This window comes from Bos mutus, chromosome X, assembly GCF_027580195.1.
Source record: "Bos mutus isolate GX-2022 chromosome X, NWIPB_WYAK_1.1, whole genome shotgun sequence".
Classification (NCBI taxonomy): Eukaryota; Metazoa; Chordata; class Mammalia; order Artiodactyla; family Bovidae; genus Bos; species Bos mutus.
This window is the reverse complement of record NC_091646.1, coordinates 91,032,203-91,152,601: the sequence shown is the minus strand read 5'-3', so window position 1 is coordinate 91,152,601 and position 120,399 is coordinate 91,032,203. Positions and strand designations below refer to the sequence as shown.

The 120,399-nt window shown below is 39.3% G+C and overlaps 1 protein-coding gene, 1 non-coding gene and 1 pseudogene across 3 annotated transcripts; 1 reads left to right on the top strand and 2 right to left on the bottom strand.

Moving 5' to 3' along the window:
• Positions 1-971: 971 nt before the first annotated feature.
• On the bottom strand, positions 972-63,495 carry MED14 (mediator complex subunit 14). 2 transcript variants are annotated; one of them, XM_070366280.1, is made up of 31 exons: positions 62,901-63,495; positions 58,882-58,908; positions 55,368-55,473; positions 50,726-50,899; positions 49,952-50,081; positions 49,356-49,484; positions 48,934-49,041; positions 48,043-48,175; positions 47,183-47,333; positions 46,575-46,686; positions 42,258-42,383; positions 39,881-39,959; positions 36,416-36,575; positions 33,042-33,236; positions 32,509-32,643; positions 29,700-29,776; positions 25,582-25,742; positions 25,332-25,478; positions 24,552-24,643; positions 23,652-23,804; positions 23,165-23,434; positions 19,469-19,609; positions 17,816-17,927; positions 14,918-15,049; positions 11,944-12,126; positions 10,834-11,069; positions 8,354-8,533; positions 8,151-8,258; positions 6,763-6,888; positions 6,303-6,495; positions 972-3,768 (listed from the first exon to the last, which is right to left on the bottom strand). In XM_070366280.1, exons 1-31 carry the CDS (start codon positions 63,107-63,109, stop codon positions 3,695-3,697), a joined length of 4,359 nt encoding a protein of 1,452 aa, XP_070222381.1. In that variant the 5' UTR covers positions 63,110-63,495; the 3' UTR covers positions 972-3,694. The 2 variants fall into 2 exon arrangements, with proteins under 2 accessions (XP_070222381.1, XP_070222382.1); XM_070366281.1 differs by lacking the exon at positions 14,918-15,049 and having other exon boundaries at positions 975-3,768; positions 62,901-63,494.
• Positions 63,496-80,862: 17,367 nt separating this feature from the next.
• On the top strand, positions 80,863-80,935 carry TRNAE-UUC (transfer RNA glutamic acid (anticodon UUC)). The gene has a single exon. It is a non-coding gene; the product is annotated as a tRNA-Glu (tRNA).
• A 35,449-nt stretch (positions 80,936-116,384) lies between these two features.
• On the bottom strand, positions 116,385-116,961 carry LOC102273967 (large ribosomal subunit protein uL22-like; annotated as a pseudogene).
• Between the last annotated feature and the right edge of the window lie 3,438 nt (positions 116,962-120,399).

The window sequence follows — 120,399 nt, the reverse complement described above, 5'->3', positions numbered from 1 at the left end:
CACCTGGATTCTGGAGGGCTGCATCGTCCCAAGTGGGATGAGGACTTCTTCCACTATGGTTCTGAAGCATCGTTCTTAGATGATGATGATTTTGGTTATATGATAGCTGGAGCTCCTTGCATAGGGTAAGCTAAGTTCCAAATCAGTGCTGTAAGGGTCAGAAGGCAATGGCTTGTCAACTCCAAATGACAAGAAGTCATCTCAATTTTAGTTGCTTTTAGTGAGCTTCTTGAGCTTGGAAAACATGTTAAAATTACATGTAGTTAAAAGGCTCTGAGGGAAGAGTCTAAACATTTGAAGTCTTCCCCTGACTTTGTTTCACAGCAAAGTGGCAGTGTTTAGGAGTGCTAGCTTTGACTCAAAATGCTTCTTAGCTGTTTGATCTTAAGCAATGTTGATCTGATCTCAGTCTCTGGGCCTCAGTTTACTCATCAGAAAAAGGAGGCCTACCCTGTTGGGTGGTTGTGACAAAGACACTGAAATAGAATAGTGCCTGGAAATAGTAAGCGCTCAGTAAATATTATCTATTATTTTATATTGAGCTAAATGTGCCCTTTCAGTCAGTCATTCCTGGGCAAGATATTTTAACAAATCACTGGCTACCTGAAAACGGAGGCAATTTATAGAAAACTGTGAGCAGATCAGTCTCCTGGAATTGTGCAGTGCACAATGCTGCTCCTGTTGCTGCTGCTGCTAAGTCGCTTCAGTCGTGTTCGACTGTGTACGCTGGATAGCCTCTAATTTTTCCTTAAAAACCTCAATATTAAATCCATCCCAATTAAATTTAAAATCATTTCCTTAGACAAAGTGTCCATTTCCATTAAACCAAAGGAAGAGGGAAATTCCACAGGGTACAATGAAATATACATTAACGTTTCTCTCTTTCTTTTCCTTAAATTACCTGAATATAAGTTCTCTTGTAGTTTCCTGTGTATGATTTTATATCAGGAACACTTTGATGACAGTAAATGATTAAAGTAAAATGTAATAGGTATTTCTTCTGGGGAAGAAACCATGAAAGGAATTTCTTTTTTATGTTGAACTTGGATACAAATTTATAGTGGCAAAATTTTATTTCTTGAAGTTATCAAATCAACCATGATCCAAAAAACGACTAACAAACCATTTAGTATCCTTGCTTTACAGGTTACTGTGCTAACTGCAACACAGTAAAGTTATTAGTGGAATTTAAATTCAAAATCATGTATATTTTAGTTTATGCCTGCACTTAGCTCACTCAGTGTTAATTTTCAAACAAAAGGTTCAGCTCTTGCTATTAATAACTTGGTATGTTCTGGTGAAGTTTTTGCTTTCTTCCTAATTCTGAAAATACTTACACATTCTGAAATGGCATTTCAGCAGATGGAAAATAGATGTGGCAAATCAGGACCAATTTCTTTAAGGTTAAACCAGACTATTAGCCAAAACATCTTCATGAAAATTAACTAGAGAGTTGTTAGTTCTCTGAAACTTGTATAAATTTCATTTATTACTGAAATTACTATAATCACATTGAAACACACTAAAAATCCAAACCATCAATTAGGAAAAACTCCTATGGGTATCCAGTCCCTTTGACTGAACTTGATTAACAGAAGAGATAAAAGACATAGTTTGTGATGAAACTTAAGATCCAAATGCTAAGCATTTTCAAGCTGTAATAAAGTATGTACCAATTCCAAGTATCAAGTATGATAGCAAAATTCTAATTCATGGATTTACTCTTAATAAGCATCAAAACCAAATTCTGTTCACTGAATCCTATCTTACTTTTGATTTGTACAATGCATTCAGAGATGAGTTATTAATAAGGAAAAAAGTATTCACTGAATGCATCATGTTAAAAATGCAATTAATATTTCAAAACCACCCTTAAAAGGGAAACTATTAATAAAATTATTTGAGACAATATTATCCTGCAGATAAAAATACATTTCTTGTATACACATGTATATTTCTACATGAAAGAAAGGATTCAACTCCAAATAGAAAAGGGCTGACCCTGGATAAAATCTCAGACTGCCAAACTGACGTGATTACCATTGTAAGTTGAACCTAATACAGAAGGATAAAAGCTAAGTTATGGGAAGGATGCAAGTTTAGTCACCTGCTTCCGCATAGTGGCAGAATTGGGGGTGAGAAGCAGGAAATGAAGGCAGAAATAAGACACAGAAGAAAAGGCAAAGAAGGCCTCAACTCTGACCAGAAATGAATAGAGTCAAGCAAAGCTCAGGACAGATATAACTGCAATGAGATGCCTGAAACTAGAATTTGGTAATTGACAGTCACAGAAGCTCAATTAAATCATCTTAAAGTAGAATCAGACAAAGCATCTAAAATTTCATGGAGAACAGTAGTACAGTGACCAGACAACTCAGCATGGTATTACCATTTAAAAAACTTTCCCAAATAACATCAAGTCTTCAGAAGACCTTTGCTTTGGATCATTCTCTTTGAAGCTTAAAAAAGTTCCTGACTGACTGGGAGAGGCAGCACATTGCTCCAAAAAGAAACTGCTGAGATGGGTCAGTAACAGAACCCCCATTTGACCCTGGACAGACCCTGGGTCTTGGATTCTTCAAACTGAGTGGACTGTACCAGGTTTCTTCCAAGTAAAACATTTTATCATTTTGTTGACAATAAATTAAATTGGGATTGTTTAGAACCACCCCAGTTTTGGTGAGGAAGGCAAGCGGAAGAAGTTACTCAAGATAAAGAAACGTCACAGAAATTTCATGCAAGGGTCCAGCATTCAAGTTCTTGGTTTCTTAATGAATGCTGTGTGCAGAAGTAGCCTGTAAACTACATTTGCCTAACAGAAAAGTTCCCACATCCTCAGCAGAGAATGACTGCATTATCTGGAATCTTAGATCAATATGAACTACTCATTGTCTCTTCTCAAAGACTGAGTTCTTTTTTTTTTTAAACCCAAATCCTGCACTGAAAGACAATCAAGGTGCTAAATGTTAACCACCAGTCAAGTTAGGAATGTTTGAAGAAAATAAATTAATCTTGAAACAAAGCAGCAGATGTTTTGGTCAAATTTCAGACATATATTATTAGAAATTAATTACTGGCCCCACTAGGTTAAAGATAAAGGGAGGCCGAGAAGTCTACAGAGCTGATATACACACAAGTGAGTATCACTGGTTTTTTGTTTTTTTTTTTTTAAACCTAGTTTTATTAAATATTGCTTCTTTGGGGTGTGTTTATAACAACTCCCAGAACATTTTCATGTAAGGATTCAAAGCGGTCATATTAAAATACAGCTTCAATATAAAGTTTATCACAGTTTTACAGTATTCAAAAATGACAGACCTGCCTTAAAAAACAAAACCAAAAAAATGACTATTACACCCAAAACATAAGAAAACAATTAAATAAACAAATTTGGCATTTCCGTAACTTTATAGTATAAAACAGAATATTAAACCTATTACTGGCAAACGGACACTGATGTATTACCTAGTTTGAAATGTGTCCCATTTAAACACACTATACAAGTTAGCTATACAAAAGATTGATGGTCTTTTTGATGAAAGAAGTGCACCCTGAAAATTTTTGCCAGTTTAGAATATTTAGCTCTTAAAGTCAAAAAAGTCCTTTTTTCTTTTTTAAACTGAAGGCTGAATTCAGATTTTTTTTTGTTGTTTTGTTTCTTTTGTCAGCCTTCCTGGTTTAAAAACAATAGTGTCTATGGACGCCCACCAGGGGGCAGTGTAAGATTAGCCATTAAATCACGAACAGCTGCAAATATTGTGCATTCACCTGCAACAGAGAAAAATGGTCATTAGCTATTCGCAGTACAGGAAAGATGATAACACGCTGGTGGGGTAAGGGTAGTTAAATCTAAAATTAGTAAGAACTTTAAAGATCAAAACGAAAGACTAAATTTTAACTGCACAGATTATAGGGGATTAAGCTTTGGTGTTAAGTATTTATTAGATGATACTTGGTTTGGGTTTTTACATCATGAAGACATTTTGGGCAACTCCCAGTTAGATGTAAATTTAAGCTAATATGCCTAGAGTTTCTTTACAGAAACACTGGAGCATTGGATAAACCTCTGAAGCTGGACTTCAAGGCTACTGATGACCTGGTTCTTGAAACTAATGAAAGATCTAGTTTTATATTTATGCATTAGTTACAACATCAATGACATCCTTCTGCTGTTACATTAAAGGCCAGGTAACACCTGTGATAGCACTGTCTTAACAGAATCTTCTGTGATGACAGAAATATTCTATATGTATGCTGTGGCTACTGAGTACTTGTAATATAGCCAGTGACTGAGGAGCTGAAGTTTATAATTTTTATCTGATTTTAATTAACTTAAATAGCCAAATCTGGGGAGTGGCAGTTATACTGGACAGTGTAGATCTGTGACATCTATTGGAGTTTTCCCCAAAATTTCAAGGAATTGATTGACTTCTGGAGTTCAATGTTAAAATCAATTAATAAAGTGATTCCTCCTTCACCAGGGGAGGAAGTGATGAGTCTGGGAGGAGGGAAGGGAGGCTAAAATATGGCATACTAACAATCAAAAAACAAGATTTGTGTGTGTGGGGCAGGGAGGCGGGGGATTGTAGGAGGTTAATGATTCATCTCAATTTCCCCTTTGCTCCAAGAACCAAAGAGCCTGTACCTCTTACTTCGTGTATATGTAAATTAAAAATAGTTCAATACAGTTAACCAAAACCAGTTGTAAACACGTTAAATCCCAAACCAGATGCTTCCCTAGAGCATGGTCTAACACTGAGAGGCTGCGAGTGAGGGAAGTGAAGACCTCAACTGAATAATGGCCCTCCGGCAAAGAGCAGGATATGCAGTGACCCTGTGCAAGTCACTGCGGCCTTCTCTCCAACCACTGGCAAATTAAGGTACAGAAAAAAACACCCAAAGGTTTAACCAGGCTAAGGTCAAATAAAAGAAAACTACTTCCAAAATATCTCAACAATTTCTTAAATAAAAGAAGTTACATCTTTTTCTTTTTTTAAAACACATTTTCATTATTGATAGGGAGAAAAAGTTGCTTGATCCCAAACAGGATCAAAACATTTGTTCCTTTAAATTTTAAATTCCATGAGACACAATAATGATAGTCATCTGCTTGTGAAGGAATGGTGTTTGTGATCAAGGTTATACTGAAAATATAATGCATGCTTTGAAAATGCTGATAGCTTTAAACTTTGATACTGAAGGACGGCCTATTTTGAGCTGAAAGAAGAGATAAGTCAAAGGATGAAAGCAGAAAATTATAAGTGGTGGAAGAAGCATTACAACAAAAGCAGCACACCCTTCTCTACTGCCCAGCGCGTTCCTTATAAACTATACTTAGGTAGAACTTGTCTTTGTACATAATATGGGGTGACAAATAGCTGAAAATATAACTTCTCCCATGTTCCTGTGTCTAGTAAAATTTTGACACTGTGGTAACTAAAAAATGTTTCAGAGAACAACTTCCCCTCGTTTAAAAAAAATGAATTGTTACATACTAATCTGAACAGAAAGATATAGAGGACTTCCTTAATATTAGATATAAGCAAAATGTACTTTAATCTCCTTAATGTTACAAACAAGCAGAATGGAAGGTAAGTTCTCTTTGCTGAGCATTATGTTCTATAACCAAAAATTTAGCACTGCCAGGAGTTCCAGGTTAAGCATAGGCTACTCCAGTACTGAAGGACCGTGTTTCTCTGCCAGAATCATTCTGGTCTCCTCGAAAATGTTCCGTTTGAGAGCTTCACTGTGCACTTGGTGAAAGGTTCACTTGCACCCACCTAACACTTATAGAAGAAGCCCAAAAAGCAGGAAGCCATTTGTATCAGCTTTTATTCTTCACAAAACATTTAGGAGATACAGAAATTTGGATGATATTATTCTATTCATGACTGAACCATGAAATATGAGAAACCAACATGCATTTCAACTTGGTGACGAACAGAGTGGCAGGTATCGATGGTGGGGCAGGAATTCACAGCCATGGAAAATTCTATCATCCTAACCTACGGCTTAGTAGCAATGTGTGCTATAAATACAAGCTTCTGGCATTAGCAACTGGGTCAGTCCTAATCACGAACAAAAATAAAGTCCAGGCAGCAGAGACGTGGACAAAACTGAAGAGCCAGTGAGAAAGGAAGAAAGCGACAGGCAGACATTAAGAGGGCCACGGCAACCATAGCTCTACTACTAGGACTGGAGCGGGGAGGTGGGTAAGGAAGAAGCAGAGGGGAGAAAGGGGGATCTCTCAGAAGAACGTTTATAACATATATGCAATAAAATATCATCTACTGGTCATGTACCTTGTCGTGGTGGGTTCATCTCTGCAAACCTCTTCAGAATGTTGCTGACCATCATGGGAGCAGCAACAGAAGAGTTCTGCTGCCTGGGAATGTCTGCCTGCTGGGTGGTACCTGAAGCCATGTCATAAATGATTGGAACTATAATACTAACAGGTTCTTGGGGAGGGACTGATGTCTTCTGAGTCAGCTGAAGCTGTTGACATACAACACATACAAAAGAAAATAAAAATACAGTAAGAAAACAAAATACTTACTGAAAATGATTCAAAGGTACAATCATTTACTAAGATTAAAGATACAACAAGTAAAAGAAAATTAAATATAACAAAAGAAATGACCAACAATACCATGATTAAGATGCAATTGTGTCACACAATTACCAGGTTCAATATATTTCTTACTACAGAAACCAAGATTATATGAAGTCTAAACTCACACACACACACCAGGTGGTACTTACAAAAAATAGCATTTTGGATTTCAGCACCACAGCTGGTGTCCCAGGAGGTGCAATTGGTGGTGCACTGGGAGGGATCGTCAGGCAAAACTGAACATTCCATTTTAGCTGTGTTGCCTGGTCAGGAAACTGTTTCGGAAAAAAAAAAAATCATGATAAACGAATTTTATACTCACTTACCAACAGATCGTGAAGTTGATAACCTGCATTTTTTCAAAGGAAATACACATGTGAAGTTGCTAACTGAAGAGTCAAGCTCTCGATTTATGAGACATGTTCCCTTTCCTTTCCTCCCATTCATTAAGGTCTGCGGGTTCTGCTTCCTTGTTGCTTCCTTGTTGTCTCTGACATCCGTTCCCGCCTCTCTATTTTCACTGACGCCAAGGAGCTGATGGATCCCCAACTTCTCCCATGGCCCCTGTAACGGTCCCTTCTGGTGGCTGCCTCTCCCAATCTATCCTTACAACACTGCCAGACAAACGTCCTAGAGCATAGTTCTAATTTAGGTTACAAATTCTCAGTGACACGCAAGAATCCATGCTGCCCCAAGCACCCCCACCCTGCCACCTAGGGACCAACACTGGCATTCAAGACACTTCCTAACTGGGGCCAATCTAGGCTTCCCAGTCTCATTTCCGTCTCCTTCCCTAAAAGCAGCTAGTCAAACTGTATTACTCATTTTAAATTATATCTACTGGAGCTTTTTTAGTGACAATATTTACTCCTTTAAAAAAACTCAAATGGATTTTTTTAAACCCAAATAATGTTTCCTATAGCCTATTAGAGCAGAAGCCAAATGCTGAGACAATTAGCAAAGGGACAGTGCCATCCCAATATTAACAGTAAAACACCAACTGAAAAAAAGGAGTGAGGTATTTACAGTTATCCAAAGCAATGCTAGAAACATTAAAATGAAGGACTACTGTAAAACTGGAAAAACAACATTAGCTTCCACCTGGATTCCAGCTATATAATTGTACACTTTCATAGGAAAGAAGAGGCATTAAAAATTTTCCCAGAGAAAACAGTTTTTTCAATAAATGGTATTAGGCATGGGAGGATTATTTCATGATCTAAGAATAGGAAGAAGATATTAAATGTATTTGTTTTTTTAAGAGGGAAGTCGCTGGCAACTTAGGTTACCTATGGGGAGGAGGACTAGACAGTTGGACAAGGATGGATGTGAAATTTCCCACTGTCTCATTCCAAACTCAAAAGATACAAGAGGATTGTGTTACCTACCCAAAGACAAATAAAATTTAAGTTAAAAATTAAGAAGAATCCAAGAGGAAAATGAAGGTTACATAATGGTGAAAACCAACATATGCTCTCCCACCAACTCCAACCTCCTCTGATTGACCTGGCTAGAAAAGTTTGTCTCTGTAACTTACCAGCTCTAGCTTCATAATATGCACACAGTCCCTGAGGATGTGTGTAGGAGCTCCTAACAGCTTGGTGAAAGCTATTAATGTATTGGCTTTAAATGGTGGTCCTGCAACCTACAAGGATAAACAAAGCAAGTTAAGTTACTCTTCATTCTACCTTGGTTCTATTTCACTGAGTGTATTAAAATTATGCATTAAGAAACACATACTCTTGTTTCAAAGAATTTCTCCAAAACTTGAAGTTCATCAGGTTTCCACTGTCCTGCATTTTCGGGTGTCACTTTTAGCTGAAGTGTTTGGTTGGTTTTAGGACTAAGGGCTACTCTGCATTTCAGTGCATCAGTCTTAAACATGATCACCCCGGGTTCATTGGAATTTATCAGCTGCAGCTGCAAAACAAGAAGCATGCATCAAATTAACATACCAGGCAATATGTAAGTCAAAGAGAAAATGTAATTATAAGTAGATAATTGTTTCAAAAGGAAAACAACTAAGTTGAGACCTGTTCCAAAACAAAGATATCTAGGCCTTGAGCACCGGCAACTGCTACTAACCACATGGCAGAGAGACAGGTGATCAAACATTATGTGTCTCGTGATGGAAGAACATACCACCACCTATCAAATACTCTTGCAAAACAACCAACTTGAACCTGAATTCAGTAGTCAGATCCACAGGACTGATTGACATTACAAAAATATGGGGGTCAAAACAGCATGTCAGGTGATTCAAAAGGGATGCGATCACCAAGGTCCAGACTGTGAGAAATTCTAGAGGACAAATGATATGGCTTCTTCAACAAACAGATTATTTAATGAGAAATAGAGATGGAACCTATAATTTAAAAAGGACTTAAAAATGTGTATGGATTCTGATTCAGATGGTTAAAAACTGTGACAACTTGGGAAATATGGACACCAACTAGATGGTTGATTATAAAGAAACCATATTTATGATGAAATGATGTCAGGAATTTGCTGTCAAACAATCTGAGAGGAGGAGTTACAGATGAAATAATGTTAGTGTCAGCTCACTGTTGAAGGTGGGTATGAGAACAGACAGGTTCATTGTATAAGAGAATTATATATTCTCCTTCTGTATATGCTTAAAATTGTCTACAATAAGTTTAAAAAAAAATGGTCCATTAGAAAAAAAAAAGAATAAAAAGTTCAATTACAGAATGTTAGATCTGGGTTGGGATGTTATGCTAGCCCAGGATTGGTAAATATAAGTTCTATGGTTTCTGCTGCAACCACCAACGATGCCATCATAGGTGAAAGCAGCCACAGGTAATAGGCAACTGAATGCGTGTGGCTGTGTTCCAATAAAACTTTACAAAGACAGACGGATGGCAGGACTTGGCCCCTGAGGCACACAGTTCACTGACCTCTGCTCTACCATAATGTATTGATTATGCACATGAGCAAAATGGGTTCAAAGGCTTTGTGGCAGAGGTGAGGCTAGATAAGGGGTCTGCTGATTACCATTTTAAATGCTAATTTATTCAACTTATGTTAAAACTTCTTTCTTTCAAATTCAAATGTAAAGGTTGCAAATAGCTTGGTGCCATCTGTGGAGAGGCTATTTTAAGCATTCACCATTCTGACTACCTCATTAACATAACTATAAATAAAAATAATTATTATAAATAATATATAACTGAATACCAAGACATTATGTAAAAGTTTTATATAAAGTTATCTTAAATTCCCACAACTTCTGGGAATTAGGTAGATACTGCTATCTATTATTATCAAAAAGGTGAAGAAATTTGCCCAAGCTTATACCAGCCAGTGGCATGTCCTGGCTACAAACTGGGGTAGTCTGATTCTAGAACTAGAATATTCTAGTTATAGTTCAACTCTGAACTATATAGATTATATATATAATTATTATATATTATTCATGTTAATATTTATAATAATAAATTATATAATTATATATAATATTATATATACAACTCTTAACTATATATATTATAGATTCTAGAATAGTACAACTCTGAACTATTTCCTAATGATTATCACCACAGGGTAGAAGTCTTTCTACACGAGTTTGAAATCCATTCAATTGCTCATGTATTTATGAAGCACCTTTCAGGGCTTTTTCCTGGTAGCTCAGTGGTAAAGAATCAGCTTGTCAATGTAGGAGACATAGGTTCAATCCCTGATCCAGGAAGATCCCACATGTCGCAGAGCAACTAAGCCCGTGTGCCAGAACTATTGAGCCTGTGCTCTAGAGCCTGGGAACCACAACTGCTGAAGCCCACATGGGCTAGAGCCCATGCTCCACACACAGAAAAGCAGCTTTCATCCTTTTGTGATCATAAATAACTTCAGGATCACAGATTCAGTCAGCCTGCTTGCAGAAGCATTCCAGAAGGCAAGTAATTACTCATGTGCTATTCTCTGCCAAATCAGATCCTGGGTACATTTGTCTCATGGTATACTGGAGATCTATCTCCAGATTCATGTTAGCCATAGTACAGCTAATGATAAAAGAAGCAACTTGTTAATGGAAGAAGGTAAAGAAAACAGTGGATCCACTTTCAATGCTAGGGTGGGGAGAAACCATAATTCTAATGACCTGGTTAAAGGCGGTGAGGGAACAGTTCATATCCTATTCTGGGAGGCATCTAAGCACTTGACTTGACAATCACCACTCAGGAATTCACCAGGTACCCACATACCGTCTCCTGCTGAATAATTCTTTGAAGGTGGCGTCTCATGATGACTGATCCAAGGAATCTCTCAAGTGGAGAACATAGGTAACTACCTGCCAGGCCGGGCACGAGGCCTGGCGTTGGAGAGGGCAGCAGCAAAATGTTCAAGGCACTGTGAGTGAGGATGGTAGGGATGGAGGCTGCCCAGGAGCGCTGAGGTAGTTTACGAGGTGGAGGCATGTTTGTTGGCATCGTTTGGGAACCTTTTGGGAAGGAAAACATCATTTTTTTTAAACAAATGCATACTATCTCACTGTTCCCTGTTTTGCTTTGCTTTTATATATCAGTCTGTACTGTTTCTGTTACTCCTTGTGGTGTAACAATCACATATAAGCTTCTTTACAGTTACTTTCCTCCCTGCAGCCAGGTCCCTTGCAGTATGACTTTATGGCAACTCCTTCAAGGAGTGATGTCTACTTCTTTACTTGTATTCTGGGCTCACCCTGTCAGTTGCTGTGGCCTACAGAAGGCACTGGAAGTGACACAGTGCCAGCTGTCGGCCTACTCACTCTCTTGGAACCCTCTCCAGCCCAGGCGAGCAAGCCCATATTAACTATGAGACCACACGAAGCAGAGAGAAGCCAGGCCCCCGCCAACCCAGGAGCTGACCACAGATGCACAAGTGAGCCCAGCAGAGCCTGGAAGCTCATCCAGCTGGGCTCAGCCCAAGCTGCCAACCTGCAGAACAGCAAGCTAACATATAATTGTTGCTTTAAGCCACAAAAAGTAATGCGGCAAAAGCTAATGAACATATCTGTACAATTCTTCTGTATTAATCTGCATAACTATGCCAGTTACCTTGAGGTTATCTTTCAAGGTCCAGTACTGCAGCTAAGTTAGCAGTCACGACAGAGATACAAGACTCTCCTCCAATTCTGGAGAAAACATTCCCCTTCTTCTGCCTAACTTTGCAAATTAACTATCGTTACAACCAACTTACTAAATGGGTAAAAGTTTAAGTTGTTAAGTATCCTTATTACGTCATGACTTTCAAATGTGAGGATGGGATAGGATGATTAAAATAGGTCATTCGTTGGTTATCCTAAAAGCTCAAATAAAAATGTTGATGACACTCACTTGTTCCAGCTCGAGGGGAATGAGAAGCATCTGGAACTGGAGAATGTAGTGATGGGTTGGCTGGTGACATCCCAGGCATGCGTGTTGCTGGTGAGGGGCCAGACACTTGAGGAGACCCTGGCCAGTTCCCTGCTCGGCCACTTGGTGACACCATAGTGTATGGAGAACTAGGGTCCAGGGTTCCTACAAACAAGTAAACAAATGGTTTTCAAAACCTGTATTTTAATACCTGAAAAGTATTTGACAACATTCACATGCTTATACCCTATGTAGTGATAATTTTATTTTTTCTTTCAGAAAGATATTTCACTAAAGCCTGATGGACTTGATCTCTACTTGGTATAGTTTTTGTATTTTTTAACGTGATACAAAAATTAGGAACATAAAAAAAAGATTGAGAAAGGATAAAATTTACCTTTACATAAGGTTCAAGATGTATAATACATAACAGTCTCCTTTAGACTATATAGGAAATACTGTGGTTGAAAAGATAAAGAAAAAAGAAAAAAACCTCAAAGCATCATTAAGGGCAGAAATCTTTTATTTTTAAACTAACCCTGACAAATTATGTTTTCAATCTATTCAGAGAAGGCTGAAGAGAGGGAATTTTCCATTTTCTTTATTTAGTAAAAGACAGAGTAACTAAGAAATGAACCAAGAATCAAGTTTTGAAAGCAATGACTTCCTCAACAATATCAAATTAAAATTTCATCCTGCAGATACTTTTAACATAATCACACCCCTTTGTAACCATCATGGGAAATGCTGGGCTGGAAGAAGCACAAGCTGGAATCAAGATTGTTGGGAAAAATCTCAATAACCTCAGATATGCAGATGACACCACCCTTATGGCAGAAAGTGAAGAGGAACTAAAAAGCCTCTTGATGAAAGTGAAAGAGGGGAGTGTAAAAGTTGGCTTCAAGCTCAACATTAAGAAAACTAAGATCATGGCATCTGGTTCCATCACTTCCTGGGAAATAGATGGGGAAACAGTGGAAACAGTGTCAGACTTTATTTTTTTGGGCTCCAAAATCACTGCAGATGGTGACTGCAGCCATGAAATTAAAAGACGCTTACTCCTTGGAAGGAAAGTTATGACCAACCTAGATAGCATATTCAAAAGCAGAGACATTACTTTGCCAACAAAGGTCCGTCTAGTCAAGGCTATGGTTTTTCCAATGGTCATGTATGGATGTGAGAGTTGGACTGTGAAGAAAACTGAGTGCCGAAGAATTGATGCTTTTGAAGTGTGGTGTTGGAGAAGACTCTTGAGAGTCCCTTGGACTGCAAGGAGATCCAACCAGTCCATTCTAAAGGAGATAAGTCCTGGGTGTTCTTTGGGAGGAATGATGCTAAAGCTGAAACTCCAGTACTTTGGCCACCTCATGCGAAGAGTTGACTGACTGGAAAAGACCCTGATGCTGGGAGGGATTGGGGGCAGGAGGAGAAGGGGACGACAGAGGATGAGATGGCTGGTTGGCATCACTGACTCAATGGACGTAAGTCTGAGTGAACTCCAGGAGCTGGTGATGGACAGGGAGGCCTGGCGTGCTGCGATTCATGGGATCGCAGAGTCGGAGACGACTGAGCGACTGAACTGAACTTGTAACCAAATGACAAAATGAGAAAATACTACCATATATCAGAGAGTAAATGTTCCTTACTTAATCTTACAAATCAGTAAGAAAAAAACACAAGAATATAGGCAAAAGATATAAACTAGCAGACGTAAAATAAGAGACATGAAAAGACTGATGAACTTAAGAACTTCACTAATAATCAAAAAAACACACATTGAACAGTAAGATGCCATTTTTTACTTATCAAAGTGACTGAGACTTCTTTAAAAATCACAATACCCTGTGCTGCCAATGATGCAGGAAAACAGACATTCTTGTACGATACTAGAGGAAATTGGCACAGCCTTTCAGGTGAGCAATCTGCAATGTTTCAAAAGCTTTAGAATTTCTCAAACCCTGTGAGACAGCAATTCCACTTCTAGGAACTTACCTAGGAAAATAATCCTGTGAGCAGAGAAGATACCACTTTCAGTTGTGAAAAAATACATTCTAAACATATCATATTAGGAGAGCAGTTAAATCATGGTATGCCCAGACAAGGGGATACTATGAAGCCATTAGTATGATGATATATAGTTAACAGAAATGCTCCTGCAAATATTCATAGTAAAGAGTAGAATCACAGGTGCTACCCAGTTGTACAACCTGAGGAAGCTCTTTATGTTCAGAATCAGCATGGGATTCATGATATAGTTAAGTGACGAAAGTAAGGCACTGAACATGGTGTACAGTATACTGCCATGTACATAAAAGAGAGGGAAAGACCACTCCACATAAAACATCTCGCCAAGAATTCATGAGAAATTAATAGCACTAAATGCCTTTGGGAAGAGCAACTAGGTGGTTTTGGTCAAAGGGAAGGGAAACACCTCACTGGCTACCTCTTCTTTATCCATCTGAACAAATTTAAAATAGAAATTTTGAGTTAGAAAATTCAAGTCTCAAAGCAATACATATGATAGGGTCCCAATTTTTTTTGACGGGGTGGTGTTTGGGCAGAGAGACAAGAAGATGGGTAGAGAGCAAGCTACAGCAACAGAGATTCAGGCAAGCAGCAGGTACATGACAGGTCACGTGAGGGGGGGAAAGAGTTCAAAGCAGACAGACTAACTGGTTGATCTCTTGGTGGTGTTATTAGCAAAAACCTAGTTTTTTCATTCTTTTTTGGGCTGAGCCACGCAGCATGTGGGGTCTTAGTTTTGAACCTGCGCCCCCTGCAGTAGAAGTGCAGAGTCCTAACCACTGGACTGCAGGGGAACTGCCAGGAAAAACATATTTTCTTTTGCTATTCCCCCAATATATGTGCTAATTTTGCAAAAAGAAAACTTTTATTTCACAAAAACTACTTTCACATCAAACTCTTATGCTCTAACGATTTCTATGTATGGACTCACCATGTGGACTAGCAAAACTGGCCCCTGGTCCTATTGAGATTCCATGCGAGGATGGGGGAGGAGTTGGAACAAATGATGCTGGTGATGGGGCTCTCAAAGCCCCACTCGGGGAGCTGGCAGCATGCAGATTTCCTAATAAAGGAAAATAATTATAGATGATCTTGCAGGACACATATTATGTCCTGACCAAGGACCCCAAGTTAAGACTCTATCTACAGACTAAAGAAACAAGTAATAAAGCTCCCAGAAGTAGCACAAAGAAAAACTGGAACAATTTCACCACTAAAAGAGAGATCAATTCCATGGGGCCCCAATTCTAGCTCTTACACTGACTAACGTTTTTTTTAAAAAAATATATGCAGTGTAGCAGTGTACTTTTTTATTCACTCATTCAACAAGAAGGCATGAACATCAATGTCATGCCAAGCATTGTTGTAGGTACTGGGGATGCAGCAGTTAACAAGAAACAAAAATTCTTGCCCTCATGGGAGTTTATATTCCAGTATAATGAGAAAGACAAATATATGTCAGGTTATGTTAAGTGCTATGGAGAAAAACAGGGCAAGGTAAGGGCGATGTGGTGGTGGAGGTAGATGCTGCTCTTTATATAGAGCAACTTCTTCAAGAAGGGGCTATGTGGGCTGAGACATAAAGTGAAGGATGAGGCATGAGGATATCCAAGGAATAACACACTGAAGGCAAACAGAGGAGCTAGTGCAAAGGCCCCAACAGTAGCAGCAGTTAAAAATAACAGGGGGAGGCCAGTGTGGCTGGAACAGCGTGAGCAAGGTGGGGAAGGGGAAATGGAAAACAATTACGTCAGAGAGGTGGGAGGAGGGTCCCAGATTTCATAGGGATTTGTAGGCCGCTTTAAGGATTTAGGGTTTACCCTGAAAGAGATGGGAAGCCACTGCAGAGTTTGGAGCAGAGGAGTCATGACCTAACTTCTGTACCCCAAGGATCATTCTAGCTGCTATTGAAAAATAAGACTATAGGGAAGGGGGCGGGGAAACCAGTCAGAGGCAACTGCAATTACCTAGGTAAAGATGGTTAGTGACTCGGGAAAGGGTGAAGGCCAAGACATTGATAAGTGGTTAGGTTCTAGATAAAGTCTGAACACAGAGCTGACAATATCTGGTAACTGACTGACTGTGGGTGTGAGAGAAAGGAGTCCAACACGACTCCTACAGCTTTGGCCCAAGTAACAGGAACGAAGAAGCTGCCACTTGCTGAAATGGGGTGTCTATGGGAGCAGTAGTATAGGGAACAGCTGGAGGGTGTTAGGAATTTAGTTTCAGCTGTACTGAGTTTCAGATGTTGGTTAAACATCTATCAATACATGGAAATGCTGAACAGATAACTAGAAAATAATAGGACTCGAGTTTAGCAGAGAGGCCTAGATGGAGATATAAAAAACTGGAAGACGTGAGCTTAAGGATGGTGTTTAGCCACAGGACTAACTTTAGAATTATGAAGGGCAGGGACTATGACTACCAAAACTATGAATGCAACATTAAAATACTTGCTACATTACCATAATTATCCTCAATACCAGCAGTTTTCAAATTCTCCACTATTATGTAAGAGAACTTCATATTCTTAATATTATATAATACCTAATGCAGTATTAGTTCAATACAGTATGAATTCAATATTAACATATTTACATTCAAGAAATATGTTAATTGACTTGGTTAATCTTTAAGTATTATATTTACATATCTAGCTGTGTGACCTGGACAAGTGACTTAACTTCTCCATGCCTCATTTTTCCTCTGTTAATGGGAAATAATAGGTCCTATGCCACGGGTTTGCTGCGGAGACTAAATGGGTAAAGGACTTAGAACAGGGCCTGGTGCACAGGAAGCACTATAGAACTGTCTGCTACTATAATTATTTCAATAATCATCTCTCCTATGCGAAACCAGTCTCAATTCACATCCTGGAAACCCCCTCCCCTCGGGTGCTGGGTCCCCGCTTCCCATTCTCTCCCTTGCTCCCCATCTGCTCCTCCCTAGGCTCCCACACTGTCTACTGTTGGAACTTCACAGGGGCTGAGTCCCCCACCAGCTCAGCCTTCGGGAACCTTCAATGACACAATATTCCAAGTCTTCACCGGGGGTACCACCAACTCCGATGAGCAGGGAAGGGCTCATCTACCTGAAAATCTCATACCAGTCCTCCTCGCTAGCTTGAGCTAACAGGGTAAGCTTGAGGAACAGGGCTGTTATTGGGCTCACTGCTGAATTCCCAGCACCCAGCAGCATTAGACACACAGCAAGTGCTTAAAACATACTGTTTTAACATTTCAGTTTAAAGTCTAAATCTGGCATTCTCCAGCAATTTTTACAGTGCACTTCATGAGGCTGCCCACAGAGCCATTTTGTTCATACAAGCAGGTTGTGCCCTGCTTGACTCTGAGGGTGGGGCACCATTCACACACACCGGGGCTCTGTCAGCTCCTTCTGTAAGGGAGCTTTTCTGTAAGCAGTCATCGCAGCAGGAAAGCAGTCGCACACACTACACACATGGGTGTGGCTGTGTTCCATGAAACTATTTACAAAAGCAGGTGGTGGGTAGGACATGGCCCATAGGCCTGAGTGTGTCAACCTCTGACACAGATCACGCTGTGACACAGACCATGCTGTGATTCCTGGAGTTGCACCGTGAGTCTGATTCCGGGTGACAACCCTGCCACTTAATTCAAACCTTTTAAAAGTGCTCCTGAATCACACACAGATTTCAAAACCCTGCAATAATGAATGAATAGCAAATATCTGGCCATAGACTAGCAAAGCAGTTCTCTCTGAAGTCTCAGGCTACATGTGTAGGATTTCTCACTGTATGTGTGCCTATTTGGGATGTGAAAGTTGAACATGCCAAGAGTTAGTATCTTACCCGGAGACTGTGTATGCATCATAGAGGGAGACTGGTTGACTGTGCTGTGGTAAGATGTAGGGGGTGAAGTAAGAGGATAAGCACCTGATGATCCTGGCTGCTTTGGAAATGGCTGAAAAGAAGAAAATTCCTTGTTGGTAAAATGGCCAACCATGTAGCATATGTGGGCGTGGCTTTCCCCAATCAAGAGCTACAGTGTTAATTAACATTTACATGTCACTGGTTATCAAATAGGAAAGGTGAGGTGTGAAAATGCCCCAAATTCACACCAGTATTGCAAATTTTAAAAAGCCCTTTCAAAGTGTTTTAAAAATAGCAACGTCCCCATTCCTGACCTTGCAGTACCACTACTTTATCCCTCAAGATCTTTTTTTTTGCTCATTTTATCTACCAAATCACTGATTTATCAGTATTACTTATCTACCATTTCACTGATTCTAAGATCAACTCCCCCCGCATTTTAACATCTCTGAAATTACGGTATGTCTTCCAGTTCATGCATGCTGCAGTCTAACTGGCAGCGCTAGTTCAGGCAGTACATAAACAGCGCACCGTACACTGGGGGCATCTGGGAGTCAGTGAAATATGATAGTTCAACCTGGTACCTGGTCCCTACTCACCTTCACCTTCATCTCCAGTAACAAAAATCCGAGGACAACTCTTCCTAGTGTATTTTTTTAACTAGAGTATAAGTCACATACAACAAAGCACACAAATGCATAGTCTGATGAGGGTTTATAAATGTAACTGCCACGTAAGTCAAGATGCTGAAGAACATTACCAGAACCCCAGAGGCCTCCCTCCTTCCAAATGTCTTATCACCTCCCCAAAGGTAAGCAGAACTCTGACTTCCATCACTCAAGCTTGGTTTTGCATCTCATATAAATAGTGAATGTACTCATTAGTGTCTGGCTTCTTTTGTTCAACACTGTCAGTGAAAACCATTGTTTTGTTGCATGGAGCAACAGCATTTTTCTTTTCTCTGAAGTATTTCTGTGTATTCCAGTTTACTCACTCATTCTTCTCTTGTCAGTTATTTGGGTTGTTTATAATTTTTTGCATAAATAATGTTGCTATGAACATTCTTGTATTCTCCGGCTGCATTTCTGTTGCGCATATACCTAAAGTAAAACTGTTAAATCACAGGCATGCATAATGTTCAGCTTTAGCACTCTGAATACTGCTAAACACCACTGCAAGGTAGCTGTACCATTTTACCCACCTTCCAGCAGTGAGAGTTTCAGGGGTCCTGATACCAAATGTTAGCAAGGATTACTAATTTTTTTCCTTAAAGCCATTTTTGTGGCTATGGGGTATTAACCTCACCATGGTTTTAATGTATAATTCTGTGATGCCAGATGACAATGTTCACCTTTTCTGTGCTTACTGGCCATTTGGACATCACCTTTTATGACCACACAGGTGATCACCCGCCATTATTTTAAGTGCATGAGTCTAAGGTTAATGCTGTCTCTGGTACTATTTACTTCCCTTCACTAGAAGCCTCCCCGTCTCCCTTTGTCATTATTTTTCACATGGCTGTCTTGTGTCCTCCAAGGACCTCCTCGCCTTTTAACAAAGAAGTGCAGACACCTGTAGAACCTGTTAAGTAACAGAAATGTGATGCCATGTGCAATATCAGTTAGACATCACCTGTTGCTGTGGTGGTGGTTGGAGTTGTGAGATTAAAGAATCCATCATATCTCCTCCAATGGGAGAAGGGGGATTATCGTCCTCATTTACAGACCTTCTTCGAGCATCCTGATTGCTGTCAACAAACATATTCAGGAATGTCTATGGATATAAACAGGTAAAATTTAGATTATTTTACCTAACTTTAGTAAGATATTCTTAATCATTTAGCATGTGTTAATAGAAACAAACATATCACGTCCACCTCTGAAATACAAGTTTGACACATGGCCACCATTGTTAGGCCAACCTAGAAGAGACAGTCATCGTTTTGAAGGAAAGAAGGAAAATTGAGGAAAATGGTTAAACATAAAAATAAAAAAATCTAAGTGCTGTTATGTGAACAAAAGTTAAAGAAAGAAGTACATCCTGGTCAAAATATTTTATTAATTTCTGAATCAGACATGTGGAAAAGAATAAAAAGTTGCATGGTAGGCATGTAAACAACTTCAATGACTTGGAAAGTTTCCTATTTAGTGAGAGTTCTCACTTTTTAAGCCAGCAAATATGAAAGAGGAAAACTGAATAAAGAAACTAAGCCATCTTTTTCCTTTTTATTTTATGTAACAATCTTTAACTATCAAGAATGGGATAAGGGTGTGCTTTATAGAGTATGTCATCAAAAATTAGGCGAGGCTACCAGAATTTGTGTCTCAATCACAGATTCTTTTTAATACCCTCTACCTGCCCAATCTTCAAAAATATAGATTATAAGCTTATCAGAATTACTGAAAAGCTTTTAAAGGTACATAGTCTGACTTCTAATTAAAGGTAATAGATTATTCACAAAACTCATTTCATCTTCTCTCAACACCCCCCTGAAACTCCTAAAAAAAATTTTTAAGCAAAAGTCACAAAGACAAAAAGAATGGGATAAGAGAGAAATAGAAATAAATTCTAGGAGGCTACAGAGCAGATGGCTGAATGGTAACTGAACTATCCAATGTGAGGAAGTCGTTTCCTAAGCAAACAGTGGAGAAAGCCAAGAAGCAAAGCTATTTCCACCCAGATCTCCAAGATACACAGGAACTGACAGCATCAGACACCTCTGGAAATGAGAATGAAAGAGACTAAAAGCAGAAGGACTGGGTGATTGTCTCTTTCTGAGACAGTGAAACCCTCCAGAGCCTCTGTCCTCCCACTGAATGAAGCTGACCTCTACCACTTGGCAGAAGGTCTCTGATTTGGGGGACTCTAGTGGAGAAGGCAATGGCACCCTACTCCAGCACTCTTGCCTGGAAAATCCCATGGATGGAGGAGCCTGGTAGGCTGTAGTCCATGGGGTCGCTAAGAGTCGGACACGACTGAGTGACTTCCCTTTCACTTTTCATTTTCATGCATTGGAGGAGACGGCAACCCACTCCAGTGTTCTTGCCTGGAGAATCCCAGGGACGGGGGAGCCTGGTGGGCTTCCGTCTCTGGGGTCGCACAGAGTCGGACACGACTGAAGAGACTTAGCAGCAGCAGCAGCAGGATCAATTGAGAGCTGGGGTACCATATTAAAAACGAAGATTAAAGTTTCCATAATGAATGCTGAGAATACCAGTTTACTTCTCTTATTTCATTTGCCAAAAATTGGGAGCCAGTGCACACCAGCTATGCAGAGTTTTGATATTCTTCTCTTGGTCCTCACACTGGCCCAACAAAGAGATCTAAAGCTACTGACACTGGAGTTATACCCAATGAAATGGCCCAAGCAGATGGTCCCGCAGTGAAGATCACAGTCAACAAGGCTCACCTTCAAGAGAGGACAATGTAGCCATAGAGAACAGATGTCACAAAATGAACTTTGAGAAACAAAAAGAGCTCTCGAATTTTTTCTAAAAAAGATGGCAAAAAAAGTTCTTGATGGAAATGAAAAAATAGAAGGATTGGAGGGAAAATGAGGAAATCTCCTAGAAACAAAGAGATAAAAAAACAGAAAAGATAAGAAAATCAGAGGATATGTCCAGGATTCCCGACATCAGAATAGTGGGGGTACCAAAAGGAGCTCACAGAGAACACAAAGAAAAAGACTTGAGGAATAGCATAAGGAAGTTCCCCAGAACAAAAGGATGTAAGTTTCCAGACTGAAGGAGTCCACTTGTTCATGTAAGGCTGAAGAAGTGGAATGGATTAAACGTCTCAATGGTCACAATAGAAGCTAGGGGACAATGGAGCAATGCTTTCAAAATTCTTACAAAAAATGACTGCAACCTAGAACTCTATATCAAGCCCCTCCCTCAACTAGATGAGGTTAACTAAAGACACTTGCGAACACACAAGGTCTCAATTTAACCTTCCGTGTATCTTCTCCCAGGGAGCAACGTAGAGCATTTCACCAAAACAATGAAGTAAACACCAAGAAAAAGAAGTGGGGTCCAAGTTATAGGGCAAGCAACACAAGAGAAATGAAGGACTCTCCCGCTTCACCACTGTTTCTGCAGATCCCTAAATCGAAATCAGGCAAAAGGTCTGGAGGGTTTAGAGGTCAGAGACTGTGGAAGAGATGGCTTCAAGAGGAAACTCATAAGGTACCTGATTTGTGAACATACTGAGGGCAGAGTTACATACAAGGGAGAGACTTTAAGGCTGTTAGTGGTAAATAGAGAAAGCTAATAATTTTAATTAATTATGAATTTTAAAAATTAGTAATTCCCAGGAAAATAAAATGTCGAGCGAGAAAGGAAAAGTAATCGTAGTAAACTTGGTAGAATAGTGTTATAATATTCATAATAATGTGAACACTGAAAAATTACCTAATTGAAACTGCTACCCTAACCATATCGCGAGGCTGGAGGAAAAGAAGGCAAATGTGTACTGAGAGTAGCCTGGAAAGGGGAAGGGGCATACAAGAAAGAACTAAAAAAGAATTAAATCCTCATCTTCCATTAGAGTCAGATAATGCCCTTAACTAAGAAGTCAACAGGGGACGCCAGAGGATGAGATGGCTGGATGGCATCACTGACTCGATGGACGTGAGTCTGAGTGAACTCCGGGAGTTGGTGATGGACAGGGAGGCCTGGTGTGCTGCAATTCCTGGGGTCGCAAAGAGTCGGACACGACTGAGCAACTGAACTGAACTGAAGAAGTCAACAAAGAGCAATGAAAGAATGCTATTTAGAGGTAAAGGTGTGAATACCATGAGAATGTGCTGTACAGAGTAGGAGAACAGCAAGAGTGGGATTAATTTTCAATACAAACCATTTGGAACTATTAGACTCTCAACTGTAAGAACATACAATTGAGCTATCATACCAATATCTCCAGGGGTTGTGGCCTAGGACCCTACATTAAAAAAAAAATATCACAGTTGAACTGATGCTCAAAGCTTCTCAATATTCACTGATAAAGGCTACTTTTAAAGTTCCCTGAAACTCCAAATAGCGAACAGGACTCTCTTGAGTAACTTCCACCTTACTCATTCCATTGTAAGGAAATAAAAGGACATTTTATCATTTCATATACATAGGCACAGAACTTCTAGCTCCTTCAGAGTAAAGCTACAGAGATGATGAATTACTACTAGAAGTAGTTACTACTACACGGAGTAGTAACATGGCTACTCATTAAATTTAAACAGGAAATTGTTGCTTTCCCTCATTATTTCCCCCTCAAAGGAATTGTTTTAGGGATCCCATTTATATTTAGTAATTCTGCAACACTAAAGTCCATTACCTTGAGTCCTGGTGCAGGATAAAAACCTTCAACTAACTTGCTATTATCAAAAAGACTATAGGCCCCGTCCCGTATTGCCACAACACCTCGACTTCGGCAGTATATATCAATGCAATACATGTTCCTGAAGGCCAGTCGGATGTGGGTGGACGACTGTGGCAGGATGGAGAAGCACTGGTAGGCAGTGTTGGTTCTCTGGGTCAAGCCCAACATCGGCACAGTGGGCAGTTTGTTGATGGCATTCAACGGTGCCTGAGTATCAAACAATACCTACAAGGAACAAACACAGTGAGAGCAGCCAGTTTCTGTACAGATGCTAAAACCTCAGAATCTTCAAGGTAAAAATCATCACAAATGAGACAATCTCCTTCTGGCACATTCTGTAAAAACTTTCATCATTAAAGATGAGTTAAGTCCACATGATTTTTTGAGGAGTTTTATATGACACACTGAGTCTTATTTTTAAACAGAAAATAAAGTTAATTACCTGTAATAACTGAACCACATTTGGTGTTTTGTTGAACATTTCTTGAAGCTGATGGAGAATGGTATTGTGACAGTTACTGCATCCTGAGTTTGGACCCACAGTTCCCAAAGAAATGTGAAATTTCTGATGTATGGAATTCCATTGGATACTAATCTAAATCAAAAAGATTATGTTTCAGAAACCAAGAAAGGAAAAGATACAAGGAAAAGAAAAAATAATCTTTAAACACTAAGGTAAAATGCCAAAGATCTAAATGAGGTCTTTTTGGGAAGCAACTTGTTAAGATTAGACTCTGTAAATTCCAGATGTGCTGTCACTATGGATCAGTACATTCACTGAGTGTGTGTGTTAGCCCACTTCTACTAAATTTCTGGTATTACTTTATGTGGAAGAGTTCAGAAAGAAACTAGCTAGCTGAAATTTGTATACTAAATTTCTAGGACTTTACATATGGGGTGGGGAAAAAATAAGAACTACAGATTATGGGGAATACCTTCAAGATTAATATAGGATCAAATAATGTTAACAATCATGTGACTAAAAGCGCAGAAACATACCGTATTGTTCAAGACCATTTGTACATAATCTTCATTATAGTAATCACGCTGCTAAGTAGATTTGAAATCAGTGAAGAAAGAAACACAAATACCAAAAGTACATTACGTTGTCAAAACTCTTTATGAATACACGCTCCGAAGAGGGTATAATTTTTGTTTTCAATTTTTTAAGAGTTAACCATTACAAAATACTATAACAAAGTATTTAAAAATATCATTTTATCTCTAATTTGTACTTGTACCCTCAATTATTTCAAGAAACTTTTCATAACTGTTGAATTCTTGATTTTTTAAAAAAAGACTTATGAGAGGAACTTTAGTTTTAAGTAATTCATAAACTTACTGAACTTCCCTTGGTGGTTCCATAACACAAGATAAGTTTTCGGTAATTATAAACACGAACTTCTGAGAAAATGTTTAGATGAGTGGGTATGTCTAAACAGAAAGAAAACAAAAAGGAATTTAAGACTATACATACAAAACTTTAAAATATTTATGTGAAAAAGAAGAGATCTTGATAATATTATATGCCTAGATAGAAAGGTCTCTCTCTTTATAACCTAGTTTAAAAAAAAAGAAAGAGAAAGAAAACAAAAAAAGATCAGCAGCATAAATAGTTAGTAGGCTCAAATTTCCATTTGGACAGACGGGGCAGGTCTGGGCAATGGGGGAGATGTACGGAAGGACAGTGGTTCAGGGGTTCCAATTCCAGCCCTGTCTTTTACTAGCTATGTGAACTTCTGCAAGTTTCTTAAGTCTCTTGACTTGTTGTCTTCATTTCTGACACGAGGAATGGTAAATTACCTCCCTCATAGGGTTACTGTGAGGAATGAATGAGTTAATACAAGCAAAGTGGTTACTACATTTATGGCACCTAGTAAATTCTCAATAAGCACTACTATAATCTTGTATACCTATGTGTAAACATTTCTGAATATATACAAATCGTAACAGTAGCTGTCTCCTGGGGAAGGAAACTAAGTCTGAGGTAAAACAGAAAACTTTTCATTAGATATACTCAGGATTTTTTTTTTTTTTTTAACAATGTACATGTTTTACTTCCTCCAAAGGCACTGGCACAGGGAGGGATACCTGCCCTCCTCCACAAGATGATCACTTGTACCTGGTAGAGAACGTGCAAATTCCAACACACACTCATATAATCGTGCAATGCTATTCCAATCATTAAGGAACATTTCAACCACTTTTCTACCACCAACGGGTTCAGACAACAGGTTTTCATATGTCAGATAAACATGCCGGGATGGTCCTACAAAATTAAGAGAGAAGATTAATAGGAATCAATACTAAAAAAAAACCCCAAAAAACAGAAATAGAAATATGCAAAGACAAAAGTGTGTGAAGCATCTCACCTTGTTCCCTGGTAGAAGTGCCATTAAGGGGACAATTTGCAAACACTAGCTCTGCCACCCACGTGCGGTTATTTCTACCTTGTAATCGGAAAGTGCAGTCAAGGAGAGAGCGGTCCAGAGCCTTTTGGGTTTCCTCATTTATACCCTTACAGGGAGGAATTCTGGTGATGAAAGATAGCATATGAAGTGTACTTCACATCACAGAAAGACGAAAGCACAATTTACACAATGACAGGCAGGGTATCACAGTAGAGCTTCAGTTCAAACTCTACTACGAGGTACCTTCTGCAAGAGGAGGAAGCAATTCATAGCAATTCACAACAATTAACAGCATTTAACCCACTTTCATTCCTATCAACATGGATTAGGACTCTCATTTTAATGGTGATGTTTGCCTTTGTCATTAATCTTGTTATTAGAAAAGACCACAATTTCTCAGAAAATCAAATATACTGGCTTTCTATGAAATCTACCTAGAATATCCTCAAGGAAATGTTAAGGAGAACAAAATATTTTAAGACCAGACTTTGAAGGCAGGATGATCTCGTGAAAAGGACAAGGCTTTGGAATCAGGCTGCTGCTGCTGCTAAGTCGCTTCAATCGTGTCCGACTCTGTGCGACCCCATAGATGGCAGCCCACCAGGCTGCCCCCGTCCCTGGGATTTTCCAGGCAAGAACACTGGAGTGGGTTGCCATTTCCTTCTCCAACTGGAATCAGGCACCTGCATCCTAATTCTGGTTCAGCCATTCACCCTCTCTGAATTTGTTTCGCAAGTATAAAATGAAGATACATAATTACCTTCTGGGTCACTGATTTTAAAACATGATGAAACATATATATAAAGTGCTTACAGCGGTTGGTTCAGCAGGTATTCAGATATATTAGTTTCTCCTTGCAGTAAAACCAAGTCTTAATCACTTAACCGCCATGACAAAATTTCAGGTTCATTATCTCCCCTTGCCTCATTATTTCATTATTTCCCCTCCTCCACTGTAGAGGTAACTCACTGTGATGGAGCTATTCATGTATCAACTCATTTACCATACATACTGTCTCTTATATATACCACATATACAAGAGGAATGTATTAGCTTTGGTGTCTTAAAATACCCATTTATCTTTTCTCCTCTTGCAGCTTTATGAACTATCTTATTTGTCATAAAACATTATGAGATAATATATTTTAGCAGTTTTTTCAGTACTGGATGAAATGAGATAATATTTAATTACACGCTATGCTTTAACTCATAGGAAAGAAAGGAGTTAATCGTCAGACTTGATATAATTATTATCAAAATCTAAGGCAAAAAACAACAAACATAACTAGAAATATTGAATTTCGGTTCAGGCCTCTTAGATATAACACCTAAAACAGGGCTCCTCAATGTCAGCAATACTGACTTTCTGGGCGGGAGAATTCTTTGTTGCAGGGCGGCTGTCCTGTGCAGGCTTGGCCTCTATCTACCAGGTGCCAGTAGCATCTCTCAACCCTTCTTCTCAGTCAATGATAACCAAGAATATCTCCAAACATTGCTAAATGTTCCCTAGCAGGGAAAACTGTTCTGAGGTTGAGAACCACTGACCTAGAATAAACAATTTAAGAGAGCAAAAAGGGTGGAAAGTTTGCTCAAGAGCTCATAACCAGGCACTGCAAGCATGCTGCTCTCGAGACTTGTGTCATCTGTGTGGTGTGATCAAGGCTCTTTTGAATCCGCACAAGGCAACAGGTCCACGAACCAGAGCAGCCTAAGGTGTTCACCATGGTATTTTCAGAGATACAGCAAGGAGACCTGCTCAACAGATTTTCATGGAGATAAGTTGAACAAGAACAGACTATATCTTTAGCAAAGAGGAGAAAAATGTGCTCAGTTTTAAAGTTTTGAAGTATCTACTCATATTCCCACTTAAAATATGAAAATACCTAGGACTAAAAGCTTAAAAGTTTCTGAATATTAAATGTATTAAAGCAATTACTTAATAATTAGATCTAGGCCAGATTTTAATAAAATCATATTTAGACACTATTTTTTTCCTTCTTCATATCTATGAAGAAAATACTCCCAATAATGGACATCATGTACCAAACAGATCTCTTTATCTGTTTCTATATATTTTCCTAAGTTTTAAATAAAGAAAACAATAGCCAGCATATAGTAAAGACTTTCTTAAAAATTACTGTAAAATGAAAATTAAAAAATATGAAGTGCTTTCTTTCTAGGTAAGGACTATAATGAATTCTCTTGAGCACAAGAAGAAAGGGGACTGAAATTTCTTTCGTAAAAATGCTGAGAGCAAGACATTTTAAGATTGCTGTAAAACATGAAAAAATAAGAGAAGAGAACACAAATGTTATCATCTATTAATCTGCAATTGTCAAAAGAGTAAAAAGAAACACCCCTTATTTTAGGCAGCAGTGATATAAAACCAAAGGCAAATAAACTAAAAGTATTACATTTCCTTTTGATGTCTATTGTAAAACCAGCTCGCTCTCTAGAAATCATTTTGTGAACATGGCATTATGGTAGCCAGGCAGGGCAGCTTTTCTAGTTCTTCAACTCTTTATCTAAAGTGAGCACCATGACACGTGGGTGGAGTGCATGCTATCTGCTAGACCTTTCCATCTTCCACAGGACAAACTGATTTACAAGCAACAAATTGGTTACAAATTGATTCCTGGTGGCTCAAACTGCAGAGCCATCATGTCTTGGCAGACAGAGGAATTCAATAAATAAAAATTGCTTCTATGGTTTATATTATTAAGCAGCATCTAAGAAACAATACAAATGCAAAAAAAGAAAACTGCTTTCTGCACCAAAAAGGCTGACCTCTTAAAAATGGCATTTGAGCTTTGCAAGTCCATCCTGGTCAACGCATAAATCACACACGGTGCCTTAGTTTTCCCTCTAAGCATCCACTGGCCCCTAGTCCTCTACCCATTTAGAGCCAAGCCCTCTGCACATCTCCCTCCATGTACTTTTTCCCAGTGATCTAAGTTACTATCCCAGCTTAATTACTTCCACCTTGGTAGTGACTCATCTATTTCCCCTGCCCAGACCTGTCACCTGAGCTTGAGACATATCCTTGCCTGCCCAAAGAGATGTCTAGACACCTTGAACTTAGCAAAACCTCTTCAAACCCACATCTTCATCCCCTTCTCTCAATAAACAACACCACCGTCCATCATCTGCCCAAGATAAAACCAAGAGTCATCTCTGCCACCTTCTACTCTCTCTCTCTTTCAGTATCACTTATAAAGACTTCGTCCCCTAAGTCTTTATGGAACTTGCCCTGGTCCAAGCTACCAACAACTCTGGTGTGAACCATTTCAGCAACCGGTTTTGCTACTTCAGTCTTGTTCCTTTCCCATTTATTCTCCATGTTGCTATCAGGGCGAGCTTTCAAAAAAAAAAAACAACCTATCTAATGATGTCAGTTTCTGCTTAAAATCATCTGATGGCTCTTTACTGCCATTCGGATACAGTGAATTCCTTAAGAACATTTACACCAAGGCCCTATAGGATCTGACCCTTCCTGTGTACATCTGTAGGCTCATCTCCCCTAACTCCTGCCATGCCCTACTTCTTTCAGTTCCAGGATGCCGAGCTTTCTCTCCCCTCTAAGCCTTCATTTTAGCAGTTACTCCTTCTGGTTGGGACACCCACTCCCACCGTAGCTCCCTTTCCTCTGGCTAATTCTCACCTCTCCTTCAGTCCAGGTACAACTGGTACTTCGTGGGGATACCCTTCCTGATTTCCAAACTAGCCCAGATCCCCCGGCTATGTGAACCCACAGCATCCTGAAGGGCTCTATCAGAATTGAAGCCTGACACATATACTCAGTAAACATCTGCTGAATGAATGAAAGAAAGCCAGAGGAAGGACATCCTAAAATACCAAGAGGTGCTGGATGTCCACTTGGCAGGTAAAAGAGAATCCTCTACTAGACTGTGTAATTCCATACAGAAACCTGTGACATCCGCAGGTTCTGAACTCTGCTGTATGCTGACTCGTGTGACATCTGCAGGTTCTGAGCTCTGCTGTATGCTGACTCGAAGGAGTAGCACTGGCGGTAGGGCTGCAGTGTGTGGCACCACCTCAGACGCATGACAGGGACTTACTTCAGTAAGCGAATCGCGTGGCTGAAGCCATCACCTTCCATTTGCACTCCTTGATGTGGAATCTCCAGATTGGACAACTAGAAAGAGAAAGGTACAGTTATTATGAGACCACCAATTTTACAAAGGCAACTACCTTTTCTAAGTACTATTGTCTCTCTTCTCATGGCATCTGTTCTAGAGTTGTGAGCATTGTCCCCCCTCATCTGATTTCCTGGGAACTAAATAAGACTGGCTTCCTTGCATGATGCAATTAACGTCTATTTGAAAACAAAGTTTGAGTCATAGCCACATCTCATTTTTAATCACAAACAGTATTTTTCAGTTTACAACTTTTCTGGAATATATTTTTTTAAATAACTATTTCCTCTGTGAAACTCGAAAGAAAAGATTTTCAGTTGATGCATTTACCCAGAGACCCTGTCAGTGGAACTACAGGTTATTTGGGTATGCCGGGAAGTCATTCTAGTCACCTAGCAGAGGAACACACTTGCCTTCAAGCAGATATTCCCAGGTCTTCTCTGACAGACTATTTATTTATATCCACCTTATTCCAGAAAGGATTTAAGGCAGCCTTAAGCATGTCACTGAGCCCTGCTCTTTGGGCCTGGGAAGAGTAGAGGTGTAGAAAAACAGCTGCTGACCATGAAGTAGGGCTCCAGATTCAAAAGACAGCAAAGTGTGGGAGAGCTCAAAAACACTGCCTCTGTTCTATGGATCACAAATATCAACATTCCTGCTAAGATCAGATTTAGTTATTCACATCTCAGTGTAAATTACCTTAAGCAGAAAATGTGCTTGCTTTTGCCTTTATCATCTTTTTCAATGAGAGAAAAGAAAGTTTTGAAGAGCTTAACTGAGTTCAATAGAGTACTACAGAATGTTGAATAGCCTACATGTGTGACAGGTATAGGAACACAGAGAAGGAGAAAAGAGGCCACTACGCTTACAGGTGTCTATGTGGGCACTACAAAGACACAAGCTTCTGCAACTTCTGGCCTGTGGGTAATGAGGAAGAGAGCAGACAATGACTGAGGCATTCCCCCTGGGTATGATGTAGCCTCCCATTCCACTGCAAGGGAGTAACTGAATGACATTCATGTAATTCATCCAATGTGTTGTGCTTAGTCACTCAGTCATGTCCAAATCTGCGACCCCATGGACCATAGCCTGCCAGACTCCTCTTTCCATGCATTCTCCAGGCAAGAATACTGGAGTGGTTTGCCATGCCCTCCTCTAGGGGATCTTCCCAACCCACGGATTGAACCCAGGTCTCCCTCATTACAGGCAGATTCTTTATTGTCTGAGCCATCAGGGAAGCCCAATCAATCCATGTAGCATGATGAAAAAGCCCAACAACAGAGTCAAAGATATGGAAGCACAGACACTGTAGGAGCTCTGGACAGTTCCCAGACAAGAGGACACTCATCAGGCTCACAGTTGTAGGAGCTGGGACATCAAGGACATGAGTATCTACTTTAGTTGCCTATTTCTGGGCTTGGATTTTCTGGGCTACTGCTGCTCCTCACAATTTCACACCCTATTTTCTGCCTTTAGATCCTGAAGCCCTATATAGCAGCAATTGGCATACCATAGCTCATAGGCCAAATCTAGCCACTGCCTGTTTTGGGAAATAAAGTTTTATTGGAACACAGCCACACTCATTTGTTTAAATATCAACTATGGCTGGTTCACACTACAACAGCAGACCTGAAGAGCTAAAAAAGAGATGACTGATGCTGAAGCTGAAGCTCCAATACTTCAGCCACCTGATGCGAAGAGCTGACTCAGTCAAAAAGACCCTGATGCTGGGAAAGATTGAAGGCAAAAGGAGAAGGGGACGACAGAGGACAAGATGGTTGGATGGCATCACCGTCTCAATGGACATGAGTTTGAGCAAACTCTAGGAGATAGCAAAAGACAGGGAAGCCTGGCGTGCTGCAGTCCATGGGGTCGCAAAGAGTCGGACAAAACTTAGTGACTCAACAACAACAATAAATGACCCACAAGGCCTAAAATATTTACCGTCTGCCCCGTGATAGAAAAAGTCTGCTGATTCCTGCTCTAAAGCGTCAAAGTGTTTTCAACAAGTCTTCCCAAGACTATTATCATCAGCCTAACAAATAATCCACTTCCACATTTCTAGGTCTTTCCTTCATCACCAATAATTTACAGAAGGGAGGAGTCTTACAAAAAGTAAAACTTTAAACTAGAGGGAAATAATTAAGATTTTCATGTATTACTTTTTAATTGTTGCAAATCCTTGGCCAAAGCCCTTTTTGGAAATACAAAAATGCAGGTTCTGTTACCTCCCTTTCCTCTTATGCTTGGGGATCATGCTGAATATCACAATTGTGTACTCTTCAAAGACACTAACTCGGGCTAAGTCTATTGCTTCTTCCATGGGAAAAAAGTAAAAATTTAGTTTAATACTCTTTCTGACCTGCTTCTCACAAAGGAACCCAATTTTATTCGTAAGCAATATGTATAGCTTCACCCACTGAAAAATAAGCAACCCCTTTAATTATTAACCATCCCTAAAAAAGGTAAATACTGCTCCTTTGAGGTATACAAGTAAGGTTCTCAAAAATTGTCTTTATTTTTTTTTTTAAACTGGGAAGAATTTACATCCCATTTCCACAAAGAACAGAAGGCCTACAATTTGGAATCAGAGATAAATAATTTAATAATCTCATGGTATACATGTATACCAAATCACAACCATCTGGTTCTCCTAATGGAATTCATGTAGCTTTAGTAAGGCATTTAAAACATTACTCTTTGGGTACCCAAAATTGTTCCAAAAAATTACCTCCAACCGAAGTCCTACAAATGGCATGTTTGTATCACACATAGCAACGAAGTGAGCTAGAACTTTATTGAAGGCACGCATTTCTCCTGATCGTTTGGTTTTCTTGGGTTCTACTGGACACAAATCATCAGACAACTAGAATTTAAGTAAAGAACACAAGTGGGTTATAAAAAGAAAAAGTATGTGATGCAATTAGTTAAGCACTTGGACTACTGTAACAAAAGTCAAAGTTAACCAAAACAAATCTTAATTCATTCAACAACTGTTTACTGAGCAAATACTGACCTAAACACGGGAAATTTAGTAGTAAATATTATGTACTTAACAAGTTGCCTTGTGGGAAAGAGCGTACAATTAATTATTAATTAAAGGAGAAGCATTTTCAAGAATGTGTAGACATTTGTTACCTAAACCTTATTGTTGGCCAGCCTCTTAAAAATCATACCTAATTTTTTCCCATTTATAAATAGTTAGAAGAGTACAGCAAAGTCAATAGACACAAACCCTGGGCTCATTTCTGTTTGTGAACATACCTTGCGCTTGGTACTGGTTCTAGGCTGTTTCCCATTTTTTGTACGATAAACTGATTCCTGGAGGTTTTCCTTAAACTGCTGCAGCAAGAGGGCCATGAGAGGGCTGTCGTCACGATCCACTGCATTCACAGACAAGAAGTAGTACTTGTACGACAGTTGTGTGGGTTTATTGGGAACTTCTAACATCTCTACAACCTAAAAAGGTCCAAATCAGAAATGAGACTCAGAGACATTACTAACTGGTAAGTGTTGAATATTTTCCTCCTTGTATCAAGTAGGGCTCAGAATTAAGGACAAATCAGTCATGATCTCAAAAAAAAGCATTGCAATTAAATATGTAATTTGTTTTCTAAAAAACAGATCAGACTAAAGAACAATGACGAAAGAAAAATGACAACTGTATCTCATACTTGGAAGGATATAAAAATAAACCCTGACTTTTCAACTGAAATATACAGTCATTATGAGGATGAGGATAACAAGAACATGAACAATAGTTAATACCGATAAAGAGTTTATCATGCGCCACATACTCTCCGAGTGAGTGAAGTAGTGAAAGTTGCTCAGCTGTTTGAAAGTTGCTCCAACTCTTTGAGACCCCATGGACTATTCAGTTCATGGAATTCTTCAGACCAGAATACTGGGGTGGGTAGCCGTTCCCTTCTCCAGGGTATCTTCCCAATCCAGGAATCAAACCCAGGTCTCCCGCATTGGAGGCAGATTCTTTACCAGCTGAGCCACCAGGGAAGCCCTATACTCTCCTAAGTACTTGATAGATGTTAACACATTTAATCCCAGTAACTCAATAAAGTAGGGATTCTTATCTTCACTTTTCTGATAAAGTTAGGCACAAAAAGCTTAGATTAATTGTCAAAGGTCTCAGAGCTGAGAAGTGACAGACTCACACTCTGATCCTAGAAGTCTGGATCCAGAGACCTTGTTCTCACTATAGAGGCTTACTATTTTCAAGGTCTACCTGAAATTTAAGAAGAGTCCCCTAAATACTTGAGTGAGAGAAATAAATGCCACTGGACAGGGCTCTTGACCAACACACACTTTTCTGTCTTTATTCCTGTCTCTCTCCTTTCTCTACCCCACACCTCCCCACATAGTCTTTTCAGGAAATTGTTTGGCCGACACTTAAGAATCAACACTGAGGAAATTGGAGAATTAAAAGTAAAATGGAACTTCACCAAAGATATATGGACGGCAAATCAGCAGATGAAAAGATATTCAATATCATCAGTCATCAAGGCAGCATAAATTAAGACTACAATAAGATACCACTACACAATGGCAAGCCACTCCAGTACTCTTGCCTGCAAAGTCCCATGGATGGAGGAGCCTGGTGGGCTGCAGTCCATGGGGTCACGAAGAGTCGGCCACGACTAAGCGACTTCCCTTTCACTTTTCACTTTCATGCACTGGAGAAGGAAATGGCAGCCCACTCCAGTGTTCTTGCCTGGAGAATCCCAGGGACAGGGGAGCCTGGTGGGCTGCCGTCTATGGGGTCGCACAAAGTCGGACATGACTGAAGCAACTTAGCAGCAGCAGCAGCACACATCTATCAGAATGGCTAACTTTAAAAAAAAACAATCACAATAACAAGTACTGGCAAGAATGCAGAGCAACTAGAACTCTCACGTATTGCTGGCAGGAATGCAAAATGGTCTGGCCGCTTTGGAAAAGAGTTTAGCAGTTTCTTATAAAGCCAAACCTACTCTTAGTGTGTGACCCAACATTCCCACTTTTAGTTACTTTTCCAAAAGAAATCACCCAAAAAATCTATATGCAAATACTTATAGCAGCTGTATTCACAACTGCCCAAAACTAGAAACAATGCAGATGGCCTTTGATGAGAGGCTAAACAAACTGTGATACATTCATACCATGCAACACTACTCAGCAATAAAAAGAATGAACTATTATAAATACAACAATATGGATGAAAATCAAAGGCATTATGCCAAGTGAAAGAAATGACTAAAAGGCTAAACTGTAGAAACAAAAAACAGGTCAGTGGTCACTAGAGCGAGCAGAGGGAAACTCTGATTATAGAGAGGAAGCATGAAGGAATTCTAGGGGGTAACGGATAGCTTCTGTGTCTTATTGAGATGGCATTACAAAACTGTATGCATTTATTAAACTCCAGACACTTAAAAGTCTGAATTTTTACTGTGTGTAAATTATAGGTTAATAAAGCCAGTAAAAGTAAAATAGCAAAGACATTTAAGGGCAATAAGACTTTCCTCTATTCTTCTTAAAGGCTATGGTAGTTTTCGCCACTATTATGAACGTATCATCCTAAGTGAGAAGGATGAAGAGTGATATACATTCAGTTTGGTCTAAACCATGTGAAACAAATTATTGCTTTATAATAAACCACTAGTTATTGAAACTGAAAGCCTGGCGTTTTGTTGATACTAAATAAAGTCAGAAAATACATGTAGATCAGGCAGCACATGGAGAACTGAAACAACAATCCTGTCACATGCCAAATCCAGTTCCACAGCTGGTGTTTTAAAATTCAGAAAACAGTGAATTCATATCAATGACAGACTTATCTGTCAACATAAGTAACCCTAACTTAAGATATATCAGGCTACACAGGGTACCTTTTGATGAGAGTATCTTTAAAAGTACAGCTTAAAGCTTCAAAAAAATTCACTCCCATTGAATTAAGTTTTCCAAACACCTTAGAATCTTAGCCAAAAGTATCTACTTGGTGTACACAAAAACTTCTACATGCAGGAAATACATTTATGAAATATATGAATCCATATTTCAAGTTCTTGCAAATTTTAACTAGTTCAATAATCTGAAAGAAACTACTAGAAAAATCTAGAAAGGGTGAAAAAAGAATGAGGATTTTACTGTGTACTGAAAAGTACATGCAATCAACAAAATGGATACATATACCTTCAATTAAGGATGAGAAAATAAAGCTAATTTAGTCCATCATGTTTAAAAAGCAGCATTATGCAAGCTAACATTTGATTAAAACCAAACAAGTTTTCTGACACCAAAACATCTCTAAATCTTCACAACAGTTGCTTTCAAATTTTTTCTTACATAGAGCAGATGCCTAATTCCAAGCAGAAACTAGGCCTCACTATAGGACAGATCCTGGGTTGAGGGACGGGGCATACCTTATATTTCCCAAACCTGCCTAATCACTGTATTATTTCCTACAGATAAGATTTTCTCTCTGCCCCATCCCTTACAACTCTCCCCTCTCTTGGCTTCAGAATCATTATACAAAATTCAAATATCCAATAAAAATACATTTGCAAATGAAACTAAACAATAAATGATTCAAGATACAAATAGAATTATTGAACTCAATGACCAAAATCACCCCTTTGCATACTTACAATGTAGTATTGTGGAAGACGGGTAAGTCTGACAAACAGCTTATTCTTAGAAAGGTTTCCTATGGGATGAGTTGAATAATTGGACAGCTGCAATGTTTCACTGGTTATTGTAGGCAGGTGTTTTATAGATTGTTTGCAACGCTGTTGTCCAAGCCAAAACCTTAGTTTAAAAGAGATCATCCACATCACAAAATCATAGACTTCTGAGTGTGCTACTGTTTTACAAATAGATTATTAAAACCCACTAAGAAACCAATTAATATATGAAACTTAACTGAACTAATAAAAGGACATATGACCATAATGATGAATCATTGCTCTAGTTTTGTACTGGGCCATTAATTTTAAAGAGTTTAAACTGCAGTGTGAATGACCTTAATTAGTTATAAGGTAGAATCCACTAGTATTAAAATGGCTGAGAAAGTATCAGTTTATTATAGGAGATGAAAGATCTCCTGTAGTTTATAAGACAGCACAAACTGATCTCAACATCTTTTATAAAATGCCTGAAGTGTTTATAAACCAAAATAGAACAATAAATAAATATAAAAGTATCTCATTTTCCCAGTTATCACTGGAGATCTCCAGTTCCAGTTTTTATCCTGCTCATATAAAAGTGATGGGTATGTCTAGCAGGTGCCAGTAAGTGTTCATTACCTTCCTCTCTCAGTTAAGCCACCAGATTTCACTTTGTTGCTTTTACTGTAGTATCCCTCTTATTTCTTTTATCTGGTTATCTATCCTAGAGACCAATATCATATTAACATGTGAAAAAGGTAAAATGATAGGTACACAAACTCACTGATCCACCATGAGACAACTAAAAAAGTAAGAATACACATTTAGAAGCTTTTCATAGCAATATAACAATGCCACAGCATCCAAACTCATGATCAGTCGGCTTGTCTTACGTAACAGGGTACAGACCAGTTTGTGTGCTGTTGCATTTGAGTGATGAGCTGCGTGTGATACAAAATGTGTGCTAGCTATGTGCAGTAAAACCATAATTAATGTATAACATTTTAAGAGCAGTTTGAAAACTATTACCCCAAAAATGTATAAAATCTGGAAACTGCTTTTTCATACTGAAAAACAAATATAACTATAGCTTCACAGAATCAATTGCTAGAACTGGCAATTAATAAAGGAATGATGATAAATTTTTAAAATATGCCAATACTTCCTTCATTTTGGAAGACAGTTAAAAACAAATACCCTAAACTTGCCAAAATTGCTTTCAAATCTCTACTTCCAGTCTTATCAACATACTTTGTGAGACTGCTATCTCTACTATGTATGTTATTTTTAAAAAAAACACAGAAACATTTAAGATAAACGTTATCTCCTGTAATTATCATCACCAATCCAACTTAGATTAGTTACAACAAACCAGAAGCAAGCTCTTTTGCCACATTAAAAATTCTAAATATATTACAAATATATAAAAATTATAAACGTATGAATAATAAATACAAGATATTCTTTCAGAGCACATATGGAATTGCTATTTTACTCAACTTTTTTGTTATGACTTTGTGGAACAAAAAGTTTAAGTGATGAGTAACTTGTCTATACATGTATATTTTCAATGAAAAATGTATAGATCTTGAAATTATTATTTTTTGTTCTGACCTTATTTATTGCAATGCAATTTTATGGCTGTTGACTCTAATAAAAAAATTGGGGCTTATATTTTGAACATGTTTTTTCATTTCTTTTTTCCTAGAATTTGTTTTCAGTGAATATTATTAAAAAAAATAATCATATGAACAGATGCCCAATACTAATAGTCCCTGCTGATGCTGTCACTTCAGTCGTGTCCGACTCTGTGTGACCCCAGAGATGGCAGCCCACCAGGCTCCCCCGTCCCTGGGATTCTCCAGGCAAATGTAAATTAAAACCACAGTCAGATACCTCGTCATACTCACTAGGGTGGCTATGGTCAAAGACAGTAACAAAGGCTGACAAGGATGTAGAGAAATGGAAACCCTCATACACTGTTTGATGTGACTGTAAAGTGGTACAGTTACTTTGGAAACTAGTATGGTAGCTTCTTATATGATTCCACTCCTAGTGGAATGCAAAGTGCACACATGTATTTGCACATGAATACTCACAGCTGCATTATTCATAAGAGTCAAAAAGTGGCAACAATTCAAATGTCCATCAAACGATGAATGAATAAATAAATGGTGGCCTAGGCATACCATGGAATGTTCGTTAAGCATAAAAAGGAATGAAGAATTGGTACATGCTTCAACATGGTTGAATCTGGAAACATTATGCTAAATGAAAGCCAGTCACAGAAGACCACATACTTTATGATTCCATTTTTATGAAATGTTCAGAAAGGAAAAAATCTACAAAAACAGAAAGCAGATTCATAGTTGCCTGGGGTGAGGCTGGGAATGGGGATTAACTGTAAATGAGCATCTTTTTGAGGTAATAGAAATGTTAAGTGTTCTAAAACTGGACTGTGGTTATGGTTGTTACAAAACTCAGTAAATTTATGATAAGACGTTGAATGGTACACTTAAAACAACTGAAGTTTATGCTATGCAAATTACATTTCAATAAAGTTATTTCAAAAAATTAATGTCCCATGATAGATTAGTGATAAACTGATCAAAGATCATCTGAGAAGCATTGTAAGTGACAACCAGGGGACCTTTCCTATAAATAATGTGAGTTTGAGTACAGATACATATTTGATAAGTTTAAAGCTTTTGGGACTTGATGTCTTGGTTTTAGGCTATATTTCTACTAGCTGGAATTGGCCAACAACCCCAAATTATGCAAGATGTGAATTATTAAGATTTAAGTATTAAAATCCCACTGAACAGTCTGCCCCACCCCCACCACACCATTTGCCAGTGAGGTTTTAATCTCTGATATTTATTTTTATCCCTTGGAATTCTGTTTTACTGACTTAAAGAGTCTATTAGAGTTGCCATAATGATACCTTTGTGTACCAGGGTGGTAATGAAACCTCAAACAATTATCTCTAGCTTCATTTTCAATTTTATTTAGTGTAACAGTCTGAAGCATTCAAAGAATTCTGAGACAAACTGAATGAAGCAGATGACTACTCTGAAAGTATCAGCTGGTCGATTCATACCATGAAGATTATCCTGGGAAGAATCTACTGCACAGAACACTAGATACAATAAAATTCATTGTGTAAGTGATATGTAGAGTGCTTAAACAGGAGATAACATGACAAGCAATCAAAGTTGAGTGTCATGCCCTTCATACCTATATTTGTTTTCGAGAGGAATTTGGTATGAAGCACTGCCATCTCAGACCTAATTCAAGAAAATTTAGATTCTAAGTACCAAAAGGGGCTCAAGTTTCACATCATAAATATTAAGGATAGTGGCTGATCAAGAGTAATGATGGGGAAGAAAATATATCTTGTCAAAGTAAGTTTCCATTTTTAGTTCTGAGCTAAATAAATAGCCTTACTTAAGTTGTTGAATCCAAGGAATGATCCGTTTCATATCATCATTCACAGACTTCTCCATGTCATCCAGTGTGGCTTGGTCTATAGCATAAAGCACTTCATTAATTAATGGCTTACACGAGACACAAGATATCCAGGTAGCCCAAAATTTAAATGAAAGTTACTGTTTCAGGCAGAAAGTAGTGTTATTTTGAGTTAGAGAAAAGCTAAACGATAATGCATCATGAGGCATAAATTAATCTAATTTGTTTCCCTTCTTTAATATTTAGGGAGAGTTATAGTTAAGATAATTAATAGCAAGTGTACATTAGCAGGAAGAATGAGTAACAAATACATTAAATTCTTTGCCCATATTTTAATTACCCAAACTCTTAGTCTAGTTAGTTAATATTATAAATGTGTATGTATTTAAAACTCATAGTATCACTAGACTTAGAACTTTAAAAATTACAAAAACTATAAAACTTCATTAAAATGTTTATTTATTAAACACAAATGATCTCTGGCATAAGCAAGAGCTGTTGGTTGAAGATTAGCTTGCTAAATAAGCAAGAGCTGTTGGCTGAAGATTAGCTTGCTAAATGTCACTTAGAATTTTTAATGACATGAGAAAATGCTAATAATAGAATGTTGAATAGAATGCTAGATTTCTAATTTAAAAAAATAGATATGCAACAAGCAACAAAAGTTTACTGTATACACAGGGAACTACAGTCAATATCTCATAATAACCTATAGTGGAAAATAATTTCAAAAATAATACATGTATAAATGTATAGCTAAATCACCTTGCTGTGCACCTGAAACACTAAGTCAACTATACTTCAATAAAATACATTAAGAAAAAGAATGTGGAACAAAAAGCAAAATATAAAATGATTTCAACTAAAAAAAAGTAGAGAAAAAATTAGAAGAGCACTGCTATGGGCTGAATTGTGTGCGTGCTCAGTCAGTCGTGTCTGACTCTGTGACCCCAGGGACTGTAGCCTGCCAGGCTCTTCTGTCCATGGGATTTCCCAGGCAAGAATACTGGAGTGGGTTGCCATTTCCTTCTCCAGGGGATCTTCCCGACTCAGGGACTGAATCTGCATCCCCTGCATTGGGAGGTGGATTCTTTACGACTGAGCTACCTGGGAAGTCCATGGACTGAATTGCATCCTCCCAAATTCGTATGTTGAAGCCCTAGCTCCTAATGTGATAGTGTTTAGAGGTGGAGCCTTTGGGAGATAATTAGGTTTGGATAAGGTCATGAGGGTGGAGCCCTCATATAAGATTAGTGCCCTTATAGAGACACCAGAGAGCTTGCTCTCTCTCTCTCTCTCTCTCTCTTCCTGCCATGTGAGGACACAGCAAGAAGGCTGACAACTATAAGCCAGGAAGAGAGCTCTTACCATAACTTGACCATGCTGGCAACCTTATCTCATACTTCCAATCTCCAAAACTGTGAGAAAATAAATTTCTGTTGTTTAAGTCACCCATTCTGTGGTTCTCTGTTATGGCAGCCTGAGCTAAGACAAGCATACATCCCTTAAAAACAATGATTACCACCAGGCAACTGTTTACTGCTTCTCTCATGTTTACACATTTAGTTTTTCTACTTATATGAGTGTGTACTATTTTAATTATCAAGAAAACCATTGAAGTTTTGAAGAACAATTTCCTAACATGCCACTTATCATTTAGCCATCATAAATGTGATGTAATTCAAGTAGTGAGACCAGTTTTTCCCATGAGCAGTTCATAGAAAAATCTACCTTTATAACCATGTAATATAACCAGAAAGAATTTTTATTTTCATAAATCTGGCTTAAAATTAATTTCAAATGGGAAATGTGCTAACATATTCAAGAATACTATATCATTAGCAACACAAAAACACTAAGTTTCCAGTATTTCATCATTTCAGAACACCAGCTTGGTAACAGAACATGCCAGAAATCAAACTTCAATTTCTACTGTGTTTAAGCCAGAAAAAAAAAATTCTTTCCCCCAGGATTCTGTATTCAAGTCATCTTGAGATATTTATACTATCATAAATTTGTTCTTCAGTCACGAATGACATTAGATTGTAGTCTTCTCCATGACACCCAACTATTAGTGGTAAAACAGTTAATTTAAGAAAAGATCAGCCATCAACATTATTACTTTTACATAAGAAAAACAACATGAATGGACTTCATATTGGGAAGTTTAACTTCTTGTACAAGACAGTTAAAATGGGCCCCAAGGAACAGATATCAGCCAGTTATTCCTTCCATATCTACTTTCTATATACTGTTTATACCACCCTTCCCAGTACCTAATGGCAAAAATTTTTATTCTGTTTTTGTTAAAAATATTTTTCTTTATACTGAGTGAGTCTATCATTTAGTAACTTACCAAGTCCATAAAGCATCAACTGGAACATTCCAGAATGCAAATCGACAAAAATGTGTAGACACTCTGAATTACCACAGGGCTCCAAGATGGGAACAACAAGAGCTGGAAGTGCAGTCTCTATGGAAGCTGAAAAGTTAAAAATTAATTATATTTCTATCTGAATATCCCCCCCCCAAAATATATGTATATATTTCTCAGCAAGTAGAAAGAAACCAACTACTGAATGATCTGAATGTTAGAGCAAAGACATAACTTTGCTAACCTAGATTAGTACTATTATGTCAATTAATAACTCAAAGGAAGAATGTAACCTACAAGGTGACCTGAAACAAACATACCCATCCCAAATACTATAGCCAAAAAAAAAAAAAACCCTCCAAGATTTCTTAAAAAAGGTTAAAATAGCTAGTGAAAATTTAACCTTATCAATGAGGTGTGTTCTAGCTTTGCTTTCAGTCAGTAATTAAGAATAAGCTAATTTTAAGGATTTTCTTTTTGATATGTGTGCTTGATTGCTCAGTCGTATCTTTGCAACCCCATGGACTGTAACCCACCAGGCTCCTCTGTCCATTCTCCAGGGGATTCTCCAGACAAGAATACTGGAGTAGGTTGCCATGCCCTCCTCCAGGGAATCTTCCCAACCCAGGGATTGAACCCAGGTCTCCTGCATTGCAGGCGGATTCTTTACCATCTGAGCCACCGGGGAAGTCCCTTTTTGATATAGTGGGGGAAAAAAGTTGTTTGGTAAATAAAGTATATTTCATTCACAACCTAAATATTTTTAATGCCATTCTTCATAAAGAGAGATTTTTCTGGCAATTAGGGCTCATATATTTAAAAAACATTTGAAAGCTATTAAGCATTATTTATTATATAGGACAAAGTTTTTTCAAGTTATTTATGTACCTTATTTTCAAGTCACAGATAAAATAAGAACAGAGGCAAACTACTAAACACAAATTCCCAATACTCATTCTAGAGCTTCAAAGTATTTCCACCAGGCCCAATTAACTTTCTCCTTAATCTCACAAGTTAACATAACAAAATCCAGTAGGGAAGCAAAGCACTGAAAGCACACCCACCATGTGCTAATCAGACTGATGACCTGCAAAAGGAATATGCTCTCCTGGTTACCACGTTCCTCTAAAACTACAGTGCAGAAGGCAGGCAGGCAGTGAGGAGAGTTGTAATGTAGGCTCAGCCTTTCACCAGGAGTGACTTCTCTATGCTACTTCATTAAAGAAGGGCAAAGACATCTTCCTGTCCACACCATGGGTTCTCAGGAAGAAGCAATGACAAGCTTGTAAGAGTGCTCTGAAAAGCAAAGTGCTCAATAATATACATTATCTGTATCCCTTTCTGAACCAAAGGAAAAAACCAAAACCTCCCGCTATATAATATAATCTGCAACAAGTAAAATGGGAGGTGTTGCCATTGGTACTGTCTATACAAATTACTAAAGCAAAAAAGATTGCAGGAAACATTTAATCAGATGAAAACTAACTGCTTTCAAGTATATCTAATGTATTTGGATACAAATCTTTAACATGTAGGTCCAGCTTAACTCTCACCTAAAAAAAACAAAAAAACAGGACAAAAAGGCACAAACAGGAATTTCTTTTACAATATTCTATATTCAGGTTAGCGTGAAAAATTTTAAAAGTGCTTACAGACTTGAAGCAGACTTGCTGATTTTTAAAACACATCTGTAGGTCTTAAATCCTAATAGGATAGGAAGGTATTCTTTAAAGCAAAACTATTTTTAAAGTGTAGTAATGGAGTAAAACTAACTCTTGACAATTGGGATAACAATTATAATTTCAATCTAATTAACAAAATTAAATATTTTTGAAACAACAGGGAATCAGAGAAGAATACAGAGAACACAGTCCAAAAGATATTAATAGAAAATATGTTCATATGTATCTCTGAACATATTTTATGGTTGCCAGGGTATTTGTCTTTACAGAAAATACTGATAAAACACGTAAGGCCCTGAGCATTTAAAGGCAACAGGTTTTAACAGAGAAACTTATAAAGAGACAATTAAAGGCTGTGAAAGATAACCAGGCTACACACTACTTTTTCCTGCAGCAGGAATATACACACATCTCCTCTTTCATTTCTCCCTGTTTATTGAGGACAAGAAGAATGGACCAATAGACAGTAATATAAAGTGGGAAAACTAAGAGAAGCAATTAAGGCCCATTAGGAATTGCTGTGTGTGGTTCACAGCTTCTGAAACTGATCTCGAGACCCTGAATCTGACGCTGACAGAGGACAACTCGAGGGAGAGCACCCTGGCTTCCTCGAGTCAGGTGATGCTGAGAAGGGGCTGCAGGACAAGTTACCTTTAGTGCCTTACATTGCCTTTTAAAAATTTCTCTCCAAAAGTCTTGCCTACTCTCCCCTAAGACTATCTCACCCCTATCTCCCACCCTCAAGAAACCACACATTACCCCTTGGGCTATCCAAAACCTGCAGTCTGTGCTCTCTCTTAGCCCTTTCTTGAAATGCTCCATTCTCCGAGCAACTAATTTCCTCGGTGTATACTAGTGAGGAGCTGGAAGAAAAGACAGCTAATGAAGGGTGACTGCACTAAGGGATTCCCAGAACAGACTATGGCCCCTTGTCCCAGCAAAGGATCTGACTAAAGCATGCTTTCCCATCACAAAAGCGATCAAGTGAGGTTACGCTGTGTATAAACGCATGAACATGAATTAAAAAAAAAAAAAAACTTGAGGAGGGAGGGAGGAGGGTTCAGGATGGGAACACGTGTATACCTGTGGCGGATTCAGGTTGATATATGGCAAAACCAATACAATATTGTAAAGTTAAAAAATAAAATTAAAAAAAAAACACAAAACTTAAAGCATATGTCCTAAAATGGTGGGTCAGCAGACCTTTTCCTCATTTCCAGAACTGCTCTGATTCAAGTAGGGCTGAGGGGCCCAACCTCACATGCAAGATCCTCCCTCTCCTTCAAAACTTAAGTCTCCAAAGCACCCTTCTCTAACACTGAGGACTCAACAGACTCACGGGGCTTGAAAACCACTGCTATCGTACACTCCTACTAGAATCAGAGATCCAGGAAGCGCCTGGAGTAACACCCTCAAATACAGATGAGGAGAATGAGGCCCAAAGAATTTAAGTGACTTGTTCAAGAATACATGAAGAGCTATACCAACATCTTCTGACTACTCAAGCAGTGATATCACTACAAAGTGCTACTCAAGAAAAATCTTCACAACTTCCTTGAAAAATACACAAAATTATTCCCGGGTAAACACATTTTCAGAGTCCATTTTCCAAAGTAATTTAAATATCCCTCAGGCAATCATGCTGAGTTTTTTTTAACTTACTAAGCCTTGTTTACAGATGACACTAAAGTAAACCAGAGCCTATCAAAAGATCACAAACCCCGATTTTCTACAATCTCAATGATATTATTTTGAAAAAATTGAAATTAAAATTAGAAAAATTAAGATTGTGAAAATACTGTGGGCACAAGGTAATACCAGTCAAAAATAATTGGCGTTGGGATAGTAAATGTTCTCATTATGATACTGGAAACTGTATTCCTAGAATGAAAACACTTACTTTCTAAATGACTGACCGTTCGTCTCCTAACGCTCTGAATATACTAGGTAATTAGAAGATTTTTCACGGTGTGTACACCCGTATTTCTTATTTTGAACTGTTGATATATTAACAATTCAAAAAAAAATTTTTTGAAGACATGGGATAAATTTAGCTTCATTTCAAAGAGGCATATTTTATAAACACATTATAAATATTTGCAAAGCTGCCTTATTAACCTTTTAGAAGAAAAATTAGAAGAATGAGATTCATATTAAAATGTTAAGTCAGGTTCTGTTTCAAAAAGGAAGTTTTAAGGAGAGTCAATATGCATACATTTCAAAAATAAGGTCAAGCTAAATGAGAAAGAAGAAAGGGGAAAATTAGGACAAGCTTGATAGATCATAAATTAAAAGGCAGAAATGCCCAGCTTTTACAACAAAATCAATACATCAGGGAAAAAAGTCATTTTAAAAAAGACTCTTCATAAAATAAAAGCAGATGCTAATTTAAACAAAAGAAAGACATGCGTGCTAAGTTGCTTCCCGTTAAGCTCCTCTGTGCGTGGGATTCTCCTGGTAAGAATACTGGAGTGGGTTGCCATGCCCTCCCTCCAGGGGATCTTTCCTACCCAGGGATTGAACCCACATCTCTTTATGCCTCCTGCATCAGCAGCTGGATTCTTTACCGCTAGGGCCACCTGGAAAGCCCCAGAAATGTCACTTCAAAAGAACCTACAGTTTTCATTAGCATTGACGCCTCTAAGAATGGCCTTCAGTTCCTGAAGCTTCTGATGAGCTCGTGCATGGACACTGTCAATCAGGAGTTTTTCTATTGATAAATGATCAATCTGCATAAACAAGAACAGAATCGTATGTACAATTCGAACATTTTTACTTTAAAAGTCTGACAGTAGATTACTATGCTTCAAGATACTTCCTTTTGGAACACACTGATGAAGTGTTAACCAATAAAAGAAAGCAAACTTAAACAATGGTATTGATAGCTTAAAGGCTATAGTTAACATCTGGCAAGTATAGATCAAGACACTGTTAATCATAGTTATCACAGTGATTAAATGGCAGATCTTAACAAAAATTAAAGTGGTTATCTGATCTAAATTACAAAATTTGAAAGAATATCTTAAAAATTATACCTTACCATATTAGATGTTAAAACAACCACAACAAACCTATCAGCATAACATTCATTTAAAATAAGTTTCATAAAGGGTTTTAGGAACCATTAGGTATTTTAAAGAATTTGTGCTAAAAGCTTAAGTAGAAATGATGTTACGTTATATTCATTTGATCAAGCCAATATTAAAATATATTAAGTTCTTTTACCTTCATGGCTCTTTCTACTAATTTGGAATCAGAAGCCGGCAAAGGAGGATCGTGAAAAATCTGTAAAGGCTTGGAGGCATCATTCTCATCAATTTTAATTGTAACTTTGTGAACAGATGCTGTCCCTGTTTTTCTCCCAAGAACCTGTTGACTAAAGAGAAAAAAGAATATTAAGAATTTTTTACAACAATCTGTTAACTTCTGGAATAAAAGAGAGTCTACTGTGTACCTTATCCAAAGTCTACAACATGGCAGGCACTCACTCTTTGTTGAGGGAATATTAATATTGGGAAGACAGCTATTCTGTAATCCAACACAATATGATCTACTACATTAAAAAACACACACACAGAATTAAAAACACATATACACATAAAAAATCCCCAAACAAAACAAACTGTCTCTAAGTGGTGCCTATTCACCTCTGATTCCTTTACAGAAAATGAAAACCAAGCAAAGTTCAAATGGAGAAGAGGATTACAAGACCTTCCCCAGAAGTTTGTAAAAAGTACAATTCAAAATATAACACTGTGACTGGCAAGGATTTTTAAAAAATGATACCCAGTAATTTAACCTACTGGTCTTTTAGCAATCTGGTTTGAAGCCAGAGTAATCTAATCTTTTAAGAATAGTTAAGTTTTAGTACAAACAGACAAATATCTACATATTTAAAACATGCCATGTTCTAAGAAAGGTGCTAATTATGGATGTCCTATGTGGTTTAGGATACCATGGGACCTTACCATACAAATTCAGGTTGCTAGATACAAAGAAAATCAGATGCATGAGAGAAAAGGAGAAACAAAGAGAACAAAGAGTATTTACAGTCATTGCATGACCCCAGAATCAACTTTACTTACTTCCAAACTGAGAGGGAGAGGCATTTTCCTGCATGATACCTTTCCACCTGTACAAGGTCTCCCCACCGCTCTCGGATTAACATTAGAGTTTGAGAATGTAGCACTTCTAACTGAAGTGATAAGCAGAAAGAATCTGATGGATCTAGTTAAGCAAATCTAATATATTACTACAACAGCCAAAGAAGTATAAGCAAACTTCATATAACAAATGCTCTATTCCCCAAAAGTTGACCATTATATTTCTCCAGTGATGTATATAAAAGGAGGTGCAATTTGTGACATAATTTTAGAAAAAGGTTTTACATTTAATTTTGAACCAATATAAACAAAACATAAGGTCCAGGTTACCCCTTAATTCATCATAGTTTAGAGAATATGGGTAGACCTAATTTTTTCTCTCCAAAGAGTACTATTTCTACCTCATTATTTAAAATTTTTACCTGCAAAGTCAACAGTAAAATGAAAAGCTTGGTTTAAAAAAAAAAAAAAAAAGATCTACCATTATTCTTTACACTGGCCAGTTCCCAAGCCCCATTTCCACCCTGAAAGGGTAAGGGAGAGAGTTTAAGCTGCTCCAGTTCAGGACTAGAGGCAAATGGAAACGTGTGTGCTGTGGGGGGGTTGTTGTTTAGTCACTTAGTCGTGTCCGACTCTTTTGCGACCCCATGGACTGCAGCACACCAGTCTCCTCTGTCCATTGGATTTCCCAGGCAAGAATACTGGAGTGGGTTGCCATTTCCTCCTCCAGGGGACCCTTCTGACCCAGGGATCGAACTCACATCTCCCACACTGGCAGGTGAGTTCTTTACCACTGAGCCACTAGGAAAGTGTGTTGGGGGTAGAGGGATACAAATTCTTCACAAATACAGGGCTCAAATTTCAGAAGGATACGCAGGCAGTTGTACATGTCCTGAAGAGGTTTCTCATCAGCAAAGAGCCTAGATTGTACCAGTTGATGGATAAAGTTGATCTGCATACTATGAACCAAGGCTCGCCCATCTTCCATTGGCGGGAAAAAAGGAGGTGGTTACTCAGAAAAGTATCCAGACTGTGTCATAGACCAACTAAGGAAGAGTATACTAACAATAAGTCAAAAAAAAAAAAACACTGAAATTATCTATGAATATTACTGATTATACTATAGAAACACTGAAACCTTTGTGGTTAGTAGGGAGTTATGATTATCATAAAATCTGTTTCAAATTACAGGATAAACTGTTAAACACATGTATTATTCTGCAAGAATGTATCAATAACATAAAAACATCCAACATTTAAATCAATACTGATTTAAATCAGTATTTATGATTTACCTCCTGTTTCCTTATCCTCAACTAGAATTTCTAGCTTGAGAAGACGCCACGGAACATCAGGGTCATCTCCCATCACAGTCAAGGTGGCTTCAAATTCTCCTTCAACTCGAAACTTCACTCGGCCATTTGCTTTTAGAAGAAGAAGAAGAAGTCGTCTACTTTGCTAGAAAATAAGCAGCCTCCTCCTGCTAACCTAGAACTTTTTAGTCTTGCTCACAAGAAATCTTAAATAGATTGAAGATTCTTTCATAAGTGTTCAAACAATTCAGTATTTCCTGCATTAACAGTAGCCAGCATCCAGGTCATCGAGAAATCAAAGGCAACTCTTCTAAATATCAAGGAACAATACTGAGGCTCAACTCTAGGACCCAGGCTCTCCTCCAGCCCCAGGTGATCTTGCCCTCTCCTCAGCTTCAAATACCAGCACTGTATTTCCAGATACAGTGAAATGATATGGCACAAATTACAGTTTCAAACACCACCAAAATTGTAGGTAAAGACTTCATAATGATATTTTAAAAGATAAAACTCCCAAAAGCTGATTTTAAAAATATTCTAACAAGTCAATTCTTTAAAAATATATTCCAAGCACATACCAACTGTAAGATTTGCTAACTGAGGAGGAAGATCCGTGGTTACAAGCCGATGTCTAAGAATCTGGTTCAGCTGGTGAAGTGTAGCTTGCTTCTCAATTTTGGTAATTGGGTCTGGAGGAATAATTTTATCCTACAAAAATGTTCAAGTGATTTAGAAATAATGTGCAAAGAGACATAATTTTTACCTGCACCTGCCCTAACACAGTACTTTCTTACTTTACCCGAGAGAATCTCAACACTCGTTTCTGCAGTCTACATCCAATAATAGTGACCATTACTATCATGTATTAGAGTGTCAATGATTCCACCAGTCGCCTGGCTAAGATAATAATGCAACAGTCTTCTTCATGCTCTATTTATGAAACCAACTTAATGTCACTAGATGATTTCTACCACTTCTTAGAAGTATAAAATACAATAGCGTCGAGTGAATAAACAACTGCAACAAATTCTATAAAAAACACTTCCAAAAAGCAATTCGTGTGCCATATTTTCACATCTGAAATAGATGTCACCTTTGCAATTCTGTTCACCCTCACCTAAATGAATACATAACTCATTTTGATAGCTACTCATGTTCTGGCTCCAATTTATTTCAACACCTCCCCTCCCCCAAATTTTCATGAGAGAAAAAACAAACTACATGAAGTATTTATTTTAAAACACAGAAGTTTTTTTTTTTTTGGGGGGGGGACTGGGCTATTTATTAATATTCTAGAATCTAATTCCAAAGCCTTCAATTTTTTTTGGGGGGGGCAGTGGGAACACACTTACTCTGATGCAGGTTGGCAGCCGTGGATAAGACCCAGTAGTCAGCACATCAATAGCATATGGGATGGCAAAACTAGGCAGGCGTGCATGGACCAGAGCGTCTCTAGCTAACGAGGCCAGGCGATCCGCAGTGTCCACAAACAGGATGGCTTGCTGATCTAAGAAGCTTGAGATCATCTTTAAAGCAAAAGGTAAACGCATTAAGCTTCCTTGAAAACTAGCCACTTTTCACTTCATATATCATTTACTGATTACAAAGTAAATCTTAAGAAATAATATAGCTTTTCCATACGTCAAAATATTTCATCAAAAAATTTCCCAGTAATTTGAGGAAAGAAGAAATAGTTTTAAAACCAGTCATATTCTATCAATTTAAATAAAAGGTTTCCCAATTCATTTCTCCATCCTTAACATTACACATACATATGACAAGTCAGGAAAAATAAATAGAGTGAAATGCTTTTTCTCTTACAGATTTCTAGAGTTGACTGGTAATAAAGTAGATATAAATGCATGGACTCCTGGACCCAGACTGCCTTGGTCTCAATTTTAATTCTGCAATTTATTAGCCCTGTAACCTTGGACAAGTTACTTTCCCTCTGTGCCTCTGTTTTTTCAATATAAAATGGAGACGGTTTTCTCCCTCTCATAAGGTTGTTCTGAGGATTAAGAGTTTATGCATATGAAACCTTTAGAACAGTGCCTAGAACATATAAAACACTCAGTAAACATTGCCCATTATGAGATCTAGGCCAACTTCATCCTGATACAGAAAACCTTTCCATCAGTTCTCTACTCAATGCATTTCACAAGTGTGCCTAAACTAACAGAGTTCATCCAGAAGCTGAAAACTAATTCCTTTTGGAACAATACTTAAAAGTCTTTTGTGTCTTTCAAATAGGGGAAGCCGCACTCTATCTTCAAGCTGAACACTGCAAACCATATCAATTAGTCTTCATATCTCCAAATTCCTGACTTACCATCCCTAGTCCACTGCTTGGAAATGGTCCAGTTTATCAGTGGTCAACTTAAAATATGCTATCCAGAATTAATAACACATCAGGCTCACACAATGCCCTACATTTTCTCAGCATTCCCACACTTATTATCTGATTTTTACAACTCTAAGAAATAGACAAAAACAGTTAATTACCATCACCTTAGAGATGAAAAACTTGAGGCTGACGTTTCTATATTTGCTCAAAGATAGTCAATAATCAGAGAAGCTGGAAACAAAAACTTTTTCTAACTCTTCACTGAAGACCAGCATAGCCCTGTAGAAATGCTACCTTCCATGACTAGTAAAATGGGAGTCTATAAACACCACCAACACTAACTTCTAACATCAGGAGCCACGACACTGTTACCACACAGCAACCCTGAAGTTAACTAAAAGGCCTTGATCTTCTGTGCATCAATCTCCTTCAAGCAAGGTCCCCTTTCCCATCCTGAACCTGAAGCATGACTCTACTCTGATTAGAACATATTTAAAACCATTTTGAATCCTGCTTCTTTCAACTTCTGCTGATAAACAAAATGATAAACAAAATGCAGTAGATCCATACAATTCAGCTATAAAAATGAAGTACTGATACACGGTACAACATGGAAGACCCTTGAAAACATTATGCTAAATGAAAGACGACAATCACAAAAGACCATATATTATGATTCCATTTATATGTAAATATTCAGAAGAGGCATATCTATAGAGACAGCAGAGACTGCTTAGGGCTGGGGGGGTACTTCGGGTGACAGTTAAAGGGTAACAATTTGAAAATTTTCTAAAACTGACTGTGGTGATGGTTGCACATATCTGTCAATATACTAAAAACCACTGAATTGTACACTTTTTTATTATTGTTTTTTGGCCACACCACATAGTCTGTGGGATTTTAGTTCCCTGACCAGGGATCGAATCTGCGCCGCCTGCAGTGGAAGTGCAGAGTCCTAACAACTGGACCACCAGGAATTCTCAGAATTGTACGTTTTAAATGGGCAGCCTGTATGGTATGTGAATTGTACCTCAATATTGCTTTGGAGAGAGATTTTTCTTTTTCTTAGCTAGAACATTATACAGATTGTTTTACCATTAATCAGAGTTCTATAAACCATGTATTTATACACTCAGCTAAACACTTAATATGTCTGGCATGGCTAAAAATCATTATCTATTAAGAACCTCTAATGAGTCTAGTTAAATAATCATTAAGTTGAGAACACCAAGTGTCAATATGTGAATAATCCTCTAATTCTCCAGTTAATGGACTTTATTCTTGACAAAAGCACAACGGTATCTACAGTCACAAGAATACTGAAACGTTATGTATAAAGTTCAATATGAGACTTTATTCAGAATATGACTTACTGTGACACACAGTTCAAAAAACTAACAGGAAAATACTATGAATTAATGAAAGATGAATACAATATGGCTCAATATCAAAACCAAGAGTTTTAGATTTTGCTTGATATTATTTTATCAACATACAGCTCAGTAGTATCAAACAGGTAATTTAAAGACCCATGGTATAATTAGGGATTTAACACTGGATTTGAAAAACTGAACATCTACATTTTATATACTTCAGTAATACCTAATTCTTCACTGAAAGTTTTAATATCTTTAGGAAAAGATAACCCCAAATTAACTACTGAAAAGAAACCTTGGGACTTTTCAGAAATACTATACCATGCTTCTTCATTTTGACCAAAATAGATTCATTAGGCTTGGTGCCCAAATTTCCAAAAACAATGAAACAAATTGTAAACTTTCTGATGAATAAGCTTAAAATAAGCCAGTTTATTCATCTTTACATTCATCTTTATTTAAAAAAGTATTCTTTGAATGATGTTTTACAGTGTACAAAAGACTTTCTGTCTACAAACTTTAATTTACCAAGGAAATCAACAGACAGATGAATAAATAAAAGGACTTTTCCCCCATTAAAAAAAACTCAATATATGGTACAAGATACCCCCTCTTTGACCAATGTTATATAGAAGGATGATATCAGCTTATTCCTAGAGACAAAAAAATCTGTGGCTAGAAATAAGTCTTCTTTTAACTTTCAAAAAATATATTATTCTAGAATTTTAAGTTCTCAACTTCTTCATAACCTCTTTTCCTTTCACTTTAGCAATTTTCACATAAGCTTTCTAATGATAGGGGAACTTAGTGAAACTGAAGATATCAAATGCACTGGGCTAAAATTGAGGAGACATTTCAGAAAGTCATGGGCAGAAATACAATTGTGTTATAGATTTCTTTCTGAAGTGAAACTTTATGGAATATGCAAACCCTAATAAATCTCCAAATACAGCTACTATCAAAATATTTCAACTTAGCTTGTCAGGTGCAAAAAATAAATTACCTCTACACTGAGTAGCTGATTTTAATTTATCTAGGAAACCTGGCAAATTCAGAATTTGAAAATGATCTGAATATAATTTACCCAGTGTAAGCTTTTTCTGAACTTGCACCTATAAAAACTGATAAAACTTTTAAATGTCATTACATAACTGAATGGGAAAAAAGAATCTGAGCATCAGTGTCAAGTTCACTTAGAGAATCTATCCACCTTTCCTACAGTGGCTAGAAGGCTACTTGACCTTGCAGAGCTGGATCTGGAGAACTAACTTCAATTAATGTGGATTAATACATGCTCTCATCATTTTAGGATTTTATTCATTTTATTATAATTACCCTTTCCAATATGAACTCCTTAACCCTTCTTGAATATAGCTTAAAACTTTTGAGGGGGGTGTGTGTGGTGGGCATATTTTAGCATCTTTGGTAAACTTCACTACAGGTCACCCTTTTGAATTCAAAAAAGTGACCCAACAGTCAAAAGACCACGAGCTTCTTGAGGGCAGGGACTATGCCTTATTCGAGTCTCAATCCACCATGTCTTTATGCATCGCATGCAATAAAGGTCTGGAGAATGAACAGATGAATAAACAAGTATGTTAGTTGCTCAGTCATGTCTGACTCTTTGCGACCCCAAAGACTGTAGCCCACCAGGCTCCCCTGTCCATGGAATTCTCCAGGCAAGAATACTGGAGTAGGTAGCCATGCCCTTCTCCAGGGCATCTTCCCAACCCAGAAATCGAACCTGGGTCTCCTGCTTTGCAGGTGGACTCTTTACTGTCTGAGCCACCAACGAAGCCCCAATAAATAAATAAAGCGACAAATAAATGCTATCGTCAGTTCTGTGGCCCTGAAAAAGCTATTTAACTTCGAGGAACCTTATTTCCTTATCTGTAAAATAAGAAGAGAATTCAGACTCTGCCACTCTCAAAGGGTTGTCAAGAAATCAAGAGGCAAAATTTAGGGAATACTTTGTAAACTCTAAGAAATCATACAAATGTAAACTAACCATTTTCCCCCTTTACATCCAGTCTCATATTTAATGTCTCCAAATATGGTCTACTCTTTTTTTTCTGATTAGGTGTCCATAAACAAAAAATAAGTTTCTACAGATACATACTATATATTATCATACAGAAATGATTACTCACATAAGTAATGCCTCCAAAAACCTATCAGCAGATATGTTACAGTTAAAATTAGAAACTATGCCTATTACAAGTTAACATTCCAAAACTTTATTTTATATAAAATAAAGTCAAAAGTTTAACTCACCGCACATTTTTCCACTTTGCCAGCGTTATTAGCCCATTTTACTAAAGCTAAAAGTCGAACAAAGAGTTGGCGTGTCCGGCTAGCAAACTGCACTATTTCTATTTTCCTTTAAAACAAAATAAAACAACTCTTAATGAATCAGCATATTTGAAGGAGTATTTCACAATTAATTTCATCTGAGCTAAAATATGAATCAATCTGTTTACAACCATTACAATGAAAGAACCCACCTAAAATATTTATCTAAATATGAATTATTGTCACATTTTGTATACCACCTGCATATGCCTCATTTTCTACCTCAGAATAATAAATCCAATAGAATGCTTAGGCAATGAATCACAGGTTATAATTAATTTTATACTACAATAAAAGTTGTTTACTAAAATATACTATATTCACAAATATAAAATTATTATATAGGAGTTAACTGGGTCACAAAGGGAACGAAATTATGCTTTGAAATCCAAGGAGTAAGCGTCTTTTAATTTCATGGCTGCAAACACCATCTGCAGTGATTTTGGAGCCCAAAAAAAGAAAGTCTGACACTGCTTCCACTGTTTTCCTATCTGTTTCCCATGAAGTGATGGGACCAGATGCCATGATCTTAGTTTTCTGAATGTTGAGCTTTAAGCCAACTTTTTCAGTCTCCTCTTTCACTTTCATCAAGAGGCTTTCTAGTTCTTCTTCACTTTCTGCCATAAGGGTGGTATCATCTGCATATCTGAGGTTATTGATATTTCTCCTGGCAACTCCCGGCAATCTTGATTCCAGCTTGTGCCTCTTCCAGCCGAGCGTTTCTCATGATGTACTCTGCATAAAGTTATGACCAACCTAGATAGCATGTTGAAAAGCAGATATTACTTTGCCAGCAAAGGTCCGTCTAGTCAAGGCTATGGTTTTTCCAGTGGTCATGTATGGATGTAAGAGTTGGACTGTGAAGAAAGCTGAGCGCCGAAGAATTGATGCTTTTGAACTATGGTACTGGAGAAGGGACTCACTCTTGTGAGTCCCTTGGACTGCAAGGAGATCCAACCAGTCCATCCTAAAGGAGATCAGTCCTGGGTGTTCATTGGAAGGACTGATGCTGAGGCTGAAACTCCAATACTTTGGCCACCTTATGCAAAGAGCTGACTCATTGGAAAAGACCCTGATGCTGGGAGGGATTGAGGGCAGGAGGAGAAGGGGACGACAGAGGATGAGATGGCTGGATGGTATCACCGACTCGATGCACATGAGTTTGGGTGAACTCTGGGAGTTGGTGATAGACAGGGAGGCCTGGCATGTTGCGATTCACAGGGTCGCAAAGAGTCGGACACGACTAAGTGACTGAACTGAACTGAACCTTTTTGGGAAGAGAAAGAAGTGAAAAGCCTCTTACCAAAGCTTGAAACTGTATTATTTCTACAAAAGCAAGGGTCCATTTCTCATCTGGCAGGAGCATGATTTATAAAACTGAATGAAGAGCTTAACTACGCAACTCCTTACCAAACTAATTTCAGTGAAAAGCCTGGATATTAAATTATCCAAGCAAAGTTAAAGAAAGCACTAAAAATAAAAGCTAGGTCTGTCCATATTTATTTTTATGCTATATCCACTACAATGCTTTTTCTCCCAATAACAGTATTTTTATCCTTTCCTCATAAAGCCTTAAAAGCTTTACACCAAAAGCTTTATGTTGTCAATCAGCATGTTAGCTAGACCTTGCAACTTCATGTCGGCTACAAAACTGATAATCCTACCTTTCATGATTTACCTTAAGACACACAAAAAATATTCAACGGGTCAGGACTGATGACAGGCCCCAGAAAGACTCAAGCTCCCTCCAAGTGGACTCTGATATATTAATCTTAGTATAGCTATTCAACGACCTACAGATCCAACCCGTACCTCTGCATCTCCGCAACAGTAACCCCACAATGCAATGCACCAAAATGAAACCTGCTGCTGCAACATAATCCTGACTGAAGACCAGAGTCTAGCTCCTATTAAGAGCATACATAGCCCACAAACAACCTGAAAAGCTTCCTGAAGATTCAGCCTGCAATATGATTATTGGTAGTAGAAAGAATCCAGGACACTGATAAAATTATGACTCTTTGCCAATATCTGTGAAGGATCCTTAGAGATAAAACAAGGAGAGTGCATCACAGGCAAGACTGGGACATGCAGAAATGCTAAATGTACACTCACATCTGCAGTCCCTCAGTGCTGGGAGCATCTGTGCTCTCACTCTTAACTCAGCAACAGCTTACAGAGGAAGTGAGGTCTCCTCTCCTCTCCCAAAGCAAATATATTTGTCTACTATGAACTCCATTTGCCAGATGAGCTCCTCTACTGGAAAGGAGACATACCCTTTTGTAAACTACTTTTACATGTTTTTTTCCTTGACACCACGCTGTCTCGGGTGACAGGCAGCAAGAGTTGGTTCTCCAAGGCCCAGTTTCCCTTTCTACCCCAGAGTGGACAGAACACATCCCGATTTTCATTTCCTTCCTTTAAAATGGACCAGCCAAACCATAACACAGGTATACTTCAAGGTAGAGGTCCCATTTACCTCTATCTTTTCGATCTCTGTCGAATTCTATCAAAAAGGTCATTGGGAGTGGGGGGTGGAGCATAGTCACTAACAATGCTAAAATTCACCCAAGTGATTTGGTATTTAAAAAAAGATCAACCAAGGAGTGTAAGTAGTGCCAAAGATAGAGTCAAGTAGACTATACTGTAGCCACAATTAAAATCTCCATCACCTGATATCTTTCAAACCTTAATTTATCTTGTTCCCTTGGACTGTGGAAATGAACTAGCATTTAGTTATGTCTTAAGCCCCAACCTCCAACTGAATCAAAATTCTCTTAACTATAAATCAGTAATAGCAGTAGGCAAATGTCCATTCTTCAAAGATATCTAATAGTACTCTTGCCTGGAAAATCCCATGGACAGGGGAGCCTGGTAGGCTGCAGTCCATGGGGTCACTATGAGTCGGACTCAACTGAGCGACTTCACTTTCACTTTTCACTTTCCTGCATTGGAGAAGGAAATGGCAACCCACTCCAGTGTTCTTGCCTGGAGAATCCCAGGGATGGGGGAGCCTGGTGGGCTGCCGTCTACGGGGGTCGCACAGAGTCGGACACAACTGAAGCAACTTAGCAGTAGCAGTAGCAGCACCACTGTAGAAAATGAGAAATGACCAACCAGCTATCTCCATTTAGTTCTCTATCTTCTGCATCTTTTACCCCCTGAGGCACTTGACCTGGTCAGTTTCTAGAAGACAAGGTCCAGAGCTGGCCACATACCAAGAACTGTCAAGGATACGGAAATTACACTTCCCAGGGCGTCTTAAACAAATGCTGTGAGAAGCCACCCTAGGCTCTCTGGGCCTAGGTTCCCGGTCCACAATCCTACTACCCATACCTACACATATCTCCCCCCACACTCACTCTCACACTCACATACACTTACTCACTCACTCATAGATATATCAACACAGATTTAAGGTTTTTTTCATACTCACCTTTCCACATCAGATTTCCTTGGCAGCCTAAGAAGAAAAAAAAGAAGTTAACTAAATATATGCACATCTTCATCAAAGTTTGATTATGGCCTTTACTTTTACTCTATTAAAATTTAGCATTTCAGAAAAACTGGACAAATAGCCACTATAGGCTTGTGCGGCTCCACTCATAACTTTTCTAAGTTTTCAGTGATATAACTACAAAGGAAAAACTAACAAAGGAACATTTCTCTCCATTCAAAGTTCTTCAAAAGATACTGCACGAACCTCAAACATTAAAAAATAGCCCAAGTCTTATTAGCACACTACATCACAGAGAAGTCAAAGAAAATCTTCTTTTAAGACCAAATGGTCATGAATACAAGGTACTACTTAGTCGCGAGCCTCTCTAAATTCAACAGAACCTTGCTTCCAAGCACCAGTCCCTTCATGCTTTGTTATGGTGGGTTAAGCTAGGCATGGGAAAGGGCCAGTGTCAGCCAAGGATTATACAGCAATTATGATGTCGCTTGGTGAGATGCATAAGATTATTTTCAAACAGCTCCAGGAAAATGTTGATTTCTTTTTTGCTAGTTCTGCAGTACTGACAGCCAGCAACCAATGTCACCATTTCCCTGATAAACTATACCATTTAACACTCTCATATCCACTGATGCTTAGAAAGGTCCTGATCTGCTTCCTGAATCACCACATTCTCCACGGTTCAAGATTCAAAAGCCTGAAGTCTAAAGCCTCCCCTACATTGGATCCATTCTTGAAGAACACATACTGAGCCATTTAAGATGCTCTTTTCCCACTGACATGCCACAGGTGCAGAGAAACTAAAACCACCTCCAGAGATTCACGGTACAAGGAAGAGGAACTATTAAAATGAGCTCTGGCTTACAGTTACCTACAGTTCTTAGTGTAGACAGTGGGATGGAAGCTCAAGTTATGATTCAAGTGACAAAAGAAACTGGGTAGGAGTTGGAAGGGCCAGCAGATCAGAGGATGAAGCAAAAATTAAGGCCTTATTATGATAAGACTGTAAGTAAAAGCAGTTGCTGCCAAGTTCCTATGTCTGTGAAAGACTCAGAAGACACTCCTTGAGAACTCTCCCTTGTCCTTAAGAGAGGAGACAATGAGAACCACGGATGCTTGTGTGCATGTGTGAGAGAGAGAGAAAAAGAGAAGAGCAGAGTCTTCGGGGGCAGAAAGAACAGGAATCATTGTTTCAGCTCTTGCCCCTTGTTCCAGAGACCCTAAAAGGATCTTTTCCTGCCAGAGGTGGTATCATTTCAGGGACAAAGGATAGGTTTTGCTGTCTGCATCCCCTTCTCCCCAGTTCCTCCTCATCTATTTAAAATTCCTTTATGGATGACAAGTCCACCACTTGGGGCAAGAGCCCGAAAGTGCAATAAGTCACAAAAACCTTATTTACACCAAAGTGTGTAAGATTCTAGCATTTTCTGATTTCAATTTAAAAAAAAAAAAAAGGTTTTTAAAAAGTAGAACCTAAATCTCTTAAAAAAAAAAAAAACACAGCAGAATGTAAACTCTAAGATAAGAGCATGTACATGGGTGAGGGAAGGGCAGGAGGAAATGAACAAGCAAAAGAAAAAAATTTAGAAATCTGGGGCCAAAAACTAACCACCTTTCTTACTTTCAATACTCCACAAACATCAAATGTGGCAGAAATCAGATTCATAAAGTATACCTTGAACACTGGTTTTATACTAATACATTAATCCTGACAGTTTCTACCTGGAACAAGGAAAAATACATGATCTAGGAACTTATTCCTAAATCTTTTTTTGGTGGCCACAAATCAAACGAGAAAAAAGTTATTTTATATACCTATGTATCAAGAACAACAGTGAATTTTCCCCTTAAATTCTCCATGGTCTACAATGGAGGAAACGGAAACAGCAACCCATCCCAGTATCTTGCCTGGGAAATCCCATGGACAGAGGAGCCTGGTGGGCTACAGTCCGTGGGGTCGCAAAGAGTTGGACACGACTTAGTGACTAAACAACAACTAAACAAAGGCGGTAAGGGAGAGAAGACACATCATGTAGGACCTTACAGGTAGACCACAGTCTTGGTTTGCTCAAGACAGTCCCAGTTCATGCCTGTTGCTCTGACATAGTTGTTAATAGCACCACCTTTCATGTTCAAAAGCATCCTCATCTGGACCATAAACTTTATGATCACTCTACTGGTGACTATAAAAAGTTTTTTACTCTGAGATGGGGAACCATGAGAAAGTTGTGAGTAAAAATAAGTTTTAAAAGGATCATCCTGGCTATTTCACGAAGGAAAAACCAGAGAGGGGCAAGGGTAGCAGCACAGGTACCAGTTAGTGAACCACTGCAGTCACAGGAGCAAAGGATTAAAGCTTGATGGAACGGGTGAAAAGTGCTGGGATTCTGAAGCCAGAGATGACAGAATTTACTGATGTGCGATTGGAAGAAAGAGGAGGCAATAATTAACTCCAAAATTCCTGGCCTAAGCATCCAGAGGAAGAATAGAGAGAGTACTTAGTGAGACAGTAAAGTTTTTTGGTGGGGGGAGGACTGAATGGAATCAGGAGTTTGGTTCTGGACTTGGTCCGTTGAAATGTCCCCTATGTCCAAATGACAGAGCCTGTGGATAGAGTCTGCAGCTCAGTGGAGAGGTCTGTGCTGGAGAGAGAAGTGTAGGAATTATCCTCATACAACGTGTGCAAGACTAAACCTATGTACTTATCCTACAGCAATAAATATTTCTTTTTTCATAACCAAGTGCTCAAACAGAGGAACACAAGAATTTCTACAAATGCCCTATGGAAAGATAAATTATACAAATTACACACCACAGATAGTGGCAGTTTTCAACATTTTCCCATAGCTATACATAGGATGGGTACATGAGATTTTTCTCATGGCTACTCAAATTCTTATATGACAGCCAACGATAAACGGTGTAGAGAAGTATACCACCATAATCTAATCATGACAGCTATTTAATTTCCTCATTAGACAGGGGTAGGCTTCTTTCCATCCCCCTCAATAAAGTATATAAAAATTCTCAGAATGATGTTTTACAGGGATAAGTGGAACCTCTTATTAGTCATCTGCAAAAGAATATTTTAACAGTCTCTAGCAACAAATTACTGTGACACTTCACAGCCTCATACGTATACAAATGTACTTCAACTGAATACACTGGAGTCTACTAAAAGATAAAAATGAATCTAGCTGAAAACTAGTCTTACTTTCTCTGAACCTAGATTTTAAAAATGTTAAACAGTAATTCAACTATATATACCCCTAAATTTCATAGGGTCTTTTCTTCACACACCTGAAAATCATTACAGTGTATTCTGATCCTATCCTGAGGGGATTAACACGCTAATCATATCCCAAGGCATTTTACTGCTAACTTGGTGATTTATAAACTCCCCTCATACCCCATGAGACAATAACAGCAGGCTAGTTACCAAAAAAACCTTTACTTACACTACATGTGTTAAGACTTCAAACAGTCTCAAACATTCCAGGAAAACAAACTTGGAATCCAACATTTTGCATTATTTTACATACATCTCCTGAGTTCAAACTTCGTCAGAAGCAATTACAACCTACATTTAAAATGTACCGTAAGAGGCTGTAACACAATTTGTCTTTGGGAATTTTTTTAAACGCCCGAATAATATATATTCCTAAACCCTAAACTAGGAGTCTGGGCTAAAAAGCTTCCAACCAACAAATCAATAAGGTTAAGCTGGCAAATCGAGCAAAAATTCCAAAGATGGGCTTTTCAGGGAAAGTCAAACAACGTGCATAATTTACAAGTCTCGGTTGCTTCATCTCCAGGACCCCAAATGAAAAGCTCCTCCTCCACCTCCGCTGGGCCCCAAGAGTTCAGAAATTCTAGACTTAAGCAGCCCAGCGGAGAGGAGAAAGCAGCAGCCTCTGTGGAGAAGGAGGTGCGAACCTCTTAGCCGGTTGGGCGGGAAGCGGGGGCTGGGGAACAAGCGTGGATTTCGCGGCACTTACAGGTCCGTCAGCACCATGAGCTCCGAGTAGGCCCGGTGCAGCAGAAATTCGATGAGGGTGCTCAGCCGGTAGCCAGGGCTAGCCGCGGCCGCAGCGGCCGCTGCCACGGCGGCTCCGGGAGGAGGTGGCGCCGGGGCTGACGCGGGGCCGCCGCTGCCGCTGCCTCCGGGCGGGACCAGCTGGTGGTTCTCCAGCTGCACTGGGGCCATGGCGGCACAGGGCCGGGCTTGGCGCAGCGGTACAAGATGCGGCCCTCGAACCTCCCTCCCGGGCGCTCAGTCACCGCGCCTAAGTGGGCGCGGGCGGAGTCGCCGCCGCCGCCTACTACTGCCGAGCCGCCTCCGAACAGGAAGCCTTACGCCGGCCGCAGAGGCCCGCCCCCATGTAGCGATGAGCCCGCCGGCTCCAGGGACTGGAGCGAGGGGCGGGGGGAGGGCGGGGAAGCGGGTGGCAGCCGCAGAGAAGCAGCGCCCCAGCAACCGTTCAGAGGCCGCTCGGCCAGGCAGCCGCAGCGTCCATATTGACGGCCCAAAGCGGAAGTCGTTAGGAAGAACGGAAGGGGAACCAAAGGGGGACTTCCGACAGCAACCTGTGCCTTTTCTCCCGGCGGTCGGGCGCGGGGACGTTAAGGGGCGCGTGGGAGTGGGGCGGGGCCGGCGCGCGGGCGAGAAAAGCGGAAACGGGGGCTGCGCGCCGCCGGAAGTGAGTGTAAGGGCGGAGCCAGTGTTGTCACTGAGAACGTCAGCAGTTGCCCGGCCCTTACCCTCGCCGCCCTTTGGAGTTTAAAAAGATCCGATTTGTGCTGAGGTGTCCATCAGCGTTCCCCTGGTGGGTGCAGCCCGCCCGGGGAGGACACCCTATCCCAGATGTTTGTGACCTGTGTTTCTGGACTCGAAAAGAAATTGTTACGGCTGAGCGCTTGTGACGTCTCAGATCTTTGCATCTCCCACAGTCCGCCCATGCGCCTTTCGTGGGATAGGAGACGTTTCCGTCATTTTTTTTTAACTGTGGGAAAAGATTCGAGAAAATATTATTGAGGGTAGAAAAAGGGCCACTGGCAGAATAACTTAACTTGAATGGAGTTGGATATATGCTGAGCTCATAAGCTACCCCCAAAACCTGGCAGTTCTACCGCAGAAACAGACTTTAAATCCTCTACCACTGATTCTCCCACTTGTTTCTTGTCCCTGCTCTTGAAGTAGCCGCCCTACCTTCCAAGGACTTTTCAGTTCGTTTTCTGTGCCCTACTGCCACATTTTCCCGATCAAAATGCACGCTTAATATTTTGAATTCTGATTTAAAGCCATGATTCTCAACCTTGCCTGCACGTTGGAATCGGGGGAGATGGAGGAGTGGGTGGCTTTAGAAAATACTTATGCTCCTCTCCCCATAGATTCGGCTTTAATTGGTCTGGGCTTCAGGATTTTTAAAAGCTTCCTAGGTGGTTTTAATGTGCACTGTTTAAAAGCGTCATTTGCCACCACCCTTTTCAAATATCTTTTTGCAGTCTTATCTATGACTCTTAGACGTAAATAAGGTTAAAATACTCTCATTCTTGTCCACTTGTGTAATTCTTACTCATTCTTGAAGACAATTCACCTGTCTTCTGAGGATGTAATCTTAATCACTTGCTCCCTTTTGTGATCCTAAAGCACATTTACACAAACAGTACCATCCTAGTACTCATTAAAAGGCAGTAGGATCACTTACAGCCTCCACAGGTAACAGTTGCTGAACGTAGATACTCTCCCTAAGATCCATCCCTATGCTGCTACCTTAGGAAACAAAGTTTTTTCTAAGTTAGCTAGAATGGTATCATTTCTTTGGCAGTAGGTTTGTTTTATTGAAAGTTCTTTTTCCTCTTTTGAAAACTGTTGACTTCAGCTAAAAAGCCCTGGTGGTCACATACACATAAGATGTACAAGATGGTCCTTAGTTCTCCAAAAAGTGAAAGTGTTAGTTGCTCAGTCCTGTCCCACTCTTTGCGACCCCATGGACTGTAGCCTGCCAGGCTCCTCTGTCCACGGGATTCTCCAGGCCAGAATACTGCAGCGGGTAGCCGGCTGTTCCCTTCTCCAGAGGATCTTCCCAACCCAGGGATGATACCCAGGTCTCCTGCATTGCAGGGAGATTCTTTACCATCTGAGCCATCAGGGAAGCCTTTAGTTCTCCAGCCAAGTGTCAAACCCAAGCCCCCTGCACTGGCAGCACAGAGTCTTAACCATTGGACCACCAGGGAAGTCCCTGAGATGGTCTTAAAGTCTTTTCTAACACATTCTGATTGTGTGATGTTAATAGGATTTTGAAGTCAAGTGGGCCTTAGAAAGCATCACTACAAACAAAGCTAGTGGAGGTGATGGAATTCCAGTTGAGCTATTTCAAATCCTGAAAGATGATGCTGTGAAAGTACTGCACTCAATATGCCAGCAAATTTGGAAAACTCAGCAGTGGCCACAGGACTGGAAAAGGTCAGTTTTCATTCCAATCCCAAAGAAAGGCAATACCAAAGAATGCTCAAACTACCGCACAATTGCACTCATCTCACACGCTAGTAAAGTAATACTCAAAATTCTCCAAGCCAGGCTTCAGCAATACGTGAACCGTGAACTTCCAGATGTTCAAGCTGGTTTTAGAAAAGGCAGAGGAACCAGAGATCAAATTGCCAACATCTACTGGATCATCGAAAAAGCAAGAGAGTTCCAGAAAAACATATATTTCTGCTGCACTGACCATGCCAAAGCCTTTGACTGTGTGGATCACAATAAACTCTGGAGAATTCTGAAAGAGATGGGAATACCAGACCACCTGACCTGCCTCTTGAGAAACCTATATGCAGGTCAGGAAGCCACAGTTAGAACTGGACATGGAACAACAGACTGGTTCCAAATAGGGAAAGGAGTATGTCAAGGCTGTATATTGTCACTCTGCTTATTTAACTTCTATGCAGAGTACATCATGAGAAACGCTGGGCTGGAAGAAGCATGAGCTGGAATCAAGACTGCCAGGAGAAATATCAATAACCTCAGATATACAGATGATACCGCCCTTATGGCAGAAAGTAAAGAGGAACTAAAAAGCCTCTTGATAAAAGTGAAAGAGGACAGTGAAAAAGTTGGGTAAAGCTCAACATTGAGAAAACTAAGATCATGGCATCTGTTCCCATCCTTCATGGGAAATAGATGGAGAAACAGTGGAAATAGTGTCAGACTTTATTTTTCTGGGCTCCAAAATCACTGCAGATGGTGATTGCAGCCATGAAATTAAAAGATGCTTACTCCTTGGAAGGAAAATTATGACCAACCTAGATAGCATATTCAAAAGCAGAGACATTACTTTGCTAACAAAGGTCCATCTAGTCAAGGCTATGGTTTTTCCAATGGTCATGTATGGATGTGAGAGTTGGACTGTGAAGAAAGCTGAGTGCCGAAGAATTGATGCTTCTGAACTGTAGTGTTGGAGAAGACTCTTGAGAGTCCCTTGGACTGCAAGGAGATCCAACCAGTCCATTCTGAAGGAGAGCAGTCCTGGGTGTTCTTTGGAAGGGCTGATGCTAAAGCTGAAACTCCAATACTTCAGCCACCTTATATGAAGAGTTAACTCACTGGAAAAGACTCTGATGCTGGGAGGGATTGGGGGCAAGAGGAGAAGGGGACGACACAGGATGAGATGGCTGGATAGCATCACCAACTCGATGGACATGAGTTTAAGTGAACGCCGGGAGTTGGTGATGGACAGGGAGGCCTGGCGTGCTGCGATTCATGGGGTCACAAAGAGTCGGACACGACTGAGCAACTGAACTGAATAGGATTTTAACTCGGTCTTATTGTCTACATTAAACACAATTATACACCATGCCTCTTGGTATTCATCTTATTTGGCAGTAAGATTCTACTAGAGAAATTACAACCAATTTGCAAATAAAAAAAATTAATGGGTGGATGGGGGTTATTTTAAAAAAAGAGAAATTTTCACCCATATCCATCAGGTTAGATTTTAATGAAATTTCTGTATATCTTTAAAAATTGAAAAGTTCTGACAGAAAATAGGGTGAAAATACAGGAAAATAACTGTATTTTGCTTAAATTGTTGGCGATCGGGGAGGTAATTTAAATGAAAACTCCTGAAAGTGATAGCCCACCTCCCAACCTGATTAGTATAGCCACAGGCAAATATAGAAGAAATGAGTAAGGAAGGAGAGACAATATTAGCATGTTTGGCTGAGATACTAAATGAATGGTTCATATCCAAATCACTTTTGGAAATAGTGTAATTTATCATTTTAAGGCCCACAATACAATGTTTAGCATTGTATTAATAGTATAAGTGCCTAATTCTTTCATTCCCAATTTTCAGTTGTTTCTGTGCTTGGTCATCACCAGATTCTATCACACCTCAGATAAAACTATCTGAGAATTAGCAGATAAAATTCAGAACTAGCAGTATGATATATCCTCAGCTCTTAAATCAACCTAAATGCTAGATCTTTCTGAAGTCAATCTGATTTTAATAAAAAGAACAAATTGATTGCAAAATACGGAGAAAAAAGAGACCATTTCCCTTTAAGCCCTTTTGATGGAAAATTGACAAATTGGTACATATACATTTGACCCTTGAACAATGCAGTGGTTAGGGGCACAGATCCTCCTTGCAGTCAAAAATCCATAATTTATATATAGTTTATAGTATAATTTATAGTCAGCCTTCTTTAACCAGAATTCCTCCTTATCTGTGGTACCTTGATGTTCAGCCCACCTCAGATCTTGTAGTAACATTTATTGGAAACAAATCTGCATGTAATGCAGTTTAAACCTATGTTATTCAAAAGTCAACTGTAGTTTCACTCTGAAACATACAGCTGCCCCTCAGGCACAAAACACTGGGAAAGGAATTGAAAAGTTTTTTTTTTTTTTCCTATGATATTATCATCAGTTCCTCCAAAACAGAGAGCAAAAGCAGTAACTGCATTCACTTAAGAGCTGCTCCATTCTCTGGTGGCTCAAATGGTAAATTATCTGTCTGCAATGCAGGAGACCCAGGTTCGATCCCTGGGTTGGAAGGATCCCCTGGAGAAGGGAATGGCAACCCACTGCAGTATTCTTGCCTGGAGAATTCCATGGCCAGAGGAGACTGGTGGGCTATAGTCCATGGGGTCACAAAGAGTGGGACAGGACTGAGCAACTAACACTTTCACTTTCCATTCGTAGTGAAGTTGAGGACTTCACAGACCAATACTGTGAGTATGGTCTGATCAATCCAGAAAAAAATGAGAACATTTTGATGGCTTTCCATATATGTAGAAGAAAACCCAAATTTCTTAGTATGGCCTTTAAAGCTATTAACACAGTAGTCTTTACCTGCTTCTCCACCTCTGCCTCCTGCCTCTCTTTCCTTCACTCACTTTACTGTAACTGCCCTGGGTGGGTCTAGTACATGCCATTCCCTAAGGTGTTAGGGCTTACCCACTACTCCAGACACCTGAAACACTTGTTTTCCAGCTTTTCACGTGGCTGCCTTTTCCTCCTTCCAATATCAGCTTAAATGAGAAATCCTCAGAGAGGTCTCCCCTGACTGTATGATATTAGGCAGATGATACAAGGAAGTTCATTGTAACATTGTTTGTAGAAGCAAAAAAGTATGAATAATCTTAACTGTCTCTCAGTAGGAGAATGGATAAGTAAATTACTATGTTTCTACATAACTCTTCAATTGAATAAATTAGACCTATAGGTACCAACATGGAGACACCTCAAAAACAATATGGAATGAAAAAAGCTATCTTTTTTATACTATTCCTATTTTTCTAAGCACACAAAATACTCCATAATTTGCTATATTGTAGACAAAGTAAAAAATGTGAATGAGGATAATAGACACCACCTTCAGAACAGTAATTACGTCTAGGAAGGGGTAGGGACACAGTGATGCTTTATTGGTTATTAGCTATTAGTTATATCTAATGGGTTTCTTGGGCTTCCCGGGTGGCTCAGTGGTAAAGAATCCACCTGCCGCACAGGAGACCCAGGTTCGATCCCTGGGTCAGAAAGATCATCTGGAGAAGGGAATGGCAACCAACTCCAGTATTCTTGCCTGGAGAGTTCCATGGACAGAGGAGCCTGGCAGGCTACAGTCCATGGAGTTGTGAAGAGTCAGACATGACTGAGCAACTAACACACCCATACCCAATGGGTTTCTTGAAGATTGACCAAAAGGAAATGTGACAATATTAATATCTGTTAAATCTAGGGGCAGAGATATGATTGTTTATTAATATATTCTGTACTTTTCATTAGTTTTGAACTATTTCATAATTTTTAAAAGTTTAAAATGTTTCTATTAGTATTATTTACACAATCTGCCATAACAAACACCCCCCCCCAATCTCAGTGATTTAGCACAGTAAGAGCTTATTTCTTGTGCTCACAAAGTTCAGTAAAAATGTACCTGATGGAGAGGCTCTCCTCTAAGCAATTAACCCAGCAAAACAGGCTCTTTTTATCTTCGTGAGATAGGCTGGGATCTGGGACCCTTTGCTGCAATGCTTGTACCTGGACACCTCTCCTCAAGCAACAAAATACAAAGAAACTACATGGTACTAAAAACAACTGTGTGCATGCACAGTTGGGACAAATTCTGGACCCCAGAGATACAAAGAGACCAAAAAACAAGAACAACCAATGACCACTTTTGAGGAGCCTGGAGCAAAAACTGGGTGTTGGGAGCAAAAGCACAGGAACCTTGCACACAACCCCATGTGAGAGATGAGCAGATCACCTAAGCCATCCCCCTGGCCAGCCCTGAACACACCCCTACCCTCACCCCGTATAAGGAACAAGCTTGCCTCCACCACACGTAGTGAGCAAGGAAAACTGTAGTTTGTCCTCACTCCCCTCTGCTACAGTAGGAGCTCCAGTAAAGCCTTGCCTGAATTTCTTGTCTAGCCTCTGATCAATTTCTGTTCATTGGGAAAGGCCAAGAACCCTGGTCTGTAATGTTGGGAAACAATCGCTCTAACCCAGAGATTTTTTTTTTTTTTAATATCCACCCACATTCCTTTAGCCAGAATTAGTCACATGGCTTGTTTAAAGCACAAGGAGCTGGGAAATACAAGTCTACCTGTGTGCCTAGGAAGAAAATGAAATGGTTTAGTGGATAAATAGCATTGATTTTACCGCAATATTAAGGTAGTCTTTCTTCTTAGAGCACAGCCTACTGTGAGCAAGAGTCCCATAGCAGAAATGAAGTTGCTCTTATAATCAACAAGAGTCCAAAATGCAGTGCCTGGGTGCAACCTCAAAAAAGACAGAATGATCTCAGTTCATTTCCAAGGCAAGCCATTCAACATCACAGTAATCCAAGTCTATGCCCCTACCACCAGTGCCAAAGAAGCTGAAGTTGATCAGTGCTATGAAGACCTAGAAGACCTCCTAGAACTAACACAAAAAAGAGATATTCTATTCATAATTGCAGATAGGAATGCAAAAGTAGGAAGTCATGAGATACCAGGAGTAACAGGCAAGTTTGGCCTTGGAGAACAAATCGAAGCAGGACAAAGGCTAACTGAATTCTGCCAAGAGAATGCATTGGTCATAGCAAATACCCTTTTTCAACAGCACAAGAGATGACTTTACACATGGACATCACCAAATGGCCAATAACAAAATCAAATTCATTATAGTCTTTGTAGCTGAAGATGGAGAAACTGTACACAGTAGCAAAAACAAGACCTGGAGCTGATGGTGGCTCAGATCATCAGCTTCTCATAGCAAAATTCAGCCTTAAACTAAAGAAATAGGGGAAAACCACTAGGCCAGCCAGGTATAACTTCAGTCAGATCCCCTATGAATATGTAGTGGAGGTAATGAATAGATTCAAGGGATTAGATCTGGTAGACAGACTGCCTGAAGAACCATGGACAGAGATCTGTACTATTGTACAGGAGGCAGCGAGCAAAACCATCCCAAAGAAAAAGAAAAGCAAGAAGGCAAAGTGGTTATCCAAGGAGGTCTTACAAATAGCTAAAGAAAGAAGAGAAGCAAAAAGCAAGGGAGAAAGGGAAAGGTATATCAAGCTAAATGAAGATTTCCAAAGAACAACGGAGAGACAGGAAGGCCGTCTTCAATAAACAGTGTATACAACTAGAAGAAAACAACAGAAGGGGAAAGACTAGAGATCTCTGCAGGAAAATTGGAGATATCAAGGGAACATTTTGCCCAAAGATGGGCACAATAAAGGACATAAATGGTAGAAACCTAGTAGACACTGAAGACATCAAGAAGAGCTGGAAAGAATACACAGAACTGTATAAAAAAGATCCAAATGAACCGGACTACTACGATGGTGTGGTCCGCCACCCAGAGCCAAACAATCTGGAAAGCAAAGTCAGGTGGGCCTTAGGAAGCACTGCTGTTAATAAAGCTAGTGGATGTGACAGAATTCCAGTAGAACTGTTCAAAATCCTAAAGGATGATGCCATCAAGGTGTTGCATTCATTATGTCAGCAAGTCTGGAAGACCCAGCAGTGACTACAGGACTGGAAAAGGCCAATCTTCATCCCAATTCCCAGAAAGGATAGTACCAACCAATGTGCTAACCATCCAACAATTGCACTCATCTCCCATGCTAGTAGTGTTAGTTGCTCAGTCATGTCCAACTCTTTGCAACCTCACGGACTGTAGCCCACTAGGATCCTCTGTCCATGGAGTTCTCCAGTCAAGAATACTGGAGTGGGTTGCCATTTCCTTCTCCAGGGGCCCATGCTAGAAAGGTCATGCTTAAAATATTGCAAGCTAGGCTGCAGCATTATGCAAACAAAGAACTTCCAGATGTCCACTCTGGGTTTAGAAAAGGAAGAGGAACCAGAGATCAAATTGCCAACATTTGCTGGATCACAGAGAAAGCTAGGGAATTCTGGAGAGACATCTATTTCTGTTTCATTGACTACACCAAAGCCTTTAACTGTGTGGATCATAATAAACTATGGAAAGCTCTTAAAGAAATGGGAATACCAGACCATCTTGCCTGTCTCCTGAGAAACCTGTATGCAGGTCAAGAAGCAACAGTCAGAACCCTGTATGGAACAACTGATTAGGTCAAGATTGAGAAAGAAGTACAACAGGGCTGACTGCTGTCACCCTGTTTGTTTAATCTATACGCTGAGCACATCATGAGAAATGTGGGGCTGGATGAGTTACAAGCTGGAATCAAGATAGGCAGGAGAAACATCAACAACCTTAGATACGCGTATCAGATCAGATCAGTCGCTCAGTTGCGTCTGACTCTTTGCAACCCCATGAATCACAGCACGCCAGGCCTCCCTGTCCATCACCAACTCCCGGAGTTCACTCAGACTCACGTCCATCGAGTCAGTGATGCCATCCAGCCATCTCATCCTCTGTCGTCGCCTTCTCCTCCTGCCCCCAATCCCTCCCAGCATCAGAGTCTTTTCCAATGAGTCAACTCTTCGCATGAGGTGCCCAAAGTACTGGAGTTTCAGCTTTAGCATCATTCCTTCCAAAGAACACCCAGGGCTGATCTCCTTTAGGATGGACTGGTTGGATCTCCTTGCAGTCCAAGGGACTCTCAAGAGTCTTCTCCAACACCACAGTTCAAAAGCATCAATTCTTCAGCGCTCAGCCTTCTTCCCAGTCCAACTCTCACATCCATACATGACCACTGGAAAAACCATAGCCTTGACTAGACAGACCTTTGTGGGCAAAGTAATGTCTCTGCTTTTCAATATGCTGTCTAGGTTGGTCATAACTTTCCTTCCAAGGAGTAAGCGTCTTTTAATTTCATGGCTGCAGTCACCATCTGCAGTGATTTTAGAGCCCCAAAAAATAAAGTCTGACACTGTTTCCACTGTTACCCCATCTATTTCCCATGAAGTGATGGGACCAGATGCCATGATCTTCGTTTTCTCAATGTTGAGCTTTAAGCCAACTTTTTCACTCTCCACTTTCACTTTCATCAAGAGGCTTTTTAGTTCCTCTTCACTTTCTGCCATAAGGGTGGTGTCATCTGCATATCTAAGGTTATTGATATTTCTCCCGGAAATCTTGATTCCAGTTTGTGTTTCTTCCAGTCCAGCGTTTCTCATGATGTACTCTGCATATAAGTTAAATAAGCAGGGTGACAATATACAGCCTTGACGATATGCGTATGATACCACTCTATCTTTGTGAAAGCTGGACCACAAAGAAGGCGGAGCCATGAAGAACTGATGCCTTTAAACTGTGGTGTTGGAAAAGACTCCTGAGAGTCTCTTGGACAGCAAGGAGATCAAACCAGTCAATCTTAAGGGAAATCAACTGAATATTTATTGGAAGGACTGATGCTGATGCTGAAACCCCAGTATTTTGGTCATCTGATATGAACAGCTGACTCATCACAAAAGTCCCTGATGCTGGAAAAGACTGAGGGCAGAAGGAGAAGAGGGCGTCAGAGGATGAGATGACTGGATGGCATCACCATAGCAATGGACACGAATTTGGACAAACTTTGGGAGATGGTGAGGGACAGAGAGGCCTGGTATGCTGTGGTCCAGGGGGTTGCAAAGAGTCGGACATGACTGGGTGAGTAAACAACAACACAGCCTCTGAAATCAGACCCCTTAGATTACAATTCTAGCTTAACTTCTTATGATCTGAATGCTTTCCAGGAAGTTACTTCATTTCTCTGGGTTTCTCAGTTTCCTCATCCTCAGAGGATGATTATGAAGAATGAATGATGTTTATTCTTCTTAAAAAAATAAGTATTAGAGTATAATTGATTCACAATGTTGTGTTTAATTGCTGGTGTACAGCAAAGTGACTCAGTCATATACACATATCTTGTTTCTCATATTCTTTTCCATTATGGCTTATCACAAGATATTGAATATAGTCCCCTGTGCTATCCAGTAGGACCTTGTTGCTTATCCATCCTATACACACTAGCTTGCAGCTGCTAATCCCAAACCCCCAATCCATCCCTCCTGCCACTGTCTTGGCAACCATGAGTCTGTTTCCACTTCATAGAAACCATTTGTGGTTTTCAAAAATTTTATTAAAAAATGACATTTATTCTTAATAACATTTGCAAAGGGCTTAAAAGAGTCATTTATCTACAAATATTAGCTATTACCATTATCATCACCTAGGGGCAATAATGCTTGTATTTGATTTTTCACCTAAATAACCCATGAACTTTCCATCTTCTGCCCTCAACTGACTCTCTCTCTAATATTCCCAGCACCTAGCATGTCTGGTTTTCATGAGTGAATAGAACAGGCATATTCCTTCATCTATACATTGTAATTTTACTTATATTGCGTTAACCTTTTGAGATTAAGATTGACTTACATATTAATATATTTACATGTGAAATGAAGTGTCTAGAAGTTCTTTTTAAATAGTTCAGAAAAACAGTTGTAGGAGGTAGATGAAATAAGTTTGGCAGAATGTTGACAATTATTAAAGCTGATGATGGATACATGGGAATTCATTTTACTCTTTCTCTTGTTTTCAGTATATGTGATAATATACACAATAAATTTGTTTAAAAAAAATTGAGAATGGGTAGCCAACTAAAGGCCTGGATCTTTTTTCTTCCCTAATGAACAACCTTTAATATATCTACTCAATTTTTTCAGATTTTAAGAACATTTTTTTGTAATGTATACAGTGTTTAAAACTAACTTTAAAAAAGAAAGCTATAATAAACTTCAATGATAACTGCTTATAAAAGAAATGAAAATGTCCAATATTTTAACAATTTTGGTTTCAGGCCTTGAAATAAGAATGTTTCCAAGGAGCTCTCAAAACACACACACACACAAATTTATAACCTGAAATTTTTCTAGCTACGTTAAAATTCAATATCTTTATTCTTCACCTCACATAGTTACCTTTTTAAAATGTTTGTGGTGGGAACATTTAAGATACCCTTCTTAGCAAATTTCAAGTATAGAATACGTATTAACTATAGTTTCCATGCTGCATATTAGACCTCCAGAACTTGGGACTTCCCTGGCAGTCCACTGGTTAAGACTCCCTGCTTCTACTGCAGGGAGTTCAAGTTCTATCCCTGGTCAGAGAGTTGAGATTCCACATGCCACAAGATGTGGCCAAAAAAAGCAAAGAAAAGACACCTAGATTCCCCATAACTTCAGCTCAGTTCAGTTCAGTCGCTCAGTCGTGTCCGACTCTTTGCGACCCCATGAACTGCAGCACGCCAGGCCTCCCTGTCCAGCACCAACTCCCGGAGTTCACTCAGACTCACGTCCATTGAGTCAGTGATGCCATCCAGCCATCTCATCCTCTGTCGTCCCCTCTCCTCCTGCCCCCAATCCCTCCAAGCATCAGAGTCTTTTCCAATGAGTCAACTCTTCACATGAGGTGGCCAAAGTACTGGAGTTTCAGCTTTAGCATCATTCCTTCCAAAGAAATCCCAGGGCTGATCTCCTTTAGAATGGACTGGTTGGATCTCCTTGCAGTCCAAGGGACTCTCAAGAGTCTTCTCCAACACCAAAGTTCAAAAGCATCAATTCTTCAGCGCTCAGCTTTCTTCACAGTCCAACTTTCACATCCATACATGACTACTGGAAAAACCATAGCCTTGACTAGACGGACCTTTGTTGGCAAAATAATGTCTCTGCTTTTAAATATGCTATCTAGGTTGGTCATAACTTTCCTTCCAAGGAGTAAGCGTCTTTTAATTTCATGGCTGCAGTCACCATCTGCAGTGATTTTGGAGCCCAGAAAAATAAAGTGACACTGTTTCCACTGTTTCCCCATCTATTTTCCATGAAGTGATGGGACCAGATGCCATGATCTTAGTTTTCTCAATGTTGAGCTTTAAGCCAACTTTTTCACTCTCCTCTTTCACTTTCATCAAGAGGCTTTTTACTCCATCTTAAAACTGGAAGTTTTTACCATTTGAGCAGCATCTCTCCATTTCCCCAATTCCCAGCCCCTGGCAACCACCAAGCTACTCTTTGTTTCTATTAATTTGGCTTTTCTAGATTCTACATCTGAGATCGTACAGTACAGTTTTAAAAAGATGAGGGTGAAGGCAATGACCTGCACAGTTTAAAAAATCCATGTCTAACTTCACAATCAGCCCTCTGTATATGCTGTTCTGCATCTGAGGATTCAACCAACTGTAGATTGTGTAATACATATTTGTGTGTGTGTTAGTCACTCAGTCGTGTCCAACTCTTTGCGACCCCATGGACTGTAGCTCTCCAGGCTCCTCTGTCCATGGACTTCTCCAGGCAAGAATACTGGAATGGGTTGCCATTCCCTTCTCCAGGGGATCTTCCGAACCAAGGGATCGAACCCAGGTCTCCCGCATTGCAGACAGATTCTTTACCATCTGAGCCACCAGGGAAGCAGGGGAAAAAATTCATGTATAAGTGGGCCTGGGCAGTTCAAACCCATGTTGGTCAAGGATTCCCTGTATTTGCCTTTCTTTGTCTGACTTATTTAACTTAGCATCTGCCTTCAAAGTTTTATCCGTGTTGTCACAAATGACAGGGTTTTCTTTTTTATAGCTAAATAATATGCATGTGTGCATGCATTTGTGTATGTGTGTGTGTATTCCACATTTTATTTGTTTGTTCACGGACAGTTCAGAGGAGGAAATGGCAACCCATTCCAGTATTCTTGCCTGGAGAATTCCATGAACAGAAGAGGCTGGTGGGCTATAGTCCATGGAGTCAGAGTCATTAGACACAACTGAGCAACTGAGCATCGGTTGCTTCCAGGTCTTGGCTCTTGAGAATAATACTGCAGTGAACACAGAGGGTACAGATACCTCTTTGTAAAATTCAATATCTTTTAAATAAATGATTTCTAGTGGATGAACAAAGGAAAAAGAAAAAGAGGGGTATTATTAGAAATAGAAGCAGAAAGGAACCCATTTAGAATACAATTATTATATTCTTCATGAAGAGATGAAAATCTCCCCTTGCCTTGTTCTTCCTTTGTAATTAATAGGAAGAACCCCCAACCTGTGGATTGCAAGGAGTAAACCTGGTATCCATAGGTACTGGAAGTAGATTACGTGATCAGAATAAGCCTCAGCACAGCAACAGCAGAGATATCAGCATGGGAGCTCTGGTTCTCATGCCCCCAAGTCCCAGGGAGTGATTCAATGGGCTCGGATGGACATTCTGTGAGCAGTGAGTTGCATCACAGCTGAGGAACCCAAGGCCAAGAGCTAAATGTCTTAATTCCTATCAGCCAGATTGGAACAAGGTTACACTGGTGCCCATATGAGGAAGGAGCTGAGGTGTCCGACACACCCCAGGGGTCCAGCTTTCCCCAGGTCGTTGGGCAGAACTGAATAGTCCTGCTATTGTGCAGGTGTCCCGCACAGCAGAAAAGTTTTGATCCCACAGTAGTTTTTTTTTTTTCCTAGGACTCAGATGGGATGACAAACCCAGCAGCAGGGTTATTGCCAATTGCAGCTGTTGCTTAACTCAAGAGGACCATGTCATTATTTTGTGATGCTGCAGCACTGGGTCTAGAGAATGGAGGAAGTGTTAAATATTTCCACCCACCCCCCAACTTCCTAGGGAACAGAGATATTCTTTCTTCAGGTACCAGGGTTACTGTCCTCTTTCCATGGGCACATTGTTCATTTGTTCTAGGTCAGTAGCCACTATTTCTCCCTGGGGGCCAAAGGCTTCTCTCTGAGTCATCTAGGAGAGGGAACTACAATGGCCCCTAGAGGGAGCTACAATAACCCAATCTCTTCACCAGTGGAACTAAGCTGGCTTCTCCCTTGATTCCATCATTTTCATTAAATCAGACAAGACTGCTGTGCCTTTCCCTTCCATCGTTTTGTCTTAGATTGCAGTTTGTGCCTGGTTTGGGGTGCCCATCTTTATCCGGGGCATTTTGGGTCTCAGTGTCATCACAGTCTACCACAGAGGGCCCCCAAGTAGTAAAACAAAGATGGTGGAGTCTTTCTTCCACTTGAGGCAGGAGGCAGATCGAAGTATCTTCTCAGCCATTCTCTGCAGTGGGAGGCTCATCGTGGGAGCTGTCATTCTGTCCATTGTCCATTGTCAGTCTGGAGCACCTACAGCACTCAGGCTTTGAATAGGTTCTTCCATGGTATTCTGTGGGATTTTTTTTTTTTTTTAAATCAGCTTCAGGGAAGTCAGATTGGCCATACTATAGTCATTGGAACAGAAATCCAAAGTAGCAAGCCTTGTTGAGGGAATAATTCTGTCCCAACTGAATGGTCTACGTGGCAGCCTGAAGCACGGGAGACAGCTTGGCTACTGCCATTCATTCTCACTCTCTTGTCACACAGACACACCAGGCATGTCTTCAACAGCTCCCCAGTCCATCAGCCAAAGCCATCTCAGGTCCCTCAGCATGATGGGTCAATAAAAACTGAATTTTTCAGGCTATGGGTTTATCTCTGTTGGTCTTAAGCAGATTTGGCTAGGACAATTTGGAGTTTCTATCAAGGTACAGCTGAGATAATGATTTATTTCTTTGGCTGCGTCGAGTCTTAATTGCAGCACGTGGCATCTTCTTGTGACATGCGGGATCTTTTCGTTTTCATAGGGTCTCGCGGGCTTCCCTGGTTGTGGTGTGCAGGCTCAGTTGTCCTGCAGCAGGTGGGATCTTAGCTCCGCAACCAGGAATCAAATCCTTGTCCCCTGCACTGGAAGGCGACTCTCAACCACTGGACCACCAGGGAAGTCCTGAACCAGGAACTTTGACTCAGTAATCACACGGACATCTGCAGCCCCTTGCCTTTCATCTACTTGAGGCATCTCTGTCCCTGATTACATGGGTTTTGCACCGAATATGGACTCTGATGGTTTCTTTGTCCCTGTGGTATCAGAAGTATTATTCACCTCCTGAAATTTTAGAGATCTGATTAGACTTTGGTGTCCTCTGGTGGAATCTAGCTTTTTTTTTTTTTTTCAATTTTAATTAAAAAAAATTATACATGTGTTCCCCATCCTGAACCCTCCTCCCTCCTCCCTCCCCATACCATCCCTCTGGGTCGTCCCAGTGCACCAGCCCCAAGCATCCAGCATCGTGCATTGAACCTGGACTGGCATCTCGTTTCATACATGACATTTCACATGTTTCAATGCCATTTGTTTGTGTATCCACCATCTTGTCTGTTGCTTGTCTGAGAACTTATGAGAAATTGACTTTGGAAGAGATCTTTGTAAATATTCTGCCTTCCAGGAGAGTGCTGATTCTTCCCGTCAGCAGTCGAGATGACTTAACATTGGAGTTAAGGGCCCAAGTCATTCGTCAGAGATACTTTTATGTTTGACCAAGTGTCAGCCAGATTCTCGTGGGTTTGTTGGCTAATAAACTTATACCAACTTCTGGCATAACTTCACTAAGAACAATTTGGAATTGTCATGCCTACTTTAGGCAACTTTGACATGGATAAGATTGTTCATTTGAGAGGAGCTTTAGAATAAAGAGACCAAAAAAAAGAAAAAAAACTCATGAGGAGACTGACTTGTCTGAAAGACAGAGACCATGTTATTTTTTTCCATACAAGTGTTAATAAGTACTAGCTTTTTAATAGTATGATGATAAAATTATCAAGGCCCCGATAACATGCTAGAAAGGGTGTGGAGAAAAGGGAACTCTGCTACATTCTTGGGAATGTAAATTGGTGCAGCCACTATGAAGAACAGTATGGATGTTCCTTAAAAAACTGAGAATAGAGTTGACATATGATCCAGCAATCTCACTCCTGGGCATATATCCAGACAAATCATTTGAAATGATACATGCATCCCAATGTACATAGAAGCACTATTTACAATAGCCAAGATATGGAAACAACCTAAATGCCCAAAGACAGATGAGTGGATAAAGATGTGGCACACACACACACAAATATTACTCAGCCATAAAAAAGAATGAAATAATGCCATTTGTAGCAACATGGATGGACCTAGAGATTATAACCTAAATGAAGTCAGAAAGAGAAAGACAAATACCATATGATGTCATTGTATGTGGAATCTAAAAATATGACACAAATGAACGTATCTGTGAAAACTGAAACAGGCTCAGATATAAGAACAGACTTGTGGGTCCTGAGGGGTAGGGAGGTTGGGGGAGGGAAGGATTATGAATTTGAGGTTAGCTATTATATATAAAATAGATAAACAACAATCTCCTACTGTATAGAAAAGGGAACTAGATTCAATATCCTGTAATAAACCATAATGAAAAAAGAATATATATGTGTAACTATATATATATATTTGTATAACTGAATCCCTTTGCTGTACAGTAGAAATGAATACATTGTAAGTCAACTATACTTCAAAAAAATGAAAGAAGACTATCAAGACCCCAAGCTATAGCTTAAAGCACCTCTAATACACACGCATGGTTGTGTGTATATGTGTGCACGCTAAGTTGCTTCAGTCGTGTCTGACTCTGAGCAACCCCATGGACTACAGCCCGCCAGGCTCCTCTGTCAGTGGGATTCTCCAGGCCAGAATACTGGAGTGGGTTGCCATGCCCTCCTCCAGGGGATCTTCCCGACCCAGGGATCGAACCCACATCTCTTACGTGTACTTGCATTGGCAGGTGGGTTCCTTACCACTAGCGCCACCTGGGAAGCGCATGTGTGTATGACTATGTGTTAAAATGTGTGCTTAGCTTTTACAATGATAATTTTATTCTAAAACTGGTTCCTTCTCTTTTATTTTTTTTTCTCTTTACACTTTACATTTTTCTCTTCTCTCTTCCAATTTACCCTTATTCTTTTCTATTATAAAACTGTTGTAAGTTAACAGAAGGTTCCAGTCCTGTGGCTGATATATGAGCTTATTTTGCCACCTTAAAATTTATTAATATAATGTAAAAAGTATATTCAGGGAAAATTAACTAGGTGGTTCTTGGCTTCAAAAGTTGCCTATGTAAAGTAGATAATTTAAAAAAATGATTAAGGCTATACATAGTATGGGGATTCCCTGGTAGTCCAGTGGTTAGGACTCTGCACTTTCACTGCTGAGGGCTCAGATTCAATCCCTGGTCAGGGAACTAAGTTCCTGCAAGCCATGCAGTGTGGCAAAAAAAAAAAAAAAAAAAAAAAAAAAAAAAGCTATAAAGAGTATAATAATTACCTAAAATACAAATATGTGTACAAGAAAATGTTTTTTCTGATGATGGATTTGTCCGTTACTTAAGGAAATCATTAGTTTGTTAAAATAGTAATTTCAATATCATATATATTTTATTTAATATACTAACACTAATTATATCTTAAAATTAAAGTCGTTAATTTTATTATCTATTTATATCGCTAGATATTTACATCCAAACACATTCATATAAAAGTACATTATGGAATGATGTCACTGAAAATTAGGAAGTAGGGAACTCTAGGACTGTGTCCCTCCACAGAAGCGACTAATGAGCTGGCAAGAACAATCATTATCAACTTTTGCACAACTCTAGAATTTGGTCAAAAACACAACAACCAAAGGAAGACCTGGTGAAGACAAAAGCTGCTGTATTGAAGAAAGAGAGCACAGTGGCATTTTAAACTGCCCACTTACAATCCCCTCTATCCTAGACTGGCAGCAGCCACAAGGACAGCAGTCCACACCCCTGGCGTACGTTGCCAGTGCCTCAGGGAGCAATATGAAGTTGACTCTCAAATACTTGTGGTTGTGGGTTTAGACTTGCCTGGCAGCTCCCTAAAGGACCTGCACAAGACTTACCTTTGTTTTGCTCAACTGGGAGCATTCCCAGGCCTGGAGCAGCTTCCCAAACAGCTTTTACCAAAAGCATTTCAGGCCCCAAGTATTGGCAGTAGCAGCCCCGGACAAGAAATAGAGAGACCATAAAGCCCGGGAAGAGATTGGGAAAGGAGGTACACGAGAAAATAAGGACTTTTAAAAGCTCCCACGTATACTTAGGAATCAAGAAGGCCACATACATGCCCAGGGCTAGATGCATGCTCAAAAAAACACAAACAAAAACAAAAACCCTGAAAAGATCCTTAACTCTCACCTCTGGCTTGCCTTCAGGCTCTGTGCAAGCAGGATGTGAAGGCTAAGCAGAGTTGCAAAGGGCTTGGCTAAGCATTGGAGGAGTACCCTGACACTGAGCCAATTTGCAAAGACTAGGAGAAAGGGGATTTCTTTTTTTTTCCCTTCTCTCTTCCTCCTCCTTCTTCTCTTTTTCTTCTCTCCAGGTCCTTAAGGAAACTGTCAAAACATTATCTGACCACAAAGCTAACAGAGCAGACGTAGGTGGCCACGTATGACAACACAGAATTTACAAAAATAGTTTAGAAAAGTCACTAAGCAAGCAAACAACTAAATAGATCAATGGAATAGAGAGTTCAGAAATGAATTTGTATATCTATGGCCAATTGATTTTTTTTGAGTGCTGAGACCATTCAATGGGGGAAAGAATTGTGTCTCCAGTAAATGGAGCTGATATCCACACGCAATTGATTCAATGAGGCAAAGAATTGGGTCTCCAGTAAATGGAGCTAGATATCCACATGCAAAAGACTGAAATTGTTAAGAGGTACAAACTACTATGTATAAAATAAATAAGCTACAAAGATATATAGTACAACACAGGGAATATCACCAATATTTTATAATAACTATAAATGGAATATAACCTTTAAAAACTGTGAATCACTATGTTGTATTTGTTGTTGTTCAGTCGCTAAGTCATGATCAACTCTTTTGCCTGAAACTTATATAGTATGGTACATCAAATATTCCTCAATTAAAATAAAGATGAAATTGGACCCTTTCCTTATACCACACACCAAAATTAACTCAAAAATGGATCAAAGACATAAACTATAAAACTCTCAGAACAAAACATAATAATAAAACTTCATGATCTTAGATTTGGCAATGGATCCTTAGACTTGACATGAAAAGCATAAGCAATAAAAAAAAGTGGATAAATCGAACTTCATAAAAATAAGAAACTTCTGTGCATCAAAGGAAGCTATCAAGAAGTTGAAAATACATACAACTAACAGATGGGAGAAAATATTTGTGAATCATAAATCTCACAGGTATATAGTATTCAGAATATATATACAACTCAACAAAAAACAACACAGTTTTTAATATGTGCAAAGAATTTGAATAGACATTTCTCTAAAGAAGATATACAGGTGGCCAATAAGCACAAGACAAGATACTTAATCGGAGAAGGCAACGGCACCCCACTCCAGTACTCTTGCCTGGAAAATCCCATGGGCAGAGGAGCCTGGTAGGCTGCAGTCCATGGGGTCGCTAAGAGTTGGACACAACTGAGCGACTTCACTTTCACTTTTCACTTTTCACTTTCATGCATTGGAGAAGGAAATGGCAACCCACTCCAGTGTTCTTGCCTGGAGAATCCCAGGGATGGGGGAGCCTGGTGGGCTGCCGTCTCTGGGGTCGCACAGAGTCGGACACAACTGAAGCGACTTAGCAGCAGCAGCAGCAAGATACTCAATATTATTAATCATTAGGGAAATTTAAGTCAAACTATTTTAAAGTGTACAATTCACAATGAGATGCCATTCACTCCTAGCAAGATGTCTGTTACTAAAACAGGATATAACAAGTGTTGGTGAGGACATGGATGGTGGGAATGTAAAACAGTGCACTACCCAATATAATATTGTAAAGTAATTAGCCTCCAATTAAAATAAATTTAAATTTAAAAAATAAATAAAACATTTAATAAGGAAAAAAAGTGCACTACTGTGGAAAACAGTTCAGTTGGTCTTGCAAAGTTAAATGTATAATTAGTATATTAGCACATTGTTAGCATATTAATAATTCCACTCCTATGTATATACTCAAAAACATTGAAGATGGGTATACAAAGAAATATTTGTACACAAATGTTCATAGCAGCACTGTTCCCAGTGGCTGAAAGACAGGAACAACCCAAATGTCTATCAAAGAACTTCTCTGGCCATCCAGTGGTTAGGACTCGGTGCTTCCACTGCAAGGAACACTGGTTTGATCCCTGGTTATTAAGGTTATTATCTATTACTGTGGTTTTAAAATGTATAACTGTATCTTGGTTTTTAAAATTATGACTTACATTAACGTCTTCTGTTTCCTGACAGTTCTTGATTTTGTCTTTCCCTTATCAGATCCTAAATAATAAAGCTGTTAAGATGTCTTTTGTGCCTGAATTATCCTGGAATGGCCTCATAAAGATTTGCTTCTTCACCTCATAAAAAAGAAAGATAATAGACATAAGTTTGTTTCAGCATTCTCCACATTTAAGTGAGTAACTCAAAATTACTGTGAAAACTCTTGTTTCCCAAAGTTAAGACTGTGGGGGAGAAAGAGGTGGAGGAAGCTAACACATGAAAAAAGTTCAGTCTTCTTAGATCACTTATGCACAAGTTAAATAGAGTAGATACATTTCAGTGTGCACCTTTCAGGCTAAAGCAAATATCCTCATGTTCTAACACACAGACTTACACAGTAGTTGTCTACAAAGTTGAGTTTCTTTGTAGATTTCAATACCTTTGTTGATCGGGGACCATTCAGGTCCACTCTCAGATATAAATCAAAAACTCCCGGAAGTTTGTCATTGTTCCCACTGTCCATAAAGTGTTCTTACTCCCAGGGTAGTTTTGACTATATCCTTATAAATTATGTTAAACCCCAGAAGAGGATGGGGCTTCCTAGGTGGCGCTAGTGCTAAAGACCCTGCCTGCCAACACAGGAGACTTAAGAGACGTGGGTTCGATTCCTGGGTCAGGAAGATCTCCTGGAGGAGGGCATGGCAACCCACTCCATATTCTTGCCTGGAGAATCCCCTGGACAGAGGAGCCTGGCGGGCTACAGTCCATAGGGTCGCAAAGAGTGGGACATGACTAAAGCAACTTACCATGCAACGGTAGGAAGCAAAGAGGAACTAAACAGCTATTCTCCTCCAGCCTGCTAGTGTTAGTGCTGATTAATATATAACATATTAGCCAGAAGTGTTCAGTCATATTACCAAGGCAGAGATAATCTGACTAATTTTTAAACCTGTATTTGTTTAAAAGATATAACCAGGGATTTTTTTAAGTCTCTCTTTTTAAAATTTATTTTTGGTCGCACTGGGTCTGTCACTGGGTGCAGTCTTTAGTAGCGGCAAGCGGGGCTACTCTCTGTTTCAGTCTGTGGGCTTCTCATTGCCTTGGCTTCTCCTATTGTGGAGCACAGGCTCTAGGGCAAAGGGGCTTCAGTAGTTGAGGCGCAAGGGCTTAGATGCCCCATGGGATATGAAATCTTTCTGGACCAGGGATCAAACCCATGTTCCCTGCGTGGGCAAGCAGTCTTCTATCCACCAGGGAAGTCCACCAAGGATGTTTATTGGGCATGTCCTACCTGCCTGTGCCATAATCCTCTGGAAACAGTTAAGATGGGATAGATCCTATAGCCAAAGCCTCAAGCCTCTTTAAAAAAGTTCCAAATAGATTTACATGGGCTGTAACTATGTTTGGCCATTATGTATCTATTTTTGAGACTCATCAGAGGTTATCAAAAAGCCACAATTTGAACAACAACAAAAAGGTTACTTGATTTAGTTCTTTTCTGCTTGGAAAAATCTTGATGTTCTCTCTAGCAATGGTGACATTTACTTCTCTAGAACTGTTACCAAGCATCTTTGGGAGATATTACATCTTACTCAAAATCTGCACTGACCATATCACCTTCAGTCTTATATTCAACGGACGTGAGAAGAGTTTTCCTATCTCCTCTAAAACAGTGGTTCTCAACCAGGGGCTAGCCCCACCCCCAGGGACAGTTGGCAATGTCTGCAGACGTTTGTGTTTGTCACAACTGGGGGCAGGGTGCCAGTGGCATTGAGTGGGTACAAGTCAGGGATGCTGCTCAACATCCTACAGTGCACAGAACAGCCCCCCGCCACCCGCCGACAGCAAAGAGTTATGAGCCCAAAATGTCAACAGTGCTAAGGTTGAGAAACCTTGCTCTAAAACAAAGTCTTGAAGTCCATATGTATATGGAAGGCTGGTTCATTTTGCTGTACCGTAGAAACTAACACAACCTTGTAAAGCAACTATACTCCAATAAAAATTAATTCAGAAAATAAAACAAAGCCTTTACAATTTAAAACACAGAGACTTTGACTTCTGAAAAAAGACATCCCTCCAACTTTGATGAGGACATTACCAGGTACTCTTAATTAACACAGCAGAGTTTCCCAGGTGGCATTAGTGGTAAAGAGCCTGCCTGCCAATGCAGAAGAAACGAGAGATGCAGGTTCGATCCCTGGATTCCCTGGAGAAGGGAATGGCAACCCACTCCAGTATTCTTGCCTGGAGAATCCCACGGACAGAGGAGCCTGGCGGGCTACAGTCCATGGGGTCGAAAAGAGTCGGACACGACTGAAGCACCTTAACACACAACTAACACAACAGTAATACTCCAGGACATTGATCCTTGGACTCATCTCTCTCAAAGATACATAAGCCGCTCTTAACTCACTGGAAGACTGTATCAGCGGGAGACCTCAAACTAAAGATTCTTCTAAATCCTTCAGAAGCAGATGCCAGCGTGAAGTAGATAGCTTTCGCCCAACATCCATAGCACAAGATAAGCTTTTTTCCCCTTCTTTGCCAGATTGAGCTTGTTGACTTCTTGAACTGTAATATCCATAGAACCTATTCTTTTTTTTTTTTTTGGCCATGCCACATGGCATGCAGGACCTTATTACCCAACCAGGGATCGAAGCTGTATGCCCTTCGATGAGTCTTAACCACTGGACCGTCAGGGAAGTCCCTATAGGGCCAATTCTTAATATTGCTCTTTGAAACCTTACTCACTCCTTGGTAGAGCTCCTACACGTGCCTACAGTTTGCTTATGATTTGGCTAAAAACATACAATTAAACCAGCTGTTGAGTATGTACTCTACTTCCAACTTCCCTTGGTACAGATTTCTTGTGATAAACCAATTGGTTTCCTAGGTAATTGAACTCAATACTAAGTGACTATAGGTGGCAAAGACATTTCCTTTAAAAATGAGATAACTTAGCTAATACTCCCATCTCTAGCTCTGTCGACTCCAGATTGGGATAAGATCTGTTGTCTTAATTTAATTTGGATACCCTATAACTTACAAGTATTCTTCAAATTCTGATGATAAAACCTTCTCTTAGTATCTACCTGTGTTACAGCATTCAATTGTGTGATCTTCAGAGTCTTAAATGCTACCATTCAGATACTGTCACAGAAATTGACTCACCAGTTCATCTTACAATGGAAGAAGTGAAAAGGACTAATACAACTGCCAACAAAGCCTTCCAATCAGTGGAACTCAGACAGTGGTGCCGACCTGGATTTCACAACATAATGTCCTACAGATTGAATGTCATACATAGTCCTTGAACAAAAGAAGGAACGGTGAAAGTCAAATTTAGTTCAGAAAGATAAAGTAGGAATCTGCCCAGTCGTTCATTAGGCTTGAGTAATACACAAAGTCAATTGCACAGTTCACCGGAAATATTTCTCTCAAGAACATGCTGCAGGCAGAAAATGTCACAGTAACCATGCTGTTTGGGTGACTACTGCTGCCATACTTACTGAGAAATTTTGTTCTCTAAAATCATGGACTGTCAGAAACTTTGCCGTTTGAAATTGTATCTTCAGGAATAAAACATCACACTCTTGCCTGGAGAATCTAAGTCACTTTGACCTAGACAAGCAGCTACAATTTCCATCCTAGGTGAACAGCTTCAGATAGGGGTCCTGGTTTCAATATTCCACATATATGTTAATCCAAGGGTTCACTTTGCAGCGTAGAGCTGATATTCAGCCTTTTACACACAGTCTTGCTTGGAACCTCCAAAACACTGCTTCACTTAAATGTCACCTAAACGCCACCCTGGGCTTCCTAGGTGGCTCCCTGGGTAAAGAATCCACTTGCAATGCAGGAGATGCAGGAGACTTGAGTTCATTCCCTGGGTTGGGAAGAACCCCTGGAGGAGGGCATAGCAACTCACTCCAGTAGTCTTGCCTAGAGAATCCCATGGACAGAGGAGCCTGGCAGGCTATAGTCCATGGGGTCACAAAGAGTCAGATACAACCGAAGCTACTGAGCATGCATGGATGCAAATGCCACCCTTCCCCCAGATCCCATAATGACTGTCACTTTTCCTTCATTTGATGAGATGCCCCATGGTTCCTCTTGTGTGATCTCCCTTATTACAGTGATTCAATGAACCTGATTTGTTACACTACAAACATGTCTTTGGTAGTCTGATTGCCTTAACACAGGGTAAACCTCCTACTTCCACAGATGACAAAATGGTAGACAATGAGAGGTGATAAATCAGAATAAAGCATTTTATTACTGCCTAGAAAACAAGAGGAGCATCAGCATAGTGGTACCAGTTCCTATGCCTCCAAGTCTCATGAGGCAATGAGCTAGGCTACACATATAGTGGATTAGGCTGCAATCCAGGGCCAAGGGCTCAGTACATTCTGTGGCAAGCATCAGACAAGCCAGTTCCCCTTTCCGCAGAGTTGTCATGTTTTGGTCTCCTTGACTACCTTAATACATGACTCTCTATGGAAACCATTCAGGATCCAGGGATGGTCAGGCCTTAGTGTGGCACACTTAGCAAGGCCATTCTTGAGACCCATGCTAGACTGTCTTCCTAAACCAGTGGAAAGATTTGTACAGAATTCATTTTTTGCTTCAAAACAATTTAGCCCATTATTTCTAGACATTTCTGAAAGATAGAATGAGCCAAAGCGGGAAGGAAACTCCCACTTCTAAGCTAAAAGCAAAGTTTAGAGAGAAAACAATGCTCCTGAAGAACATGTGAATATAACTTTGGTTTTTCTTTGATATTTATGAAAATTACTGCCAAAATGACTTCTTCCAAATGTTACCATAAGATTGCTCAATTAGGCACTACAAAGAGATAGGTAGCAGTAGAACAACATATTCACTAAACCAAGGATTCAAAATAAGATTCCCAAGTATCACGAGGTAGTCCATTCTTCAGTAATCTCATTTATATACGTTTTCTTAATTTTTCAGAGGTTTTTTTTTTTTTTTTGCCAGCCCAGACACCCAGAAATGTATTTGTTATATTGAAACTTGGACTATGTTGAATCCAAACTATTTGACTTTGAGGACCACCAAGATATAAACATATCACGTGGATGAATCTATACCTTGAAAGCTTATATCTGGGTAAGCATTTATCATCCCCTGGAGTCACTGTATAACAATTTTCCAGTGCAGGAAAAAGTTACATTATGTTGCCTTACATTTGGAAGCAAAATAACATTTCTGTCATGCTTAATTTCCTATCAGTCAGTTATTTCCTCTTTATGGATATTGCACTCAATTATTCTAATGTTATAGGTCATTATTTAATGTCAAAGCATTTCTCTTTGACAACAGAACACTTTTCCAGATAGAACAAAAAACAGATTTAAGAGACCATGCAAAAACTTGTATTCATGAACACTAAAACCATCTGTTTCCGCTATGTAATTTTCACAGCCGATTTGCAGACTTTCCCAGTTCTAGAGTGACCTTAGCCAAACACTAGATTAGCTTTCAAAATCACTAGGACTGTGGGCACTGATTTGAGAAAAATAGAATAAGTGAAACTCTGCCTGAGTAAAAACTGCTGCTGCTGCTGCGTCGCTTTCGTCGTGTCTGACTCTGTGCGACCCCATAGACGGCAGCCCACCAGGCTTCCCGTCCCTGGGATTCTCCAGGTAAGAACACTGGAGTGGGTTGCCATTTCCTTCTCCAATGCATGAAAGTGAAAAGTGAAAGTGAAGTCGCTCAGTCGTGTCCGACTCTTAGCGACCCCATGGTCTGCAGCCTACCAGGCTCCTCCGTCCATGGGATTTTCCAGGCAAAAGTACCGGAGTGGGGTGCCATTGCCTTCTCCGGAGTAAAAACTAGCTATACTTAATTTTTTTTTAATTCTCAAAGCCCCCAAATCTCCTGTTGTATCAGCTAGAAATGATTTTGGTTACAAGAACAGACAATGTGGCTCGCAGTGGACAGGAGTTCATTTTTCTCGTATAACAAGGTGACTGGAGATTTGTGGTTGCTGAGAAATTAGTTGAGCGTATCAACTGTACCAGGATCCTTTGCTCCTTCACTTCATGGTCCCAACATGGTTGCTGCAACTCCAGACATGGCATGAAGCAGAGAAAAAAATAATTCTGGGATATTTGTCTTTTTCATTATATAATGCAAAATTCTCCCAGAAGCCCTCTGACAGATTACTGTCTCTAGTTCAAGAAAGCATGGTAAAGCATGGCCACTACTGGCCACGAGGGAGACTGGGAAACCAAGGCTTTTTTTAGCCTCTAGAATGGAGATCAGGACAGAGCAAACGCAGGTAGGAACAGACACTGGGTTAGCCTGTCAACACATATGAAATACACTATAACTTCTGTGCTGTTCCGTTCTACTCATCGGGACACAGGGTAGCAAAATGAAAGAAAAATCAAAGTAGTTTTGTCTCCCTGGACTTCATAATCTCATTTCATTTATTTTGCTAGAGCACAGACCAAAGCCACTGTTCAAGCTTTACTTACTAATATTTCCTTTAAGGTACTGTCTGACCTGACCCAGTTTAGCTTCCTGCCTGCATGCATTTGCTCATGCTGTTACTTCAGCCTGAAGGGATCTCTTCCCCTGTCTACATATTAAACATTTCATTTCTTCTTCACCACCTGGCTCAAATATTCTCTCTCCCATGAAGTGTTCCCCAATCTCCCAACTGGTAATTCCCAAGATACATTGCTGCTGCTGCTAAGTCGCTTCAGTCTTGTCCGACTCTGTGTGACCCCATGGACTGCAGCCTACCAGGCTCCTCCGTCCATGGGATTTTCCAGGTAAGAGAACTGGAGTGGGTTGCCATTGCCTTCTCCCAAGATACATTAGTATTAATTTATCTGTGAGTTCCCAAGATACATTGCTGCTGCTAAGTCGCTTCAGTCGTGTCCGACTCTGTGCAACCCCATAGACGGCAGCCCACCAGGCTCCCCCGTCCCTGGGATTCTCCAGGCAAGAACACTGGAGTGGGTTGCCATTTCCTTCTCTAATGCATGAAAGTGAAAAATGAAAGTGAAGTCGCTCAGTCGTGTCTGACTCTTCGTGATCCCATGGACTGCAGCCTACCAGGCTCCTCCACCCATGGGATTTTCCAGGCAAGTGTACTGGAGTGGGGTGCCATTGCCTTCTCCGCAAGATACATTAGTATTGTCTAAACAAGAGCTTAAGTGTTTTACATAGGATATCTCAATCTTCATACATTTACATAGGCTATCTCAACACAATGAAATAGGTACTATTGTTATTTCCACCCTATGGTTGTGAAGCCAAAGTTCAGATTAAGTAATTGGGTTAAGAGCACAAAGCGTGTAAGAGCTACTAGAGTGATGATTCAACTCCAGTTTCATCTGATGCTCAAATCCATTCTCTTCACAGTATGTCATACCATTTTCTCTCCATAGCCACTGGCTGCAAGAGGATAAACTAAGATAGGAACAGCATCTTATTGACCTCTAATTAGCCTCCCCTCCTAGACTCACCCATGCCCTGGAATTCAGAGGTGTTCACAAAGTTATTGAATAAGTAAAGCTGAAGCCGCTGTCAAATTGGTGGCAAAACAGTACATCAGTAGATTAGAAATCAGTCTGGGTTCACATCCTGACTTACTTGAGTAAGTTATCTACCCTATACCACAATTTCCTCACCAGTAAAATAAGAATAAATGAGCCCCTTCTCTGTCTTCATTAGGTTTAAATGAAGCACTTTTATGGAAAAAAAAACAAAACGTGTGCATTTGATGGGATCTAGCATTCTCAAGACTAGTATCTTTCTTGGGCTCTTACAATATTTCATTTATTATTTCTTCACTCCCTCCCTTCTTCTCTGTTTTATCCATGTAGAATCACTATCATATGTACCTTTAAACTTGTGGATCTATCATCCATGTCTCTTGGACCGTCTCTTAGACTTTTCATTTCATTGCCTCTGTGCACTGTAGTCTGGGAAAATCTCTTGGCTCAATTTCATGTGTTTAAGCCTGAAATTAAGCCAGTACACACCATTTAGGGCATTCTGTTCTGAGTCTTACTGGTTGGGTGAATATTCTGATTGTTTGATACCTATTCCACACTAGTGAACTTCAGTTTTATTATCATTCTTAGGTATGTTTGTTATTCTTTTTCGTCTATCTCTTGAGCTTTTATTTCAATGATCATAAATTTCATTTCTAAAAGCTCTCATTATCTTTTCCCTCATGCACATTTTTCTAGAATATCTCTGGGGATATTATACTTAATTTTAAAGTCTCCTTTGATTTGCCATGTTAACTGCTTCTTCCACTTGGGGAGTTCACTTTCTTTTGTGTCTGTTCTTGGTTTTGTGCTTGTATTTCTTTGAAGTATTTTGTTATTCCACCTATGGACTTCTGTTCCATGTAACGAATTTGCCATTGCTAGTAATGAGGGGTTCTAAATAGGTTTCAGCTATTTGAATTAATCTGTAATGTCATTCTTTCAGTACTAAGACATAGAAGTATTTTTGCATGGACCTTGTTCTGGCTATATAATTACCAGCCATATGGGAGTGGGGCCTCCTTTATGAACAGGTGATGCTACATGGGAAGCTTTGAGGGGAGGGAGTCTCTTTGAAAAATCAAAATCCCAGGGATATGCCTCTTCTGGGTTTGAAGTCCAAATTTATACTACCTACATGGCTTGGTGGGCTTCCTGGGTGATGCTAGTGGTAAAGAACCCACCTGTCAGTGCAGGAGACATAGAGATGCAGATTCGATCCCTGGGTCGGGAAGATTCCCTGGAGCAGGAAATGGCAATCCACTCCAGTATTCTTGCCTGGAGAATCCCATGGACAGAGGAGACTGGCGGGCTACCGTCCATGGGGTCACACAGAGTCACAACGACTGAGCGACTAAGCATGTGTACACAGGTTTGGTAATCTCAAACTATAAAATAAACGTGAAGAATTGCTCCTGGTCTAGGGATACCTCCTCAAGAACTTGACGTGCCAGTTATTAGTTTGCTAAATCTGCCTTTCTTGGCCCTGCTTTGTGATTCTGGACCTTGTAAAACATTTCTTCTTTGCCAGAGAGTGTAATGTCAGGCTCTGTCAAGTGAGGGTGCTGGAGGAACAGCGTAAAACCCAGCAGAGGCCAGCTCTCCTCTTTCCGGTCTGGTGTGTTTTTCTTTCCTGAATCTATGGTGCAACTGTCAGTGGTGTGCAGAAGATGGAGTGGTGCTCACCATTCAGCAATTTTCACCAGAATCCCAGCAAGTGGCATCCTTGTCAACAGGGTACAGGAGACCCAGTGGCATGCACCCCCAGTGAGCTTCCCTGGCACCCAAAAAGACAGCTCTCTGCTCTCCAGCCCCAGCTCACTAGCAACCTGGCTTTCCAGGTGTGGACCAGCTCCGACCTGTTGCAACTCAGAGGATTTTCCCACCATCCAATGTGCTGCAACCCACCCTTTCTGATGAGATCTGAGTCTCAGCCTAGGGGTGGGGGAAGGGCTCTTTTAAGCTTTGTCCATTCTTGCATCCTTTCCCTCAACTTTCTTCAGAGTTCTCTTTTACCTGTTTAGTAATCAACTTTAACTTGTTAGTAATTCTTTGTATTAATTATCTTCAAGTTACTGGTGTGGTTTATGTCTCCTCACTGGATGCTAACTGATATGCCTGGCAAAAGTAAATGCAAAGAACCCCAGTTGCATTGGATACACACAGAAAGAAAAAAAAGCACCCCACCACTGTTGAGCTTATAATAAAACATTTATAAAGCTTCATAAGGAAACAATGCATCATAAGTAGAAACCAGCGAAGATAGTAAGCAGAAGGACTAGAGGTCCCAAACCAGAGATAATGGAATAAAATTTGAAAGAAATCATAAGATCGGTATATTTTAGATAACTAGAAATCTAAAAGAAGGATCAAAACACTAAGAACAAGACTCTATGAAAAAAGAACAGATAGATAGGAAAAATAACCAGAGACATATAAAGATAAAAAAAATATAGGCACTGAAAACAATTTCAGGAATGAATTAAAAACCAAATTAAACACAGATAAAAAGAGAATAAATGAACTATGTAACAGATTTAAGGAGATGTTTCACAATTTTGTGACACAGTAACCCAAAGATGGAAGATATTTTCAAAAGTTGAAGAGACCTGGAAGATAAAATGTGTAAGAACTAGAGTGGTGTTTATAGTATGCTACCTTTGAGTAAGAAAGAGACTATGCATTCATATTTTATTATGTTTTAATAAAAAAAAAACTCAAAGGGTGGGCTTCTCTGGTGGCTCAGTGGTAAAGAATCCGCCTGCCAAAGCAGGAGACACAGGTTCAATCCCTGTTCCGGGAAGATCCCACATTCCGTGGGGCAACTAAGCCGGTGTGCCACAACTATTGAGCCCGTGCTGTAGAGCCCAGGAGCCTCAATTACTGAGCCCTTGCACCGCAACTACGGAAGCCTGCTTGCCCCAGAGCCCATGTTCCGCAACAAGAGAAGCCATTACAATGAGAAGCCCATGCAACACAAGTAGAGAGAAGCAGGTACAGCAGTGAAGACCCAGTACAGCCAAAAATCAATAAATAAAAACAATTATTAAAAAAAAACTCAAAGGGTTCAGCAGAAATGATAAAAAGGAGTACATCTATGTGAATGTGGTTGTGGTGGGGGAAACGGCAGATGTGGGCGAGGGTGGGACTGAGGCTTTTATTATTGCATACATTTTATTTTTTACCCTCAAGCTAACATCTCATTTTATTCTTTTCCAGTTTCATTGAGACATAACTGACATACAGCACTCTATAAGCTTACACTGAACAGCATAATGGTTTGACATTGTGAAATGATGGCCACCAAAAGTTTAATGAACATTCACCATCTCATATAAATACAAAAAAAGAAAAAAATGTTTTTTTCCCCTTGTGATGAGAACTCTTAGGACCTACTCTCTTAACTTTCAAATATACCGGAGAGCAGTGTTAAATATAGTTATCATGCTGTATATTACACCCCTAGTACTCATGTATACATTTTATATTGGCGTAATTTACAAACCATGTGTGTTACTCCGGATCCTCTGAGAAGAAAAAGCCAAGATGGAATAGGATTTGCAAGAGATTGATTGGAGGAAAAGGGAGGAAGCCCAGAAGGTAGGGAAGAATTTTCAGACCACATTGACAAAAAGGGAGGCTAGTGCAGGCAGATTTTAAGACTGCAGTACAGTTCTAAGAAAGGTTCAGCCAGGCTGATGAGGAGTCCTCAAGCCAAAGCAGCCCATCAGAGGAGTCACATGTCTTGCCGGAATTCTTAGTATCCTTGCTGTGCTTAGTCACTGACTGGGAGCAGCCTGTGTAAAATGCGCCCTCAGTGGCCTCCAGGCTAATGTGGTGGTGGATTCAGAGTGCAGCAGCTGAGGCCATCTGTCAATTACACTCCCATAGCAAGAGATCTGAGTGGCATATTTTCAAAGCCGCCACCCCATCTGATTAAATTTTGTACTCAAAGAAGGGCAAAATAAAGACATTTTCAGACAAAGATGGAAGGAGCTTATCACTCACAGACTGTCACCCTAAAAATCTCTGCAGGATTCACTCTGGGAAGAAATATGTTGAATCCTGAAGTTGAGTGTAGGATGCAGGAAGTGATGATGAGCAAATTAATATGTGGGAAAGAAACTGGTATTGACTATTAAAAAACAAAGATGACAATAATGATTAATTTGGGTGTATTAAAAACAAGGTGGGGACTTCTCTGGTGGTCCCCTGGTTAAGACTTCACCTTCCAATGCAAGGGATGTGGGTTCGATCCCTGGTTAGGGAACTAAGATCCCACATGCCTCAGGGCCAAAAAAACAGACATAAACAACAGAAGTAATGTTGTAACAAATTCAATAAAGACTTAAAAAGTGGTCCACATCAAAAAAAAATTTTTTTTAAAAGCAAGGTAGAATGAAAACACATAAAAACGGAAGGGAACATTGGAGGTAGAGTATTTTAAGGTCTACTCATCAGTCAGGATGTAATCAAGTCAAGAAGAAGTCATACTGGATTAGAGTGGGCCCTAAATTCAATGATTAGATTTGATGAATAGGAGAAAGGAAGGGGAGATTTAGATAGAGAGATGCATAGAGGGAAGAAGGCCACGTGATGATGGTGATGGACATCAGAGTGATGCAGCTATAAGCCAAGGAACATCAAGAATTACCAGGAGCTGCCATAAACTAGGGAAAACTAGGAAGAGGAAGTATTCTTCACTACAGTCTTCAGAGAGAGCATGGCCCTGCCAACACCTTGATTTTGGAGTTCTAGCCTTCAAAACTGCAGGAGAATAAATTTCTGTTGTTTAAGCTAAGAAATGTGGGGTAATTTGTTCTGGCAGCACTAGGAAATTAATATAGTGCCAAACTCTTTTCCAGAGTGGCTGTTCAGTTCAGTTCAGTTCAGTCGCTCAGTCGTGTCCGACTCTTTGCGACCCCATGAACTGCAGCATGCCAGGCCTCCCTGTCCATCACCAACTCCCGGAGTTCACTCAGACTCACGTCCACCGAGTCAGTGATGCCATCCAGCCATCTCATCCTCTGTCGTCCCCTTCTCCTCCTGCCCCCAATCCCTCCCAGCATCAGAGTCTTTTCCAATGAGTCAACTCTTCACATGAGGTGGCCAAAGTACTGGAGTTTCAGCTTTAGCATCATTCCTTCCAAAGAAATCCCAGGGCTGATCTCCTTCAGAATGGACTGGTTGGATCTCCTTGCAGTCCAAGGGACTCTCAAGAGTGGCTGTACCAGTTCACATTCTCACTGCCAGTGTATGTGAGATCCAGTTTTTCTGCATCCTCACCAGCATGTGGTATTATTGTTATACTTTATTGTAGCTCTTCTAATAATTTTGTAGTGATATCTCATTGTGGTTTAAATTTGTATTTCCCTAATGACAAATGAGGGCTTCCCTGGTGGCTCAGATGGTAAAGAATCTGCCTGCAATGTAGGAGACCTGGGTTCGATCCCTGGGTCGGGTAGATCCCCTGGAGAAGGGAATGGCTACGCACTCCAGTATTCTTGCCTGGAGAATCCTATGGACAGAGAAGCCTGGTGGGCTACAGTCCACGGAGTTGCAAAGAATCAGACACAACTCAGCAACTGACATCGATATACACACACACACACACACACAATGACTAATGATCTTGAACATTTTGCCATGTACTTGTTTGCCATCCATATCTCTTCCTTGGTGAAATATCTGTTCAGCTCTTTTGCCCATTTTATAATTGGATTTTTTCCCCTACATTTTGAGAGGTTTTTTTTTTTTTTTTAATGTATTCTACAAAGGAAGCTTTTACAAGATATATAGTTTGCAAGTATTTCCAACCACACTGTAGCTTGTGCTTTCATCCTCTAGACAGGATATTTCACAGTACAAGTTTTTAATTCTGATGATGTCCGTTTTTTTTTCTTTTATGAATTGTGGTTTTGGTGTTTTTTCTAAAACTCTTCACCTAGTCTTGGGTCCTAAAGATGTTCTCCTATGTTTTCTTCTATTTCCAAGCACTGTTTAATTTTATTTATTTATTTATTTGCCATGCCGTGTGGCATGTTGGATCTTACTTCCCTGACCAGGGATTGAACCCATGTCCCCTGCAGTGAAAGTGCAGTCTGAACCACGAGGGAAGTCCTCTCTTATGTTTTCTTCTAAAAGTCTCATAGTTTCACATTTAAACCCATGATCCATTTTGAATTAATTTTAGTATGCAGTGTGATGTTTAGGTCAAGGCTCATGTCTCTTTTTTCTACAAATGTTCAGTTGTTCCAGCACAATTTGTTAAAAAAGATGTCTTTCCTTCACGGAATTGCTTTTGCACATTTGTCAAAAATCGATTGGCCATTTCAACAAATAATGTTGTGGAACCTGGATATTCAAACACAAAAGAATGAATTTGGACTGATACCTCACACCATATACAAAAAATTAACTCAAATTTATCAAAGGCCTAAATGTAAGAGCTCTCTGTTGTTCAGATTGTATAGATTTATCTTTGAGTTCACTGATTCTTTCCTCCATCCTCACCAATCTATTATAGAATCCTTCTAGCAAGTCAGTTCATTAATTGTACTTTCCAGTGATTTCTTTGTTTCTTTTTAAATATCTTCTATTTGTTTGCTGAGAATTTTTTTCATCTGTTTCAAGAGTGTTTACAATGGCTCACTGAAGCATTTTTACAATTAAAACTTTAAAATCATTATCAGATAATTCCAACATCTGAGTAATCTCAGTGTTTGTCTGTTGCAACTGTCCTGGTTTTTGGTATGAAAAGTCATCTTTGATTGTACCCTGGGTATTTTGGGTATTATGTTGTGAGATTCTGGATCCTCCTTAATCACTCTTAGCAGGCAGTCCTGTTTAGGTGTAGGGAATAAGTCTACCTTTTGCCCACTTATAAAATTGGTTTGTTTGTTTTTTATTAATAAGTTGGAAGAGGACTTCATATATTTTGGATATACAAATCCTTTATCTGGATATGTGATCTGCAAATATCTTTTCCCAGTCTATGGCTTTTCTTTTCCTTCTTCTTAGTGGTGCTTAGTGGTGTTTCTTAGAAGTTCAAAAATTTTGAATTTTGATGGTGTTGAGTTTAGTAATTCATTCTTTTATGAATCATACTTTTGGGGTCATATCCAAGAAACCTTTTCCTAACCAAGGTCCTTAAGATTTTCTCCTGTTTTCTATTACAGATTTTATAATGTTATAGTACAGTTGTATTCGACTCTTTGCCACTCCATGAACTGTAGCCCACCAGGCTCATCTGTCCATGGGATTTTCCAGGCAAGAGTACTTGAGTGGGTTGCCATTTCCTTCTCCAGAGGTTCTTCCCGACCCAGGGATCGAACCTTGGTCTCCCGCATTAGGCAGATGCTTTACCATCTGAGCCGCCAGGGAAGTCTTATGTTTATAATGTTAATCTTACGTTAAGGTCTATGATCTAGTTTGAGTTACATTTTTAGTATGGTGTGATGTGGGTGTACAAGTTCCCCAGTACCATTTGTTGAAAAGATTATCCTTCTCATTGAAATGCCTAGCACCTTTATCAAAAATCAACTGACCATATATAGATGATCTTATTTTCAAAGCAGAAATAGAGACATAGATGTAGAGATCAAACATATGGATACCAAGGGGGGGAAAAGAGGGGGCAGTGGGATGAACTGGGTGATTGGGATGGACTATTAATACTATGTATAAAATAGATAACTAATGATAACCTACTGTATAGCACAGGGAACTCTGCTCAATGCTCTGTGGTGACCTAAATGGAAACAAAATCCAAAAAAAGGGGGATATATGGATATGTGTAGCTGATACATTTTGCTGTACAGCAGAAACTAACAACATTTTAAAGCAACTATACTCCAATAAAAATTGATAAAAAAAATAAAAGTTGCATAGACACATCTTTTAAAAAAAATCAACAGACCATAAATATAAAAGTTTATTTCTAGATTCCCAATTCTTTTCCAGTGATCTAGATGTCTATTTCTATGCCAACACCTGAAATGTCAACACCATACTATATTAATAACTACAGCTTATAATAAGTTTTGAAATTGGGAAGTGAAAGTCTTGTACTCTGGTTTTCCTTTTCAAAAATTGTTTTGGGTATTCTAGGTCTATTCCATTTAATTTTAGGATCAGTATTAAGTCAGAAAGTGTGACACAGATGGTTTCTCACTCACAGTAAAAGTAGAATCCAGTGTAGCTTCTTGCGTCGGCTCCCCATGTGGCTGTTCACAGGGCAACGCAAATGAGGGTCAGATGTTTACCTGCCCATGCAGGGGGCTTCAGCACAGGAAAGGATCCTCTAAATTATGAGACTCTAAGCTTATATAAAATTTGTTGGCACATCTGCCCATCTTCCTCTTTAGAGAGGGAGGGGGAGACAGTTGGACAGACAGAAAGAATGATTTCGTCTTTATTCAGAATTGTAAACAAATCTTGGGGGAGGAGAGGGAAAGACCTTTAGATATATCACCTTGGAATATAAGCAAATCTGTCTCTTAGAGAGACATGTCTCTGGGTTCCCTTGGTGGCTCAGTGGTAAAGAATCCACCTGCCAATGCGGGAGACATGGGTTTGATCCTTGATCTGGGAAGATCCCATATGCCAGGGAGCAACTAAGCCCGCACCCCACAACTACTGAGCCTGTGCTCTAGAGCCTGGGAGCCGCAACTACTGAAGCCCGTGCTCTAGAGCCTGTGCTCTGCAACAAGAGAAGCCACCATGATGAGAAGCCTGTGCACCGCAACCAGAGAGTATGCCCTGCTTGCTACAAATAGAGAAAAGCCCACACAGCAATGAAGACCCAGCACAGCCAAAAATAATTAACTAAAAAATTTATAATAGAAAAAGAAACATGTCTCTAAATCTCTAGCTTCTAAAAAAAAAAAAAAAATAAATCTCTAGCTTTTAAGGCCTTTGCTGTTCAAATATGTTCTTTACTCAGAAGACCTAACTGCAGAACTGTGAAATATCCCATGGAGAATTGATTCCCAATGATCAGTTTGCCAATTTATGAAAAAGAAAATCTGCTGGAATTTTGATTGGGGTTATGTTAATCTACAGTTCAGTTTAGGAAGAATTTCTATATTAATAATATTGAGTCTAAAAAAAATAATACTGAGTCTTCCAATCCATTAACATATTTCTTCATTTATTTCAGTCTTTCATTTCCCTCATTAGTGTCTTAAAATCTTCAGTGTACTTGTATTTATTTTGTTAAACTTACCCCTATGTTAAACTTGTCCCTAAGTACTTTTATTACTTTTAATGGTATTGTGAATGAAATTGCTTTCTTTTTCCTTTTGGGGGAAATATAGTTGAACATTATGTTAGTTTTAGGTGAATGGAATTGGTTTCTTCATTTTACTTTGGTTTGTTCATTGCTTGTAAACAGTGATGCAATTGATTTTTATATACTGATTTTGAATCCTGTGATTTTGCTCAACTTATTTATTAGTTCCAATAGTTTTTTGTACATAAATTCTTTAGGACTTCCTACACACAAGTTCATGTCATCTACATGGAAGCAACCTAAATGTCCATCGACAGAGAAATGGATAAAGAAGATGTGGTACATATATACAATAGAATACTACTCAGCCATTAAAAAGAATGAAATAATGCCATCTGCAGCAACATGGATGGGCCTAAAGAGTGTCATACTGAGTTAAGTAACTCAGGCAGAGAAGGAGAAATGTCATATGACATCCCTTATATGTGGAATCTAAAAAAAAAAAAAAAATGGTATGAATGAACTTACTTACAAAACAGAAAGATACTCACAGACCTAGAAAATGAGCTTATGGTTCCCCAGGAGGAGTAGGGGGAAAGGATAGTTAGGGAGTTTGGGAAGGTCATTTACACACTGCTATACTCAAAATGGATAACCAACAAGGACCTATCGTATAGCACATTGAATTCTACTCAATGTTATGTGCCAACCTGGATAGGACTGGGATTTGGGGGAGAATGGATACATGTATATGGATGGCCGAGTCCCTTTGCTATTCACCTGAGACTACCACAACACTGTTGATCAGCTAAACCCCAACACAAAATTTAAAAGTCTAAATTTTGAAAAAAGGAAAGATCATGTCATCTGAGAATACAGACAGTTTCATTGATTCGTTTTCAATCTGGATGCCTTTTGTTTTTCTTGCCTGATTTCACCGGCCAGAACTCCTGTACAATGCTGAAGTGGTCACAGTCAAGTGGCAAGGGTAGGCATTCTTGCTTTGTTGCAGATCTTAACGGGGAACATCCACTCTTTTATCATTAACTATGATGTTAACTGCAGGGTTTTTGTATGTCTTTATCAGGTTGAGGAACTTCCCTTCTATTCTAGTTTGTTGAGAATTTGTATTATGAAGGTCAAATGCCTTTTTTTCCCTAATATATCAGTTGAGATGATCACATGGCTTCTGTCTCATTTCATGTTGTTCCTTTTCAAGTGAATTTGATTTTTTCTGAACTTTGAGAAGGGAGATATGGATTTATAACTTTATGGCTAGAGCTTTCTCCTGCTGTTTTTGAAACGTGTCCAGAACTATGGTGGCTTAATTTCTGAGATGTGCAGCCTCCATTCCCTCATCTACTTTTTCTGGACCTTGCTGTAGATCCAAGTTACTCACTAGCCATTGGAATGTTACCTCCTTTACAGCTTTAGCTCCTGTCATTGTGTTGGCTCTAAAAGCTTTCAGTGAGTACCTGCAAGTTCTCAAGAAGTTGTTGTTCTCAGGTCAGTGGGGGGCTCTACTGCTTCCCTATGTTTCCCTTTGTACATAAGCTGATACTGTAAGTATTGTAGCTGTCACTAGTTTGTCCCTACTTGCTCATAGTTTGTGGGTTTTGGGGAGAGGAGAGGGGAATTTATCATCCAGTTTTGTTGTATAAATAGCTCCTATTTAAAAAAGAAAGCTAGCAGCTAAATATACATAAAAATGGGAAACCAAAGAACAAAAGTAAAGTATGTCAACTCCTGGGAGCAGTACTGTGACAGAGATGTGTGTGTGTGTGTGTGTGTGTGTGTGTGTGTGTGTTATAATCCCTTTTGTTGGACCACATCTTCCGTGCACCAGGTGGCAGAAATAATTGGGAATGGACAGGGAATAAACAACAAAAAGGTGACACTCTTCACCTCTACTATTTCAAATCACTCATTTCTTTTTTAACAATTTAATGAAAATCAGGTTACATTAGGGAGTGTGGAATTATATCTTACAAAGGTAGTTCTGAGTGGAACTACCATTTTTAAAAAACGCAATTAATGAGCTGGTGCTTTGGTGTTGCAACAGATGTAACTTGAATCCTTCAAATAAAGATGTTTGAGGTTTTCATCATGGTGGGATAATGAGACCTGCTATTATACTATATTCTCTGTTCAAGGTGGGAAAACTTCAGACTGAATTTTACTTCCAACTGTCACCAGAAGACAAATAAGATAAGCAAATATTCATGACCTAAGGACAAGTGATTACTCAATCAAGGTAAAGTCCAACAAATTTGAAACCAGTGAAAGTAATCCAGAAGCTCTGGCTAGATACTTTTAAACCAAATAACTGTGCCTTTGATTATACCATAAGATGATTTATATATAGAGATATATAAATATCTAGATTCAAATTTAAAAATAAATATTTTAAAATCTGGCATGCTATGTGATTAGAATTCTCAGTGACTAAAACAGGGAATTTCCATTTTTAAAAAGGAAAATGTTTCAATGGGCTATTTCAAACCCACCTCCACACACACTATTCTTATCCCAAGAATTTTATTTCTGTCGTTGTGCAACATTTTGAATTTCCCCACAAATAACTTTATACTTTTGCTTTAAAGTCTATAAATGCTTAAAATCATGCATTTTAAACCTTAAAAGAACTCCTAGTTCACTTAATAACTTATGATACCCAAGTTTGGAATTGTAACTCCAATTCCTTTAGCTGAGAATAAATTTTTTCTAATTATTTTTTTAAATTACCAAAATAAAAGACTAAAGAGTAGCAAGAAGCATTTATCTTGAATATTGAGATTTTGTAATAAAAAGTATGGGATATTCTCTTCTAGTCATTATAGTTTGTTGAAGAACCAGAGACAGAAACTCACATATTTGCAAAATGTTTTTAAGGTACACTCATTTGAAAGCAAATCTTAATTTGAAAATCAATTGAGTTTCAAATATTTTTCCAACTACCTGGTATACTCCAACTGGATGCCATAATAACTGGTTATGCTTTAAAATTATAGGAAGAATGATTAAAGGTTTTACTCAGGAAAATTAAAAATACGTTGCAAAGTGACGATGCCAAAATAATTTGAAAATTCAGCTTTTTATAGTTATAGTGCCCATTAAACACCATCAAGCAATTCTTATGTTTGAAGAACACAGACGCTAGTTCCAGAAGGCTCCTCTGCTTCCTCCTTCATCTTACCAGCACAGTTTATACGTGTTATCAATGGAGAGAGAATAAAACTGTATATCTAATATTATCTGTATCTAAGAAATAATTTATTTTATTTAAGCCTGTTCAAAATTGATCTAACCTTGAAAAAGAGATTAAGGTAAAAGATTCCTGGATATCAACCAGTGTCCCCAGTTTTTTAGGGCAGGGAGTAGGGGAAGAAGATAAATGACACAAGAAAGGAAAGAGATCACAAAGGAAATGCAAAGAGAAGAAAAAAGAACACGTACCCAAGAACAGAAACAAACGAAATCCTGGCTTCTCTATGATCTACAGTCTGGAGAAGACGGATGAGTCCACATTCACAACTCTTATAAATACATTGTATGGGGATCTGGAGCTTCCCTGGTAGCTCAGCCGGTAAAGAATCTGCCTGCAATGCAGGAAATCCTGGTTCAATTTCTGGGTGGGAAGATCCCCTGGAGAAGGGATAGGCTACCCACTCCAGTATTCTTGGGCTTCCCTGGTGGCTCAGCTGGTAAAGAATCTGCATGCAATGTGAAGACCTGGGTTTGATCCCTGGGTTGGGAAGATCCCCTGGAGGAAGAAATGGCAACCTACTTCAGTATTCTTGCCTGGAGAGTCCCCACGGACAGAGGAACCTGGTGGGCTACAGTCCATGGAGTCGCAAAGAATCAGACACGACTGAGCAACTAAGCACAGCACACAGCACATGGGGGCCTGACAGACAATATTACTTTTCATTTTGCTGTTGTTCAGTTGCTACACTGTGTCTGACACTTTCCAGCCCCATGGACTGCAGCACACCAGGCCTCCCTGTCCCTCACTATATCCCGGAGTTTGCCCAAGTTCATGTACATTGAGTTGGTGATGCTATCCAACCAATATAATCTTTCATTATTTAGAGTTATAACTATTGATAGAGTCAAAATGTTGTGATTGAAGGATTTGGAAGGAATAGCTTGTAGAAAATATTTGCCCAGTGACTAGCATTATAGTTCTTAATGCATAAATCATCAGCCAATAGTTCCCTGGTGAAACACATTTAATTACAGTAGGCAACATATTTATTGAGCCCCTACAATGTGCCAGGGATGGTTCTAAACACTGAGACTAGGCAGAAAACAAAACAGATAAAAATTCATACCTTCATAACATTATATTCTGGTGGGGAAAAACAAATAAAAACAAGACAAATAAGTAAAGTGAGAGATATAAAGATACACAATAGGTACAAAAGGCCTTCTCTGGTGGCTCAGACAGTAAAGAACCTGCCTGCAATGCAGAAGACCCTGGTTTGATCCTTGGGTCGGGAAGATCCCCTGGAGGTGGAAATGGCTACCCACTCCAGGATTCTTGCCTGGAGAATCCCGTGGACAGAGGAGTGTGGTGGGCTACAGTCCATGGGGTCGCAAAGAGTCAGACAATGACTGTGTGACTAACACTTTCACACTTGCTTTAACACTTAACATAGGACATGACTGAGCGACTAATACACACATACACACACATAGATACAAAAAGAGCTTATATCAATGCTAAAGGGAAAATAAAAATGAAGTCGGGAAGGGGGATAAAATGCCTTGGGCAGGGATGAAGATACGGAGATGAATAAAAAGGTGACATTAAATAATATCTGAAGGAAGTAAGGGAACCCGGTGAAAAAGAATTCCAGGCAGAAGGGAAGAGCAAATGCCAAGATGTTGAGACAGGAGCCTGTTGATACATTGGATGAATTACAAGAGGGCCAGTGTAGCTTGAGCAAAATGAGGGGAGGAAAGAGAAATAAGAGATGAGTCACCTCTTAGAGTTATAGTTTTTCCCTTGTGATGAGAACTTTTAAGATCTACTCTCTTAGCAACTTTCAAATATATGATACAGTATCGTGAGCTATAGCCACCAAGTTGTACATTAAATCCCCAGAGACTGTTTATCATATCACTGGAAGTCTGTACCTTTTTACCACCGTCACCCAATTCCTCCACCCCCAAGCTCCTGCCTCTAGCAACCACATATCTGATCTGCGTTTCTGTGTGTGTGGTTTCTTAGATCCCATCTATAAGTGAGATCGTGTAGTACATGGTATATAATATACATAGAACTGACTTCCGTGGTCTGACCACATGAATAAATGATGGATATTAGCTAAACACATCATGGTGATCATTTTGTGATATACACCTTAAACGTATACAATGTTTTAGGTTGATTGAAGGCAGAAGGAGAAGAGGGTGTCAGAGGATGAGATAGATGGCATCACCGATTCAATGGATGTGAACTTGGAGATAGTGAAGGACAGAGAGGCCTGGCGTGCTGCAGTCCATGGGGTTGCAAAGAGTCAGACACAGCTTGGCAACTGAACAACAACCACAACAGTAGGTTAATTATATTTCAATAAACATGGAAAAAAATAATGGCAGCACCAAGTGTGGGTGAGGATATGGAGAAACTGGATCTCTCATACATTGCTGGTGGAATGTAAAATGGTACAGCTACTCTGGAAAATAGTCTTGCAGTTTCTTTAAAGACGTACACTTCTAATATGCCCCAGTGATCACACTTTTAGGTATTTATTCCAGAGAAACAAAAACTTAGGTCCACACCAAAGCCTGTATATGATTGTTCACAGCAGTTTTATTTGTAACAGGCTAAAATTGGAAACAGCCCAGATGTCTTTCACACATGATGTGAAGCAACTGTGGTACATCTGTGCCCTGGAGTGAAAGTGAAAGCGTTAGTTGCTCAGTTGTGTCTGACTCTTTGCGACCCCATGGACTATAGCCCGCCAGGCTCCTCTGTCCATGGAATTCTCCAGGCAAGATACTGGAATGGATGCCCATTGGCATTCCAGATGCCAATGCCCTTCTCCAGGGGATCTTCCCAATACAGAAATCAAACGCACATCTCCTGCAGCTGCAGGCAGATTCTTTACCATCTGAGCCACCAGGGAAGCTGCCATGGAGTACTGCTAAGTCACTTCAGTTGTGTCCAACTCTGTGCAACCCCATAGACGGCAGCCCACCAGGCTTCCCGTCCCTAGGATTCTCCAGGCAAGAACACTGGAGTGGGTTGTCATTTCCTTCTCCAATGCAGGAAAGTGAAAAGTGAAAGTGAAGTCACTCAGTCGTATCGGACTCTTAGCGACCCCATGGACTGCAGCCTACCAGGCTCCTCCATCCATGGGATTTTCCAGGCAAGAGTACTGGAGTGGGGTGCCATTGCCTTCTCTGGCCATGGAGTACTACTCAGCAATAAAAAGAAGTGACTACTTACTATATACAAAATAGATAACTAATAAGGACCTACTGTATAACACAGGGAACTCTACTCAATACTCTGTAATGATCTATATGGGAAAAGAATCTAAAAAAGAGTGGACATATGTGTATGTATAACTGAGTCACTTTGCTGTACAGCAGAAACACAACACTGCAAATCAACTATACTCCAATAAAAAATTTTTTCAAAAAATAGGAAATGTGATGAAAAGAAAAGGTGAGTACCAATACATGCAACAGCTTGGGTGAATCCTAAGGGCATTATATTGAGTGAATGTAAGCCAATTTCAAAAGCTCACATACTTTGTGATTTTATTCATATGAAGTTCTCTAGTGACTAAAGTATAAATATGGAGGACAAATTAGTGGTTCGGGGATTTGAGTTGGTGGGGTGACTATAAAGGGTTAGCAAAAGGGTGTTCTTTCCAGTGATGGAAAGTTTCTGTATCTTGATTGCTGTGGTGGTTACACAAATCTACACATGTGAAAAAGTGACCCAGAACTACACACACATTGTAGCAACGTCAGTTTACTGGTTTTGATATGGTTCCACAGTCAGGGAAGATGTAACTATTGTGAGAACATGAGTGAAGGGTAGCTGGGATCTCTCTACACTATCACTGCAATTTCCTGTGAATCTATAATTACTTCAAAGGAAAAAGTTGAAAAATGTAATTTAAAAAATCAACGAAAATAAAACTTTATTGAAAGACATTGAAGACCTAGAGAGAGAGAGGTCAGAGAGCTCACTGAGGGCAGCTCATGCCCCACCCATTGTGAGGTCTTAGAACTTGACTCTGAGTGAGCTGAAGAGGTACTGGAAGTTTCAGAGGTGTCATATCATCAGACTTATGCTTTACCAGGACCCCTCTGACTACTGTGATGAGAACAGAATGAAGCAAGAGAGGGTGTCCTTTTAAGATTAGAGAAATAACAGCTTCTTTGCAAGGGGCACTGACAGGACAGTCGAGTAGAGAGGTGGGGAAATTGATGACGCAAAACAGAGAGGAATTTTAACTTATCAGCAACTCAGCAAAAATAGCTAACTAGTCACCTTAAGCAAACAAAATATATCTAACATACAATGCAATTTACTGATTTATTATCCTTATTGTCTGTGGTCTAACCTCCACCCACTGTAATGTAAGCTGTACAGGGACTTCTGTTTGTTTGCCTGTATATGCCAAGCATGTAATAGCGGCTCCATACAGTTTTTGCAGCATGAACATACTCTTACAGCTATAGAGTAAAAGGTTCTATTGCATAAATACAAGAACTTGCTTTGGAGTGTAGGGCAGTGCTTGGGATGATGGGAAGAAATGAAAGAAACAGAATTACCAAGCCAGCCATTGGTATGATGCCATCCTGTAGGGACACAGAAAGACATTGCCCTCTTATGCTTCATGTTTAGTTTTGAAATCCTTTTGTATCCAGAGTGAAATGTAGGGAAAGATTTTCATTCTCTATCACATGACTACCCAAAGTACACACTTGATAAATACAGTTTGAAGTACTAGGCTCCTTTTCAAGGGGCTCACTAGGCCAGCGATTCTGGTATTAGGCCATATAATTCCTGAAACAACCCCAATCCTGAGGTACACACACCGACCACTGTGAGAATCACTCTGAAAGATTAAATATTTTTATTTTCTTAAAGACTATTTTTAGGGAAGCATTAAAAATGGATTCATTTGGCCAGACCACAGAAGTCAGTTCTCCCAATTTTCTTTATACAATATGCTGAGTATTCTCTCTGACAGTAACCAAGGCCAGTGGAAAAAGGGCTTCTACTGTGGCACACTGACCCTCTTGTCCAGAGCATTCAAGTAAATGTCAGATTCTCTTCTCTAGTTTGGAAAAGTTAAGAAAGAGCATATTCTCTAGAATACAAGTTATGATTTCTGACACTTACAAGGGTACCTTATTCGAAAACAATTCAGCTTGAATTGCTGTTTAAGGGCTGAAGCTCACATACTGCTTTGAGCTGAAGTGTTTATTGCTCAGCTAAGAAACTGGACTTTATTGTAAGTGGTAAATCCATTTCTCTCTCTGTAACAGAGAATAATCAACACGTGCCTTTCCTGTCCTCAAAGAAGCAGTTGTCATCCTCATAACCTAGTAAGTTATAACTGAACTCATTATCTCATTCACACAAGGCTGCCATTTTAATCTGTGGGAATTACTACAGTAAACACTTCTCTAAGTAGAATAGATGGAAGTTATATCTTTTTAAAGATTTTTTGATCTCCATATTTTAGGGGAAAGTCAGTCTTGGATCTCTTGTGACAGAGATGAACTGAAATGATAGGTTATTGAGTTTTTGCAAATCAACATACAAGATTGCTGACATTTTTGTGTGCATACACTTCTATGAATTCTAACACATCTATAGATCTGTGTAACCACCACCACTTAGGATACAGAACAACTACATCACACACCCCACCTGACTCCCTTTTGCTATCTTGTAGCAGGAGTTGTCAAACCACATCCGAGTCAAATCTGGCCTGTGGCCTATTTCTAGGGCCAGAACTTAAGAATGCTTGTTACATTTTTAAAGCATCACAAAAAGAACAAAAGTAACAAACAAAAATAAAGAACATGGAACAGAGGCCATATGTGACCTACAAAACCTAAAATTTACTATCTGTCCCTCTGCAGAAAACATTCTGTAGTCATGCTCTTGCCCTGCCGCTAACCCTTGGAAGCCACTAATCTGCTCTTCGTCATTACTGTATTGTCTTTGAAAGATGTCATACAAATGGAATCACACAGTATGTAGCCTTTGGAGACTTTGGAGCACTATGCCGTTGAGATTCATCCATGTTGTTGCATTTGTCAGTAGTTCTTTCCTTTATATTGCTGCGTGCATGCGTGCTAAGTCGCTTCAGTTGTGTCTGACTCTTTGCGGCCATGTGGACTGGAGCCCACCAGGCTCCTCTGCCTATGGGATTTTCCAGGCAAGAATACTCAAGTGGGTTTCCATGCCCTCCTTCAGGGGATATTCCCAACCAGGGATTGAATTCACATCTCTTACATCTCCTGCATTGGCAGGAGGGTTGTTTAACACTAGGGCCACCTGGGAGGCTCTGAGTAGAATTCTATTGTAAGGATATAACACCAGCTATTTATTCATTCACTCGTTGAGGGACATTTGGATTGTTTCCAGTTTGGGGCATTGATGAATAGACCTGCTGTGAATATTCATGTATATATTTTTCAGTGAAAATAAGTTTTCATTTCTCTAGGGAAATACCTAGGAGTGGGATTGTTGGGTCATATGGTAAGCATATGTTTAACTGTATTAAAAAAAAAAAAAAAACACTGCCAAACTGTTTTCCAGAGGGGCTGTACCATTTTGCATTCCAATGAGTAAAATATGACACCTCCAGTTGCTCTGCATCCTTTTTAGCACTTGGCATTGTCAGTATTTTTTTATTGTAGCCATTCTAATAGGTATATAGTGGTATTTACTTGTGGTTTTAATTTGCATTTCGCCAATGGTTAATGATGTTGAATATCTTTATGTGCGTATTTGCCATCCATATATCCTGTTTGGTATAGTGTTTGTTCAAGCCTTTTGCCATTAAAAAAAAAATTTTTTTTATTATGAAATAGCTAAATTCATGGGATATTGCAGGTAGTACGGACAGGTCCCATGTAACCTTCACCCAGTTTTCCCAAATGGTTACATCTTACATAACTATAGCGTAATATCAAAACCAGGAATTGACATTGGTTGATGTGTGTATATCATTTGATGCCGTATTGTCATCAGTATGGTAGATTGATGTAGATTTGTATACTCACCACTGCAAGGAAGATGCACAGCTGCTCCATCACCACAAGTATCTCCCTTGAGCTACCCCTTTATAGCCAGCCATGCACCTCCCCTCAAACATCCGTAAGCCCTGGCAACTGGTCATTTGTTTTCTATCTCTATACTTTTATCACATTGCAAATGCCATATAAATGGAATCATATTGTATGTAACAGTTTGAAATTGCCTTTTTTTTAAAAGTGATACTCTCAGTTCAGTTCAGTCGCTCAGTCGTGTCCGACTCCTTGCGACCCCATGAATCACAGCACGCCAGGCCTCCCTGTCCATCACCAACTCCCAGAGTTCACTCAGACTCACGTCCATCGAGTCAGTGATGCCATCCAGCCATCTCATCCTCTATCATCCCCTTCTCCTCCTGCCCTCAATCCCTCCCAGCATCAGAGTCTTTTCCAATGAGTCAACTCTTCGCATGAGGTGGCCAAAGTACTGGAGTTTCAGCTTTAGCATCATTCCTTCCAATGAACACCCAGGACTGCTCTCCTTCAGAATGGACTGGTTGGATCTCCTTGCAGTCCAAGGGACTCTCAAGAGTCTTCTCCAACACCACAGTTCAAAAGCATCAATTCTTCAGTGCTCAGCTTTCTTCACAGTCCAACTCTCACATCCATACATGACCACTGGAAAAACCATAGCCTTGACTAGCTGGACCTTTGTTGGCAAAGTAATGTCTCTGCTTTTGAATATGCTATCTAGGTTGATCATAACTTTCCTTCCAAGGAGTAAGCGTCTTTTAATTTCATGGCTGCAGTCACCATCTGCAGTGATTTTGGAGCCCCAAAAAATAAAGTCTGACAGTTTCCATTGTTTCCCCATCTATAAGATCTATCCAAATTATTGCCTGTATCAAGAGTTCATTGCTTTTCATTGCAGGGTCATTATTCCATGGGCTTCCCAGGAGGCTCAGTGATAAAGAATCTGCCTGCCAAGCAGGAGATGCGGGTTCAATCCCTGGGTCGGGAAGATAACCTGGAGAAGGAAGTGCCAACCCACTCCAGTACTCTTGCCTGGGAAATCGCATAGACAGAGGAGCCTGATGGGCTACAGCCCACAGGGTCACAAAGAGTTGGACACGACTTGGCAAGTAACTAACCAACAACCAACCAATTATTCCATGGTGTAGATGTATCATGGTATGTTTAGTCATTCGATTATTGAGGAACATTTTGGTTATTTTGAGCTTCTGACTACTGCAGATAATGCTGCTCCAATCATTTGTGTACAAGTTTGTGTGGACACAAATTTCCAAATCTCTGGGATAAATACCCAGGAGTATGATTGCTGGGTTGTACTTCAAGTTTTGCCCATTAAAAAAAAATTGGACTCTTTGTTTTCTTATTGTGTAGTTTTCAGCATTCTTTATTCATAATGGATACAAGTCCTTTACTTTTTAATGGATCATATTTTCAGTGTCACGCCTAAGGAATCTTTGCCTAACCACCAATAATAACGATTTTCTCCTACTTTTCATTCTAAAAGGTTCATCACTTTAGGTTAGGTTTTACTTTTAGATGTGGGATCCATTTTGAATTAATTTGGGGATAAGGTGTAAGACTTCGATCAGGTTCACTTTCTTTGCATGTGGATGTTCAATTGTTTTAATACCATTTGTTGAATAATCTGTTCTTTCTCCACTGAATTGCCCAATGTGGTATATCATACAATGCAATGTTGGTGGTGGTTTAGTCGCTAAGTCATGTCCGACTCTTGCAATCCCGTGACTGTAGCCTGCCAGGCGAGAATACTGGAGTGGGTTGCCATTTCCCTTTCCAGAGGATCTTCCCAACCCAGGAATTGAACCCAGGTCTCCTGCATTGCAGCAGATTCTCTACTGACTGAGCTATGAGGGAACCCTTCTATGCAATGTTATTTGGCAATTAAAAAAGAAGTGAAGTACTGATACAAGTTACAATAGGAATGAACCTTAAAAACATTAAACTAAGTGAGAGAAGTCAGTCACAGAAGACAACATATTGTATTCATTCTATTTATGTGAAATGTTTAGAATAGGCAAATCCATAGAGATAGAAAGTAGTAGATTGGTGGTCACCTAGGGCTGGTGGGTTTGGGAGGAAATGAGGAGTGACTGATAATAGATACAGGGCTTCTTTTTGACGGGATAAAGTTCTACAAGTGATTGTGGCAGTAGTTGCAGAACTTTGTTAAACATTGTACACTTTAAATGAACTGTATGGTATGTGAATAATATTTAAACAAAGCTGTTATAAAAATTTTTTTGAAGAAATAAGAATGTTTGTGAAATCACTTAATGACAGAGCATAGCAACAAGCAAAATTGAGGATAACTGAGCAAAAAGTAAGTGGTTCCAGTCAATTTTAGAGCAGGGCAATAGTTAAGGGTTGCTCAGAAAGCTATAAAGTGTTCAGTAAGTTCTGAACATAAATTTCTTTAAAGGGACTCAAGTCTGTCATTGAGTGCTGGTAGGAGTGTAAATTGACATAACCTTTATGGGAAGCAACTTGTTGATGTATGTCAAGAGTTTTCTTTTAAACCTGAAGAATCTTTTGCCTAGCAATTCCACTTTGAGAAAATCTAAGAAAATAAAATACATTAAAAGATTTATGTGGGGGGTGGGGGGTAGGAAAGGGATGGATTGGGAAATTGGGATTAGCAGATGCAAACCATTATACATAGAATGGATTAAAAAACAAGGTCCTACTACATAGCACAGTATGCTGCTGCTGCTGCTGCTAAGTCGCTTCAGTTGTGTCCGACTCTGTGTGACCCCATAGACAGCAGCCCACCAGGCTCCCCCGTCCCTGGGATTCTCCAGGCAAGAACACTGGAGTGGGTTGCCATTTCCTTCTCCAATTCGTGAAAGTGAAAAGTGAAAGTGAAGTCGCTCAGTCGTGTCCGACTCTTCGCAACCCCATGGACTGCAGCCTACCAGGCTCCTCCATCCATGGGATTTTCCAGGCAAGAGTACTGGAGTGGGGTGCCATTGCCTTCTCCGATAGCACAGTATAGTACTGACTATATAGTATTGACTATAGTCAATATCCTGTGATAAACCATAATAGAAAAGAATATAAAAAAGAATATATATATAAATATACATGCATAATAACTGAGTCACTTTGCTTTACAGCAATAATTAACATGACACTGTAATTCAAGTATACTTCAATTAAAAACAAAACAAAAACTCTGAATGGTAGAAGAAAAATGTGTTGGAAGAAGGTACAGATGGAATGATATGGATGTTTAGAGAAGAACCATTTCAATGAAATATATACACTAAATTTTAAAAAAGATTTATTAACACAGATAATACTAGAAGTTTAGAGATAAACAGAATGTGGGGAAGTATTATATACAACCATGCAATGAATATGGAGCAGTCATTGAAAAATCCTTTTTCTAACACCTTTATGGAGATGTAATTGATAGATGAGAAACTGCATATATGTAAAGTATACAACTTGATAACTTTTGAGGTATATGTATCTATTAAAATATCACCTTAATAGGATAATGAACATGTTCATCACCCCCAAAAGTTTCCTCATCCCCCTCTTGCTCCACACCAACCACCACCACCCACCAGGCAACCACTGATCTGTTTTCTGACCCTATAGATTAGCTTGCATTTTATAGAATTATATACAGGTGAAATTATACTACTGTGTACTTTTTTTGGCTTGGACCATTTCATTTAGAATAATTATTTTCATGATTCATCTGTGTCGTTGTGTGTTGCTGTGCTTAGTCACTCAGTCATGTCTGACTCTTTGCAACCCCATGCACCGTAGCCCACCAGGTTCCTCTGTCCATGGAATTTTCCAGGCAAGCACGCTGGAGCGGGTTGCCATTTCCTACTCCAGGGGATCTTCTCAACCCAGTTCTCCCTCATTGCAGGTAGATTCTTTACCCTCTGAGCCATTGTATCAATAGTTTATTCCTTTTGAATGGTGAGTAGTGATCCACTGTATGGATATACTACTTATTCATTCACCTATTGATGGCTAATTGGGTGGTTGTTTCAGTCCTTGGCTATTAAATAAAGCTGCTATGAAAATTCACATACAAGTCTTTGTGTTGACACATGCTTTCATTTCTCTTGGATAAACACCTAGAAGTGAAATATTAATATTAATATATATAGTAGATGTATATGCAACCTATTGAGCAACTTCTAAATTGCTTTCCAAAGTGGTTATACATTTTATATTTCCCAACAGCAGTGTACACAAATTACAGTTCTTTCACATCCATATCAACTCTTGGCACAGTCAGTCAATTTTAGCCATTTTAAAAGGTGTGAGATAGTATTTCCTTGTGGTTTTAAATTCTAATTCCCAAATAACTAGTAATTTTGAATATTTTTTCATGTGCTTATTTGCTATTAATATATCTTCTTTGGTGAAATATCTGTATAGCTTGCTCACTTTTATTTATTGGGTTGTTTGTTTTCTTATTATTGAGCTTTGAGTGTTCTTTATATAATCTCAATACAAGCCCTTTATCACATACATGACTTACAAATATTTTCTCCTAATATGTTGCTCATCTCTTCATTCTCTTAACAGTCTCTTTTGAAAACGAAAAGCTGTATATTGTAATGAAATTCAATTTATCATTTTTTTTCATGGATCGAGCTTTTGGTGCTGTATCAAGGAAATTTTTGTGTAAATCAAGACCATAGTTTTCTATTTTCTTCTAGATGTTATATAATTTTTACATTGAGTTCATTGATCTCTTTTGAATCCCTTTTTGTTGTCAGGTATGGATTCAGATACATTTTTATTTTGCATTATGGATAGCCAGTTGTTCCAGCACAGTTATTTTTTTAAATTATCCTTTCTTCACTGAATTGTTTTTGTACCTTTGTCATATGTGTCCATATGTGTGCAGGTTTATCTACTCCATTCCACTGATCTAATCACCTAGCTTGATGTCAATCCCATGGCATCTGGATTACTATAGCTTTATAATAAGATTCTGAAATCAATTAGCTTTAATCTAATTTTGTTCCTCTTTGTTGAAGTTATTTGGCTATTCTAGGTCCTTTGTATTTCTATGTGAAATGTAGGACCATCTTGTCAGTTTCGACCAAAAAGCCTGCTGAAATTTTGACTGGGATTGCATTTAGCCTATAGATCAATTTGGGGAGAACTGATATAATAGTATTAATCCTTATGACACATGAATACAGTATATCTCTTCATTTATTTAGGTCTTAATTTCAGCAATGCTTTGTAGTTTGTAGCATACTGATTTCCCACAGTTTTGTTAAATTTACTGCTAAGTTTTTACTATTTTTTGATGCTAAATAGTATTTAAAATTTTAATTTCTGATTGTTTTTTTTTTTTTTTTTACTTTTTATTTGCATTTATTTTTTTTGTGCATTTATTCCCGGGCCATAAGTTTTTGTTTCTTCAGTTTCTTCTGGGATATCTTTTTCTTCTGTGCAGCCTCCTCTTCTGGTTTAGGAACAATCTGTTCTTTTTCAGTAAGGATCATCTCAATGTGGCAGGGAGAGCTCATATAGGGGTTGATCCGACCATGAGCTCTGTAAGTCCCGCGCCACATCTTGGGGGCTTTGTTCACTTGGATGTGCTCAATGACCAGAGAATCTACATCTAACCCCTTAAGTTCAGCATTACTCTCTGCATTTTTGAGCATGTGTAGTAAAAATTCAGCACTCTTTTTGCGCCACCGACCCTGCGTCCAGCCCCACTGTTTGGCCTGTGCACACCTACCAGCTCCACCGTTGTAACGACGGAATGGCACACATTGCTTCTTTAAAGTGACATCCTTCAGATACTTGGTGGATTTTCGGATATGCATACCCTTTATGGCCTGGGCAGTTTCACGAGTGTTCTTAAGTGAACACGAAGATTTGCACCTCTTGATTTGCATGATTTTGTGGGGTTTTCTGGGTCAAGTGAATAGCGCACCATTTTTAGGGGTCACCTCAGGCCGCTGACCGGAAAAGCTAATTTCTGATTGTTAATGCTCCATAAAATACAATTGATTTTTGTATGTTGATCCAAACTTCCATTCCTGGGATAAACCCCACTTGGTCATGGATATTGTTGGATTCAATTTGCTAAAATTTTGTTTAGACCTTTTGTATCTCTGCTCATGAGGGATATTGATCTTTAATTTTTCCTTTTTGTAAAAGCTTTTATTAGGTTTTGCTATCAAGATAATGCCAGACTTATAGAATGAGCTGGGAAGTATTTTTTTCTTCAGTTTTTTTGTAAGAGTTGCAAAGAATTGGTATTATTTCTTCCTTAAATGTTTCATAGAATTCACCAGTGACAACATCTAGGCCTAGTGTCTTCTTTGTAGAATCATTTTTAACTGAAAATTCTATTTATTTAATATAGTACTTTTAAAGTTTTTGTTTTTTCCTGCGTGAACTCAAGAAAATCAATTTTGTTGCTCTCAAAGTAGCAGCTTAGGGTTTCATTTATTTTCTCTATCATTTTTCTGTTGTCTATTTCATTGATTTCATCTCTAATATTTATTTCCCTTTTTCTGGTTAGTTTGGGTTTAATTTGCTCTTCTTTTTCTAGTTTCTTAAGGTAATAGAAGTTAATGAATTGATTGAGACCTTTCTTATTTTCCCATATAAGTATTTAATGCTATAAAATTTCCCCTAGGTACTGCTTTAGCAGCATTCTGCAATTTTGATACACTGTGTTTCATTTTCAGTTCATTAAAAATGCCTTCTAATTTTCCTCTTGATTTCTTCCTTTACCCATGGGCTATTTAGATGTGTGTTGTTTAGCTTTCAAACGCTTACAGATTTTTCAGATATTTTTGTTGTTGATTTTAATGTAAATCTCACTGTGCTTAGAGAAGATATTCTATATGATTAGATCCTTTTAAACTCACTGAGACTAATTTCATAGCACCTAATGTGTTCTGTCCTGGTAAATGCTCCATATGCAATTGAGAAAAATATATATTCTACTGTTGTTAGATGGGATGTTCTATAAACATCACCTAGGTCAAATTATTTGATTGTGTTGTTCAAGTCTTCTATAGCTTTACAGCTCTTCTTTCTGCTTGCTCTATCAATTATTTAGAGGGGCTATTAAAATAAACTGTAACTGTGAAATTTACCTACTCCTCTACTCAGTTCTCTCAGACTTTGCCTCATATATTCTGACAGTCTGTCATAAAGTATATGAATGTTTTAGATATGTTCTTCTGATGAATTGACCCCTTTAAGAGTATGAAATGATCTTCTTTATCCATGGTAGTATTCTCTGCTCTGAAATCTATTTTGTGTGATATTAATCTAGCTGCTCAAGCTTTTTTTGATTCGTGTTAGCATTCACTTTCCATCATTTTACTTTTAATTCACTTGTGTTTTTATATTCAAAGTACATTTTTAAGTTGTACTCTTATGAGAAAATAATTTACAGACTAGAATATGAGTATTACAATTCCTTTTGCCTGTATTACAATTCCTTTTGCCTATAGCCTTACAGTTTCTAAAGCATCATTTTCCAAAAGTACATCAGTTTCTTTTTTAAATTTGCACACATTAGAGCTCACTCTTAGAAATATACAGTTCTATGGATTCCCTATAGTTCAAATGCAGAGTAATGTATCTATCATCCCAGTACCATACAGAACAATCCATTCACCCCTAAAATTCCTCAGTGCATCCTCAACAACTCAAGTCTTGCCAGCCTTCAGTTCAGTTCAGTTGCTCAGTCGTGTCCGACTCTTTGCAACCGCATGGAGTGCAGCACTAGGTTCCCAGCCCTAGGCAACCACTAATTTGTCTTTTGTTCCTATAGTTTTGCCTTTCTTACAGTGTAATATGAATGGAATTATAGAGTATCTGTAATATGAAGCCTTTTTGTCTGTCTGCTTTCACTTAGTAAAATGCACTTAAAATTCATCCATATTGATGAATGAATCAATAGCTCATTCCTTTTCATTGCTGAATAATATTCCATTGCATGGACGGACTGTAGTTTGTTTATCCATTCCCCTGATGAAAGACATCTTCATTGACTTCAGTTATTAGCCATTATGAATAAAGTTACTATAAACCTTTGTGTATAGTATCTTGTGTGGATACAATTTTTCAAATCACTTTACATGTTCAGTTCAGTTCAGTTGCTCAGTCATGTCTGACTCTTTGCGACCCCATGAACTGTATCACACCAGGCCTCCCTGTCCATCATCAACTCCCGAAGTGCACCCAAACCCATGTCCATTGAGTCGGTGATACCATCCAACCATCTCATCCTCTGTCATCCCCTTCTCCTCCTGCCCTCAATCTTTCCCAGAATCAGGGTCTTTTCAAATGAGTCAGCTCTTCGCATCAGGTGGCCAAAGTACTGAAGTATGTTTATGGGGCTAAAAAATAAGCAAATCAGTATGTCTAGATTTCTCACTGTCAGAGAGGAAAGTTACAGACAAACAAGAAAGGAAAGCACGAATGAGTTATGTGATACTGGATTAGAGTCAGAGACGTAAATATGAACTGATATATATGTGTGCATGCTCAATCGCTCAGTTGTGTCCAATACTTTGTGACCCTTTGGACTGTAGCCCACCAGGCTCCTCTGTCTATGGGGTTTTTCACGCAAGAATACTGGAGTGGGTTGTCATTTGCTCCTCCAGGGGATCGTCCTGACTCAGGGCTCAAACCTTCATCTCCTGAATTGCAGGTAGATTTCTTACCCACTTCCCCATCATATATTTATATACATGTATATATAAAGAGAAGTACACATATATGTGTATATATAGAGAGAAATAATTATAGATATATGTGTATATGTGGGTTAGTATACATACATATATTACTTAGCTCTGTTCACTGAGCAGGCCTAGAAGTAATGTTACCCAAAAGCAACAAGCACATCCAGATCTTGGTTTCTTTTTTTATAGTCCAGTTGTCTTTATTTATTTATTTTTTTTATTGAAGGACAATTGCTTTACAGAACTTTGTTGTTTTCTGTCAAACCTCAACATGAATCGGCCATGGGTATATGTATATCCCCTCCCTTTTGAACCTCCCTCCCATCTCCCTCCCCATCCCACCCCTCTAGGTTGATACAGAGCCCCTGTTTGAGTTTCCTGAGCCATACAGCAAACAGACATAGAGAATAGAGAGAACAGACTTATGGACATGGGGAGTGGGGAGGAGAGGATGAGATGTATGGAAAGAGTAACACGGAAACTTACATTACCATATGTAAAATAGATCGCCAACAGGAATTTGCTGTATGGCTCAGATCTTGGTTTCTAAATACTGTGCTATTAAAAGAACCAGGGATCCTTACAGAAATAGCTGATTTATACACACCGAGGAAACCAGAATTGAAAGAGACATGTGTACCCCAATGTTCATCACAGCACTG

What these genes read in the sequence shown, in the direction of transcription:
- MED14 (XM_070366280.1), bottom strand. Translation starts at nt 63,109, where the DNA reads ATGGCCCCAGTGCAGCTGGAGAACCACCAGCTGGTCCCGCCCGGAGGC. An exon ending in CTCATGGTGCTGACGGACCT is followed by an intron (nt 58,909 to 62,900) that starts GTAAGTGCCGCG and finishes TTTTCTTCTTAG; the next exon opens with GCTGCCAAGGAAATCTGATG. An exon ending in AGGAAATCTGATGTGGAAAG is followed by an intron (nt 55,474 to 58,881) that starts GTGAGTATGAAA and finishes TTTGTTTTAAAG; the next exon opens with GAAAATAGAAATAGTGCAGT.